The sequence below is a fragment of the Astatotilapia calliptera genome, chromosome 16 (genome assembly GCF_964374335.1).
Source record: "Astatotilapia calliptera chromosome 16, fAstCal68.1, whole genome shotgun sequence".
Taxonomy (NCBI): Eukaryota; Metazoa; Chordata; class Actinopteri; order Cichliformes; family Cichlidae; genus Astatotilapia; species Astatotilapia calliptera.
Window position 1 is genome coordinate 16,157,467 of NC_137437.1, and position 121,896 is coordinate 16,279,362.

Consider the following 121,896-nt stretch of genomic DNA (forward strand, 5'->3'; position numbering starts at 1 on the left):
AGGGATTTGGATCTATCTCCAAAAAGGCTGACCAATATCAACAAGGACATTTTCACCAATCTTTGCAAAGCACATAACTGCAGGGAGAAGTATTTGATTTTATATCTGAGCGAACGGCTTGACGATATTACTGTCCCAACATTTACAAAACACCTGTTGGCCTTACCAAAAAGAGTACTCACTATATATAAAAACCGAGAAGAGTACGTAAAAGTTGTTGAAAGCTTCACTAAAGATTTGGTTCTGCACGCTATAAGCAACGCAAATGAGGCAAGGAAATTGCCTCCAGGGGCAGATAAAGCCATCATGAACAGGTTTACCCACAGGATTTGGGCTAAAATTTTGTCCCAAAAGCTTAAAATGTCCTTAGAGAACACTGAAGAAGTCAGTGTGAAAGTGTACAATGAACTCCGGCAAAAGTGGAAAAATCCAAACACTGTCCTGGAGTTAATGTTTAATGGCCAAGACAATATTGAAAACGTAATTGTCAAAAGTTTCAAAAGAAATGCCCCATTGAAGAGACCTAATTTCTTCTCTAGGGTTTTCTCACGAGCACGTTAAAGTTTACCTGACACCTGCATCTAAAAAGCTGCGTTTTCAAAAATACCTGGGTACATGTGGACGTAGCCTAGATGCATTACATTTTTATTATAATTCTTCATTGTTAATGTTAAAACCAGACTACTTTAAAATAATTGTCTCATGAACCACCTGGTTGATAATAATTTCACCACATTACATTATAACATTTTTCTGTCCTTTATTCCGTCTTCCTTCTCTCACTCCAACCGGTCGCAGCAGATGGCCGCCCCTCCCTGAGCCTGGTTCTGCTGGAGGTTTCTTCCTATTAAAAGGGAGTTTTTCCTTCCCACTGTCGCCAAAGTGCTTGCTCACAGGGGGTCATATGATTGTTGGGTTCTGTACTATTGTAGGGTCTACCTTACAATAGAAAGCGCCTTGAGGCAACTGTTGTTGTGATTAGGCGCTATATAAATAAAATTGAATTGAATTCAAATAAAAATGAATAAAAGAAAAAAGTTTTAAAAGTGTACTTAGTTTTATTTGCTGTCAATTTGCCTAGAATGGAATATCAGATTAGATCTTATATCTGTTTTCACTCTTGTATGCTTTTCATACAAGTTTCACACAAGACAGATACAGACTTTATAAGATGTGTATATATATATCGTTTCCATATGGGTATGCATGCACCCCACCTTAAGCTATATTAAGATAACAATGAATTAATATCAGTAGATAGGAATACAAACTTCAGTCTAAGTAAAAACAAACCCCAACAACTTTTGATCGTACTCAGCTTGAATCTGAATAAAAAGAAGCAAAATAAAAAATATCTATTTCCTGATGCCTATGTAACCAATACGTCTACTCACCAAAGAATGAGAGAAGCAATATGGATAACAGCAGAGGACAATTTATTTAGGGCCTGATGGCAATTTACCATCGGTGTCCAGCACTTTAAAGGATTGATGGACTGGAGCACATCTGTCCTTAACATACCCTCTTAAACATCAGCTTGACACTGATATATCAAAGGAAACTTAACCGACTTTAAGTGCAAATGTTTCAACCTGAACAACTTAAAACTTCTCTGGGATACAATGTAAACAAAGACAAGAAGAAGAAAAATATTTCCATCAATAGTCACTTCTAACCAGGAGACAAGTGAATATATTATGTAGAGTCCTTTTTCTCAGTCCTGGGGTTGTAACACCACAACCTCCTCAGTCCGTAATCAGAGAGTGTCTATTTGACAATAACCAAAATGTCTTTGGATAGTCTTTGTGAATGCAAACAAAACAAAACAAAAAAAACAAACAATGGTATTAGCTGGCCAGCAAAATAAAGAGAGTGTATGGCACTGAGTGCGGGCGTGTGTGTGAGTACTTCGGTCCAAATAATCAAGGTCCGGATGGATGAAGGGATGGCAGCCGCTTGTCCTTTAATGGCAGCAGTAAGGCAGCACAGCAGTAAGGCAGCACAGCAGCGAGGCGTCTGGCAGGAGAATGAACAATAGTCTTTTTTTAAGGCTACTGCAGAAGGAGATATTCCCCGCTAGCTCACCCAAGCTTGCTCTCTGGCACAGCTACAAGCCACGTGAGCTCATAACCCCACAGTGACATACGAACTTGGCTACCAACGTCCGCTTAGCATGGCGGCTAATTGTCGAGCTAACTAGCTTATCCCCGATTAGCGATTAGCACCTTAATAACCATTACTACACATCACATCATAGCAAACACATGATAACACATGGAATAGTATAATATACATACGAAACAGATTTTTACCTGGCAGGAGAACGAACAATAGTCTTTTTTTAAGGCTACTGCAGAAGGAGATATTCCCCGCTAGCTCACCCAAGCTTGCTCTCTGGCACAGCTACAAGCCACGTGAGCTCATAACCCCACAGTGACATACGAACTTGGCTACCAACGTCCGCTTAGCATGGCGGCTAATTGTCGAGCTAACTAGCTTATCCCCGATTAGCGATTAGCACCTTAATAACCATTACTACACATCACATCATAGCTAACACATGGAATAGTATAATATACATACGAAACAGATTTTTACCTGGCAGGAGAACGAACAATAGTCTTTTTTAAAGGCTACTGCAGAAGGAGATATTCCCCGCTAGCTCACCCAAGCTTGCTCTCTGGCACAGCTACAAGCCACGTGAGCTCATAACCCCACAGTGACATACGAACTTGGCTACCAACGTCCGCTTAGCATGGCGGCTAATTGTCGAGCTAACTAGCTTATCCCCGATTAGCGATTAGCACCTTAATAACCATTACTACACATCACATCATAGCAAACACATGATAACACATGGAATAGTATAATATACATACGAAACAGAGTTTTACCTGGCAGGAGAACGAACAATAGTCTTTTTTTAAGGCTACTGCAGAAGGAGATATTCCCCGCTAGCTCACTCAAGCTTGCTCTCTCTCTTTTTTTCTTTTTTTTTAAAATAAACTTTATTTAACAAACAATGAGTATACAACATACGAACAGATGAAGTATACAAAACAACAGAACATGAACACACAAAGCCAGGGGTAAAAGAAAAAGGTAACAATTATAAGAATACACGCAAAAATTCACATACATAAATTGTTTTGAGAGCCTTTTTGTTGGTGGAGTCTGATATTGATTGTATGTACATTTCCACATCCTTAAAATAATGACAGAAATATGGTGTTTTGTTAGTAAACTTACATTTATGGATAAAAAATTTAGCTAAAAGTATTAACAAATTTATCATAAAAAAACATTTATCATGCTTCTTGGGGAACTTAAAGAAACAGAATAAAACATTTTCCCATCGTAAAGAAAACTCCCTTAAAATATGGACAATAACAAACCTGCTAAATTCCTTCCAGAATCTCTGTGTAAAAGAACAGTACCAAAAAAGATGTGTCACAGTTTCTGGATGATCCCCACAGAAAGTACAATTAGTATTTATGTCCCTTTTAAATTTTACCATGTAGTGACTGGCTGGATAACATTTATGTAGAATTTTAAATGAGACTTCTTTTACCTTATTTACAATCAAATATTTATGGGGGACCATCCAGACTGTCTTCCACTTGATATCTGGAACAAATCGGTTCCAATAAGATATTATATATGGGAGAGAGACGATATCTTCTTGGAATAAACTACGTATTCTCTTATTGCTGTTACCAAGTTCCTGTGAAAAGCAGATTTTTCCTATTGGTGACTCAGCTGGATCAGAGAGAGTGACTGAGGTAGAGATCGAGCTGTCAGTGTTTTTATATAACATTAAAGTCCCTGAGGGTATGGCACCAAGCACCATTGAGAATTCCTGAACACTGATTGGAAAATTATATAGTGCAATAAAGTCGTTGTAAGTAAGTAGTTGTCCCTCTTTATTAACCAGCTGAGCCACCAATAGGATCCCATTTTGGATCCAAGTTTCCAGGAAAAGTGATTTATTTTTATATAAAATATCTCTGTTGTTCCAGATAAGGTATTTGTGAGGTGAGTTGTGTTTATAAATGAGGGTCCACGCTAAGAGGACCTGCTTATGGAAGGATGAAAGCTTTACAGGGAGTTTCTCAACATTGTAATTACAATTTAAAACAAAATTAAAGCCACCAAAACAAGAGAAAATATAATATGGTATAAAGTTCCAGATAGAGGTAGGGTTTTTAAGAAAATGTTTAGCCCAATTAATTTTGAAAGTGTTATTTAAAGTAGAAAAGTCTAAGACGTTAAGCCCACCTGATTCGTACTTATTCATCACAACAGTTTTTCTAATATAATGCGTACGGTTTTTCCATATAAAATTAAAGAGCATACGGTCAATATCTTTACTAATTTTCTTATCCAGATGTAAGGAGAGAGCAGCATATGTTAATCGGGATATCCCTTCTGCTTTAGTAATTAACACTCTACCTTTCAAAGACAAGTCCCTTTGCAGCCACTGGTTGAACTTTTTTAGGGTTTTCTGTATAATTGGAGTGAAGTTTGAAGAGCATCTTGATTTTTGGTCTTTGGATATTAGCAGTCCCAAGTATGTGACTTCTTGTTTAACAGAGATATTACCCAAGCTTGCTCTCTGGCACAGCTACAAGCCACGTGAGCTCATAGCCCCTCCCGCTAGGATGTACTACCACAGTGGACTGTCGTAAAGCAGCCGCAAACCAAGAGCAATTAAAAAAAAAAACAACTCAAAATCATTGAAGAACATTTTATAACACTCAATATAGATATATACATATATACTGAATATCACACAATATCAGATAACCAAATTAACACTGGGTTACACCTACATTAAAATTTAGGGAACACCTAAAATGTCCAACTGTAATTTGATATACAATGAAAAATCACCGAACTTGTCTTTGAATTATGCATTTATTTAAGCAAATACAAAATAATTTGAAAATATCATGTGGTGAAATTATTATTAACCAGTCTGCTTTAAGAACAACATTTACAATGGGTAATTTAAATTAATAGTTTATGCCATTTAAATGTCATGCAGCTGTGTCAGAGATTAGCTTAAACCCCGCCCCCAAACCTTTGAAGGTTCAACTTCAAAGGAAAGTCGATGACGTCACAGTGGCTGCAGCCGAACGTGGGCGGGGCTTAAACCTATATAAAGGAGCCGTCCAGACTCTCAAGCATTTGGTTTACAAAGAGCACACATGCCTAGTCCAACTCCAACCAGCCAACAATTTATTTCCTCTTCTACATTTCAGAGTCAGAGAAATAGTAATACAAACTTAAACATGACAACTCCACACAGTAACACCTCAGTGGAAACATGGAAGTCCTTAAGTGACCACTTTTTTGGTACAATTGTACCACAGTGGCAATCTCTGCAGTTCAACCCAGAGTACTGCAACACTGAGCTGCCTTCCACTTTGCTGAAAGACATGTTGAAACTTTGTTCCATGTTAGAGGACGCAATGGACACAACCGTGGAGAAGGGAGATGCAGTGTCCACGCAGAATAATGAGCCTTCTCTTCACTCAGTGCACACAGAGTCCCCTGAGCAAACAGAAGAAACAGGAGCAAAGGACAGCATCCTGAAAGAAATTTCTGTAGATGACCAAAGTGATCATGAAGAAACAGAAACTCCAGGACTGGAGGACTCTTCAGACTCAGAAAACCTCAAGCTGCATTTGACTGCAGAGGAGAGCAGTCTTGATGAAACATCCACAGATGACAGTGAAAACAGAGAAATTCTAACACTGCATCGTGTACCTGCACCACCTTGCGTATATCCAGATATTTTAATAGGTTTCAGCTGTGAGTCATCTGAGGAAGAAGCGTCTGTGTCATCCCAGATGTTTCCTCCTCAAACCCTCACCGCAGCCACAGTAGAACCGAAGAAGAGCTGTTTGAAGGAAAACTACTCAAAAGACTTGGACAACATAGAAGCTTCCCCCCTGGAAAAGCCTGTGAAGAATGCTATACATGTGTCAGTCGGTAATGGTGATTCAGATATTGGTTCTTATGATGTCACTCTGGCATCTGATTATCTGTCTGAAGAAAAGATTTGTGTTTATAAAGTTATTCAGTTGGTAGTTTCAGAGGCCACAAGCAAAGCTTCGTCTAAATACAAGGACTTCACACGGTGCCACAACTCCGACTCTATCAGCGATCGTCTGCTTGAAAAAATCTGGCCTCAGATTGACGAGAGGGATTTGGATCTATCTCCAAAAAGGCTGACCAATATCAACAAGGACATTTTCACCAATCTTTGCAAAGCACATAACTGCAAGGAGAAGTATTTGATTTTATGTCTGAGGGAACAGCTTGACGATATTACTGTCCCAACATTTACAAAACACCTGTTGGCCTTACCAAAAAGAGTACTCACTATATATAAAAACCGAGAAGAGTACGTAAAAGTTGTTGAAAGCTTCACTAAAGATTTGGTTCTGCACGCTATAAGCAACGCAAATGAGGCAAGGAAATTGCCTCCAGGTGCAGATAAAGCCATCATGAACAGGTTTACCCACAGGATTTGGGCTAAAATTTTGTCCCAAAAGCTTAAAATGTCCTTAGAGAACACTGAAGAAGTCAGTGTGAAAGTGTACAATGAACTCCGGCAAAAGTGGAAAAATCCAAACACTGTCCTGGAGTTAATGTTTAATGGCCAAGACAATATTGACAACGTGATTGTCAAAAGTTTCAAAAGAAATGCCCCATTGAAGAGACCTAATTTCTTCTCTAGGGTTTTCTCACGAGCACGTTAAAGTTTACCTGACACCTGCATCTAAAAAGCTGCGTTTTCAAAAATACCTGGGTACATGTGGACGTAGCCTAGATGCATTACATTTTTATTATAATTCTTCATTGTTAATGTTAAAACCAGACTACTTTAAAATAATTGTCTCATGAACCACCTGGTTGATAATAATTTCACCACATTACATTATAGCATTTTTCTGTCCTTTATTCCGTCTTCCTTCTCTCACCCCAACCGGTCGCAGCAGATGGCCGCCCCTCCCTGAGCCTGGTTCTGCTGGAGGTTTCTTCCTGTTAAAAGGGAGTTTTTCCTTCCCACTGTCGCCAAAGTGCTTGCTCACAGGGGGTCATATGATTGTTGGGTTCTGTACTATTGTAGGGTCTACCTTACAATAGAAAGCGCCTTGAGGCAACTGTTGTTGTGATTAGGCGCTATATAAATAAAATTGAATTGAATTCAAATAAAAATGAATTTTAAAAAAAGTTTTAAAAGTGTACTTAGTTTTATTTGCTGTCAATTTGCCTAGAATGGAATATCAGATTAGAACGGCCTCTAAAATATAATATTTAATTTATTAAATAAATCAAATGATTTACAGAAAATAAAATTCAAAAACACTTTCATTTTCACTGTATCTGTATGGCTATAGAGGAGCTGTTATTATTTTGCCTGTTTGTCAGTGCTGGTACGAACCCCGTTGGTGCTGTGTTGATCCTTTTGCAGAGGTTTGAAGTTTCTTTCGATAAATCTGAGTCAGTTTGGGTCGATGCTCAGTGTATTTTTCCACAACAATCTTGGTGACGAGGATGAGATTTCTTGAGTGATTTTTGTTCTCTACTTTCATTTTGATTCCAGGAAACCTGCAGGTAGACTCAATGAGTCTGAAAGAGCGCTTATGTCTGAGCAAAGTATGGAGAAGGCGAGTGCGTGGCAACTGAGATCAGACAGAGTCACCGCTGAAATCTCAATTATTAAAGAATCCAGAGTGGAGAGCGGCTGAGACCAACTTGAATTTCAGATTTTATTGAGGGTTTTTAAGGGGCAAGTATGATTAAGAACTGTAAAGTTACCCGGCGTTTGGTAAGGGTGTCAGCCATTCAGAGAAGTTCTGTAAACCGACAAGCACCTGATCAAACTACAAGGGTGCGCCTTGAGAGGTTCAAAGGTTTATTTTTATTCTTTTCATTGTTGGTTGTGGACATCTTAACTGTATAAACAACACACTGATTATACAGTTAAGATGTCCTTTTGTAATAATTACAGTTGGACCAAAATCAGCTCACAAAATGCTATAAGAAAGAAATGTTTTGATAAAATATAAAGTGTGGTAAGTGATAGTAAAATAATGAAATATATAAGAAAGTCAAATGTGTAAAATTATAAAATAATATTGCAAAACCTAGTATGAACCATAACTAAGGTTAAATTACTATGATGTCCGCCCCAAATTTGTCAACAGATGCTGGGATCACCAAAAATAGTGCCAGGAGTTTCATACAGATGTGGTGAGAAGTTTAGAGGCTCTTATAATGATTATGAATATTATATTGTAGTTTGGGGCTTTTAATGATTTCTCTAACTTTACAGTATACATTTTAATGACTTTAAAAAGGAAGAATTGGGTGCAGAAGTTTGAATTTATTCACACAGGGTAAAAAGTATACATACAAGCTCAAGTTTACCCATATGGAAAAGAAATAGAAAAAACTTATAAAAGACTTGCATAAGATGTGGCCTACTTCATATAGTGAATCATATAAGGCTTATGCGATTCACTCATGAAGGTGGCCACTTTCTCATTACTTTCATATATTGTTTTAGTAAGTATCCAAAATATACAAGTTTCATGTATATAATTTTTCAAGGGATCTTATATCTGTTTTCACTCTTGTATGCTTTTCATACAAGTTTCACACAAGACAGATACAGACTTTATAAGATGTATATATATATCGTTTCCATATGGGTATGCATGCACCCCACCTTAAGCTATATTAAGATAACAATGAATTAATATCAGTAGATATGAATACAAACTTCAGTCTAAGTAAAAACAAACCCCAACAACTTTTAATCGTACTCAGCTTGAATCTGAATAAAAAGAAGCAAAATAAAAAATATCTATTTCCTGATGCCTACATTAAAATTTAGGGAACACCTAAAATGTCCAATTGTAATTTGATATACAATGAAAAATTACAGTCTTTGAATTATGCATTTATTTAAGCAAATACAAAATAATTTGAAAATATCATGTGGTGAAATTATTATTAACCAGTCTGCTTTAAGAACAACAGTTACAATGGGTAATTTAAACTAATAGTTTATGCCATTTAAATGTCATGCAGCTGTGTCAGAGATTAGCTTAAACCCCGCCCCCAAACCTTTGAAGGTTCAACGTCAAAGAAAAGTGGATGACGTCACAGTGGCTGCAGCCGAACGTGGGCGGGGCTTAAACCTATATAAAGGAGCCGTCCAGACTCCCAAGCATTTGGTTTACAAAGAGCACACATGCCTAGTCCAACTCCAACCAGCCAACAATTTATTTCCTCTTCTACATTTCAGAGTCAGAGAAATAGTAATACAAACTTAAACATGACAACTCCACACAGTAACACCTCAGTGGAAACATGGAAGTCCTTAAGTGACCACTTTTTTGGTACAATTGTACCACAGTGGCAATCTCTGCAGTTCAACCCAGAGTACTGCAACACTGAGCTGCCTTCCACTTTGCTGAAAGACATGTTGAAACTTTGTTCCATGTTAGAGGACGCAATGGACACAACCGTGGAGAAGGGAGATCCAGTGTCCACGCAGAATAATGAGCTCTCTCTTCACTCAGTGCAAACAGAGTCCCCTGAGCAAACAGAAGAAACAGGAGCAAAGGACAGCATCCTGAAAGAAATTTCTGTAGATGACCACTGTGATAAAGAAGAAACAGAAACTCCAGGACTGGAGGACTCTTCAGACTCAAAAAACCTCAAGCTGCATTTGACTGCAGAGGAGAGCAGTCTTGATGAAACATCCACAGATGACAGTGAAAACAGAGAAATTCTAACACTGCATCGTGTACCTGCACCACCTTGCGTATATCCAGATATTTTAATAGGTTTCAGCTGTGAGTCATCTGAGGAAGAAGCGTCTGTGTCATCCCAGATGTTTCCTCCTCAAACCCTCACCGCAGCCACAGTAGAACCGAAGAAGAGCTGTTTGAAGGAAAACTACTCAAAAGACTTGGACAACATAGAAGCTTTCCCCCTGGAAAAGCCTGTGAAGAATGCTATACATGTGTCAGTCGGTAATGGTGATTCAGATATTGGTTCTTATGATGTCACTCTGGCATCTGATTATCTGTCTGAAGAAAAGATTTGTGTTTATAAAGTTATTCAGTTGGTAGTTTCAGAGGCCACAAGCAAAGCCTCGTCTAAATACAAGGACTTCACACGGTGCTCGACTCTGGACTCCAACAGCGATCGTCTGCTTGAAAAAATCTGGCCTCAGATTGACGAGAAAGATTTGGATCTATCTCCAAAAACGCTGACCAATATCAACAAGGACATTTTCACCAATCTTTGCAAAGCACATAACTGCAAGGAGAAGTATTTGATTTTATGTCTGAGGGAACAGCTTGACGATATTACTGTCCCAACATTTACAAAACACCTGTTGGCCTTACCAAAAAGAGTACTCACTATATATAAAAACCGAGAAGAGTACGTAAAAGTTGTTGAAAGTTTCACTAAAGATTTGGTTCTGCACGCTATAAGCAACGCAAATGAGGCAAGGAAATTGCCTCCAGGGGCAGATAAAGCCATCATGAACAGGTTTACCCACAGGATTTGGGCTAAAATTTTGTCCCAAAAGCTTAAAATGTCCTTAGAGAACACTGAAGAAGTCAGTGTGAAAGTGTACAATGAACTCCGTCAAAAGTGGAAAAATCCAAACACTGTCCTGGAGTTAATGTTTAATGGCCAAGACAATATTGACAACGTGATTGTCAAAAGTTTCAAAAGAAATGCCCCATTGAAGAGACCTAATTTCTTCTCTAGGGTTTTCTCACGAACACGTTAAAGTTTACCTGACACCTGCATCTAAAAAGCTGCGTTTTCAAAAATACCTGGGTACATGTGGACATAGCCTAGATGCATTACATTTTTATTATAATTCTTCATTGTTAATGTTAAAACCAGACTACTTTAAAATAATTGTCTCATGAACCACCTGGTTGATAATAATTTCACCACATTACATTATAACATTTTTCTGTCCTTTATCCCGTCTTCCTTCTCTCACCCCAACCGGTCGCAGCAGATGGCCGCCCCTCCCTGAGCCTGGTTCTGCTGGAGGTTTCTTCCTGTTAAAAGGGAGTTTTTCCTTCCCACTGTCGCCAAAGTGCTTGCTCACAGGGGGTTTTCTCACGAACACGTTAAAGTTTACCTGACACCTGCATCTAAAAAGCTGCGTTTTCAAAAATACCTGGGTACATGTGGACGTAGCCTAGATGCATTACATTTTTATTATAATTCTTCATTGTTAATGTTAAAACCAGACTACTTTAAAATAATTGTCTCATGAACCACCTGGTTGATAATAATTTCACCACATTACATTATAACATTTTTCTGTCCTTTATCCCGTCTTCCTTCTCTCACCCCAACCGGTCGCAGCAGATGGCCGCCCCTCCCTGAGCCTGGTTCTGCTGGAGGTTTCTTCCTGTTAAAAGGGAGTTTTTCCTTCCCACTGTCGCCAAAGTGCTTGCTCACAGGGGGTTTTCTCACGAACACGTTAAAGTTTACCTGACACCTGCATCTAAAAAGCTGCGTTTTCAAAAATACCTGGGTACATGTGGACGTAGCCTAGATGCATTACATTTTTATTATAATTCTTCATTGTTAATGTTAAAACCAGACTACTTTAAAATAATTGTCTCATGAACCACCTGGTTGATAATAATTTCACCACATTACATTATAGCATTTTTCTGTCCTTTATTCCGTCTTCCTTCTCTCACCCCAACCGGTCGCAGCAGATGGCCGCCCCTCCCTGAGCCTGGTTCTGCTGGAGGTTTCTTCCTGTTAAAAGGGAGTTTTTCCTTCCCACTGTCGCCAAAGTGCTTGCTCACAGGGGGTCATATGATTGTTGGGTTCTGTACTATTGTAGGGTCTACCTTACAATAGAAAGCGCCTTGAGGCAACTGTTGTTGTGATTAGGCGCTATATAAATAAAATTGAATTGAATTCAAATAAAAATGAATTTTAAAAAAAGTTTTAAAAGTGTACTTAGTTTTATTTGCTGTCAATTTGCCTAGAATGGAATATCAGATTAGAACGGCCTCTAAAATATAATATTTAATTTATTAAATAAATCAAATGATTTACAGAAAATAAAATTCAAAAACACTTTCATTTTCACTGTATCTGTATGGCTATAGAGGAGCTGTTATTATTTTGCCTGTTTGTCAGTGCTGGTACGAACCCCGTTGGTGCTGTGTTGATCCTTTTGCAGAGGTTTGAAGTTTCTTTCGATAAATCTGAGTCAGTTTGGGTCGATGCTCAGTGTATTTTTCCACAACAATCTTGGTGACGAGGATGAGATTTCTTGAGTGATTTTTGTTCTCTACTTTCATTTTGATTCCAGGAAACCTGCAGGTAGACTCAATGAGTCTGAAAGAGCGCTTATGTCTGAGCAAAGTATGGAGAAGGCGAGTGCGTGGCAACTGAGATCAGACAGAGTCACCGCTGAAATCTCAATTATTAAAGAATCCAGAGTGGAGAGCGGCTGAGACCAACTTGAATTTCAGATTTTATTGAGGGTTTTTAAGGGGCAAGTATGATTAAGAACTGTAAAGTTACCTGGCGTTTGGTAAGGGTGTCAGCCATTCAGAGAAGTTCTGTAAACCGACAAGCACCTGATCAAACTACAAGGGTGCGCCTTGAGAGGTTCAAAGGTTTATTTTTATTCTTTTCATTGTTGGTTGTGGACATCTTAACTGTATAAACAACACACTGATTATACAGTTAAGATGTCCTTTTGTAATAATTACAGTTGGACCAAAATCAGCTCACAAAATGCTATAAGAAATAAATGTTTTGATAAAATATAAAGTGTGGTAAGTGATAGTAAAATAATGAAATATATAAGAAAGTCAAATGTGTAAAATTATAAAATAATATTGCAAAACCTAGTATGAACCATAACTAAGGTTAAATTACTATGATGTCCGCCCCAAATTTGTCAACAGATGCTGGGATCACCAAAAATAGTGCCAGGAGTTTCATACAGATGTGGTGAGAAGTTTAGAGGCTCTTATAATGATTATGAATATTATATTGTAGTTTGGGGCTTTTAATGATTTCTCTAACTTTACAGTATACATTTTAATGACTTTAAAAAGGAAGAATTGGGTGCAGAAGTTTGAATTTATTCACACAGGGTAAAAAGTATACATACAAGCTCAAGTATACCCATATGGAAAAGAAATAGAAAAAACTTATAAAAGACTTGCATAAGATGTGGCCTACTTCATATAGTGAATCATATAAGGCTTATGCGATTCACTCATGAAGGTGGCCACTTTCTCATTACTTTCATATATTGTTTTAGTAAGTATCCAAAATATACAAGTTTCATGTATATAATTTTTCAAGGGATCTTATATCTGTTTTCACTCTTGTATGCTTTTCATACAAGTTTCACACAAGACAGATACAGACTTTATAAGATGTATATATATATCGTTTCCATATGGGTATGCATGCACCCCACCTTAAGCTATATTAAGATAACAATGAATTAATATCAGTAGATAGGAATACAAACTTCAGTCTAAGTAAAAACAAACCCCAACAACTTTTAATCGTACTCAGCTTGAATCTGAATAAAAAGAAGCAAAATAAAAAATATCTATTTCCTGATGCCTACATTAAAATTTAGGGAACACCTAAAATGTCCAACTGTAATTTGATATACAATGAAAAATTACAGTCTTTGAATTATGCATTTATTTAAGCAAATACAAAATAATTTGAAAAAATATCATGTGGTGAAATTATTATTAACCAGTCTGCTTTAAGAACAACATTTACAATGGGTAATTTAAATTAATAGTTTATGCCATTTAAATGTCATGCAGCTGTGTCAGAGATTAGCTTAAACCCCGCCCCCAAACCTTTGAAGGTTCAACGTCAAAGAAAAGTGGATGACGTCACAGTGGCTGCAGCCGAACGTGGGCGGGGCTTAAACCTATATAAAGGAGCCGTCCAGACTCTCAAGCATTTGGTTTACAAAGAGCACACATGCCTAGTCCAACTCCAACCAGCCAACAATTTATTTCCTCTTCTACATTTCAGAGTCAGAGAAATAGTAATACAAACTTAAACATGACAACTCCACACAGTAACACCTCAGTGGAAACATGGAAGTCCTTAAGTGACCACTTTTTTGGTACAATTGTACCACAGTGGCAATCTCTGCAGTTCAACCCAGAGTACTGCAACACTGAGCTGCCTTCCACTTTGCTGAAAGACATGTTGAAACTTTGTTCCATGTTAGAGGACGCAATGGACACAACCGTGGAGAAGGGAGATCCAGTGTCCACGCAGAATAATGAGCTCTCTCTTCACTCAGTGCAAACAGAGTCCCCTGAGCAAACAGAAGAAACAGGAGCAAAGGACAGCATCCTGAAAGAAATTTCTGTAGATGACCACTGTGATAAAGAAGAAACAGAAACTCCAGGACTGGAGGACTCTTCAGACTCAAAAAACCTCAAGCTGCATTTGACTGCAGAGGAGAGCAGTCTTGATGAAACATCCACAGATGACAGTGAAAACAGAGAAATTCTAACACTGCATCGTGTACCTGCACCACCTTGCGTATATCCAGATATTTTAATAGGTTTCAGCTGTGAGTCATCTGAGGAAGAAGCGTCTGTGTCATCCCAGATGTTTCCTCCTCAAACCCTCACCGCAGCCACAGTAGAACCGAAGAAGAGCTGTTTGAAGGAAAACTACTCAAAAGACTTGGACAACATAGAAGCTTTCCCCCTGGAAAAGCCTGTGAAGAATGCTATACATGTGTCAGTCGGTAATGGTGATTCAGATATTGGTTCTTATGATGTCACTCTGGCATCTGATTATCTGTCTGAAGAAAAGATTTGTGTTTACAAAGTTATTCAGTTGGTAGTTTCAGAGGCCACAAGCAAAGCTTCGTCTAAATACAAGGACTTCACACGGTGCCACAACTCCGACTCTATCAGCGATCGTCTGCTTGAAAAAATCTGGCCTCAGATTGACGAGAGGGATTTGGATCTATCTCCAAAAACGCTGACCAATATCAACAAGGACATTTTCACCAATCTTTGCAAAGCACATAACTGCAAGGAGAAGTATTTGATTTTATGTCTGAGGGAACAGCTTGACGATATTACTGTCCCAACATTTACAAAACACCTGTTGGCCTTACCAAAAAGAGTACTCACTATATATAAAAACCGAGAAGAGTACGTAAAAGTTGTTGAAAGCTTCACTAAAGATTTGGTTCTGCACGCTATAAGCAACGCAAATGAGGCAAGGAAATTGCCTCCAGGGGCAGATAAAGCCATCATGAACAGGTTTACCCACAGGATTTGGGCTAAAATTTTGTCCCAAAAGCTTAAAATGTCCTTAGAGAACACTGAAGAAGTCAGTGTGAAAGTGTACAATGAACTCCGGCAAAAGTGGAAAAATCCAAACACTGTCCTGGAGTTAATGTTTAATGGCCAAGACAATATTGACAACGTGATTGTCAAAAGTTTCAAAAGAAATGCCCCATTGAAGAGACCTAATTTCTTCTCTAGGGTTTTCTCACGAACACGTTAAAGTTTACCTGACACCTGCATCTAAAAAGCTGCGTTTTCAAAAATACCTGGGTACATGTGGACGTAGCCTAGATGCATTACATTTTTATTATAATTCTTCATTGTTAATGTTAAAACCAGACTACTTTAAAATAATTGTCTCATGAACCACCTGGTTGATAATAATTTCACCACATTACATTATAGCATTTTTCTGTCCTTTATTCCGTCTTCCTTCTCTCACCCCAACCGGTCGCAGCAGATGGCCGCCCCTCCCTGAGCCTGGTTCTGCTGGAGGTTTCTTCCTGTTAAAAGGGAGTTTTTCCTTCCCACTGTCGCCAAAGTGCTTGCTCACAGGGGGTCATATGATTGTTGGGTTCTGTACTATTGTAGGGTCTACCTTACAATAGAAAGCGCCTTGAGGCAACTGTTGTTGTGATTAGGCGCTATATAAATAAAATTGAATTGAATTCAAATAAAAATGAATTTTAAAAAAAGTTTTAAAAGTGTACTTAGTTTTATTTGCTGTCAATTTGCCTAGAATGGAATATCAGATTAGAACGGCCTCTAAAATATAATATTTAATTTATTAAATAAATCAAATGATTTACAGAAAATAAAATTCAAAAACACTTTCATTTTCACTGTATCTGTATGGCTATAGAGGAGCTGTTATTATTTTGCCTGTTTGTCAGTGCTGGTACGAACCCCGTTGGTGCTGTGTTGATCCTTTTGCAGAGGTTTGAAGTTTCTTTCGATAAATCTGAGTCAGTTTGGGTCGATGCTCAGTGTATTTTTCCACAACAATCTTGGTGACGAGGATGAGATTTCTTGAGTGATTTTTGTTCTCTACTTTCATTTTGATTCCAGGAAACCTGCAGGTAGACTCAATGAGTCTGAAAGAGCGCTTATGTCTGAGCAAAGTATGGAGAAGGCGAGTGCGTGGCAACTGAGATCAGACAGAGTCACCGCTGAAATCTCAATTATTAAAGAATCCAGAGTGGAGAGCGGCTGAGACCAACTTGAATTTCAGATTTTATTGAGGGTTTTTAAGGGGCAAGTATGATTAAGAACTGTAAAGTTACCCGGCGTTTGGTAAGGGTGTCAGCCATTCAGAGAAGTTCTGTAAACCGACAAGCACCTGATCAAACTACAAGGGTGCGCCTTGAGAGGTTCAAAGGTTTATTTTTATTCTTTTCATTGTTGGTTGTGGACATCTTAACTGTATAAACAACACACTGATTATACAGTTAAGATGTCCTTTTGTAATAATTACAGTTGGACCAAAATCAGCTCACAAAATGCTATAAGAAAGAAATGTTTTGATAAAATATAAAGTGTGGTAAGTGATAGTAAAATAATGAAATATATAAGAAAGTCAAATGTGTAAAATTATAAAATAATATTGCAAAACCTAGTATGAACCATAACTAAGGTTAAATTACTATGATGTCCGCCCCAAATTTGTCAACAGATGCTGGGATCACCAAAAATAGTGCCAGGAGTTTCATACAGATGTGGTGAGAAGTTTAGAGGCTCTTATAATGATTATGAATATTATATTGTAGTTTGGGGCTTTTAATGATTTCTCTAACTTTACAGTATACATTTTAATGACTTTAAAAAGGAAGAATTGGGTGCAGAAGTTTGAATTTATTCACACAGGGTAAAAAGTATACATACAAGCTCAAGTATACCCATATGGAAAAGAAATAGAAAAAACTTATAAAAGACTTGCATAAGATGTGGCCTACTTCATATAGTGAATCATATAAGGCTTATGCGATTCACTCATGAAGGTGGCCACTTTCTCATTACTTTCATATATTGTTTTAGTAAGTATCCAAAATATACAAGTTTCATGTATATAATTTTTCAAGGGATCTTATATCTGTTTTCACTCTTGTATGCTTTTCATACAAGTTTCACACAAGACAGATACAGACTTTATAAGATGTATATATATATCGTTTCCATATGGGTATGCATGCACCCCACCTTAAGCTATATTAAGATAACAATGAATTAATATCAGTAGATATGAATACAAACTTCAGTCTAAGTAAAAACAAACCCCAACAACTTTTAATCGTACTCAGCTTGAATCTGAATAAAAAGAAGCAAAATAAAAAATATCTATTTCCTGATGCCTACATTAAAATTTAGGGAACACCTAAAATGTCCAATTGTAATTTGATATACAATGAAAAATTACAGTCTTTGAATTATGCATTTATTTAAGCAAATACAAAATAATTTGAAAATATCATGTGGTGAAATTATTATTAACCAGTCTGCTTTAAGAACAACAGTTACAATGGGTAATTTAAACTAATAGTTTATGCCATTTAAATGTCATGCAGCTGTGTCAGAGATTAGCTTAAACCCCGCCCCCAAACCTTTGAAGGTTCAACGTCAAAGAAAAGTGGATGACGTCACAGTGGCTGCAGCCGAACGTGGGCGGGGCTTAAACCTATATAAAGGAGCCGTCCAGACTCCCAAGCATTTGGTTTACAAAGAGCACACATGCCTAGTCCAACTCCAACCAGCCAACAATTTATTTCCTCTTCTACATTTCAGAGTCAGAGAAATAGTAATACAAACTTAAACATGACAACTCCACACAGTAACACCTCAGTGGAAACATGGAAGTCCTTAAGTGACCACTTTTTTGGTACAATTGTACCACAGTGGCAATCTCTGCAGTTCAACCCAGAGTACTGCAACACTGAGCTGCCTTCCACTTTGCTGAAAGACATGTTGAAACTTTGTTCCATGTTAGAGGACGCAATGGACACAACCGTGGAGAAGGGAGATCCAGTGTCCACGCAGAATAATGAGCTCTCTCTTCACTCAGTGCAAACAGAGTCCCCTGAGCAAACAGAAGAAACAGGAGCAAAGGACAGCATCCTGAAAGAAATTTCTGTAGATGACCACTGTGATAAAGAAGAAACAGAAACTCCAGGACTGGAGGACTCTTCAGACTCAAAAAACCTCAAGCTGCATTTGACTGCAGAGGAGAGCAGTCTTGATGAAACATCCACAGATGACAGTGAAAACAGAGAAATTCTAACACTGCATCGTGTACCTGCACCACCTTGCGTATATCCAGATATTTTAATAGGTTTCAGCTGTGAGTCATCTGAGGAAGAAGCGTCTGTGTCATCCCAGATGTTTCCTCCTCAAACCCTCACCGCAGCCACAGTAGAACCGAAGAAGAGCTGTTTGAAGGAAAACTACTCAAAAGACTTGGACAACATAGAAGCTTTCGCCCTGGAAAAGCCTGTGAAGAATGCTATACATGTGTCAGTCGGTAATGGTGATTCAGATATTGGTTCTTATGATGTCACTCTGGCATCTGATTATCTGTCTGAAGAAAAGATTTGTGTTTACAAAGTTATTCAGTTGGTAGTTTCAGAGGCCACAAGCAAAGCCTCGTCTAAATACAAGGACTTCACACGGTGCTCGACTCTGGACTCCAACAGCGATCGTCTGCTTGAAAAAATCTGGCCTCAGATTGATGAGAAAGATTTGGATCTATCTCCAAAAACGCTGACCAATATCAACAAGGACATTTTCACCAATCTTTGCAAAGCACATAACTGCAAGGAGAAGTATTTGATTTTATGTCTGAGGGAACAGCTTGACGATATTACTGTCCCAACATTTACAAAACACCTGTTGGCCTTACCAAAAAGAGTACTCACTATATATAAAAACCGAGAAGAGTACGTAAAAGTTGTTGAAAGTTTCACTAAAGATTTGGTTCTGCACGCTATAAGCAACGCAAATGAGGCAAGGAAATTGCCTCCAGGGGCAGATAAAGCCATCATGAACAGGTTTACCCACAGGATTTGGGCTAAAATTTTGTCCCAAAAGCTTAAAATGTCCTTAGAGAACACTGAAGAAGTCAGTGTGAAAGTGTACAATGAACTCCGGCAAAAGTGGAAAAATCCAAACACTGTCCTGGAGTTAATGTTTAATGGCCAAGACAATATTGACAACGTGATTGTCAAAAGTTTCAAAAGAAATGCCCCATTGAAGAGACCTAATTTCTTCTCTAGGGTTTTCTCACGAACACGTTAAAGTTTACCTGACACCTGCATCTAAAAAGCTGCGTTTTCAAAAATACCTGGGTACATGTGGACGTAGCCTAGATGCATTACATTTTTATTATAATTCTTCATTGTTAATGTTAAAACCAGACTACTTTAAAATAATTGTCTCATGAACCACCTGGTTGATAATAATTTCACCACATTACATTATAACATTTTTCTGTCCTTTATCCCGTCTTCCTTCTCTCACCCCAACCGGTCGCAGCAGATGGCCGCCCCTCCCTGAGCCTGGTTCTGCTGGAGGTTTCTTCCTGTTAAAAGGGAGTTTTTCCTTCCCACTGTCGCCAAAGTGCTTGCTCACAGGGGGTTTTCTCACGAACACGTTAAAGTTTACCTGACACCTGCATCTAAAAAGCTGCGTTTTCAAAAATACCTGGGTACATGTGGACGTAGCCTAGATGCATTACATTTTTATTATAATTCTTCATTGTTAATGTTAAAACCAGACTACTTTAAAATAATTGTCTCATGAACCACCTGGTTGATAATAATTTCACCACATTACATTATAGCATTTTTCTGTCCTTTATTCCGTCTTCCTTCTCTCACCCCAACCGGTCGCAGCAGATGGCCGCCCCTCCCTGAGCCTGGTTCTGCTGGAGGTTTCTTCCTGTTAAAAGGGAGTTTTTCCTTCCCACTGTCGCCAAAGTGCTTGCTCACAGGGGGTCATATGATTGTTGGGTTCTGTACTATTGTAGGGTCTACCTTACAATAGAAAGCGCCTTGAGGCAACTGTTGTTGTGATTAGGCGCTATATAAATAAAATTGAATTGAATTCAAATAAAAATGAATTTTAAAAAAAGTTTTAAAAGTGTACTTAGTTTTATTTGCTGTCAATTTGCCTAGAATGGAATATCAGATTAGAACGGCCTCTAAAATATAATATTTAATTTATTAAATAAATCAAATGATTTACAGAAAATAAAATTCAAAAACACTTTCATTTTCACTGTATCTGTATGGCTATAGAGGAGCTGTTATTATTTTGCCTGTTTGTCAGTGCTGGTACGAACCCCGTTGGTGCTGTGTTGATCCTTTTGCAGAGGTTTGAAGTTTCTTTCGATAAATCTGAGTCAGTTTGGGTCGATGCTCAGTGTATTTTTCCACAACAATCTTGGTGACGAGGATAAGATTTCTTGAGTGATTTTTGTTCTCTACTTTCATTTTGATTCCAGGAAACCTGCAGGTAGACTCAATGAGTCTGAAAGAGCGCTTATGTCTGAGCAAAGTATGGAGAAGGCGAGTGCGTGGCAACTGAGATCAGACAGAGTCACCGCTGAAATCTCAATTATTAAAGAATCCAGAGTGGAGAGCGGCTGAGACCAACTTGAATTTCAGATTTTATTGAGGGTTTTTAAGGGGCAAGTATGATTAAGAACTGTAAAGTTACCCGGCGTTTGGTAAGGGTGTCAGCCATTCAGAGAAGTTCTGTAAACCGACAAGCACCTGATCAAACTACAAGGGTGCGCCTTGAGAGGTTCAAAGGTTTATTTTTATTCTTTTCATTGTTGGTTGTGGACATCTTAACTGTATAAACAACACACTGATTATACAGTTAAGATGTCCTTTTGTAATAATTACAGTTGGACCAAAATCAGCTCACAAAATGCTATAAGAAAGAAATGTTTTGATAAAATATAAAGTGTGGTAAGTGATAGTAAAATAATGAAATATATAAGAAAGTCAAATGTGTAAAATTATAAAATAATATTGCAAAACCTAGTATGAACCATAACTAAGGTTAAATTACTATGATGTCCGCCCCAAATTTGTCAACAGATGCTGGGATCACCAAAAATAGTGCCAGGAGTTTCATACAGATGTGGTGAGAAGTTTAGAGGCTCTTATAATGATTATGAATATTATATTGTAGTTTGGGGCTTTTAATGATTTCTCTAACTTTACAGTATACATTTTAATGACTTTAAAAAGGAAGAATTGGGTGCAGAAGTTTGAATTTATTCACACAGGGTAAAAAGTATACATACAAGCTCAAGTATACCCATATGGAAAAGAAATAGAAAAAACTTATAAAAGACTTGCATAAGATGTGGCCTACTTCATATAGTGAATCATATAAGGCTTATGCGATTCACTCATGAAGGTGGCCACTTTCTCATTACTTTCATATATTGTTTTAGTAAGTATCCAAAATATACAAGTTTCATGTATATAATTTTTCAAGGGATCTTATATCTGTTTTCACTCTTGTATGCTTTTCATACAAGTTTCACACAAGACAGATACAGACTTTATAAGATGTATATATATATCGTTTCCATATGGGTATGCATGCACCCCACCTTAAGCTATATTAAGATAACAATGAATTAATATCAGTAGATATGAATACAAACTTCAGTCTAAGTAAAAACAAACCCCAACAACTTTTAATCGTACTCAGCTTGAATCTGAATAAAAAGAAGCAAAATAAAAAATATCTATTTCCTGATGCCTACATTAAAATTTAGGGAACACCTAAAATGTCCAATTGTAATTTGATATACAATGAAAAATTACAGTCTTTGAATTATGCATTTATTTAAGCAAATACAAAATAATTTGAAAATATCATGTGGTGAAATTATTATTAACCAGTCTGCTTTAAGAACAACAGTTACAATGGGTAATTTAAACTAATAGTTTATGCCATTTAAATGTCATGCAGCTGTGTCAGAGATTAGCTTAAACCCCGCCCCCAAACCTTTGAAGGTTCAACGTCAAAGAAAAGTGGATGACGTCACAGTGGCTGCAGCCGAACGTGGGCGGGGCTTAAACCTATATAAAGGAGCCGTCCAGACTCCCAAGCATTTGGTTTACAAAGAGCACACATGCCTAGTCCAACTCCAACCAGCCAACAATTTATTTCCTCTTCTACATTTCAGAGTCAGAGAAATAGTAATACAAACTTAAACATGACAACTCCACACAGTAACACCTCAGTGGAAACATGGAAGTCCTTAAGTGACCACTTTTTTGGTACAATTGTACCACAGTGGCAATCTCTGCAGTTCAACCCAGAGTACTGCAACACTGAGCTGCCTTCCACTTTGCTGAAAGACATGTTGAAACTTTGTTCCATGTTAGAGGACGCAATGGACACAACCGTGGAGAAGGGAGATCCAGTGTCCACGCAGAATAATGAGCTCTCTCTTCACTCAGTGCAAACAGAGTCCCCTGAGCAAACAGAAGAAACAGGAGCAAAGGACAGCATCCTGAAAGAAATTTCTGTAGATGACCACTGTGATAAAGAAGAAACAGAAACTCCAGGACTGGAGGACTCTTCAGACTCAAAAAACCTCAAGCTGCATTTGACTGCAGAGGAGAGCAGTCTTGATGAAACATCCACAGATGACAGTGAAAACAGAGAAATTCTAACACTGCATCGTGTACCTGCACCACCTTGCGTATATCCAGATATTTTAATAGGTTTCAGCTGTGAGTCATCTGAGGAAGAAGCGTCTGTGTCATCCCAGATGTTTCCTCCTCAAACCCTCACCGCAGCCACAGTAGAACCGAAGAAGAGCTGTTTGAAGGAAAACTACTCAAAAGACTTGGACAACATAGAAGCTTTCCCCCTGGAAAAGCCTGTGAAGAATGCTATACATGTGTCAGTCGGTAATGGTGATTCAGATATTGGTTCTTATGATGTCACTCTGGCATCTGATTATCTGTCTGAAGAAAAGATTTGTGTTTATAAAGTTATTCAGTTGGTAGTTTCAGAGGCCACAAGCAAAGCCTCGTCTAAATACAAGGACTTCACACGGTGCTCGACTCTGGACTCCAACAGCGATCGTCTGCTTGAAAAAATCTGGCCTCAGATTGACGAGAAAGATTTGGATCTATCTCCAAAAACGCTGACCAATATCAACAAGGACATTTTCACCAATCTTTGCAAAGCACATAACTGCAAGGAGAAGTATTTGATTTTATGTCTGAGGGAACAGCTTGACGATATTACTGTCCCAACATTTACAAAACACCTGTTGGCCTTACCAAAAAGAGTACTCACTATATATAAAAACCGAGAAGAGTACGTAAAAGTTGTTGAAAGTTTCACTAAAGATTTGGTTCTGCACGCTATAAGCAACGCAAATGAGGCAAGGAAATTGCCTCCAGGGGCAGATAAAGCCATCATGAACAGGTTTACCCACAGGATTTGGGCTAAAATTTTGTCCCAAAAGCTTAAAATGTCCTTAGAGAACACTGAAGAAGTCAGTGTGAAAGTGTACAATGAACTCCGGCAAAAGTGGAAAAATCCAAACACTGTCCTGGAGTTAATGTTTAATGGCCAAGACAATATTGACAACGTGATTGTCAAAAGTTTCAAAAGAAATGCCCCATTGAAGAGACCTAATTTCTTCTCTAGGGTTTTCTCACGAACACGTTAAAGTTTACCTGACACCTGCATCTAAAAAGCTGCGTTTTCAAAAATACCTGGGTACATGTGGACGTAGCCTAGATGCATTACATTTTTATTATAATTCTTCATTGTTAATGTTAAAACCAGACTACTTTAAAATAATTGTCTCATGAACCACCTGGTTGATAATAATTTCACCACATTACATTATAACATTTTTCTGTCCTTTATCCCGTCTTCCTTCTCTCACCCCAACCGGTCGCAGCAGATGGCCGCCCCTCCCTGAGCCTGGTTCTGCTGGAGGTTTCTTCCTGTTAAAAGGGAGTTTTTCCTTCCCACTGTCGCCAAAGTGCTTGCTCACAGGGGGTTTTCTCACGAACACGTTAAAGTTTACCTGACACCTGCATCTAAAAAGCTGCGTTTTCAAAAATACCTGGGTACATGTGGACGTAGCCTAGATGCATTACATTTTTATTATAATTCTTCATTGTTAATGTTAAAACCAGACTACTTTAAAATAATTGTCTCATGAACCACCTGGTTGATAATAATTTCACCACATTACATTATAGCATTTTTCTGTCCTTTATTCCGTCTTCCTTCTCTCACCCCAACCGGTCGCAGCAGATGGCCGCCCCTCCCTGAGCCTGGTTCTGCTGGAGGTTTCTTCCTGTTAAAAGGGAGTTTTTCCTTCCCACTGTCGCCAAAGTGCTTGCTCACAGGGGGTCATATGATTGTTGGGTTCTGTACTATTGTAGGGTCTACCTTACAATAGAAAGCGCCTTGAGGCAACTGTTGTTGTGATTAGGCGCTATATAAATAAAATTGAATTGAATTCAAATAAAAATGAATTTTAAAAAAAGTTTTAAAAGTGTACTTAGTTTTATTTGCTGTCAATTTGCCTAGAATGGAATATCAGATTAGAACGGCCTCTAAAATATAATATTTAATTTATTAAATAAATCAAATGATTTACAGAAAATAAAATTCAAAAACACTTTCATTTTCACTGTATCTGTATGGCTATAGAGGAGCTGTTATTATTTTGCCTGTTTGTCAGTGCTGGTACGAACCCCGTTGGTGCTGTGTTGATCCTTTTGCAGAGGTTTGAAGTTTCTTTCGATAAATCTGAGTCAGTTTGGGTCGATGCTCAGTGTATTTTTCCACAACAATCTTGGTGACGAGGATGAGATTTCTTGAGTGATTTTTGTTCTCTACTTTCATTTTGATTCCAGGAAACCTGCAGGTAGACTCAATGAGTCTGAAAGAGCGCTTATGTCCGAGCAAAGTATGGAGAAGGCGAGTGCGTGGCAACTGAGATCAGACAGAGTCACCGCTGAAATCTCAATTATTAAAGAATCCAGAGTGGAGAGCGGCTGAGACCAACTTGAATTTCAGATTTTATTGAGGGTTTTTAAGGGGCAAGTATGATTAAGAAATGTAAACTTACCCGGCGTTTGGTAAGGGTGTCAGCCATTCAGAGAAGTTCTGTAAACCGACAAGCACCTGATCAAACTACAAGGGTGCGCCTTGAGAGGTTCAAAGGTTTATTTTTATTCTTTTCATTGTTGGTTGTGGACATCTTAACTGTATAAACAACACACTGATTATACAGTTAAGATGTCCTTTTGTAATAATTACAGTTGGACCAAAATCAGCTCACAAAATGCTATAAGAAATAAATGTTTTGATAAAATATAAAGTGTGGTAAGTGATAGTAAAATAATGAAATATATAAGAAAGTCAAATGTGTAAAATTATAAAATAATATTGCAAAACCTAGTATGAACCATAACTAAGGTTAAATTACTATGATGTCCGCCCCAAATTTGTCAACAGATGCTGGGATCACCAAAAATAGTGCCAGGAGTTTCATACAGATGTGGTGAGAAGTTTAGAGGCTCTTATAATGATTATGAATATTATATTGTAGTTTGGGGCTTTTAATGATTTCTCTAACTTTACAGTATACATTTTAATGACTTTAAAAAGGAAGAATTGGGTGCAGAAGTTTGAATTTATTCACACAGGGTAAAAAGTATACATACAAGCTCAAGTATACCCATATGGAAAAGAAATAGAAAAAACTTATAAAAGACTTGCATAAGATGTGGCCTACTTCATATAGTGAATCATATAAGGCTTATGCGATTCACTCATGAAGGTGGCCACTTTCTCATTACTTTCATATATTGTTTTAGTAATTATCCAAAATATACAAGTTTCATGTATATAATTTTTCAAGGGATCTTATATCTGTTTTCACTCTTGTATGCTTTTCATACAAGTTTCACACAAGACAGATACAGACTTTATAAGATGTATATATATATCGTTTCCATATGGGTATGCATGCACCCCACCTTAAGCTATATTAAGATAACAATGAATTAATATCAGTAGATATGAATACAAACTTCAGTCTAAGTAAAAACAAACCCCAACAACTTTTAATCGTACTCAGCTTGAATCTGAATAAAAAGAAGCAAAATAAAAAATATCTATTTCCTGATGCCTACATTAAAATTTAGGGAACACCTAAAATGTCCAATTGTAATTTGATATACAATGAAAAATTACAGTCTTTGAATTATGCATTTATTTAAGCAAATACAAAATAATTTGAAAATATCATGTGGTGAAATTATTATTAACCAGTCTGCTTTAAGAACAACAGTTACAATGGGTAATTTAAACTAATAGTTTATGCCATTTAAATGTCATGCAGCTGTGTCAGAGATTAGCTTAAACCCCGCCCCCAAACCTTTGAAGGTTCAACGTCAAAGAAAAGTGGATGACGTCACAGTGGCTGCAGCCGAACGTGGGCGGGGCTTAAACCTATATAAAGGAGCCGTCCAGACTCCCAAGCATTTGGTTTACAAAGAGCACACATGCCTAGTCCAACTCCAACCAGCCAACAATTTATTTCCTCTTCTACATTTCAGAGTCAGAGAAATAGTAATACAAACTTAAACATGACAACTCCACACAGTAACACCTCAGTGGAAACATGGAAGTCCTTAAGTGACCACTTTTTTGGTACAATTGTACCACAGTGGCAATCTCTGCAGTTCAACCCAGAGTACTGCAACACTGAGCTGCCTTCCACTTTGCTGAAAGACATGTTGAAACTTTGTTCCATGTTAGAGGACGCAATGGACACAACCGTGGAGAAGGGAGATCCAGTGTCCACGCAGAATAATGAGCTCTCTCTTCACTCAGTGCAAACAGAGTCCCCTGAGCAAACAGAAGAAACAGGAGCAAAGGACAGCATCCTGAAAGAAATTTCTGTAGATGACCACTGTGATAAAGAAGAAACAGAAACTCCAGGACTGGAGGACTCTTCAGACTCAAAAAACCTCAAGCTGCATTTGACTGCAGAGGAGAGCAGTCTTGATGAAACATCCACAGATGACAGTGAAAACAGAGAAATTCTAACACTGCATCGTGTACCTGCACCACCTTGCGTATATCCAGATATTTTAATAGGTTTCAGCTGTGAGTCATCTGAGGAAGAAGCGTCTGTGTCATCCCAGATGTTTCCTCCTCAAACCCTCACCGCAGCCACAGTAGAACCGAAGAAGAGCTGTTTGAAGGAAAACTACTCAAAAGACTTGGACAACATAGAAGCTTTCCCCCTGGAAAAGCCTGTGAAGAATGCTATACATGTGTCAGTCGGTAATGGTGATTCAGATATTGGTTCTTATGATGTCACTCTGGCATCTGATTATCTGTCTGAAGAAAAGATTTGTGTTTATAAAGTTATTCAGTTGGTAGTTTCAGAGGCCACAAGCAAAGCCTCGTCTAAATACAAGGACTTCACACGGTGCTCGACTCTGGACTCCAACAGCGATCGTCTGCTTGAAAAAATCTGGCCTCAGATTGACGAGAAAGATTTGGATCTATCTCCAAAAACGCTGACCAATATCAACAAGGACATTTTCACCAATCTTTGCAAAGCACATAACTGCAAGGAGAAGTATTTGATTTTATGTCTGAGGGAACAGCTTGACGATATTACTGTCCCAACATTTACAAAACACCTGTTGGCCTTACCAAAAAGAGTACTCACTATATATAAAAACCGAGAAGAGTACGTAAAAGTTGTTGAAAGTTTCACTAAAGATTTGGTTCTGCACGCTATAAGCAACGCAAATGAGGCAAGGAAATTGCCTCCAGGGGCAGATAAAGCCATCATGAACAGGTTTACCCACAGGATTTGGGCTAAAATTTTGTCCCAAAAGCTTAAAATGTCCTTAGAGAACACTGAAGAAGTCAGTGTGAAAGTGTACAATGAACTCCGGCAAAAGTGGAAAAATCCAAACACTGTCCTGGAGTTAATGTTTAATGGCCAAGACAATATTGACAACGTGATTGTCAAAAGTTTCAAAAGAAATGCCCCATTGAAGAGACCTAATTTCTTCTCTAGGGTTTTCTCACGAACACGTTAAAGTTTACCTGACACCTGCATCTAAAAAGCTGCGTTTTCAAAAATACCTGGGTACATGTGGACGTAGCCTAGATGCATTACATTTTTATTATAATTCTTCATTGTTAATGTTAAAACCAGACTACTTTAAAATAATTGTCTCATGAACCACCTGGTTGATAATAATTTCACCACATTACATTATAACATTTTTCTGTCCTTTATCCCGTCTTCCTTCTCTCACCCCAACCGGTCGCAGCAGATGGCCGCCCCTCCCTGAGCCTGGTTCTGCTGGAGGTTTCTTCCTGTTAAAAGGGAGTTTTTCCTTCCCACTGTCGCCAAAGTGCTTGCTCACAGGGGGTTTTCTCACGAACACGTTAAAGTTTACCTGACACCTGCATCTAAAAAGCTGCGTTTTCAAAAATACCTGGGTACATGTGGACGTAGCCTAGATGCATTACATTTTTATTATAATTCTTCATTGTTAATGTTAAAACCAGACTACTTTAAAATAATTGTCTCATGAACCACCTGGTTGATAATAATTTCACCACATTACATTATAGCATTTTTCTGTCCTTTATTCCGTCTTCCTTCTCTCACCCCAACCGGTCGCAGCAGATGGCCGCCCCTCCCTGAGCCTGGTTCTGCTGGAGGTTTCTTCCTGTTAAAAGGGAGTTTTTCCTTCCCACTGTCGCCAAAGTGCTTGCTCACAGGGGGTCATATGATTGTTGGGTTCTGTACTATTGTAGGGTCTACCTTACAATAGAAAGCGCCTTGAGGCAACTGTTGTTGTGATTAGGCGCTATATAAATAAAATTGAATTGAATTCAAATAAAAATGAATTTTAAAAAAAGTTTTAAAAGTGTACTTAGTTTTATTTGCTGTCAATTTGCCTAGAATGGAATATCAGATTAGAACGGCCTCTAAAATATAATATTTAATTTATTAAATAAATCAAATGATTTACAGAAAATAAAATTCAAAAACACTTTCATTTTCACTGTATCTGTATGGCTATAGAGGAGCTGTTATTATTTTGCCTGTTTGTCAGTGCTGGTACGAACCCCGTTGGTGCTGTGTTGATCCTTTTGCAGAGGTTTGAAGTTTCTTTCGATAAATCTGAGTCAGTTTGGGTCGATGCTCAGTGTATTTTTCCACAACAATCTTGGTGACGAGGATGAGATTTCTTGAGTGATTTTTGTTCTCTACTTTCATTTTGATTCCAGGAAACCTGCAGGTAGACTCAATGAGTCTGAAAGAGCGCTTATGTCCGAGCAAAGTATGGAGAAGGCGAGTGCGTGGCAACTGAGATCAGACAGAGTCACCGCTGAAATCTCAATTATTAAAGAATCCAGAGTGGAGAGCGGCTGAGACCAACTTGAATTTCAGATTTTATTGAGGGTTTTTAAGGGGCAAGTATGATTAAGAAATGTAAACTTACCCGGCGTTTGGTAAGGGTGTCAGCCATTCAGAGAAGTTCTGTAAACCGACAAGCACCTGATCAAACTACAAGGGTGCGCCTTGAGAGGTTCAAAGGTTTATTTTTATTCTTTTCATTGTTGGTTGTGGACATCTTAACTGTATAAACAACACACTGATTATACAGTTAAGATGTCCTTTTGTAATAATTACAGTTGGACCAAAATCAGCTCACAAAATGCTATAAGAAATAAATGTTTTGATAAAATATAAAGTGTGGTAAGTGATAGTAAAATAATGAAATATATAAGAAAGTCAAATGTGTAAAATTATAAAATAATATTGCAAAACCTAGTATGAACCATAACTAAGGTTAAATTACTATGATGTCCGCCCCAAATTTGTCAACAGATGCTGGGATCACCAAAAATAGTGCCAGGAGTTTCATACAGATGTGGTGAGAAGTTTAGAGGCTCTTATAATGATTATGAATATTATATTGTAGTTTGGGGCTTTTAATGATTTCTCTAACTTTACAGTATACATTTTAATGACTTTAAAAAGGAAGAATTGGGTGCAGAAGTTTGAATTTATTCACACAGGGTAAAAAGTATACATACAAGCTCAAGTATACCCATATGGAAAAGAAATAGAAAAAACTTATAAAAGACTTGCATAAGATGTGGCCTACTTCATATAGTGAATCATATAAGGCTTATGCGATTCACTCATGAAGGTGGCCACTTTCTCATTACTTTCATATATTGTTTTAGTAATTATCCAAAATATACAAGTTTCATGTATATAATTTTTCAAGGGATCTTATATCTGTTTTCACTCTTGTATGCTTTTCATACAAGTTTCACACAAGACAGATACAGACTTTATAAGATGTATATATATATCGTTTCCATATGGGTATGCATGCACCCCACCTTAAGCTATATTAAGATAACAATGAATTAATATCAGTAGATATGAATACAAACTTCAGTCTAAGTAAAAACAAACCCCAACAACTTTTAATCGTACTCAGCTTGAATCTGAATAAAAAGAAGCAAAATAAAAAATATCTATTTCCTGATGCCTACATTAAAATTTAGGGAACACCTAAAATGTCCAATTGTAATTTGATATACAATGAAAAATTACAGTCTTTGAATTATGCATTTATTTAAGCAAATACAAAATAATTTGAAAATATCATGTGGTGAAATTATTATTAACCAGTCTGCTTTAAGAACAACAGTTACAATGGGTAATTTAAACTAATAGTTTATGCCATTTAAATGTCATGCAGCTGTGTCAGAGATTAGCTTAAACCCCGCCCCCAAACCTTTGAAGGTTCAACGTCAAAGAAAAGTGGATGACGTCACAGTGGCTGCAGCCGAACGTGGGCGGGGCTTAAACCTATATAAAGGAGCCGTCCAGACTCCCAAGCATTTGGTTTACAAAGAGCACACATGCCTAGTCCAACTCCAACCAGCCAACAATTTATTTCCTCTTCTACATTTCAGAGTCAGAGAAATAGTAATACAAACTTAAACATGACAACTCCACACAGTAACACCTCAGTGGAAACATGGAAGTCCTTAAGTGACCACTTTTTTGGTACAATTGTACCACAGTGGCAATCTCTGCAGTTCAACCCAGAGTACTGCAACACTGAGCTGCCTTCCACTTTGCTGAAAGACATGTTGAAACTTTGTTCCATGTTAGAGGACGCAATGGACACAACCGTGGAGAAGGGAGATCCAGTGTCCACGCAGAATAATGAGCTCTCTCTTCACTCAGTGCAAACAGAGTCCCCTGAGAAAACAGAAGAAACAGGAGCAAAGGACAGCATCCTGAAAGAAATTTCTGTAGATGACCACGGTGATAATGAAGAAACAGAAACTCCAGGACTGGAGGACTCTTCAGACTCAAAAAACCTCAAGCTGCATTTGACTGCAGAGGAGAGCAGTCTTGATAAAACATCCACAGCTGACAGTGAAAATTCCGAAATATCACTGCATCGTGCACCAACGCCACCTAACATATATCTAAATGTTTTTATTGGTTTTAGTGATTCATCTGAGGAAGAAGCGTCTGTGTCGTCCCAGATGTTTCTTCCTCAAACCCTCACCGCAGCCACAGTAGAACCGAAGAAGAGCTTTTTGAAGAAAAACTACTCAAAAGACTTGGACAACATAGAAGCTTCCCCCCTGGAAAAGCCTGTGAAGAAAACACTACATAGGTCAGTCCATAAGTCTGATTCAGATTTTGGTTCTTATGATGTCACTCTGGCATCTGATTATCTGTCTGAAGAAAAGATTTGTGTTTATAAAGTTATTCAGTTGGTAGTTTCAGAGGCCGCAGGCAAAGCCTCGTCTAAATACAAGGACTTCACACGGTGCCACAACTCCGACTCTATCAGCGATCGCCTGCTTGAAAAAATCTGGCCCCAGATTGACGAGAGGGATTTGGATCTATCTCCAAAAACGCTGACCAATATCAACAAGGACATTTTCACCAATCTTTGCAAAGCACATAACTGCAAGGAGAAGTATTTGATTTTATGTCTGAGGGAACAGCTTGACGATATTACTGTCCCAACATTTACAAAACACCTGTTGGCCTTACCAAAAAGAGTACTCACTATATATAAAAACCGAGAAGAGTACGTAAAAGTTGTTGAAAGCTTCACTAAAGATTTGGTTCTGCACGCTATAAGCAACGCAAATGAGGCAAGGAAATTGCCTCCAGGGGCAGATAAAGCCATCATGAACAGGTTTACCCACAGGATTTGGGCTAAAATTTTGTCCCAAAAGCTTAAAATGTCCTTAGAGAACACTGAAGAAGTCAGTGTGAAAGTGTACAATGAACTCCGGCAAAAGTGGAAAAATCCAAACACTGTCCTGGAGTTAATGTTTAATGGCCAAGACAATATTGAAAACGTGATTGTCAAAAGTTTCAAAAGAAATGCCCCATTGAAGAGACCTAATTTCTTCTCTAGGGTTTTCTCACGAACACGTTAAAGTTTACCTGACACCTGCATCTAAAAAGCTGCGTTTTCAAAAATACCTGGGTACATGTGGACGTAGCCTAGATGCATTACATTTTTATTATAATTCTTCATTGTTAATGTTAAAACCAGACTACTTTAAAATAATTGTCTCATGAACCACCTGGTTGATAATAATTTCACCACATTACATTATAACATTTTTCTGTCCTTTATCCCGTCTTCCTTCTCTCACCCCAACCGGTCGCAGCAGATGGCCGCCCCTCCCTGAGCCTGGTTCTGCTGGAGGTTTCTTCCTGTTAAAAGGGAGTTTTTCCTTCCCACTGTCGCCAAAGTGCTTGCTCACAGGGGGTCATATGATTGTTGGGTTCTGTACTATTGTAGGGTCTACCTTACAATAGAAAGCGCCTTGAGGCAACTGTTGTTGTGATTAGGCGCTATATAAATAAAATTGAATTGAATTCAAATAAAAATGAATAATAAAAAAAAAGTTTTAAAAGTGTACTTAGTTTTATTTGCTGTCAATTTGCCTAGAATGGAATATCAGATTAGAACGGCCTCTAAAATATAATATTTAATTTATTAAATAAATCAAATGATTTACAGAAAATAAAATTCAAAAACACTTTCATTTTCACTGTATCTGTATGGCTATAGAGGAGCTGTTATTATTTTGCCTGTTTGTCAGTGCTGGTACGAACCCCGTTGGTGCTGTGTTGATCCTTTTGCAGAGGTTTGAAGTTTCTTTCGATAAATCTGAGTCAGTTTGGGTCGATGCTCAGTGTATTTTTCCACAACAATCTTGGTGACGAGGATGAGATTTCTTGAGTGATTTTTGTTCTCTACTTTCATTTTGATTCCAGGAAACCTGCAGGTAGACTCAATGAGTCTGAAAGAGCGCTTATGTCTGAGCAAAGTATGGAGAAGGCGAGTGCGTGGCAACTGAGATCAGACAGAGTCACCGCTGAAATCTCAATTATTAAAGAATCCAGAGTGGAGAGCGGCTGAGACCAACTTGAATTTCAGATTTTATTGAGGGTTTTTAAGGGGCAAGTATGATTAAGAAATGTAAACTTACCCGGCGTTTGGTAAGGGTGTCAGCCATTCAGAGAAGTTCTGTAAACCGACAAGCACCTGATCAAACTACAAGGGTGCGCCTTGAGAGGTTCAAAGGTTTATTTTTATTCTTTTCATTGTTGGTTGTGGACATCTTAACTGTATAAACAACACACTGATTATACAGTTAAGATGTCCTTTTGTAATAATTACAGTTGGACCAAAATCAGCTCACAAAATGCTATAAGAAAGAAATGTTTTGATAAAATATAAAGTGTGGTAAGTGATAGTAAAATAATGAAATATATAAGAAAGTCAAATGTGTAAAATTATAAAATAATATTGCAAAACCTAGTATGAACCATAACTAAGGTTAAATTACTATGATGTCCGCCCCAAATTTGTCAACAGATGCTGGGATCACCAAAAATAGTGCCAGGAGTTTCATACAGATGTGGTGAGAAGTTTAGAGGCTCTTATAATGATTATGAATATTATATTGTAGTTTGGGGCTTTTAATGATTTCTCTAACTTTACAGTATACATTTTAATGACTTTAAAAAGGAAGAATTGGGTGCAGAAGTTTGAATTTATTCACACAGGGTAAAAAGTATACATACAAGCTCAAGTATACCCATATGGAAAAGAAATAGAAAAAACTTATAAAAGACTTGCATAAGATGTGGCCTACTTCATATAGTGAATCATATAAGGCTTATGCGATTCACTCATGAAGGTGGCCACTTTCTCATTACTTTCATATATTGTTTTAGTAAGTATCCAAAATATACAAGTTTCATGTATATAATTTTTCAAGGGATCTTATATCTGTTTTCACTCTTGTATGCTTTTCATACAAGTTTCACACAAGACAGATACAGACTTTATAAGATGTATATATATATCGTTTCCATATGGGTATGCATGCACCCCACCTTAAGCTATATTAAGATAACAATGAATTAATATCAGTAGATATGAATACAAACTTCAGTCTAAGTAAAAACAAACCCCAACAACTTTTAATCGTACTCAGCTTGAATCTGAATAAAAAGAAGCAAAATAAAAAATATCTATTTCCTGATGCCTACATTAAAATTTAGGGAACACCTAAAATGTCCAATTGTAATTTGATATACAATGAAAAATTACAGTCTTTGAATTATGCATTTATTTAAGCAAATACAAAATAATTTGAAAATATCATGTGGTGAAATTATTATTAACCAGTCTGCTTTAAGAACAACAGTTACAATGGGTAATTTAAACTAATAGTTTATGCCATTTAAATGTCATGCAGCTGTGTCAGAGATTAGCTTAAACCCCGCCCCCAAACCTTTGAAGGTTCAACGTCAAAGAAAAGTGGATGACGTCACAGTGGCTGCAGCCGAACGTGGGCGGGGCTTAAACCTATATAAAGGAGCCGTCCAGACTCCCAAGCATTTGGTTTACAAAGAGCACACATGCCTAGTCCAACTCCAACCAGCCAACAATTTATTTCCTCTTCTACATTTCAGAGTCAGAGAAATAGTAATACAAACTTAAACATGACAACTCCACACAGTAACACCTCAGTGGAAACATGGAAGTCCTTAAGTGACCACTTTTTTGGTACAATTGTACCACAGTGGCAATCTCTGCAGTTCAACCCAGAGTACTGCAACACTGAGCTGCCTTCCACTTTGCTGAAAGACATGTTGAAACTTTGTTCCATGTTAGAGGACGCAATGGACACAACCGTGGAGAAGGGAGATCCAGTGTCCACGCAGAATAATGAGCTCTCTCTTCACTCAGTGCAAACAGAGTCCCCTGAGAAAACAGAAGAAACAGGAGCAAAGGACAGCATCCTGAAAGAAATTTCTGTAGATGACCACTGTGATAAAGAAGAAACAGAAACTCCAGGACTGGAGGACTCTTCAGACTCAAAAAACCTCAAGCTGCATTTGACTGCAGAGGAGAGCAGTCTTGATAAAACATCCACAGCTGACAGTGAAAATTCCGAAATATCACTGCATCGTGCACCAACGCCACCTAACATATATCTAAATGTTTTTATTGGTTTTAGTGATTCATCTGAGGAAGAAGCGTCTGTGTCGTCCCAGATGTTTCTTCCTCAAACCCTCACCGCAGCCACAGTAGAACCGAAGAAGAGCTTTTTGAAGAAAAACTACTCAAAAGACTTGGACAACATAGAAGCTTCCCCCCTGGAAAAGCCTGTGAAGAAAACACTACATAGGTCAGTCCATAAGTCTGATTCAGATTTTGGTTCTTATGATGTCACTCTGGCATCTGATTATCTGTCTGAAGAAAAGATTTGTGTTTATAAAGTTATTCAGTTGGTAGTTTCAGAGGCCGCAGGCAAAGCCTCGTCTAAATACAAGGACTTCACACGGTGCCACAACTCCGACTCTATCAGCGATCGCCTGCTTGAAAAAATCTGGCCTCAGATTGACGAGAGGGATTTGGATCTATCTCCAAAAACGCTGACCAATATCAACAAGGACATTTTCACCAATCTTTGCAAAGCACATAACTGCAAGGAGAAGTATTTGATTTTATGTCTGAGGGAACAGCTTGACGATATTACTGTCCCAACATTTACAAAACACCTGTTGGCCTTACCAAAAAGAGTACTCACTATATATAAAAACCGAGAAGAGTACGTAAAAGTTGTTGAAAGCTTCACTAAAGATTTGGTTCTGCACGCTATAAGCAACGCAAATGAGGCAAGGAAATTGCCTCCAGGGGCAGATAAAGCCATCATGAACAGGTTTACCCACAGGATTTGGGCTAAAATTTTGTCCCAAAAGCTTAAAATGTCCTTAGAGAACACTGAAGAAGTCAGTGTGAAAGTGTACAATGAACTCCGGCAAAAGTGGAAAAATCCAAACACTGTCCTGGAGTTAATGTTTAATGGCCAAGACAATATTGAAAACGTGATTGTCAAAAGTTTCAAAAGAAATGCCCCATTGAAGAGACCTAATTTCTTCTCTAGGGTTTTCTCACGAACACGTTAAAGTTTACCTGACACCTGCATCTAAAAAGCTGCGTTTTCAAAAATACCTGGGTACATGTGGACGTAGCCTAGATGCATTACATTTTTATTATAATTCTTCATTGTTAATGTTAAAACCAGACTACTTTAAAATAATTGTCTCATGAACCACCTGGTTGATAATAATTTCACCACATTACATTATAACATTTTTCTGTCCTTTATCCCGTCTTCCTTCTCTCACCCCAACCGGTCGCAGCAGATGGCCGCCCCTCCCTGAGCCTGGTTCTGCTGGAGGTTTCTTCCTGTTAAAAGGGAGTTTTTCCTTCCCACTGTCGCCAAAGTGCTTGCTCACAGGGGGTCATATGATTGTTGGGTTCTGTACTATTGTAGGGTCTACCTTACAATAGAAAGCGCCTTGAGGCAACTGTTGTTGTGATTAGGCGCTATATAAATAAAATTGAATTGAATTCAAATAAAAATGAATAATAAAAAAAAAGTTTTAAAAGTGTACTTAGTTTTATTTGCTGTCAATTTGCCTAGAATGGAATATCAGATTAGAACGGCCTCTAAAATATAATATTTAATTTATTAAATAAATCAAATGATTTACAGAAAATAAAATTCAAAAACACTTTCATTTTCACTGTATCTGTATGGCTATAGAGGAGCTGTTATTATTTTGCCTGTTTGTCAGTGCTGGTACGAACCCCGTTGGTGCTGTGTTGATCCTTTTGCAGAGGTTTGAAGTTTCTTTCGATAAATCTGAGTCAGTTTGGGTCGATGCTCAGTGTATTTTTCCACAACAATCTTGGTGACGAGGATAAGATTTCTTGAGTGATTTTTGTTCTCTACTTTCATTTTGATTCCAGGAAACCTGCAGGTAGACTCAATGAGTCTGAAAGAGCGCTTATGTCTGAGCAAAGTATGGAGAAGGCGAGTGCGTGGCAACTGAGATCAGACAGAGTCACCGCTGAAATCTCAATTATTAAAGAATCCAGAGTGGAGAGCGGCTGAGACCAACTTGAATTTCAGATTTTATTGAGGGTTTTTAAGGGGCAAGTATGATTAAGAACTGTAAAGTTACCCGGCGTTTGGTAAGGGTGTCAGCCATTCAGAGAAGTTCTGTAAACCGACAAGCACCTGATCAAACTACAAGGGTGCGCCTTGAGAGGTTCAAAGGTTTATTTTTATTCTTTTCATTGTTGGTTGTGGACATCTTAACTGTATAAACAACACACTGATTATACAGTTAAGATGTCCTTTTGTAATAATTACAGTTGGACCAAAATCAGCTCACAAAATGCTATAAGAAAGAAATGTTTTGATAAAATATAAAGTGTGGTAAGTGATAGTAAAATAATGAAATATATAAGAAAGTCAAATGTGTAAAATTATAAAATAATATTGCAAAACCTAGTATGAACCATAACTAAGGTTAAATTACTATGATGTCCGCCCCAAATTTGTCAACAGATGCTGGGATCACCAAAAATAGTGCCAGGAGTTTCATACAGATGTGGTGAGAAGTTTAGAGGCTCTTATAATGATTATGAATATTATATTGTAGTTTGGGGCTTTTAATGATTTCTCTAACTTTACAGTATACATTTTAATGACTTTAAAAAGGAAGAATTGGGTGCAGAAGTTTGAATTTATTCACACAGGGTAAAAAGTATACATACAAGCTCAAGTATACCCATATGGAAAAGAAATAGAAAAAACTTATAAAAGACTTGCATAAGATGTGGCCTACTTCATATAGTGAATCATATAAGGCTTATGCGATTCACTCATGAAGGTGGCCACTTTCTCATTACTTTCATATATTGTTTTAGTAAGTATCCAAAATATACAAGTTTCATGTATATAATTTTTCAAGGGATCTTATATCTGTTTTCACTCTTGTATGCTTTTCATACAAGTTTCACACAAGACAGATACAGACTTTATAAGATGTATATATATATCGTTTCCATATGGGTATGCATGCACCCCACCTTAAGCTATATTAAGATAACAATGAATTAATATCAGTAGATATGAATACAAACTTCAGTCTAAGTAAAAACAAACCCCAACAACTTTTAATCGTACTCAGCTTGAATCTGAATAAAAAGAAGCAAAATAAAAAATATCTATTTCCTGATGCCTACATTAAAATTTAGGGAACACCTAAAATGTCCAATTGTAATTTGATATACAATGAAAAATTACAGTCTTTGAATTATGCATTTATTTAAGCAAATACAAAATAATTTGAAAATATCATGTGGTGAAATTATTATTAACCAGTCTGCTTTAAGAACAACAGTTACAATGGGTAATTTAAACTAATAGTTTATGCCATTTAAATGTCATGCAGCTGTGTCAGAGATTAGCTTAAACCCCGCCCCCAAACCTTTGAAGGTTCAACGTCAAAGAAAAGTGGATGACGTCACAGTGGCTGCAGCCGAACGTGGGCGGGGCTTAAACCTATATAAAGGAGCCGTCCAGACTCTCAAGCATTTGGTTTACAAAGAGCACACATGCCTAGTCCAACTCCAACCAGCCAACAATTTATTTCCTCTTCTACATTTCAGAGTCAGAGAAATAGTAATACAAACTTAAACATGACAACTCCACACAGTAACACCTCAGTGGAAACATGGAAGTCCTTAAGTGACCACTTTTTTGGTACAATTGTACCACAGTGGCAATCTCTGCAGTTCAACCCAGAGTACTGCAACACTGAGCTGCCTTCCACTTTGCTGAAAGACATGTTGAAACTTTGTTCCATGTTAGAGGACGCAATGGACACAACCGTGGAGAAGGGAGATCCAGTGTCCACGCAGAATAATGAGCTCTCTCTTCACTCAGTGCAAACAGAGTCCCCTGAGCAAACAGAAGAAACAGGAGCAAAGGACAGCATCCTGAAAGAAATTTCTGTAGATGACCACTGTGATAAAGAAGAAACAGAAACTCCAGGACTGGAGGACTCTTCAGACTCAAAAAACCTCAAGCTGCATTTGACTGCAGAGGAGAGCAGTCTTGATGAAACATCCACAGATGACAGTGAAAACAGAGAAATTCTAACACTGCATCGTGTACCTGCACCACCTTGCGTATATCCAGATATTTTAATAGGTTTCAGCTGTGAGTCATCTGAGGAAGAAGCGTCTGTGTCGTCCCAGATGTTTCCTCCTCAAACCCTCACCGCAGCCACAGTAGAACCGAAGAAGAGCTGTTTGAAGGAAAACTACTCAAAAGACTTGGACAACATAGAAGCTTTCCCCCTGGAAAAGCCTGTGAAGAATGCTATACATGTGTCAGTCGGTAATGGTGATTCAGATATTGGTTCTTATGATGTCACTCTGGCATCTGATTATCTGTCTGAAGAAAAGATTTGTGTTTATAAAGTTATTCAGTTGGTAGTTTCAGAGGCCACAAGCAAAGCCTCGTCTAAATACAAGGACTTCACACGGTGCTCGACTCTGGACTCCAACAGCGATCGTCTGCTTGAAAAAATCTGGCCTCAGATTGACGAGAAAGATTTGGATCTATCTCCAAAAACGCTGACCAATATCAACAAGGACATTTTCACCAATCTTTGCAAAGCACATAACTGCAAGGAGAAGTATTTGATTTTATGTCTGAGGGAACAGCTTGACGATATTACTGTCCCAACATTTACAAAACACCTGTTGGCCTTACCAAAAAGAGTACTCACTATATATAAAAACCGAGAAGAGTACGTAAAAGTTGTTGAAAGTTTCACTAAAGATTTGGTTCTGCACGCTATAAGCAACGCAAATGAGGCAAGGAAATTGCCTCCAGGGGCAGATAAAGCCATCATGAACAGGTTTACCCACAGGATTTGGGCTAAAATTTTGTCCCAAAAGCTTAAAATGTCCTTAGAGAACACTGAAGAAGTCAGTGTGAAAGTGTACAATGAACTCCGGCAAAAGTGGAAAAATCCAAACACTGTCCTGGAGTTAATGTTTAATGGCCAAGACAATATTGACAACGTGATTGTCAAAAGTTTCAAAAGAAATGCCCCATTGAAGAGACCTAATTTCTTCTCTAGGGTTTTCTCACGAACACGTTAAAGTTTACCTGACACCTGCATCTAAAAAGCTGCGTTTTCAAAAATACCTGGGTACATGTGGACGTAGCCTAGATGCATTACATTTTTATTATAATTCTTCATTGTTAATGTTAAAACCAGACTACTTTAAAATAATTGTCTCATGAACCACCTGGTTGATAATAATTTCACCACATTACATTATAACATTTTTCTGTCCTTTATCCCGTCTTCCTTCTCTCACCCCAACCGGTCGCAGCAGATGGCCGCCCCTCCCTGAGCCTGGTTCTGCTGGAGGTTTCTTCCTGTTAAAAGGGAGTTTTTCCTTCCCACTGTCGCCAAAGTGCTTGCTCACAGGGGGTTTTCTCACGAACACGTTAAAGTTTACCTGACACCTGCATCTAAAAAGCTGCGTTTTCAAAAATACCTGGGTACATGTGGACGTAGCCTAGATGCATTACATTTTTATTATAATTCTTCATTGTTAATGTTAAAACCAGACTACTTTAAAATAATTGTCTCATGAACCACCTGGTTGATAATAATTTCACCACATTACATTATAGCATTTTTCTGTCCTTTATTCCGTCTTCCTTCTCTCACCCCAACCGGTCGCAGCAGATGGCCGCCCCTCCCTGAGCCTGGTTCTGCTGGAGGTTTCTTCCTGTTAAAAGGGAGTTTTTCCTTCCCACTGTCGCCAAAGTGCTTGCTCACAGGGGGTCATATGATTGTTGGGTTCTGTACTATTGTAGGGTCTACCTTACAATAGAAAGCGCCTTGAGGCAACTGTTGTTGTGATTAGGCGCTATATAAATAAAATTGAATTGAATTCAAATAAAAATGAATTTTAAAAAAAGTTTTAAAAGTGTACTTAGTTTTATTTGCTGTCAATTTGCCTAGAATGGAATATCAGATTAGAACGGCCTCTAAAATATAATATTTAATTTATTAAATAAATCAAATGATTTACAGAAAATAAAATTCAAAAACACTTTCATTTTCACTGTATCTGTATGGCTATAGAGGAGCTGTTATTATTTTGCCTGTTTGTCAGTGCTGGTACGAACCCCGTTGGTGCTGTGTTGATCCTTTTGCAGAGGTTTGAAGTTTCTTTCGATAAATCTGAGTCAGTTTGGGTCGATGCTCAGTGTATTTTTCCACAACAATCTTGGTGACGAGGATGAGATTTCTTGAGTGATTTTTGTTCTCTACTTTCATTTTGATTCCAGGAAACCTGCAGGTAGACTCAATGAGTCTGAAAGAGCGCTTATGTCTGAGCAAAGTATGGAGAAGGCGAGTGCGTGGCAACTGAGATCAGACAGAGTCACCGCTGAAATCTCAATTATTAAAGAATCCAGAGTGGAGAGCGGCTGAGACCAACTTGAATTTCAGATTTTATTGAGGGTTTTTAAGGGGCAAGTATGATTAAGAAATGTAAACTTACCCGGCGTTTGGTAAGGGTGTCAGCCATTCAGAGAAGTTCTGTAAACCGACAAGCACCTGATCAAACTACAAGGGTGCGCCTTGAGAGGTTCAAAGGTTTATTTTTATTCTTTTCATTGTTGGTTGTGGACATCTTAACTGTATAAACAACACACTGATTATACAGTTAAGATGTCCTTTTGTAATAATTACAGTTGGACCAAAATCAGCTCACAAAATGCTATAAGAAATAAATGTTTTGATAAAATATAAAGTGTGGTAAGTGATAGTAAAATAATGAAATATATAAGAAAGTCAAATGTGTAAAATTATAAAATAATATTGCAAAACCTAGTATGAACCATAACTAAGGTTAAATTACTATGATGTCCGCCCCAAATTTGTCAACAGATGCTGGGATCACCAAAAATAGTGCCAGGAGTTTCATACAGATGTGGTGAGAAGTTTAGAGGCTCTTATAATGATTATGAATATTATATTGTAGTTTGGGGCTTTTAATGATTTCTCTAACTTTACAGTATACATTTTAATGACTTTAAAAAGGAAGAATTGGGTGCAGAAGTTTGAATTTATTCACACAGGGTAAAAAGTATACATACAAGCTCAAGTATACCCATATGGAAAAGAAATAGAAAAAACTTATAAAAGACTTGCATAAGATGTGGCCTACTTCATATAGTGAATCATATAAGGCTTATGCGATTCACTCATGAAGGTGGCCACTTTCTCATTACTTTCATATATTGTTTTAGTAAGTATCCAAAATATACAAGTTTCATGTATATAATTTTTCAAGGGATCTTATATCTGTTTTCACTCTTGTATGCTTTTCATACAAGTTTCACACAAGACAGATACAGACTTTATAAGATGTATATATATATCGTTTCCATATGGGTATGCATGCACCCCACCTTAAGCTATATTAAGATAACAATGAATTAATATCAGTAGATATGAATACAAACTTCAGTCTAAGTAAAAACAAACCCCAACAACTTTTAATCGTACTCAGCTTGAATCTGAATAAAAAGAAGCAAAATAAAAAATATCTATTTCCTGATGCCTACATTAAAATTTAGGGAACACCTAAAATGTCCAATTGTAATTTGATATACAATGAAAAATTACAGTCTTTGAATTATGCATTTATTTAAGCAAATACAAAATAATTTGAAAATATCATGTGGTGAAATTATTATTAACCAGTCTGCTTTAAGAACAACAGTTACAATGGGTAATTTAAACTAATAGTTTATGCCATTTAAATGTCATGCAGCTGTGTCAGAGATTAGCTTAAACCCCGCCCCCAAACCTTTGAAGGTTCAACGTCAAAGAAAAGTGGATGACGTCACAGTGGCTGCAGCCGAACGTGGGCGGGGCTTAAACCTATATAAAGGAGCCGTCCAGACTCTCAAGCATTTGGTTTACAAAGAGCACACATGCCTAGTCCAACTCCAACCAGCCAACAATTTATTTCCTCTTCTACATTTCAGAGTCAGAGAAATAGTAATACAAACTTAAACATGACAACTCCACACAGTAACACCTCAGTGGAAACATGGAAGTCCTTAAGTGACCACTTTTTTGGTACAATTGTACCACAGTGGCAATCTCTGCAGTTCAACCCAGAGTACTGCAACACTGAGCTGCCTTCCACTTTGCTGAAAGACATGTTGAAACTTTGTTCCATGTTAGAGGACGCAATGGACACAACCGTGGAGAAGGGAGATCCAGTGTCCACGCAGAATAATGAGCTCTCTCTTCACTCAGTGCAAACAGAGTCCCCTGAGAAAACAGAAGAAACAGGAGCAAAGGACAGCATCCTGAAAGAAATTTCTGTAGATGACCACGGTGATAATGAAGAAACAGAAACTCCAGGACTGGAGGACTCTTCAGACTCAAAAAACCTCAAGCTGCATTTGACTGCAGAGGAGAGCAGTCTTGATAAAACATCCACAGCTGACAGTGAAAATTCCGAAATATCACTGCATCGTGCACCAACGCCACCTAACATATATCTAAATGTTTTTATTGGTTTTAGTGATTCATCTGAGGAAGAAGCGTCTGTGTCGTCCCAGATGTTTCTTCCTCAAACCCTCACCGCAGCCACAGTAGAACCGAAGAAGAGCTTTTTGAAGGAAAACTACTCAAAAGACTTGGACAACATAGAAGCTTTCCCCCTGGAAAAGCCTGTGAAGAAAACACTACATAGGTCAGTCCATAAGTCTGATTCAGATTTTGGTTCTTATGATGTCACTCTGGCATCTGATTATCTGTCTGAAGAAAAGATTTGTGTTTATAAAGTTATTCAGTTGGTAGTTTCAGAGGCCACAAGCAAAGCCTCGTCTAAATACAAGGACTTCACACGGTGCCACAACTCCGACTCTATCAGCGATCGCCTGCTTGAAAAAATCTGGCCTCAGATTGACGAGAGGGATTTGGATCTATCTCCAAAAACGCTGACCAATATCAACAAGGACATTTTCACCAATCTTTGCAAAGCACATAACTGCAAGGAGAAGTATTTGATTTTATGTCTGAGGGAACAGCTTGACGATATTACTGTCCCAACATTTACAAAACACCTGTTGGCCTTACCAAAAAGAGTACTCACTATATATAAAAACCGAGAAGAGTACGTAAAAGTTGTTGAAAGCTTCACTAAAGATTTGGTTCTGCACGCTATAAGCAACGCAAATGAGGCAAGGAAATTGCCTCCAGGGGCAGATAAAGCCATCATGAACAGGTTTACCCACAGGATTTGGGCTAAAATTTTGTCCCAAAAGCTTAAAATGTCCTTAGAGAACACTGAAGAAGTCAGTGTGAAAGTGTACAATGAACTCCGGCAAAAGTGGAAAAATCCAAACACTGTCCTGGAGTTAATGTTTAATGGCCAAGACAATATTGAAAACGTGATTGTCAAAAGTTTCAAAAGAAATGCCCCATTGAAGAGACCTAATTTCTTCTCTAGGGTTTTCTCACGAACACGTTAAAGTTTACCTGACACCTGCATCTAAAAAGCTGCGTTTTCAAAAATACCTGGGTACATGTGGACGTAGCCTAGATGCATTACATTTTTATTATAATTCTTCATTGTTAATGTTAAAACCAGACTACTTTAAAATAATTGTCTCATGAACCACCTGGTTGATAATAATTTCACCACATTACATTATAACATTTTTCTGTCCTTTATCCCGTCTTCCTTCTCTCACCCCAACCGGTCGCAGCAGATGGCCGCCCCTCCCTGAGCCTGGTTCTGCTGGAGGTTTCTTCCTGTTAAAAGGGAGTTTTTCCTTCCCACTGTCGCCAAAGTGCTTGCTCACAGGGGGTCATATGATTGTTGGGTTCTGTACTATTGTAGGGTCTACCTTACAATAGAAAGCGCCTTGAGGCAACTGTTGTTGTGATTAGGCGCTATATAAATAAAATTGAATTGAATTCAAATAAAAATGAATTTTAAAAAAAGTTTTAAAAGTGTACTTAGTTTTATTTGCTGTCAATTTGCCTAGAATGGAATATCAGATTAGAACGGCCTCTAAAATATAATATTTAATTTATTAAATAAATCAAATGATTTACAGAAAATAAAATTCAAAAACACTTTCATTTTCACTGTATCTGTATGGCTATAGAGGAGCTGTTATTATTTTGCCTGTTTGTCAGTGCTGGTACGAACCCCGTTGGTGCTGTGTTGATCCTTTTGCAGAGGTTTGAAGTTTCTTTCGATAAATCTGAGTCAGTTTGGGTCGATGCTCAGTGTATTTTTCCACAACAATCTTGGTGACGAGGATGAGATTTCTTGAGTGATTTTTGTTCTCTACTTTCATTTTGATTCCAGGAAACCTGCAGGTAGACTCAATGAGTCTGAAAGAGCGCTTATGTCCGAGCAAAGTGTGGAGAAGGCGAGTGCGTGGCAACTGAGATCAGACAGAGTCACCGCTGAAATCTCAATTATTAAAGAATCCAGAGTGGAGAGCGGCTGAGACCAACTTGAATTTCAGATTTTATTGAGGGTTTTTAAGGGGCAAGTATGATTAAGAAATGTAAACTTACCCGGCGTTTGGTAAGGGTGTCAGCCATTCAGAGAAGTTCTGTAAACCGACAAGCACCTGATCAAACTACAAGGGTGCGCCTTGAGAGGTTCAAAAGTTTATTTTTTATTCTTTTCATTGTTGGTTGTGGACATCTTAACTGTATAAACAACACACTGATTATACAGTTAAGATGTCCTTTTGCAATAATTACAGTTGGACCAAAATCAGCTCACAAAATGCTATAAGAAAGAAATGTTTTGATAAAATTATAAAGTGTGGTAAGTGATAGTAAAGTAAGGTACGGTGGCCCTGAGAGGCCAAACGGACTGCAACTTCAGAAAACACTTGCAAAAAGAAAAATGCTGCAAAAAGAAAAACGCTGCAAAAGCACACACAACACAACAGAAATAGGAAAAAAGACAACGGAAATGTTTCTGGGGAGACAATAACCGGACGGACCAGTTGCACGAACCAAAACAAGCTAACAATTGCACTGGGACTGGGAGACACTTCAAAGAAGTGGAGCGGCCAAAGAGTAAACTTTCAAAAGTAAGTTCTGAATATTATGTCACTTATTTATGTGCAAATGTTTAATAATGAGGAACATTAAAACATTACTGTTGGCCACATACCGGTGTTGTGCCAAAAAGTGATCGTCTGCCAAAAACTGATTGCTGGTATTTAAACTGCTAGTAACTTGTTGGGCTATAATATGTGAAACATATGTCAAATGCATCCCTCATGGATGACATAAAGTCATATTGAGCCACAAACAACATTCGTGTAACAAGATAGAAGCCATAATCAGTTTTTGGCAGTGACTTTTATATAACATTTATTTATGCAGTTAAAAAAAAAAAAATCTCATTAACATTACAAATGTCTTTTGTAAGAGTAAGTTGGCCAAGAGGACAGGAGAAATGGCAGCAAATATTACAATAGTTCTGTAAAAATATTTTAAGTGGGGATAAAGGACCGGATTGGTTATAATGTAAGTACAATAACACAGAGTTGTAAAGATACTTGAAAAAACAGATGATTTTTTAATTCTATATATAACCCCTTTGTAAACGCTGTTCACCGAAGTCTATTTACCAACATACGTAAAGATATTACACATAAAAAATACACGGAAACATTGGAAATCAGTTTTTAGCAGGCAATCACTTTTTGGCACAACACCGGCAAAGTTATGTGACATTAGCCATGTTTGTACTTTCAGCATTTACTTTGTTTTAAATCCTTTATTTATACGCCGTTAGATAGTCGACCTTAATCTTACAGAGAATCTGATGATTTTGTGGATAATTAAAGTCAGTCATATATCCACAAACACAACAGGCTGAAAGTCAGTGATGCTGCTCGGTTTGCAGTCCTGAATATCACGGCACAAGCAGGATCCACTGCACTGTTAATGTTAGCTATGTTACATTGCTGCCTCTGTTCGGTGGTGTCGAGCCAAACGGACTTTAACGTGTGTTTGAACGAGCTGACGGTTCACTCGTTAAGCTGAAAGAAAGATGCTTTAATCACAGGAGTCACACATGTGTCCACTGTACCATCTGGGAACTCTTCCTGTTTAGCACTCGTAATAACACAAACACTAAATCCTCCTTCTCTTGTGCTGTTTTGTAGCAGTGTATACACCTGAGACTGTCACCTGTCTGTCTGTCCTGCACTCTCTCTCTGTTTCTTTCTCTCTGATTGTGGAATAAAAGTATGAACATGTGTTTATAAGTTACACTTGTGTTTGAATCCTGCAGCTTATCACACATTTGATTTCCATGTGTGACAACTGCAAGTGTCCAGAGTGAGGACAGACTGAGGGACCCACTGCTGCACATCATCTGTGAGGCTTTGCACCCCTGATGATCCACCAGGAGAAACTCAGCAGTGTGTGAGTAAGAGGAGGAGGAAGAGCCAGCAGCAGCTGACAGATGGAGAGAATAGACAGACTGTTCCCTGTTTGTGAAGGACTGCTAGGAAAGTTTAACATAACTAATTGTCTGTCCTGAATCAGTCTTATTAGGTAATGTTCAAATAATTTTATCATTCCAGTGTTTTCAGTGTGGGAGAAAGTACTCAGGGCCTTCAAGTTACACACTATGAAAGGCAGCAACAAGTTTAATGTTCAGAAACCTAAAGTATGTATCAGCAGCAGAATGGAGCTAAAAATAAATGTTTGTTCCAGTTCTATGAAGCTTTGAGTATTTTGGATTAGTAGCACTGCTGTGTTTGTTGCATCATATTGCTGTAATTGTTTATATGCTTTATATATTCTGAGGTAAGTTGATCTATAGTGTTACATCATATTCTATAAGGATGTTATGTGTTTGTATACTTTCTGCCCAGTTTGACCCATTTAACAGAAGTCAGCCTGTTTAAGGCTCTGATATCTATTCTGTATGACTTAAAGCAGTTATGACATGGTCTGATTTTCTCACCCAATAAAGGAATATTTCATATATCAGTCTACTCTTCATTTTATCAGACACAGTTATCACAGCTCGTACATTTTCTTTTTACACATATATGTAAGCATTGAGCCAAATGTAATAATGCCAACAAATTAAACGAACAATATTTGTCTCTTATATATAATACATCTATATATACACTGTCACAGATACTTGTCTTTAAGTGAAGATTTAAGGTGAAAGGAAATATAAATAACTGCAACTTGAATCTTTACTGAAGCTCAGTGTTTGGCACAGAGTTCATGTTCACTGCTGTAATAACTAATAATGATTAATATAATATTGGCCATATTATATTTACATTACCAAAGTGAGATGACTTTAGTCTCATGAACAACATTAGCTAATTGTTATTTACTAACTAATCTTAAATGACTGTTCAGTACAGAAATGAAGCCCAAAAATCATGTTTTACTGTCCTGTGGTCTCAGCCTCAGATACTTATCAAATCACACAAAGCTCATGTAGAAACAAATGTACAAAATATGTTCTCCTTCATTTCTGTCAAACAAAGCTGTATGAAACGTTTCCAGCTGTTAGTATCATGGTTGCTAGGCAACCTGGGCAGCGTGACAGAGGCTAGACCGTCCCATCTCACAAGCCTACAAGCCTCACACTTCTGGCCTCAGCGGTCTTTGAGTGCGGCCCTTGAGGACCGTTAAGACTGCGTACTTTAAGGCTGCAGACCCTGAATTGGGAAACAGTCCCTGAATTGGGATACAGCCATACATACATGTTTTGGTTCGTGCAACTGAACCGTTCGGTTATTGTCTCCCCAGAAACATTTCCGTTGTCTTTTTTCCTATTTCCGTTGTGTTGTGTGTGCTTTTGCAGCGTTTTTTTTATTTTTGCAGCGTTTTTCTTTTTGCAGCGTTTTTTTTTCGTTTTGCAGCATTTTTCTTTTTGCAAGTTTTCATTAATGAGCATCTGACACGAAAAAACGCAGACATCGCGAGGAAGGCAAGGCAACTGAAGAAGAACGGTAAAATACAACATACATGGGTAACAAACTGTAAGATTTTCATTAAGCTAAACGGGACACCAGAAGAGGCAAAAGTACTGATAGTGAGGAACATGGAGGATCTGGACAAGTATAACTGACACCAATGTATCAATTACACCAGGAAATGACATGGACACGTTGAAATTAGTTCTTCAACAGAAAGTAATTGATCTAGATTGTGAATATAAGGAGCATAATATAATAGATCCAGAAATAGATTCTGAAAGTAACTTTCTCTCTTCTTTTGTTAAAAATTGTAATTATTTCACTCAGGAACAATATGAAAAAGAAATTAACCTAGACGGGAAGCTCTCATTAATTCACTTTAACAGCAGAAGTATGTACTCTAATTTTGATTTCATTAAGGACTATTTGCAACAATTTTCTCGCCCCTTTAGTATTATAGCCATCACTGAAACTTGGTTCAATGTCGATAAAGGAATAGATTTTTGTTTGAATGGATATGATTTAAAATACATGAATAGATTAAATAAGGCGGGCGGCGGGGTTGCTATATATGTTCATAACTCTATAAAATATAATGTTGTAACAACTATGTCTATGGCTATTGATGGAATTTTGGAATGTTTGACTATTGAGATTATGAATGACAAAAAGAGAAATGTTATAATAAGTTGTATATATCGGACACCCAGTTCAAGTATTGACACTTTTAATGAATGGATAGAAAAAACGTTTGCTTCGGTGAACCAAAAATTACTATTTATCTGTGGTGATTTTAACATTGATTTGCTAAATCCAACAAGGTTAAAAGCCATTGATGACTTTACTGACACGATGTACAGCTTATCACTATATCCAACAATAACAAAGCCAAGCAGAATAACTTCACATAGCGCCACTATTATTGACAATATTTTTACTAATGTCATGGATTTCCAAATTAATAGTGGTCTGCTTGTCTGTGATATAACTGACCACTTACCAGTTTTTACTTTGTGTGACTGTGATTTAAAAAAAATAGATACCAAGATCATGATAGCAAAGCGAACAATAAATGAAGAAGCAATTCATGCCTTCAATTTAGATTTAGCACAACAAGATTGGAGTTCGGTGTATGAAGAGTCAGATGTGGACAAGGCTTATGATAATTTTCTAGATATTTTTACTATGTGGTACAATAAACATTGTCCTGTAAACGAACACATGACAAAGAAAAAAAAGATAAAAAGTCCTTGGCTCACAAAAGGAATTATTAATGCTTGCAAAAAGAAAAACAATCTGTATAAACAGTTTATCAAAGTAAAAACAAAAGAAGTGGAACAAAGATATAAAGCATATAGAAATAAATTGACTGATATTATAAGAACGAGCAAACAACTTTATTATAGAAGAAGATTATATGAAAATAAAAACAATATAAAAGGAACTTGGGATGTGTTAAACAACTTAATTAAACAAGGATCTTCTGGAACATCATATCCTGAATATTTTACTGATGCAAATGGTGAAAATCACAACATGAGTAATATTGTCGATGGGTTCAATAAATTCTTCATAAATGTTGGCCCTGAACTAGCAGCAGACATCCCGTGTCATAAAAATGAAAATATCAGTAATATAAAATCAAATCCCTTTTCACTGTTCCTCTCAGCTACAAATGAGCAAGAAGTAATAAATATCACATTAAAATGTAAAAGTAAGTCTTCAATGGATTATCATGACATAAATATGTCTGTAGTTAAACAGGTTATTCTGAATATTGCTAGTCCCTTAACATATATCTGTAATTTATCATTTCAGTCCGGTTGTTTTCCAAAAAAAATGAAAATTGCGAAAGTAATAACACTATATAAAAGTAATGACAAACACAGTTTTACCAATTATAGGCCTATTTCTCTACTGCCTCAATTCTCAAAAATTCTAGAAAAACTTTTTAATTCAAGATTAGAAAAATTCCTTGAAAAACATCAAATAATAAATGTTGGTCAGTATGGTTTCAGAACGCAAAGAACCACTTCAATGGCGATAATTGAGGCAGTAGAAGAAATTACTGATACACTGGATAAAAATAAATATGCAGTTGGTATTTTTGTTGACCTCAAAAAGGCCTTCGACACAATCAATCACTCAATTTTACTGGATAAATTGGAAAGATATGGTATTCGAGGGAAAGCTGGTAACTGGTTAAAAAGTTACCTAACAGGTCGGGAACAATATGTTAGCATAGGGCATTACCATTCAGAGAAACTTGGTATTACATGTGGTGTTCCCCAAGGGTCAGTGTTGGGACCAAAACTTTTCAATGTATACATAAATGATATTTTTGATGTTTCTCAAGTACTTAAACTCATACTGTTCGCAGATGACACCAACATATTTTTCAGTAGCGATGATTATACTGATCTTGTAATGACTGTAAACAGGGAGCTAAAATTAATAAAAAAATGGATGGACATAAATAAATTATCATTAAATATAAATAAAACTAAAGCAATGTTTTTTGGTAATTTAAAATATAATATAGAATTACCAATTATCATTGAAGGTGTACCAATTGATAATGTGAGTGAAAACAAATTTTTGGGAGTTATAATTGATAACAAAATTTCATGGAAACCCCACGTCAGACACATAAAAACCAAAATTTCCAGAAGCCTCGCAGTTTTGAACAAAGTGAAACAATTCCTTGATAAAGATGCACTTCGTACTCTGTACTGTACCCTGGTTCTTCCATATCTTACATATTGTGTGGAAGTGTGGGGAAATACATATAAAAATACAACTAATCCATTAGTCACAGTACAGAAACGAGCACTGCGTATTATTCACAAGGCTGGTTATCTAGATCATACTCACAAATTCTTTCTTCAGGCAAAGTTACTTAAATTCCAGGATCTGGTTAATTACAATACATCCATAATTTTGTATAAAGCTTTTACTAAACTTTTACCGGCAAATTTACAAACTAGATTTGAAATTCGAGAAAAGGTTTATAATGTGAGAGGCTTTGGAGAATTCAAATTACCCAGAACTCGAACAACCCGTAAAGGCTTTTGTGTGTCTGTATGTGGTGTGAAAATCTGGAACAGTCTGAGTTTACAATTGAAACAATGCAAAAATATTCATAGATTTAAATTTCTCTACAAACAGTTGGTCTGGTCACAGTATACTCAATGATGGGTTTTAGTGTGCTCTGTAATGTCTGTCCTCTTACCATTGCTGGTATGGATTCCAAAATAAAAAATAAAAAATAAAGTGTGCGTATGTATGTACATATATGTACTTGTGTGTGTAGATATATATGTATGTATATGTATGTGTGTCTGTTACTTGTAGTTATTACTGCCTGTTACCTGTGGTAATGCAATTCATAATTTATATATTCTGTATTCAGTTATGAAGGCTCTAATTGTTGGTTGCGAGCTGCCGCTTAGATGCTTGTATCTGCCCGGGGCTGTTGATGGGTCTGTATGCAATGATGGGCGTAGCTGCGGGAAGTTTATTGTTTTTTTTTGTTGATGAGTGAGTATAGGGGTGGGATTTAATAAGTTTTCTTCGTCCCACTCCTTTTTCAGGCAAGTTTTGTTTTTTGTTTTGTGTATTTTATGTTCAATATAGGTATTTGTTGTGCCTGAAAATGAATAAATAAATGAATGAAATGAAAAATGAAGTGTTTTCTGAAGTTGCAGTCCGTTTGGCCTCTCCGGGCCACCGTAATACACCCCTTTATACATACATATACAAAATGTCACTTATGTCAATACTGTTTTTAAAAATCGTTAAGACATTTATTCAATTCATAGCCACCGGTAATAACTGAATAAGAGACAAGCCTGTAGCTAACTTGGCCACTGACAGAAATACTAATAAAAACTGGATGCACCCGCACCGTCAGCTTTCAAGGCGCTAAAATCGAGCGCACCTCCCCTCTGTGGCCAACCACGCAGTTTCTCGCGTTATTTGGACACAGCTGACCGCTTGAAGAAATAAACCAGGCTAGGCTAACAGGACACATAGTTAGCAGCAGCACGGAGAACAGGAACACAGTCGGGCTTCAGCTCAGTGGGGAGGGGGGGGAACAGCGGAGACCGGACAGGAGCGACTCTTTCCCTTCCAGCAATGCGGACACTGAGTGTCTCCTCCAGCTAACGTCAACGGCGTCCCAACGGGCAGGGACTGCTCCGAGGCGACGGGAGATAAAAGGCGACATCAAAAAAGGGGAAGGGTTAGCTCTGTTTCAATGTTATTGTCAATTCAGAACCACATATGGTCACAATGTCCTGCACTGGCAACCTCGTTTGGGATGTAAACAAACGCCTAATTGGATACAGCGAGCCTAACGCCATCAGGACCAACTATTTAGGTAAGAACAAAGCAATGCCTCTTTACTGCTAACGCTGACATGTATGAAGAAACGTGTAGGAGCAGTGTGCATCTGCAGACTGTGTGTGTGCTGCAGAATCACAAGAAGTGACAGGAAGACTGTGTCCCAGTCCAAGACACTACCTGCTTAATAACAGACAGCTGCCGCTATCCGCGCTCCCCCGTCCCCCCAACCTACACAGTGTAAACACAGCCTGCACCTTTTATTTATAGTGAAGGAGCTAAAACAGTACAAAGACGAGGTTCAGACTTGTGCTTAATTTGTAGCAGTGCGGGCCTGTTCATCACATCATACAGACATAATGTTACTTTTTCAAAGGAAATGCAGTGTAGATCTCATTTCAGTGCAATCGCAGGATTGTGCAATCATCTGTAGAAGGCACCCCATATATAGTAGTCTGAAGTATATCCCTGTAATGGCACAAATAATGCAATAAAAGCAGGGTTCAATCATGTAATGCATTTATGAGAGGCTGGTGCATTAAAAATAAAAGCGCTCTGAGTTTGGCAGGAGTCTGTTTACAGTAGAAAGTGCTGACAGCATCAGGCTTTCTTTTCAAGACACTCACAGAAACCGATGTGTCATTACTGCTGCGTGAAAAGGCCACAAGGTGCTGAAAGTAGCACAACCAGCAGGGCCGGGAAGGATTAGAAGAGGAAATTAAAATGGTTTAGTTTGCAATTGTTTGACTATCAAAATAAATGAGCTAAGATGACATAATGATGATAATAATAATAATAATAATAATAATGATATTTTTATTCATCGTTACAGCCAAGAAATTCCCATGTTACAGCAGTCAAAACATTTAACACGCCACATAACCAGAGTTTACATTTGACAAAGGAAAATGGCTCAGAAAGGTTAAATTGTACAAAAGAAAGGAACACAAGGAAAATAAGTCCAGCTAGTAAAGATGCTATAATAATAATAATATTACATCTAGGTAACAATTCAAATTGCCTATATTTACAACTTTCGAGCACTGATGCTTTTTACATTACGTGAGCATTTATCAGTAATACTACGTCCTTTGTGCGTTGTAGCATCATATCCAAACTGGAAGCAAGCTTAAAGGACCAAAAATGGTACAAAATGTATTAAATGAAAAATTACTTTATTAATATTTAAATAAAAATGACAGGTTTTATACAATAAAAGTAGCCACAAAATAAATAAATAAATATGTGTATATATATATATGGTAAATATCTGGAAATGGTGAAGGCGAAAATATCTCACACTGAATGAAATGCAGCAACTTATTAAGGTTTTAATGCAATTGTAAGTAAAAGTAATAGGACTGCATAATTTCAGTCAATAAAATGTGTCGCAGCGCTGCACTGCGTTGATTATTTCTTACATCCTTGGTTCCTGCAGGCAGAAACAGCATTCCGGTTCTGCTCATCACTGATCTGCTAGGAAATGTAATCATTGAATTTTAAGGCTTTCCTCTTTGCTGCTGCATTAAATGCATTTAAACTTGGGGGGAAGATATTTTTCTATCATATATTTCAGTCTGTTTATTTTTTTTAAAGTCCTCTGGAAAAGACTTTAGAAAAATATAAATTTTAAAGTCCTGGTTGCTGAAAGTTGCTATATTGATAAATTATTCAGTCATAATTTGAATGTGTAAAGGTAGGTCTCTTTTTTTCTTTTTTCTTTTTTTTTTTTTTAAAGTGCAGATATAGTTATTTTCGAGTGTTGGTTGTGAGAGCACAGTGCAGGAGAACAGAGGATGTTGCCCGTGTTGCACTCGGAGAGATAAAACTGTCAGAAAGTCTGTACCTCACGGCTTTATAAGCCCATAGAGGTGGGGCAGGTGCCTCAGAGGTTTAGTCAGTCCTGTATTTAGCATGTCTGAGAGATAGTCAGAGCTGTTGTCGTGTAGAGGATACATGCTGTGATGTGTGGGTCACAGCTCCTGGAGGATAAATTTAGCTTAGAAGAAGCGTTAGAGGGGAACAAGTTGGGGGTTTATATTCAGCTGAAACTGAGAAACGTCCCGTGAGGTTTAAAGTCTTCTATATTGTAGGGTTTTCCTAGAACTGTGATAGGAAACGCCTAAGAGATGATTCATATAACTAGGAATTACTATTTTTACTCATCTTAAGTTACATCATGCTAAGTCATTTTATTTATAAGAAAATTTAAGATCAACAATTGTTGACAAAAGCTGTATAGGTAGAAGAACAAAATCGTTTAAAAAAAGAAATTACAAATAAATGATAAAGAAAACAAATAACAGGCAGACTTAGTGCATTTTAAAAGCCAACCACTCTTTTTCGAGTCTGAGTCTGCTTCATGACTTCTCTGAGTCTGGTTCATGAGGGCAGCAGCCATCCCTCTCCCTAGCCACCTGAGGGGGGGGGATACTGAGGCATTCAAAAAGTGAGGTTGTTCAGGCAGAGATATAATCTCTCCAGTGTGTACTTGGTCTTCCCTGGGTCCTCCTCCCAGTTGGAGGCAGAAACACCTCAACTAAGAGGTGCCAGGAGGCATCCCAGTCAGATGCCTACACTATCTCAACTGCCTCCTTTTAATGTGGAGGAGTAGCAGCTCCATTGTGAGTCTCTCCTTAATGACGAGTGCCTCATTCAGCTCTGAGGGAGGGTCCAGCCACCCTGCAAAGTAAGCTCATTTCCTCCAATTGCATCAGCAATCTCATTCTTTTGGTCGCTAGCCTCAGCTCATGGCTAAAGGTGAGGTTTGGGATGTTGATCGACCGATAAATCAGCAGCGTTGCTTTCACGCTCGGCTCTCTTTACACAGAGAGGCAGATTGGTACGATTCTGGTCCAGTCCATCTGCCAGTCTCCTGCTCCCTCCTTCCCTCACTCGTAAACAAACCCCAAATACTTGGACTCGTCCACTTGGTCCAACAAGTGGGCAATCCAGCTTTTTCTAACTGACAACCAAGGCCTCAGGTTTGGAGGTGCTCTTATAAAACCTTTATAAAACTTCAGTGGAAGCTGGCGGACCAGGCTCGATGAAGCCACTTAGACCAATTTTTCTGAAAAAAAGCAGAGACAAGTTTGATTGCACTGTTTTTTGTGTGTGAACATTTTTAAACAGAATGCAAAAAGTCTTGCATTTGATTCTGTGAACTGATAGCGAATCTGAGTATTGTTGCAGATTTAGGCATGACTGTACTTAGTACATTACTCATTATTAATCCATTTATAGGTGACGTGACTGTGCTTGCGATTGGTGATATCAGAGAAGCTTTTGAAGTGAATCACTCCCAGACTATTTCTGCAACATTCATAACACCTGTTGAAGCAAGTTAAGGCTCTTGTTAGTATATAAGCCACCAGACTTTTGCAACAGCTCACTGAGTCATTTCATTATTACTAAAGTAGTTAAAAATATAAAGGAAAACATAAGGAAAGCAGCTACTTTATTTTAAAATTAAATATTTCTGTTTTTCTTCCCTTAAAGGCTGTTTTCACACTGGAATAATGTTTTTATTTAATACAATAAATGCTTAATTGTGACAGCAAATTCTTCTGGATTAAAATAGTTCACCTTTATAAAAGAAAAATATTAGCACAAAGAAGTTTATTGACTACTGTTACATGGGGTTTTAGTTTTTGAGGTGACTAGTAGTTGGTCCAACCACACTGACTGACAAAGAAGAGTCCATAAAGTATGATCAGTTCTTATGGGAGCCTGTGCACTCACCCCATCAGGGATGTGAAGACATTGCTGCTCAGCGTCTTGTAGCAGATGCTGCCGTTTCTGCTCATCATTTGTGCAGTACTGCTATAATAATGATCAGTGGCCTGATTGCTGCTGCTGGATGAGGACATTAGCTTTGGCACAGTTTGCTTTTCCCTGTCAGGCTTCACCCTTTAAGTGACAGTTTGCAATGATGAAGGAATGTCTTGCTTTCTCTGGTAGTCCTTTGCTGACATTGACAGTGAAACACACCGCCCTGGCTCACATTGGATGTTAAGGAATTCACGATGTGTGTGTGATCTTAAAACAACCGCGTCAGCGTTGTTAATATCAAACATGTTATTCAGGTTTATCTGAAGCGTCTCTTCCTTTTTTATCTGAGGCACAGGTTGGTTATTTCTTCCTTTCAGGATTGTCCTGATTGTGCTGGTTTCCTTCCAGGCCTCCCAGTAACATTTTCTTTTAGTCTGGACTCTCACCTTCTCCTAGATGTGATTACTGAGTTTGATTCAAACATGCAGATGCTTTTAACGGACTCCTTGCAGGTAGACTTCCTGTAGGCCCTACTACATGGTGAGCCATGTTGGTGTTTGTCAAAAAAAAATGAGAGTGACGAAGTTGTGAAACTCATAGAGGGGAAGTTGGGAACAGCAGATAAACTAACGGAAATTGGGCTCATAATAAATGAACGGCTTTTTGCCTTGTCATGGGTATTTTCCCATTTTCACTCAAATCCTTGGATGTATTGTTGTTGATTGTCTTTGAGTTGATCTTACCACCGTTATTGTGGATTTCCTCTGTGATTGTCTTGAAGTTTATTAGTGGAAACCCGGTTCCACCATTAGAGGTTGAGCCAATTTTTAAACGTTTCAACGGCACCCTTGAACGTCTTTCCTTCTTCCGTGTGTGTGACTTTTAATAGAAGTAGTTTGACATGTGTGGCTCATTCAGGGTGTGCGCTTATCGGCCTGAACCTGTTGATGGAGATGCTTGTGATGCATACCAGCTTTCTGTGCACAGTGTGATAAATGTTATTGGATCCAGGAGACTGCCAAATATAACCACCTTATCTGGATTTCTTATCTTTTTGTTGACGACATGCCTTAGATAGTGAGAAATCCAGCTGTGCTTGCACGCAGATGATCAGAAAAACAGAATTTTATAACTTATCCATCAGGACGACCATATTGCTGTTCATCATGCGGTGATTGTAACTGAATGAAAAAACTGCAAAACTGATGACTTTAGAAAGTGAGACCCTGACCCTGAAGCTGTTTGTTAGAATAGCACGTGCTTTGAAGAACACACATCCTGTTGCTACTTATCCAGAGGCCTGAATCTTCCTGTGATTTGCTAATCAGGTAATTACTTCAGTTTCCTTCCCCTTTGTGTGTTTGACTCTTTGATCTCTTTTTGTTTTACTGTGTCCTCTTTACCTCCCCTCCTGTAAAACCTTTCAAATGCCTCCGGGTCACTTACGTCTCTGTTCTTTGTGTTGGACTACCAATAAATATCATGTCAAGGTTTAAATTGCTTACTCCAAAACTGTGTTTTAATATCTGCTATTTGAATTGATTTCTCGTCCAGTTAAATGTCATTTTGTTGCTAAATTAATCAAACACCTGGGAAATCTTAGGTAGGTGTGTGTGTGTGTGTGTGTGTGTGTGTGTGTGTGTGTGTGTGTGTGTGTGTGTGTTTGCCCTGAGGTCACAATAGAAAGATGTTCACAAAAATAAGATAAAATATTAAGGGTTGACATTGTGAACTATGGAACCACTGTTCCTGCATTTCGAGTCTTATTGCAGAGCGGTTTTGTTTGTACTCGCCTCGTTTCTTCCTGTTGGTGCAAACAAGGCTTCCACTGCATGAATAATGGAACACAAGCTACAGAGCCACTGTTTAACGTGACATTTTATTCCTGTTGCACTTAAGTGAAGACTGGTAGATAAATGCGATTCAAATGAAAGTTTAAAGCCTGACAGCCTTCTCAAATCTACATGTTTCTGTTTTCACAGGTAGAAGAGAATTTGTCCAGAGGCTTAAACTCGAAGCAACACTGAACGTACACGATGGCTGCGTAAGTGCCCCACATTTTTATCCGTCTCTTCGTGTTTATTGGTTGAAGTCCTCTCCCTGCCAAACACGCCACGTCACTTTTTCTCAGCTTGCTGGTGGAGCCTTGAACAGATCAGATCAGGTCAGGTGGTTAATTCCTCTGAGAAACCTGAAGCTGACATAACAGTCACACGTCCTGTCACACTACAGGGCAGGACATCAGCCTGTCCAAGACACCACAACAAGCATTGCATGCATGCAGGTCTCAGGAGAGCTGCATTAAAGTGCAGCTCTTAGCCACAATGATTGAGATATTATTATTGCATTTTCTGAATATGTTAGTTTGCGTTTAGTTAAGTAGCTAAGAGCTTCTGTATTAACACGGTGTATGTTTTGTTTTTGTCTTGGACTCTACAAGACTTGTATGATTCATTTCAAAATAATCTTTATTTAGCTATACTTGGCCTTCAGCCATGTTCTGAAATGAGCCGTTTTAGCTCCTTTACTGATTGACTGTTTCTTATAAACAGATGACTTGAACAAGCAGGGGCTGTTGTGCTCATTGTCAGTCTATGAGGGATATCAGACATCCTGACATTAAAGCATCCAAGAGTGGAAAAAACAGTCTGAAACGCAGCATTCAGAGCAGCCTGAAACCCCAGCTGTAAGCTCATAGGGATTACTTGTATATACGCTGACCTCACTATTTAAGGCTTTGGCCATGGCCAATATGAACATCCACCTTTTTAACAATGTATATGTGACAGAAAACAATAAGTGTAACAGGTCCACTTTAAGTTATTAATCAGATAAAGACTTTCTATTTGCACCACCTAAAATGTGTCAATTTAGCAGATTTTAGCATCAGAAGAATAATATTAGTGAATATGAATTATTGTGAATACTTTGATTACTTTTTATTATAGAAATTTTAAGCTTGGAGTTACAGAAGTTTTTCAGTGGACACCGTGAGATACCTGACCTGTTCTGACTCTGCACTGTACCACATTACACGAGATGCTAACCCTAGCCTGTGTTTAAAAATGCCATCACAATAAATAAATAACACCATTTCCTGCCTCATCTGTCACCATCTGTTAATCTTTCATTAGGTGAGGAGGGGCCTCACCTACACTCCACCTCAAATCTAACTATAGATGATGTGCAGCGTCTCAGAAACCGAGTCAAACATGTTAAAAACCTGATTCAGACGTGAGGTCTGCATGTAGGAATACACGCAGTGTAATGTCTCAGCAGAGGCAGTCTGACACGATGAGGCGCTGACGGAGGCTGCAGGTGTTAATGAAATATTGATCCACAGAGTGACAGCAAACACTGACCTGATGCATCACTCTTCTTTTGCTGTTCCTTAGATCCACAGCTAACTCATTCTCTAGCCTTATGTTGGTGGTTATTTCAGTTGATCGAACTGTTAATGAACCTAATTTGAATTGGACGATGGCATCCATATTTTCTTACTGATTTGAAGCAAAGGCATTCAGGGATTTTCTTTGTTGCTGATGCTTAACAAGCACAGAAAAGACAATAATATAAATGTAATTGTGTGCAGGGACATGCCATTTCTTGTTATTCGCTTCTCTGATAGTAATTCACATTCGTCATGCAGAATCCTCTCTCACGTGTCCACATTTTGGGGCTGGACTGAGTTACTTATTTATTTTTTAACTATTTGTTTTACATCAATCTCGTATTACATAAAATGAAGAAATTCAACAAGTCGTCACGTTTATGAAGCTGTAATGAATGGATGTCGGAATTTAACTTGCGTTTGTCAGTGTACACACCATGTAAGCGCTCTCTCTGATCTCTCCTCAGGTCAACACTATATCATGGAACGACACGGGCGAATACATCCTGTCAGGGTCGGACGATACCTTCCTGGTCATCACCAACCCTTACAACAAAAAGGTTGGATGAATGGATGAACACCAAACTGATCATTTTTAACTGTTATTCTTTGCATAAATGGTCAATTAGCCATAAAACAGGACAAAAAGCTTAAATTGGCAGAGCACAGTTGAGATACTAAACTAAAGGAATTATTTAATGGATGGATGTTCCACAACTGTTTTTGTGAGGGATGTCCACCCACTGAAGGTTTGTTTCGCTGGGACAAAAATATCCCACATTATTCTGAACCTTTTTTATCTGCCCACATTTTTCTGAAACAGAAATGTGGTGAATTGGAGGGTGGTGCTAGTCTTTAAAACTGGGATGCTGAGCAGGAATTTGTATGGTTTTTTTTTTTGTTTTTTAATGTGACTGTTATCTAATATAGAGGTAGGAGATCTCCTGGTCTGTGTAGTTGTCTAGTTAGGTTAATCTAAATCAGGGGTGGACAATTCCAGGCCCGGAGGGCCGGTGTCCCTGCAGGTTTTAGATGTGTCCTTGAACCAACACAGCTTATTTAAATGGCTAAATTAGCTCCTCAACATGTCTTGAAGTTCTCCAGAGGCCTGGTAATGAACTAATCATGTGATTCAGGTGTGTTGACCCCAAGGTGAGATCTAAAACCTGCAGGACACCGGCCCTCGGGGCCTGGAATTGCCCACCCCTGATCTAAATTAAGCCGAGTCTCCAGTTTGAGTCTGTATTCATCATAAAACTCTAACTCTTAAACATTAAAATTACATAAGTGTCTAACAATCTATGAGAGTCTTGAGTGTTTTCATCTTTGTTATTACAAAAGTGGTAAGAGAAGTTTCTGTGGTTCCCTTAGTTTCTCTTTCTTTGACATACTTTGACTTTCAAATGATGTCATATGAGGGAAAAGGAAAAAAAACAAAACAAAATGTCAAACGCCAAACCTAGCAGCAGAGTCGCATTTTGTGGCTAACCGCTAAATAATCCCAGTATGCCTTCTTGTCTTTGTGTAGTTCATGCTGGGCCTCTTTGCTGTGCAATAAAATAAAAAGCTACAAACAGCTGCCAATTGCATATAAAAAATGGCTGTAATTGCTAAATGCAATAATTTTGTTAAACACCTTGAATTCAGTCACATCTTTATTTATTTGAACTTCCGCTGTGGCAGTGTGCAGAAACAAAACAGCAAAAATGGTATCTGTCCAAATACTTAGGGATCTGACTTCAGCTTGGGTTTAGACAAAGATTGGAAACAGTCAGAAAAAGCATGGCATTGCTCCCAGAGACCACTTACCAGCAACTCTAAATACTACAAATGAACACATTAGTGTCTAAAATTATGTAAATGTGTGCAAAAATCCCCCAGGATGTCAACATTTTATACTCTTTCATCTGCTGATTTGCTGCCTCTGGTCGAGCATCCACTCTGATGCAGCTGTCATCATACATTTCTTCTTCTCTGCTTCAGGTCAAGAAGTCAATACGTTCAGGTCATCGGGCAAACATCTTCAGTGCGAAGTTCATGCCCCACACCAACGATCAGGAAATTATCTCCTGCTCTGGAGACGGCATCATCTACTACACCCACACTGAGAAGAGTCCCGAGTACAACAGACAGTGTCAGTTCACCTGCCATTATGGAACCGCTTATGAGGTGCTGATTCACAGAAGCTGATGAAAAGGGTTTCTCTCTTACTCGTTACCCTCCTGTCTTCTAAGCTTCGCTTTGTTTCTTCAGATTATGACGGTACCGAACGACCCCTACACGTTCCTGTCCTGCGGGGAGGACGGCACGGTGCGATGGTTCGACCTTCGCATGAAAACTAGCTGCACTAAAGAAGACTGCAAAGATGTACGGGTGACATCTGTGATGTTTGTCTTTTTTCTGTCTGTGATTCATCACCAGTCAGGGTCAGGATCAATGTGTTTGTAGCTTTGGGGAGGGATCGATTGAAGAACCATCTTTTTGTTGTGAAACCCTGGCAGGTGCCCTTAAAACCAGATTAAAACAGAGAGGTGATCGAGCTTTTGCAGCAACACTATCAGATCTATGGACTAATCTCCCTCTCTGTGTCTGCACAGCTTAGTTGATATAGTCTTTATTAAAAATGAATTTATTCTCTTTGGGTTTTGGCTCCAGTGTGACATTTTTTTTTTTTTAAATGTTTATTTTTTTCTGCTTTTTAGTGTAGCTTTTCCTGGGGCTATATAAGTTTATATTGTACTGTTGTTTTCATTGAGCTATATAAGTAATCTTTATATAGCCCATTTAAGGAACCTGACCTTGAGTTTTTCACAGTGTTTAGTGTATAAGAGTTTGTGGATATCTTTTTTTTTTTTTTTTTTTTTTTTTTTTTTTCTCTTTCAAAAATGGCTCACTGGACTTTGTATTCATGCAGGACTGATAATGGACCCCCCCCCCCCTCCCTTTCTTACTTCACTGCTTTCTTCACAAACAGCTTTTGGTCTCTCCTCTAGGAAGCGGTTTCTTTGGCTTTAAACCAGCGTGCTTCAGTTGATAGATGAGTGTGTGTGTGAGAGAGAAACCGTGTCCTCCTAGATTATGTTGCATCTTCTTGTATTTCGTGCTCCAGATGAGAACCTGTTACCCTAAAACTGTCAGAAGAGTTTTACCAGCTGCTGTCACCGGCCCCTCTGCCTCCCCATCATCAGCCTGCAGTAGTCAGACCTGGTAGTGCAGTTGCTCCACTTTATTAGGTGCAACTACTTCAGAGTGATACAGCAGTTTGGGATTTGACATCAAATATCTTTAGTCTGACCAGTGATGTTAATGTGGTTTCATAAAGTCTCATAAAGCAACAGAAACACCTCTTGAGCTTCTAAATCTGTACCTCTCAAAATGATTACAGTTGAATCAACACAGGATTTATTGCAGGCATCAGTTTTACATTAGTTTACATCATTTAAAAAAAAAATTTATTCTCAATCAGTGATATCTGCCATTACTGAGCAGAAGTGACTTCCAGACCTCATTGCGCTCTTTCATTTCAGGACATCCTGATAAACTGCAGAAGAGCAGCGACCTCCATATCAATTTCTCCGCTGGTGCCGTACTACCTGGCCGTGGGCTGCTCCGACAGCTCAGTACGAATCTACGACAGACGCATGCTGGGCACAAGAGCGACGGGTAAGCAGCCCTGCACAGTGGACTTAGCCACTCTACACGTCACAAATTCGTTATCCTCGTGTTAATGTGTAGGTAACGCAGCCTGTTGTGGTGGAGAAACTAAACTTGCAATGTCCGTTTTTGCTTTGAATGTTCAACCAGTTTCTCGTTTACATGAAGGCAGCGGGGGGAGGATCTCCCTTTGAGTTTTTGGTCCCAGCCTGCTGTGCCTCGTCTCTTGTTGGACATTTCTATTTTTAGATACTTTCACGAGTATTTTTACTTCTTCCTGTGTGTTTTAAATCCTTCTGACAACTGCTTATAAAAGGTATTTATGGAGCGTTGTTCCTACACAGAATGCAAGTCAGTTTTTTTATTCAGAGACTTTTAAACAGACTGTTTAAATAGTAGGGTGTGAGGCATGCCAACAAGTTGTTTTTTTTATTAAACTTTATTCATAGTTTTTCTAAACAAAGCTAAACAAAACACTTAAATTCTCCCTATCGCTTATCCCACTGAGATTACAAATATAATGGAGAAAGAAAAAGAATAACACTGATTTAATAAATCGATGTGGATATTAATGGGATAAACACAGTACATGTGTATGACGAAAAAAGTATGGACATTTCTCCTTAACTCAACAATAAGTTTGAGTATACCACAATTACATACACTAACAAGACCAGCAGTAGCTTCGTTATCATAGTGACCAGGTCGATAGATCCAGTTATTAAAAGATGGAGATTTGTCTGATTAATTATTGAATAAGTCTTCGGGCCATTTCTCGGCAGTGTTGCTACACTTCCACCAGGAGTTCAGTGTTTAGATAATGAGGGTGGATTATTACTCTGGATCCTACTGTACATTTTAGATGTGTTGCTCTTTGTGCCGGGGTCTAAATCTAGTATATCGCTAATAATATTATTGGCCAGCAAATATGGGAGAGTAAAATGTTTTAATAAGAAAAATTCATATTTATGAGCATCTGTAAAACTGTCATTTGGACTGTTATAACTTTTGTGTAATGCCTGAAATAACGAGTGTTCCTTAGAACACAAATACATCCTTAAGAAAGTGAATAAATAAATACAGACCATTTTTGTGGCAAGTTTGAAAACAACGTCAGTTTGAGACAACGAGAAAAGACAACTGTTCACCACAGGAGAAACGAAGCATAGCTGATTGATGCAAACAGGTTTTCCAAACTGGAACCAGGTTTTTAAGGTGCGTTCTACAACAAGGTTAAGGATATGAAGTTGTTTTCCTTTGGCCTTTGTTGATCTCATTTAAAAAAACAAACAGTTACTGGATTGATATCCAATCCCCTGCTAGCGCAGACAGGACTTTGATTTTTTTCACCTCAGGCAGAAGTCCAGTCTATTAATTTGGCTGTTCGTGTTGCCCAATAGACTTGGGTACTTCTAGACACGGGGATGGCATGGTAAACCTTTCATCTTGATTATATTCACTCCTCCAGTGACTAATGGGCAGTAAAGCTCAGCACGCCAGCTCTTGTTTTGTAACAGAGTTTTAAAATGATGTTTTTAGAATTCCTTTTAAAACACGTGAGTTTGATTCTCAAGTAGGTAAGTTGTGTGGCTTGAACGAAAGGGAAAGGATTAAAATCTGACCCAAATTCCAACTGACTGACAGGATGTGTATCTAATCACATCAGTAACCCTTTCCTCGGCTCTAAAGGCAGTGGCTATGGATTCTATAGAGGAATAGTGAAAGACAGCAACGCTGCCAAGTATCGCAAAAACAAACAGCCTGAAACCTCAGAGTTGGTGTGCAGTAAAGCCAGTGGTGAAGACTAGATTGTTCTGACCCAGGTCAAAAATGTTGAACTAAACCAAACTGTTTTTCAGCACAGTAAATAGACATTTCCATTCAACACATTCAATTGCTTTTGACATATCATTTATATCAAACCCACCGAATCGTCTGGACCAAATCCACAAATATAATTAAGAATCTTGTTCACCGACTCATTGGCTAAGTTGCACACACTCTCTCATTTTTTTTAGGTAATTACATGGGCCGGGGAACCACGGGCATGTGTGTTCGGTTTGTTCCCGCTCACCTGGCCAACAAGTCGTGCAGAGTGACCTCTCTCTGCTACAGCGAGGACGGTCAGGAGGTGCTGGTCAGCTACTCCTCCGATTACATTTACCTGTTCAATCCCAAAGATGACCAGGCTCGAGAGCTCAAGGGCCCGTCGGAGGAGAGGAGAGAGGAGGTGAGATCCCAATGGGAACTTTTCTTCTGTCATTCTTTTCTCCCAAACTGTGTCTTTTAAAGGTTTATATCGGTTCAGACACTGTGCTGTCATTTAGACAGTTTTCCATTATTCCAAGTGTGTAATAATTGATCTACAAAATAAAAATCTGCCTTATCTGTCAGTCTAAGGCAAAATCCAAAAATATTTACCACTTTTTAAAAAATGGGTAAAATACCCAAAACAATCAAGAGTCTCTGTCTTTTCTTGTTGATCAGCTGACTGACTACTGGAGTGTAGATCTCAAGTTACATGTACAGAGAAGGTTAATGGAGGCCTCACATGTTATGTCTCCTGTTAAGAGTGCTAACGGCCTTTTGACTCTATAGAAAATAAACATAATCACGTCTGGCTGAGCGGAGGTGTCCATGCGGCTGATTTTTGGGGGCGAATAGGACCGATTGTTGTAAACAGAACTGACCTTGTTGTTGCTCCTCTGGGCCCTGCAGACATCAGTGCTAAATCTGTGGTGGCTGATGCAGTGCAGGGAGGTGAGCAAATGACCCTGAGAAAAACAAACCCAATACAAAGAAGGAAGAAACGCACTGAGGATGGAAACAGCGTCATGAATTACTGCCTGATCTGTTTGGCTCTTAGTTATATTTCCTTTGTTAGTTTTGAGATTCAAACAACTGAACAATCAAGGAAACTGCGTGTTTACGCTCGGTGGTGGTCTTCACGTGTGTCCGAATGTGCTGGGTCACGGTGCCATGGCGAGTTCAGCTGTGTCTAGATGCAACCACCACACGCATTCCTTTCCAAATACAGCGAGCGACGCAGGCAGCGTTCCTCAAACCACCAAAATAGTTCAGGCTGATTTTGGGGCAGGCGAGGAGCAGTGTTCCTTACCCCCTCTGTTTTCCTCTACCTGCGACCTTGTTTGTTTAATCCTTTTATCTGATTTATTCAACTGTCTTTCAGCTTCTGCTCCTTTTCACCACCTGTCCACACATTTCCTGACTGAAGCGGTGGATAGTCCCTGCTCTAAGAACCTCTTTTTCCTATTTCTGGCTCTCAGCCTGTTGCAGCCAGGGGGACTGGAAAGTGGCAGGCAACCTCAGTCATGCTGCCAGGAGGAGGGGGTGGGGTGGGGGGAACACTTTAAAGAGGACACTGATAGAGACGAGTAGTGTTTTGCTTTGGCAGCGCAGCTATTTTTGACCATGCCTTGACTGACAAACTGCTAATCTCTGTGAATGTGTGTGTGTTTCCACAGCTGAGGCAGCCTCCAGTGAAGCGCCTCCGTCTACGAGGTGACTGGTCTGACACTGGACCCCGAGCTCGCCCTGAGAGCGAGAGGGAGAGAGATGGTAAGATCACAGTATGTGCTCCTGCTCGTCTACAGCGACGGTCTCGTATGACAGGCCCGACCTCTGACAAACTCTGAGAAGACTCCAACCTGCAAAATATATTTTTATATACTGCTCAAAACATTAAGGGAACACTTGCATCACACATTGGATCTCTTAGGAACGAAATCCTCAAGTTTGAAATCTTGACTGCCATTCAGTGGTAAAAATCATCAACTCTTTGAGGACTGGGTTCAAAATCACACCAAAAAGTTAAAGTTGTTCAAGCGTTTCCTTCATTTTTAGCAATATATTTTCCCCATATTGATTTTGTAATCTTAGACGAAGAAGAAATCAGGCCATAAAACTGTCTCATCACCAACTCTGCAACTTATGAACATAACCAATAAAAAGAGAACCAACAGTGCAGTGATCTGTGGTAAATGCATTTAAATCCCAGCTCCCATCTTATTGAACACTCAGAGCACTTTCAGCACAAGCTACATTCACCTGGTAACGGGCTCTTTCATGCAGCACTTTTTCTCTTTGATGCAGTGCTTTCTCTCTGGCGCAGACACTCTCACTGATAATACATCTGAGTTTTTAGGGTTCACTATCTCGTAGATCCAACCTGACCTCTGGACGTCCTGCTGTTCTTCCTGAGCTTCAGTTCTCTTGATGCATCCATCAAGTTTACCCTTTAAACTGAACTGGAGCTCAGAGTATGTAAACCTGATTTAAAGTGTTTCCTTTAAAGTTGATATAGTTGATGCAGAGTGGCCCAAACTAGACACAATAGCAATAAGAGTGAACAAACATCCAACTAAAATAATGGTTGGGTTGAAAAATGGTAAAAAAAAAGCTCTGGGGCAATAGTAACAGCTTATATTTCACATATTCAGGTGAAAATGTGTGTAAAAAGCTGAACTTCTTTATAGTGTATCAAAGTTTGCTTGGGTCAGAGAGAGTAGAAACCTCACTTTGAGGCAAATGACTTGGAGCGGTCTCCTGCTGCAGGGTTTTTTCCACCATAGATGAACGTAGTTTAAGTTGTTTAATCTGTTTTGTTACTGTGGTTTATTTTGTTCAGAAATAAAATTTAAAAAAAATCAGTCAAATGGAGGAAAAACTCATCTTCGGGTTTCAGGTGATGACTGTTTCAGAGTGCTTTACTTTGTTCACAAGTTGGGTTTTTTTCTTTTCTAGTTGGATTTCTTGTTTGTCATTTTTTGGGGATAAATTTTCCCTAAATTCTCATATATTAAATTAATAATTTGTGTAATGAGTCATCCTTGTGCAGGTCTTAATGAGCCTCTGCTTGCATATGATCAGTTATGATAAGCAGTTTCTTTTGAGTACAAATACTCCAATTTTTTTTTTGTCATTTCTATAAATATGGACTGTGTCAAAATGAAAAGCTTGACAGGATCTAAAGACGTTTTCCCTTTTTTTTTTTTTTTGTTCCAGGAGAGCAGAGTCCGAACGTGTCTCTGATGCAGAGGATGTCGGACATGCTGTCCCGGTGGTTTGAGGAGGCCAGTGAAGCCCAGAGTAGCAGAGGAACCCGACCTCAAACGCGGCCCCGAGGTGAGGCTTCAATACTCCGGCCTTCAAACGGGCCGGAGTAACTTCAGTAAGACTGACTGTTAAGAATCTTTCTGTGATAATAAACCGTAAACTAGCCAAAATCTAAAATCATTGCTTGATTTATTTATTTTTTGTCTTCAGGTACAGCTCTTCGTCCCGAGGGGACGTTGAATGCTCCAGCTGCCGCAACAGGCGACTCTAGTCAGGAGTCCAGCGCCCCCGAGAGGCCTGTGGGGACGGACTCCCCAGAGGTACCTGCCAGTCCCGCAGCGGCCACCACTGCGCCCATGCCTAAATCCACCTCCTCTTCCTCCTCAGGGTCATCATCAACAGTCACAGCACCTCCTCCTTCCAGCTCATCATCAGTGGAGACCTCGGCCACTTCTTCCTCCCCTCTCACGTCGTCCCCCGACTCAGAGCAGCGGAGTCAGGGTGACACAACTGGGACCCCGACGGCCACGCCCACCTCTGAGCCCGCACTCTCAGGTAAGAAACCAGGACCGCACTCGCACTCACTGTTCACATGTAAGCCTTCAGTCCAATGAGGAGGGTTAACTGCTCGGTGTATGAGTGTGTGTCCGCGTGTGTGTATGTGTGGGTGTGTGTTCATTGGAGCCACTCCACTCAAGCAGCAGCCTCACTTCACTTTATTTTCCTTCAGCATCCTGTTGTCCTCCTCCTCCTGCTTGTTTATTTCATTTTTGCCCGATTCTCTGTGCCGAATCTTCTCCTCACATCCTCCGTCAGTCTTCTAATCGTGCATCCACTCTTCCTCTCTTCCTCTGCCCCTTTGTCAGAGTATGGTCCTCATCGGCTGCCCATAAGTTTAGTGTGTAGGCGTTTGCAGAGGTTGCTCCGGCTGGCTGACCCACCTGGACGGGGTCGGCGAGCGGCCCCTTCTCCTTCTTCTTCTTCACCTTCTTCTTCCTCTGCAGCCCCTGAGAGACAGTCGCAAAGAGCTGCTACCTCTGCTGCTGCTGCTCCTGAGAACCAACCCTGTACAGGTTACCCACCCCTCCGAGCTCATCAACCCTGCAGCAATCCCTCCATAAGGGCTGCTCCCCTGCCATTAACCCGTCCCCGCCTTTTAAGCAAAGACAGCCATGTCTGTTGTAGAGAGGCTCCAGAAAGACCCAGTCTTGCTGTTACTGACCACTAACCACACACTGATCTTCCCCGCTCTCTTATTATTCACCCCTTACTTCCTCTAAACTCCAGAGTCCAGTGTGTCGCCTCTCCACTGTTTGCTCAGCCCTTAACTCACTAATGCTGTCACTCCATCTTTCCACTTGTTGCTTGAGTTTTCACCTGCAAACTCTCCTGCCGGAGTGGCACCAGACGGTATGAAGCTTTGCTTTGGCCTCATGGTTGTTCAACCATGTTTGATGATATAACTTGCCTTTTTTTTTTGTTTTGTTTGTTTTCTTCAATGTCATTGGATAGGTCACATTACTGGCTTCACCTACTGCTGATGTTAAAATTAAGGTTATTTCCATCAGTTAGTGTTGCCCGTTTTGTAAATGTGTCTCGATACTCAAAAGCCGGTGGACAAACAGAAAAAATAAACAGACATAAGTGATTTTACTTGCTTGAGTTGAACTAAAATGCTTGAAACAAAAAAAAAAAATAATAATAATAATTTTTTTTTTAAATGCTGGAGTGAAAATAAGCAAAAAAGCATCCACTTTGGAATCCACAGACTGACTCTGAAGGAGCTTCGGAAAGACCGCAAAACTATTGCTCGGTTTTCCTATTTGCAACAATTTGTAACATTTCAACAGATTTTTTTTTTTTTTTTGTCTGTGCACGAGCGCAAAGCAATAAAGTAAAACCCTCGAATCAAATAATGATTATGTAATATATGTTTATTAATAAGTTATTTTTTAAGTTTGTTCTGCTTCAGTTTTAATGTGACAGCATTTAGTTAACCCGAAGAGCTTCTCTCACTTTCAGCTTTTTTCTCTAAAAATGTAGGTACAACTTTAATATTAAAGATATAAACCGATTTTTAAACACACAACAAAACTGGCTTTACATAATGAGGCATCTGTTATGAAAGCTTTTATTGAACACGTCATTGTGCAGTTCAGTAGACACAATATTTAAATTGCTTCTTCTCACTTAATTGGCTTTAGTTGGTCACAGATATCTTGGAGAAGTGTGTTGTGTAGCCAGCAGCCAAACAGATGTTATTGGGTTTTTTTTCTTTTGTTGTTGTTGTTGTTTTGTTGTGGCAAGCCCAAGTAAGCACTTCTTGATGGTTGGGATTTCCAGGTTCTACATAACACAGCAGATATAAAACATTTCTTTGCACATCTGTAAAAAGCATGCATGAAAATCATGTTCTTGTTTCCGTTCAGACTTACTAATCGCTGATTCTCACTGAGCTTCCCCAACACTCTGTAAACCGATCACAGCTGTTATCAGATGAAGGAGCTTTTTTATTTTTGGCTGATGTGAAAGCTCTTTCTGCTTGGCCTTGGATTTATTTATTTATTCATTTATTTTAAACATGATTTAGAAGTTTTTAACCCGTGTGAGCCCTCACGTTTGACCTCTTTGTTCAATGTTTAGTTGGTCTCATTTGTGTTCCAGATTCCCCCTCGTCTGTGGTAAACAAACAGCTGGGATCCATGACTCTTGATGAACAGCAGGGTGCGTCTTTCCCTTCCCCAACCCCATTCCCTGACACTCACCCTGCCACTCGCTTTGTCTTCTCCACCTTCTGTCTTAACCACTTTCCCTCATCCTGTCTCACTCCACTGTTTGTCCTCCATCGATTTCATGTTTTTGTTTTCTCTGTATCCACTGCTTTACTGTTCAATATTCTACTGTCCAGATGTGGATGTGTCTGACTGTTACTGTTGCTCTGGCCAAAGGATTTAATACAATTGTTTAAGAAGTTAGAGCTTTGAGTAATGTAATAAACAATATCTCCAAAATTCAAATGGATGACAAAGAAAAGCACTACTCAGACATATACATTTCAGTGCTCTCTGCTGAACCATCTGTGCAATATTTAGCTTTTTCTAAAATGCCCTACTACGTCTGACATTTCTCCTTTGCAATGATTAGCATTGGTAGTCAGATTTAATGTGGTTTCATCTTTAACTGTTCAGTTTTATTTGTATAGTGCCAAAGCAAAACAATGGTCTTTCTAAGGCACATATGTTGTTACATAAACACTTCACAAGAACCCTGAAAAGCCCCAATGGTTCACTCTTGATTTCTCTTGATCAGAGTGGACCATCTACACAGCTTTGTTTAATTTGAAAATAATGTCATATTCAGTTTAATTTAAACGTTTTACTTTGTTGTAATTTAAAGAGGATAATTAAAAGTGGATGATGCTCATCTTAAGCATGATCAGAGATTTGGATATTGAGCTATCTTAGTAATTCTAGGCTTTAGAATATGCAGGTATACCTGTGATCAGTGCTCTAGGGTTCAACAACTTGCACAGTAGTAAAGTCCCCTTTTGGTATCGCTGATGGTTGATAAAATCCTCACTGCGCACCACATAATGCACAATGTGCCAAAAAAAAGGGGGTCAGAAAAATATTTTTGTCTCATTTCGTGATGGTGGATCAGTGTAACTATTACACTTACACACTTACTTGACTTCTAAGAAGCCAGGCATAAGCCTATGTGCATGCCCAGACACGCCTGTGCTGCAGATGTTTATGTGTGCAGATGCAACTGGGAAAATGGAGCGAGGCACATTCACTTTAATATGACTCTCATAATAATGATAAGTTAATGGATCACTGGGGAAATTACAGAAAATGATTGCTTTGATTGGAGCTATCACTGCTCACGATCGCCGACATCATCCTCCATTGGCACACTCCCAAGCTCCACCCACCTCCTTCTGGTTGCTAGGGGCAGCCAATCAGTTACTACTAATAAATAACTTTTCTAACTACTCTAGGACAAAGGTCTGAGTCCAGAGGTATTTATAATACTTTTTATATACAACACCAACAGTATAATATCAAGCTACTTTGTGTGTACTGTATAGCTTTATATATGAAGCACTACATCTGTGATTATTTACAGTGCATACTGACAGAGATATAGCATGTAGCATCTTAGCAACAAGTCCCTCTTTGTCCTCCAGCTCAAATTTTCATCTTCCCTGGAAACCTGTTCCTTTTCTTCAGTGTAGCTAGCAGCTAACGGGTGTAATGACCCTTTAGGGCCTTTGACATGTGTGTGTTTGTGTGCGTCTTGTGTCTTGCTGTTGTGGCTGTCTGTCAATACGTGTCTTTTACGACGTGTCCTTTGTGGTTTTGTCTAACGTTTGCTGCATGTTCCCATTTCTGTTTAATGTTGTTTATCAGAGGGAATGGATGCAACACAGAGTTGCATATTTGTGGTGTGTTTTTAAATGACCAACTGCACACTGCAAACGACAGGAAGAGTTACTTTTGATCAGAGTTTTAGTCTGTACAGCCAGTGCGTCTCAGTAAGCCCCCCTTGCTTGTTTTGCCTGTGTGTATTCTTCTTCCTCTCTCAGTAGCAGCCGAAGCTACAGCTTCACCTGCTGATGAATCTGCTGCTGCACCAGCCAGCAGCATCCCATCCATCTCCACCTCTACTTCCACCAGTCGACCCAGTGCAGCAGAGCCTGTCCTCAGCCTGCACTACAGCTCAGAGGGAACCACCACCAGCACTATCAAACTGGACTTCACTGATGAGTGGTGAGTGATGGCCAGTGGGTGTCAGCTTTTTAGGTTGAATGTGACATTATACTTGGATTAACTTTATAATCTCATATTTATAATGCTCATATCTCCTCCTCTGTATACCTGTATGTCAATACAATAAATGACAATAAAATTTAATTTGGCTCATGTTGACCTTCAGATAAATAAGGTTGACATGATCATTTAAATCTTCATACGGTGCTTTGTATACGTTTGTATGTGTTGACAACACACACCACGCTTGTGAGAGTCATAGTTTTTAAGTTATCAGGCTTTTTGTCAATTTTTTTGACAAATAAATCAATAAGTTGACAGTGAAGACGTTGGTGGATGTAAGCCAAACTTTAATGGAGAGTTAACATGAACCCACCTTACACCCTGACAGAGTTTTATCAGAATTCATTCAGAACTTTTCGAGCTGTCTTGTTTACAGACAGAATGAAAAGCAAAGGTCTCCAGTGCAACTTCACTCATTCCATTCAAATTCAGGTAACTCAATAGGAGTTACCTTCTTATAGTCGGGGCAACTGCATGATACTTGTGTCTTCCCATATTTATTTATTTATTTTTTTCCCCAGATAAATATGAGTAATTTTCAGGAAAAAACACCCCAAAAGGACTGATGGTAACTCTTGTTCTTCCACTACAGGAGCAGCAGCACGTCCAGTTCGATGGGCAGTGGAGGCCCCAAAACATCAGAAGCTGCAGCTGTACAGAGCAGAGAGAGTCTGTCGACAGAGAGCTCGGTATCAGAGCAGGGTGAGTCGTCTCCTACAGCATCATGAAAACGCCTCGATCTCAAACATTGTCTGATCTAGAACAATAAACATGACACAATGAATGGCTTTCTGTATTCCAATCCTGATTGCGATGATATGAGTTTGCTGGCTTCCTCCGTAGAACCAGCATGTGATGCCTCCTGCTCCAGTGCCCCCAGCAGCTCAGCAGCTCAGGTTCCAGCAGAGGGCTCCTCTGAGGGAGACAGCATGGCGTCTTCGCCGCAGGAGAGGAGTCAGCCGGAAGGTACAGAGGAGAGGTCAGGGGGCTGTCGGCGAGCAGAGCCCTCTACAGAGGAGGGGCAGGAGGGCGTGGAGGGCCAGAGTCAGCCCGCACGCGGCAACCAGGACTCTGATGACAGTGATGATGATCCTATTCTTATCCCCCCCTCAAGGTTCAGAGGACAGGGGCAGAGGTGTGTTTGAGAGCATAATGTTTCTTACTACAAGTAAGAAAAACTCTGTTTGAATGCAGGTGATCATTTCGCATTCCTTAGTTCAGTTAAAAAGGGGGTGGGTGTGCCGATTTTAGAATTTGTGATGCTTTGCTGTTGACTGTTTTACTACAAATATAGATTTAATTCCAGAGGATCTGCAGTAGGAGATAGGATGATCAGGTAATCTGTTTGCATTGGAAAGTGAACGCATCTAATGCATCAGGAGTGTGACATGCTGCGGAGCATTTAAAATTAAGAGCACAACGTGATGTGCAGTAATCGGATAACTTCTTTTCTTTTGTCTTGGTTTGACGGTTTCTCTCACAGTGCACTAATAACACACACAGCTGACTGTAGAGTGCCGTGCATGTGAGTACTGACTCCACAAATGGTGTGAACAGAAGCATCACAGCTGCATTTTGTGTAGAACAGATGGAGAAGAAATGAGTGTCATGCATGAAATCCTTGCAGAAAGGAGCCAAACGAATATAAAACGGACACATTTACACACAGCGAGGTCAAAGGTTTAAACAAAAGTGGCATTTTCATAAATTTCACGCTGTATGCCATCTCAGTAGATTTGAAATGAAAGTGGCAGCTCATGAGCACTTTTGGCTTTAATTTGAGGGGATTGAAAAAAATTATTTAACCGTTTTAGGACTCAAATGTAGTTGAACATGTAACTAAATAACCTGTCCGCAAATTATTTTTTTTAAAGATAAAACATATTTGATTTAATTCGACCTTTATGGTGCCTTTTGCAGAATATTCAACTCTTTACCTTTGGAAACTTGATCAAAGTAGATTTCCTCCCCCTGGTGGCTCATCCTGATTATGAGCACAAAGCTGTCGAGCTGACTGACAGCCTCTGACTGTCGATTCACTAAGAACTTCCTTTCTCTACTAGGAGATTTGGATGTATGCAGACTATTAATGCCCGACTACCTTGCTACCTCTGTGCAGACCTCCCCATGTGGGGTGGCTGTGGCTCAGGTGGTAGCGCAGATCAGCTACTGACTGGAAGGTTGATTCGATCTTTGGCTTCCCCAGTCTGCATGCCAAGTATCCTTGGGCATGCGGCCCAAGTTGCTCTCCGATGCGTCCATCTGTGTGTGAATGCTTAGATTGCACTTAAGTACAGAAGGGAAGTGCTTGTATGAGTGGGTGTGAATGGGTGAATGAGGCATGTTGTAAAAAGCGCTTTGAGTACTTCCAGGAGAGTAGAAAAACGCTACATAAGAATCAGTCCATTTATCATTTACCCATCACCTCCCTGTTACACCCCCTACCTGACGCAAGCCACTAGTTCCAGAAGAGCTTCTGTCTGTAGTGAAGAAATTAATAATGAAATGAGATTGTGTGGTTATGTAACGTGGTCTTCCTTGCAAAACAATTTTGCAAGGAGGCAGAAGAAGAGATGGGAGAGCGTCTGAGAGCTGGGATTGATGGAGGAAGCCAGTTGCTGTCTCTGCAGTCGTGTTCCATGACTACTGGATACGTGAAGGAGACCATGAAGACGTGATCTTTACTGCATGTGGCTGAGAGTTCTTCACTCGACCAGACGTTCTGGTGGTGGAGTTCTTCATCCTGTAATCATCCAGGCTGTTTATTAGGCCACTCGTAGTGTCACAGCCTAATGGTGGCCTGTTTTCCTTTCATTTAGAGCTTCTTTGAGCCCGTGTTATGGTTTTACTGCAACAGCTTCCAAATGCAAATGCCAAGAATGGAATCCCCTCTAGACTATTTATTTATTTGTTAAATTCAAGTAGTAATAACATATTTTTTCTATGCCAATTGAGTGAATTATTTAGTTGACAACCCCAAAATTAGGCAGTGTGCATAATTCCATAAATGCTAACCCATTACCTTCCTCAAATTAAAGTTGAAAGGCTACACTTGCTTTATGTCTTTCTTGCCCCCTCTCTCTCTTTTATTTTTCAGATCTATTCTGGTGGCTTGTCTGGTCAAAATTATGAAAATTGTATCATTAAAACATTTCTGGATTTAGCTTTGTGTACAATACTGTTACAGTGTATATCTGGTTGAAGTCACTCTAAGGTTGAGAAGAACAAACTTTTATTGGCTTGAGTCGGTTATGATGGATCAGGCAGGTGCTTTCGCTTGCAAGTGGCTGCTTTCTCGCTTGGAGCTTGTTTGTTACAATCTTGTTAATGGTTTAAAAAAAAATATCCGTGTAGCTTGGGTCTGAAGCATGAGACTTGAGGCAGCACTGACAGCATGGGTTTGTTTGCTTTCAGGCACGTGTATGAGTCTGGGGTTTCTTTTTTCTTAGACAATCAGCAGCAGCTCGTATTCAGGAGCTGTTCCGCAGGAGGAAAGAAAGGAGGGAGATGGAGGAGAGCGAGACTCAGAATATCAGGAGACCTTCAGTCAAAATGGTCTACAAAGGCCACCGCAACTCCAGGACAATGGTATACCTCGGGCCACGCGTGTTGTATTAGTCTGAACTCATATTAATCCATTGGCTCTGATATCAGTGTTTTAACTGTTGTCATCAGACTGTGAAATTTGAAGAGTACAGTTTCCAAAATACTCAATGTTCCCTTTTAACTGTGTGTAGATAAAGGAGTCGTGTTTCTGGGGCAACAACTTTGTGATGAGTGGTTCAGACTGCGGCCACATCTTCATTTGGGACAGACACACCGCAGAGCACCTCATGCTACTTGAAGCCGACAACCACGTGGTCAACTGCCTGCAGCCGCACCCTTACGACCCCAGTGAGTCCCGCGGATGTCCCGCCTGAACCCGGACGATGTTTCTTCACTTGTTGACATTGCTCTCATTTCCTGCTTTGTTTCAGTTCTGGCTTCTTCAGGGATAGATTATGATATCAAGATTTGGTCGCCACTGGAAGCATCGCCGTCTTTCAACAGAGTCCTCGCTGAGGAGGTAGAGTCAACCCACAGAAAAGAAAAGAAAAAAAACCAAACCCACCGTAAAACCTTTCTTCTTCTCTTCTCGTCAAGGTCATCACTCGGAATGAGCTGATGTTGGAGGAAACGAGAAACACGATCACAGTCCCGGCCTCTTTCATGCTTCGAATGTTGGCCTCCCTCAACCACATCAGATCAGGTACACACACACACACACACACACACACACACACACGCATGTAGCACGCTGTTTTTGTTAGACCAATCTCAGCCTCTCTTTAATATTTGCCTCTTCCTCTTTGCAGATAGAGTAGAAGGCGATCGCTCCGAAGGCTCAGGCCAGGAAAACGAGGACGAGCAGTAGCCAGCTGGAATTTTATTTTAAAATAAACACTATTTCTTCTTGCTGTATAGCACTTGAAAAATACCCGAGATTTGTACAAGTATAGTGTAGAAAAACTTCCTTTTGAAAATTAGTGTAATTTCTAGCCCCTTGTGTTTTTTAAGAAGACTTTCTTACTGATGTGTCTGTATGAGGATAAACTATATTTGTGTGAATGTAAAGGCAAGGACGTCAAAATATAAGTGTGAGGAAAAGTGGTGGCTGGTGTGAAAGTTTAAGTGCAATATTATTTTGTTAGGAGAAGGTGAGCTTTGATCAGTGTTAACGTTTGACGTTTTTGAAACTGTAGCACAGCTGAGAAATGTTGATGTGCTGCTCCGGCAGTTACGCATGTGAATACAGACATAAAGTAAAACACGGATGCTTTAATTTTCTTGTTGATAAAGAAGAAGAAGAAAGGGGGGCGGGGGAAGAAAGCTGTGGATCTTCTCCCCAAAAATATGTTTTACAAAACCTGGAAAAAATAAAGCCAAATGGTATCTCAAATATATCTGCACTTGGGTTTGGATGGAAAATTTAGACTAAGTGTTTGACTTCAGCAACAGACGGCACCTGCTGACAGATACTGACAGCTGTTGTGGGTGTACAGAGCAGCTGCTCTTGGGTCAAACCTGTGTCATACAGTTCTACTGAACAGCTGCTCTGTTGGTCCAAACCCAGTTTCCTGTGGAAATCACTTAAAAGTGAACCAGTGTTTGGACAAGCAATCCCTGTGACTCGTCAAAGTGATTCATTCTATAGCACCTTTTGAGATAAACATCACAAAGCGCTTAACAACAAAATCAACATAAAAAATTAACCCACCTCAAGTCTAAAAAGATGAGACCACAGAGTCCACAGATCTCAAGCTCAGAAGCAGAGTGTTCTGGGGGGCCTCCTTTTACCTCCATGCATCCCTGCTGGGCAGGTATGGGGTGTAAAGGTGGACAGGTGCTGGTCTGTGAAGAGCTCTAAAAGTGAAAAGCAGATTCTGATCAATGGGAAGCCAGTGTAGCTGGCAGAGCAATGGTGTGACATGAGAACTTGGAATATGTAGTGAGAAGCCTCGCAGCAGTGGTCTGAAAAACCTGCAGATGTTCCAAGGACATTTTTGCTTAGACAAGTAAAAATACAATTACAGTAATCCACATGTGATGAAATAAGTACATGAATAATAATTTCCAGTTCAGAGCGTAACTCAATGGGACTTAACTTGGCAATAATTTACAAGTGATTAAAAACAAGAGTGAAACAGAAGTTTGACATGTATTAAGTGAAATCAGAGCCAAAGATTACTCCTGGCTGCCTGATAGAGACGAGTGCAGATTTAGCTCATTTTGGAAAGAAGACCAAGAGGTTCTTTCACCTTAGGCCCAAATCTGGGGCTCAAACAAGAACTTTTTCTTTAAGGAAGAAACACATTGAACATTTTCGTTAAAGTCATTTCACATTTATAGAGGTGATAAACTAATGTTACTGATGTCTTGAGGTTTGGGGTATCAGCTTTTATTCTTCCCTGCAGCATAAAGTATTTTATGATCCAGGTAACAAGCTGTCAACACAGCTGTAGGTGATGCTGACTGTGCGGCTTGTTTGCAGAACAAGAAAAACAAACGGCTCAGTGATTCAATGTTTTGGTTGCTGTTTGGCTTCAGCTCTCATTCACAGCAGACAAAGAATTCAAACGATGTTTTATGTAAAAACTAAATTTAATGCAAACATTTGTATTAACACTTACTGTATATGAAAAGGTTACATCACTCAGGTGTACATTTTTTTTCTTACAAACATAATACCTGTTCAACATACGAGGTAAGACTGAAGCACCACAACTGGGCTCTATGTATAAAAAAAATTGTCTCCTAATACAGAGAGTGTATAAGATGAGGTACAACCCAGTGTACCAATGAATATTCCCTATGCTCAGGTTTCCTGATTCAACACTAAACACACAAACATTTCTGACATCAACAAGATCGATTATTGATTCTGGACTTCATTTTCCTATGATCTCCATTTCTTGTTAGCTCATTCGGTCTTCACTGATAAGAAACTGCAGTGAAAGAGTACCCATTGTGTGTTTAAGTGCAATAACTCTGTTTGCCCACAGTCGCACGTAATCATGAAATACCAGGCCTCCAGCCGTGCTTACAGCAGGCACCTTATTCATACTACAGATATTAACAGACATTTTAGATTTTTTGCTGGCAGAATATGTTCATATATGCAAAGTGTTATGCCGTACCTTTACTAACATCACTGAACAAAATGCAAACTGCATCCCATTGTCACTGGAATGTGCACATATTAATTGGGTCATTTAGAAGTGTGTAAATGTTGTTATACCAAGTGTCTTTGACTCTGTTGAAACTGCAGCTACTAGAACACAGAACAGCTGTTCAGTCTAACTTAATTTCACTTTGATCTGCAAACTAAAGCCATTTCAACGACTCCTTTGTCCAAATCTACCAGTGATGCCTCTGAAATCAGTAAAACTTCACTGTTGCAGGAGGCAAAGTGACGGTGATAATAATAATATTGAAAATGACTCTTTCCCATGCAAATTCAAATTACTGGAGTTCATCCTGTACCAGTAAGAGTGACAAAGGTGCAGGTTGTCCTGCGTTGAGTAAACACGTACCTCACAGTCTAATTCTCCACAGTGAGTGGAAAACCTGTAGTGAGGATTTACTGAGTGCAATGTTAGGAGAGAAATTCTACCTGAAAAGAGCTAATCTGTCAAAAGATGCTGTTATTTTTTTTTATTTTTTTTTTCATTTTGCCCACTGAGGCAATTTTTCTTATTAAGCTTAAAAACATACAATAACATAATATATATTATAGCAGAAGTTAATAAAATGATCAGACCAATGAAGTTACAGTAGTTAAGGCTTCCTATTAGATTTGATGCTATGCACTGGGTCCAACATCGTAGAATGAATAACGTGCCTCTTCCTGTTCGCTAATAATTTCAAGTAAGGAGTATCCACATGTAAAGAGGGCAGACTTCATCAGCGGTACCACAGAGCTCTGTAACAGTGTCAAGAGTAGGGATGGGTATCGTTTAGGTTTTATCCGATACCGGTGCCAAATCGGTACTTTTGAAACGGTGCCGGTGCTCGAACGGTGCTTAAAGAATGGAGAACACAAAATTGGTCCAAAAACCTCTCATGTTCAGCTGTTTTTTATAAAAAGATAACAGCCTTTTCTGCAGCTATGGGGCATATATGGTATCACTCTTGGCTGGAAGCAGTGCTTAAACAATGGAAAAAACACAAACTTTGTCCAAAAACCTCTCATGTTCAGCTGTTTCCCTCTTTTTCTTTGGTCATTTTAGCCTTTTTGGCCAGGGTGAAGGGAGTATCTGCCATCAAACAAGAAGACAGCCGCATGTAACTACGACGCTGTTTGCTAGTTCACCTTACCTGCATTCATGTAATAACGTGGTTAGCCTACTCAACGTAAATTACACATGAACAACATTAAGCTACTCACGCAGAGAAGAACGGCTGCTGCTGCATCATCATCCGTCATCATTTCTGCTACACTGGCAGGGCTAGGGGCCAGGACTCTCCTCTTCGTGTTTTTGGGGATGTTGCTAACTCCGGGTCTGATAACAGGCACCACACCCGCAGTAGATGCGCTCGGTGTGAGGTCTCGCAGCAAGCTATCAAATACGGCGCATTTCTCGGCTTTTAAAAAAAAAAACCTCTATGCGTCGCCAGCTGTTTCATCGGATTTGAGGTGTTACCTCCTTTGACAGTATCACAGTATCAGCTTGAAGCACTTGTTGCAGGCTGCTGAGTTTGCATATTTTGCTGTGAAGTACAGCCAGACTTTTGACTGCTTCGCCTTGGGCATTTTTAATCTGTAGCTCTGCTCTAAAAGAACGTACGTACCTGGCCCCGCCTACTATCCTCGGAAACGTAAAATGATTGGCTAGAATCTAAAGTGTATGACAGCTCAGGAAAAAAAGCACCGAAATAAAGCACTGAAATGTGCGCTGCTTTTCGGTCTGGTTACTACCGTTTACGTCAGAACACCGGTACCCATCCCTAGTCAAGAGTGGGAAAGCTGCTGTTCAGGTGGGTTTCTCCTCTCCATCCTGCTCTTCTTCACCTCTGTCATCCTTAACGATCCCTTCATCAATACTCTCCAGCCTCAGTCTCTGGCCTTCCAGGTATCTGGGCCTCGGTGCGGCCCTCGCTGTGAGGAGTCCTGCTGACAGAGCTGAACTCTCCCCAAACAGGGTGAGCTTAGCATCGCTCTCTATGGCTTTCGCCAAGCAGGAGGCGAACATGTCGAGAGATTTGTGCACCTCTGCGTGGATCTGGACTGAGGATGTGTTTTCAGCTGGGGAAATCAACAGACATCAGTCAAAGCTTTGGTAAACACAAGCTACAGTAAACAATTCTCTTGCCTGGTCCCTTTTCTTTTCTTTTTTTGGTCATTTGTGTATCATGTGAAGTCTAAGGTATTTTCCCTGCTCTCTAATCTTCTGTAGAAGCGGGAAATGAATGACGGATACCTTTGGAATGCTCCACCTGGTCTTCAAAGGTGACTGAGCTCCTCCTTTTCCCGGACGGAGGCCCGTGGTGCTGCGCGAGGGAGGAGCCATCTGTGGAGAAGTTATCCAGCAGCATCACATCTGTGCCTGTGTAGGAAAATAAAGAGGATCATTGCAAGTTAACTGCAAGCAGAACTTAACAGAGATTGCAGGAAAGTTGCAGTAAAAGTCATCTTCATACCATATGGCCACAAATGTACACACAAAGGTGGATCACAAGACATTTGTTTGTGTTGAACATGACACCACTTGCCCTCCCTACAGGATCAGTTAAAAACATGAGCTGGAAAACAAAAAGGCTGCCCAACAAAGAGGTGTATGATGCAGTAAGGTTTGTAAGGCTTTCAAACTTCATCTTTACAGCTTTGTTCTCTTTTAATTTTAAACTTAACTGTAGAAAAAAATTGAGAAAAAAAAAAGTGCTGCTTTTCTTTCTAGAAACGCATAAATTCTAAATCAAAGTTAGGCGATGCAGCATGTTTTTGGCATAATTGGACAAAAAGTTCTCAATAAGCCCTCAGTATGTTCTTAAATGAAAAGGTATTTATGTAGCATTTTTTTCTAGAGCGAAAGTATTCTGAAACAAACGACCAGGCGCTGAAGGGATTTCACCCATAGGAACATGCTTTCAATTCTATTTGAAGCCAAACAGCAGTGATTCACTGTGTTTCGGTCTGCTGCAGGAAAGAGCTCTTTTAACAAACTCCACGGTCTGGTAAGTTTCTGTAGGCTGATGACTGTGTGACAATGCTGTATGTTTATGAAGAATCTCAACTGCTCGATTAGCTGTCAAATGCTGCTGGAAAAATGTAAATATTCTTAACTTTCAGAATACCTTCAGTTTTTCTGTCATCTTAAAAACTTAAGCAGATTATGGTGGCCAATCAAACACTTTTGACATTTTGACCAACCTTATAAACAGTGCATTGGTCTTTGATCAGTAGTTGTTGATCAATGGTCATGAGAATTTACATATTAATGATCATGGAACAGACCTCCCAGCCCATTGTTCCTTCAGTGGTGCTAGTTTCAATCATTATGCAAATGTACTGTTTATAAGATTGGGGTAACCTGCAGTCAGCTGAGACTGAAGAAGTCACTTGGATGAGTGACGAAACCTTTCTCCCACTGAAAAATTCTACGTCCAGATGAACAGAATCAACCTTTTGAGGGATGTTTCATTTTATTCATGAGTCTGTAGGGATAAAATACAGATTAATCCTACAATCACCAAACTGCCTCAGTCTCGGGGTTGGGGATCTGTAAAGTCTACATAGAAGAGATAATAATAAGGTACACATGACAAATTGTCATTTTTTTCAGATCCTCATCTGCATCCAGGGTCTACCCAACCTTTTGACCCTTTGGCAGGTGAAATAGGCTCCAGCACCCCTGGACTAATAGACATGCATGATAATATGCAGGGTTTTTTTTTTTTTTTTTTACTAAATTAAAATTTTTCATACACTTATAATTTTTCTGCAATGATTATTGAAGTTAGTCAACTCCCTATAAAAACGAATTGAAACAACAGTGTTGTGGATACAAAAGCTCACAACGCAGGCAAAAAAGAAAACAGAGGAGCTGCTGAAAGATCAGGTTCGGAAATGTATGAATTTTAATTAGATGCACTAATATCATGTCCTGTTTGTAAAAATAAATAAATAAATAAAAAATGGACACAATGGTAAGACAGCTTGTGCTACATCTACACGTACATGGGTGTTTTGGTAAATATGGCTTTTCTGTGTATTTGCCTTTCGACCACTGAAAAACTCCTGCCAGGATGAAGTTTTTCCAAAATCTTAGTTTCTGCACTTAAATGTGGACATCAGACTGTGCACCGTTTTTATTAGTACATAGTACATTTCTTCACACTTAGGGTTATATCGCCACCTGTTGCTTTGGCATGCTCTTGGCAGCACTTGAGGATTGCTTGGAGTTTTTGATATGAAGCAATTATTTCCCCCTTTCCGTGTGCAACTTACATGAGTCCTGAGTGAAACTGAAGCCAGTGTCTCCTGTGCTGCTTCCTGGGGCCAACAGCTGTCCTCCACCCGCGAGCATGGCAGTCAGGTGTGGGGACATCCCCAAGTCTGAAAACACAAATTCTCATGAGATCATCACATCCCGCAGGAATATAAATCTAAACCAGCCTTATGCATTTACTAAAGATAAAACCAGCAACATACACACACATCTGCATGACACAGAGAGCCCCAGCTATAGTCCCACCTGTGATTCTGTTGGAGATGCTGAAGAGGCGGGACGTCCTTTGGCGCGTGGCAAACGACTCTCTGTAGTACCGATCTCCAAAGCACATCCCCAGCAGCTCCTTCCTCACCGTTTTATTCCACAGGCCATAGATGAGTGGGTGGCACACCGCGCTGCAGAAAGACAGCCACGCTACCAGAGTCTCCACCCACTGAGACACGCTGCCCTGACCCCACAAGGCCTCAGTGCCCACCACCCCAACGTATGGCCCCCAGGTCATGAGGAAGGTGCCAATCACCACTAAGATGGTGACTAAAGCCTTGCACTGACTCCCTGCGTACACGAGGCTCCGCCGACTTCCATTAGAGGAAGTCGAGGTGCTCGAGTTCTTACGCCCGTTCCTCTGGGCTCCAGTGGAGTCGTCCTGGGCCACAACAACAGTCCCACAGTGAACTTTGCGGGCTTTCATGCGGGCTACGCGGAAAATGACACCGTAACACGCCAGCATAATGAAGAAGGGTGGGAGGATGCACCAGGTGACCCAGAAGGCCGTGTAGCTCGGCTCTCTGTGCCACGACGCCACGCACGTCCACTTGAAGCAGTCGAACTCAAAGGAGGACCAGCCGAACAGAGGAGGCAGGCAGCCTACCAACGAGTGAAACCACACGTAGGCGATGACGACAACCGCCCGGTTGCCTGTGATCTTCATGGGGTAGATCATCGGGTAGAGCACGGCGTAGTACCTGTTGTGAGGAGACATGAGCACGATGAAGAAATCTGCACAACAGGAACTCAACACCGTCCTCCAGGGAGACTTTTGATCAGACTAGCACACAGGCTGCTGAGATTGGAGTCAGTGATACAAAAGCTAAAAGCTGCACTTTTCTCTCTCCCCGACAATCCTGTGAAATGTTTTCCTAAAAGCTGCAAACAGAAGAGAACAGACGGGCTTGGCAGAAGAACAAAAACAGGCTCTGTAATCTAAAATTCCCAAAGGATGCTGAGGATAATTAGGTGAGCAGTGAGAACAGCAGGAACTGTGCGCTACACAGAAAATTTACAGTAGCTCTCGGTAGCTCTGCGACACCCAACAGAATTAAAACAGTATTCAACTGCAGCGGTTTAAAAGTAGCTCCAGAAAATCTGAAAGGCAGTGCATGTGGATAAGAAGTTATTATAAGTGCTGAAACTTTAGTGTTAATCTCAAAAGTCATTCAATTGTTGATTATTGGTCTGAACATCAGATTAATCATTTCAGGCGTTTTCTAGCATTTAGGAAAACAACAGAACAGCTGGTAACAATTTCCTCGAGTCCCAAAGGTGTCTCCTAATTGCATGGTTTTCTGAACAAATAAGCCACAACCCAAAGAATTTAAATTTGCAATCAAACAAAACATGGATACATAGAGAAAACCTCACAGCCGGGGAATGTTTGATGGACAAATAATGGGGCTGGAAGGACATTTTCTGAGATGGTATCGTATGTTACTGTATATTTTTTGATTACCAAAATTAATTAACAATTCTCCCCTTCTTACAAGCAAAGCAAAATAAACTGAACTTTGTGTCTGAATAACCATTTGAGTTTGTTATTACACAAAGTACTTGCACAAAATATTGGCAAAATACGATCGAGTCTAAAAACTGGAACCAGAAAATGAAAACTAGGAAACCCCAAATATCAAAGATGTTTTTTTGTTGTTGGAATAAATAAAGTGCCTTAAAATATCTATAACTTTTTGTCTATAAATTTTGTGCAATATGTTTACTGGCTTTATTCCATGTATTTGTTTAAGCAGGCATTTAAAGTTCAAGCATTTAAGCCCATGCTCATCACCTGATCAGAGAAATCTACAGGAAAATACCACAAATTAAGTCTGTGGTTAACCTCTCTTATTTACAAGAGTGTGACGTTAGAGGGAAATGCACCAAGAGCATTTTTTAAAACTTTATTCAGCATAACATTCATCTGAGCTTGAAGTGGAAAATTGCTAACCTTCAGTTTCCTATGCTTACTGTAACTTTACTGTCTTGGTTATGTTCAGCTTCAGGACTTAAAGCAACACTAAATTTCATGCTCTAGTCCATTTGATGCCAGAATCTCCCAACATCTGGGATAAATTAATAATATAGCGATGCATTAATCAGCTAAATCTTTCTCAGAAATTAGCAGAGACCAAAAATGGGCTACAGGTTCTCCGCTGGAGGGAACCATATGTCCTAATGTCAGTGTAAGGGCTCACTTTTTAAAAGAATTCAAGTTAAATGCTTAGATTGATTATAGGGCTACAATATAATACAGTATAATCTGGCACTAACCTGTCGATAGCGATAGCTCCAAGGGTAAGCATGCTGGCAGAGCTGATGAGGAGATAGAGCAGGGCGGTGAAGTTGCACCACACCACCCCAAACATCCACTCTCTCTTTGCTGAGCTCACAGCTACAAACGGTAGCACCAGCACGGACAGCAGCAGGTTGGACAGAGTCAGGCTGAACACAAACTTGTTGCTGGGTGTGAGCAGATAAGGCCTGCGATAAAGGGTTGCCACAATCAGAAAGTTCCCGAGGCAGGCGAGCAGCGTGATGGTCACAATGGAGACTGACTCCAGGGCAGCCAGACCCTCGCCATTCCCCACTGTGGTACAGTTCCTGCTCGTGTTCATGGTGAGAAGCTGGGCCACCGGACTGGTGAAGGAATGGTGGGGGACTGCTGAGGAGAAGGCATTATTAGACAAAATAAATTGCCAAACTAAGACAAAGAAAAAAACAAAACAATATCATGAATTACAGCGAAAAACAACCCTTCAACCCTCAATCTACATTCATGCAGCTGGAACTCAACTCATGGATTTTACTATTTTCTGCAGCACAAAAACTAATAGCAAAGACCAGGGACCTGTACTATGAAGCAAGTTTGATAACACGCAGGATATTGTTATCTCGCTTTAGTTAGCCCAACAACAGGATTCGGGCTTAGGGTAACATGAAGTAGTCAATCCAGGATTTATCAAATCTAAAGCGTTGGAAGCATCTGAGCAATCAAAAACATGCACAGGTCATTTTCAGAGGTTAAACACATAATACAGCTGCTGCAGACAAACTATCAATAGTGTTTAACGCTCTGTGAGAAAAGAATAAACGCAAAAAAACGAATTCAAACTAATCTACAGCCAAGTTCAATCCCCAAACAGATGCCCTGGTTTGACATCAAATATTTATGCTTATAGAGCAAAAACAACAACAACAAGTTGCAGAATTGTTTACAGCCAACAGAGAAAACTAACATTACAGAATAAAGATGCATCTAAGACTAAATATTAATTACAGATGGTCTTTAGAGAAAGATAAAGACCTCAGATCTTCCTACTACCTACTAGCACCCTTTGTGCTAGTAGGTAGTAGATATCACTCTTCTTGGCGTGATATATTCCAGAGAACTAACTGGACAGGACGTGGTTGAGGTCTAATCTTGATCATAACCTCATCTAGAACAGGTTAGGACTGCAGCTCATCCACGGGGATATACCGCAGTAAGAAGTGAACTGCCTTCACAGTCGAGGCTAAACTCTGGAGTTACCTGGATTTGCCCAAATTTTGCTCCATGGTACAAATTTTACATATTTATAAAATATGTATGCTACATATGAATACTAAATAGTGACGGCTTTAAGTAAAGTGGTACACACACGTTTCACATTAAGGTTCAAAGTACAAAAGTAAATGTTTACAGGTGAAAAAGAATGTCAGAAATAAAACTAACAAACACTGGTTACTGTACCACCTCCCACCATACGTGTTTATGTACTAGCAATATAACTCTACTAATGTATAACAATAACTCCAGCAACAATTTACTGCAGTTTTAAAAAACTATAGAGGATTTGAACACTAGATTTCACCACGTTAAAAGACTGTTTACAGCCAGGGTAAACTTTTCACTATTAAACAGTCTTCGGTCACAGTTAAAGCCTTTCACTAGTGTAAAGCATTATCTTTGCACATTATTTCGCATCGGAAAAGCGTAATTGTTGTTAAAGCTCACTATTTTGTTTCCCTGTTAGTGTTAACCTTTTGATTTAGCGTGAATATGGAAGTAAAAAAAATACAAAATAAAACTGCATCTTGCACATGTGAAGAAGGTGCAGCACGGTGAGTTAGCGGTAACGCTAACATTAGCTAAAACTACCGTTAGTTAGCCAAAACTTTCCCCCATTGTCCCCCCTGAAACTCGGCTCTTTTTTTTTTGACCTGCTTAGGCTCAGCGCTGCGGCTCCACATTTTCACTCTCGACGGGGATAAAACGTCCATCTTACTCCTCTGTTTCCACACCACAGCCCCAGAAGAGAGAGCCGAGCCAGGGAAATCCCTGAAAGCCAGTCGACATTGTTCACTTTGGTAATGTCTCTCTCCTCCGCCGACTCACAAACGGCCAGCTGCGGCTGCAATGGCGTCCTCCTCCCCATCCACCTCCCACCTCAGCTTCGACTCCCTCCCCGAGCAGTCTCCTTCCGTACGTGGGTGGTCGCTTAAGAGCATTGTCTTGCTTTCATATTGCCATTGAACCAGCTTACGTTATTTAATTTAACCGTGTGGAGTTTGTTGTGATCAAATCCTTATGACAAGTGCAGAACAACGATGAAAGTATAGTGTATTCTTTCGCGGATGCCACACGCACCGTGTGCGTTTATAGTAGTGTTTACAAAGCCATGTGAATGTGTGCGTGAGTGTTTACTTGATGACAGGCCGGCTTGTTTATGAATGAATTACTGAGCTGCATCGTTTTATCCAGCTGGACCACCCACGTAGATCATAGCTTCCCGCACTAAAACGTCACCTCCGCTTATCCAATGAAAAAACTCTGAAGGCTTCACGGCTCCATCCCATAGGGGGCGCACTCAGCCAATAGCACATAACATGTTTAGTTCTGCAAGTGTAGTATATAAAGCGGTGTCATAGTGTGATTTTGTGAGTGCAGGCTTTCAGCTTAAACTTACAGGGTTTTATGATAAAATATTGTGCATTTTTATAGACTTCCCCATTTTCAGAGGCTTAAAAGTAATTGAACAATTGACTGAAGTGGCTTCAAGTGAGGCCCTTGGTCACAAAATACATTTTATTAAACAGTATCTCTGTATCATTGGTGTATTGCAAATTCCAGATATGCACTAAACATTTACAAAATCAGTGGGGGTATTTTATTTATGGATTAACCTCTAGTTCTTCATCGTCACTTAAGTTTTAAGGCAGCTGTGGTGACACATCACACAAGAGTGAAATAAGAACTGTGAGCAATAAGCGAGTCCTGGGAATTCCTGGGTTCTCTGCACTTTGACACACAGACCTACTACACATAAACAGAAGCACACCACAGCCCCACGCTCCCACATGGCAGCTCTATCCTGAAGTTACAATATGACAGCATTGCAAAAGTCTTCTTTGAAGTCATCCCATGCCACAGAAAAGCTTAGTCCCTCTTAATAACTGATGTTAAAACTTCAGCATGGGGATCTGTGGCGTGTAGTCGGTCAGAAGAGAAACAATGAGGCCCTGAAAGACAGAAGACAGTTGTGATGGTCAGTTGAAAGAAAATTAAACTGGAGTTAAGAGGGGATTAAAACAAACTCAAACAGCACATTGTGCGTTAACATTTCAGCCCACCATGATGGTCCATTTTCTATTCTCTGCCTCCGAAAAAACGAGAGAACGGGATGAGTAGAACACCTGATCATCCACCTCCTCCATTTTCCGAGGGAGACAGTGCAGGAAGGTCCAGTCTGACTTGGCCACACTTCCTGTCTGTAACAGAAGGGCATCAAACCACGGGTAAGTGTTATCGTCCATGGAGTGTAAGGATTTTCAGGGATGTGACTTAGACTTTCCTTCCCTTCCTTGAACTTGTTTTCTTAATATGAAAGTATCTAACTGTGTATACTACAGGGAGTGCAGAATTATTAGGCAAATGAGTATTTTGTCCACATCATCCTCTTCATGCATGTTGTCTTACTCCAAGCTGTATAGGCTCGAAAGCCTATTACCAATTAAGCATATTAGGTGATGTGCATCTCTGTAATGAGAAGGGGTGTGGTCTAATGACATCAACACCCTATATCAGGTGTGCATAATTATTAGGCAACGTCCTTTCCTTTGGCAAAATGGGTCAAAAGAAGGACTTGACAGGCTCAGAAAAGTCAAAAATAGTGAGATATCTTGCAGAGGGATGCAGCAGTCTCAAAATTGCAAAGCTTCTGAAGCGTGATCATCGAACAATCAAGCGTTTCATTCAAAATAGTCAACAGGGTCGCAAGAAGCGTGTGGAAAAACCAAGGCGCAAAATAACTGCCCATGAACTGAGAAAAGTCAAGCGTGCAGCTGCCAAGATGCCACTTGCCACCAGTTTGGCCATATTTCAGAGCTGCAACATCACTGGAGTGCCCAAAAGCACAAGGTGTGCAATACTCAGAGACATGGCCAAGGTAAGAAAGGCTGAAAGACGACCACCACTGAACAAGACACACAAGCTGAAACGTCAAGACTGGGCCAAGAAATATCTCAAGACTGGTTTTTCTAAGGTTTTATGGACTGATGAAATGAGAGTGAGTCTTGATGGGCCAGATGGATGGGCCCGTGGTTGGATTGGTAAAGGGCAGAGAGCTCCAGTCCGACTCAGACGCCAGCAAGGTGGAGGTGGAGTACTGGTTTGGGCTGGTATCATCAAAGATGAGCTTGTGGGGCCTTTTCGGGTTGAGGATGGAGTCAAGCTCAACTCCCAGTCCTACTGCCAGTTTCTGGAAGACACCTTCTTCAAGCAGTGGTACAGGAAGAAGTCTGCATCCTTCAAGAAAAACATGATTTTCATGCAGGACAATGCTCCATCACACGCGTCCAAGTACTCCACAGCGTGGCTGGCAAGAAAGGGTATAAAAGAAGAAAAACTAATGACATGGCCTCCTTGTTCACCTGATCTGAACCCCATTGAGAACCTGTGGTCCATCATCAAATGTGAGATTTACAAGGAGGGAAAACAGTACACCTCTCTGAACAGTGTCTGGGAGGCTGTGGTTGCTGCTGCACGCAATGTTGATGGTGAACAGATCAAAACACTGACAGAATCCATGGATGGCAGGCTTTTGCAAAGAAAGGTGGCTATATTGGTCGCTGATTTGTTTTTGTTTTGTTTTTGAATGTCAGAAATGTATATTTGTGAATGTGGAGATGTTATATTGGTTTCACTGGTAAAAATCAATAATTGAAATGGGTATATATTTGTTTTTTGTTAAGTTGCCTAATAATTATGCACATTAATAGTCACCTGCACACACAGATATCCCCCTAAAATAGCTAAAACTAAAAACAAACTAAAAACTACTTCCAAAAACATTCAGCTTTGATATTAATGAGTTTTTTGGGTTCATTGAGAACATGGTTGTTGTTCAATAATAAAATTATTCCTCAAAAATACAACTTGCCTAATAATTCTGCACTCCCTGTATACGCAGAAAAACTAAACTAAAACCATTTAAAACCAGTTTCAATAGGTGGTGACATGATGCATAAAAACAAAACTTTCTCAAAAACCATTTTTATACAGTTTTCTTGTCTTTATCTAAAAAAACAACAACAATACTTTTCCGTGATTTGTTATATATTCATGTATCATTAATACACATATACACACCCAAACATATAGCAAATAAATGATTTTTATCTGAAAAATATTAGTGTTTAAAAACAGGTAAAAAGGTGAGAGTAACTACTTGGCTGAAAGTAATGTCCTTCTTTACCTGCATAGAAATCTGGTATCCATGGAAGTCTTTTAGCCTCTTTTTCTTCTCCTCTTCCTGTCCCATACTGACCCAGGTGTCAGTGACCAAGACATTGCTGTCACGGGCAGCCTCCATGGGGTCAGAGGTCAGAATCAACTGAGTACCATGCTGAGACAGAATATAATATTATTTATTAACATTAACCTTGGCAGAATACTTGAAACTAGAAGACATTAATGGCAGGTTTTAGAGGACCTCACCTGTTTGGCGAGCCTGTGTGCCTCTTCAGTAACGCCCTTGTCTGGCTCGTACCCCTGAACACAAAGATATGACTTTATCTTACTGACACAAGAAGTGCGCAGATAAGAAGCTCAAGGCTGACTGCCTGCCTTTAACCTCAAACTACACAAAAACACATAAGATACAAAGACCAGAGTAACAAAGAGATCACATGCATCCAATAGCGCAATAAGAAACCAACCTTCGGTGTAGCAACCTTAAGATGAACTCCGAGTTTGGCTGCAGTCATCATGAAGGAGTGGAGAACATTGTTGCCATCTCCAATCCAGCTCACCGTTAGACCATTAAGGGATCCGTAATGCTCCTGGATTTAAAGAAAACAGGTACTGCATGGTTATCAACTAGTGCATTAAAATTGCAGAATACCACAGGGTAAGAGTACCTGTAAGGTGAGGAAGTCAGCCAGAATCTGGATTGGGTGATACAGATCTGACAGTCCGTTAATGATGGGGATTGAAGCCTCCCTATCTAGCTCCTCCAGCGTCGAGTGCTTGTAAACACGAGCCAAGACAACATCACAGAATCCAGAGAGGACCCTGTTGTGAAAGATCAGACATGCACAAGGACTTTGTGGTTTATATACTGAGCCAGGAGGGAAATCTTGTTGAGAAAAACTGCGTTTCTTCTTCAGCAATACATACAACAATGAAAATCATGAGGAGACTGCTATAGAAAAGGTTAAAGCCTGCAGCTGCTTTTATTTCCCTGAGATAAACCAACAGCTCACCTGGCTGTATCTGTGCAGCTCTCATTCACTCCCAGGTGGATGTCCTGTGAGGTAAGGAAACAGGGGTGTCCACCCAGCAGAGAAAATCCTGGAGTTACAAGATTAAGGTACTTTTAGTTTCCCTAAAAGTCAACTAGTGCTTTAAAAAGTGTACTTAAAGTAAATGTGCAGGCAGGAATATATAGAGGAGTGCACACTAAGGGGAGTGTGGGGGTGGTGGAGAGGGGAAATGAGGAGTGCTGATCAGTGTTTTGGTGGGGGTTTGTACTGAAAGTCGCCTTTCAGCAGTTCTTTTGTGACTACATTAACAATGACTGCACTGAATGGCATTAGCCGGGCTCCTGCACAAGGATAGTTTTTTAATTTATGTAATTATTGGCTTAATGACCTTCCATGCAGTAAGATACCACTGTTAAAACCATTGTACTTTTAATCCCTATAGGTAAAGCTACATTAGCATGTTTTCATCAGTGAAATAAAGCAAGCATTCATTCATACATGTCATCTATGTAAACAAAGACTGACTTTGGCCTGATGTGACAAGACCATATTACTCACTGTAGGGTGTAACTGTATGGATCTATGCCAATATTAAATCAAGAATGATTCAGTTAATACATATAATAATAAAAAAGCTGACTAAGAAATAAAAAGCTACAAAGCAAATATTGGGATGTATAATTGAAACAGTAATTATGGAAAAACTTCAACTTTCTGCCTCTGAAAAAATAAAACAAATAAAAATTTTGGGTTATTATCAAAAGATTGTGTAACTTATTAATTTCGCATCTTGACATAGTTAACTAAAAACGTCTAAATTGAACGAAATAACTTGAAATTTTTAAATTAAGGTTAAGAAAATTCCAAGTTTCGTTACGGTCGTCATGAAGGTGTGCAGTTATGGATAACAACAATGTTTTTGTGTGTGTTTTGTTGTTGTTTTTCCAATGGGAGAAAGCATCCATTATATGCATAAAGAAACACACAGCAAATTTCAGAATCACTTTCATTGCTCAATTTATACACAATAACAACCTAAATTTGTGACTTACAGAAAAAAATGTTGTTTTTTTCAGTGGTGGAAGCAAGTTTCCATTAATTTAACATAATATTAAATAAAAAAGAATGACTATTAGGAAAAAAAAACCCCTGAAATATATGAGTAACCAAACACATGAAAAATATAAAGATACACAAGCAAAATAAAATGAAGACTGAATCTGATTGAGATGCTGTGGCGTGACCGTATAAAGGCGGCTCATGCTCAAAAACCCTCTAATGTGGCAGAATTACAACAATTCTGCAAAGATCAGCGGCTGAAATTCCTCTACGGTGCAGTGAAAGACTCATTGCCAGTTATCGCAAACACCTAATTTAAGTTGTTGCTACTAAAAGTGGCCCAACCAGTTATTAGGCAATAATTTTTCATACAGGGTCATGTAGGTTTGGATTTTTTCCTCTTAACAAACACCTTTATTTAGAAATTGCATTTTGCGTTTACTTGCGTTATCTTTGTCTAATATTTAAATTTGTTTGATGAGCTGAAAATTTTAAATGTGACAAACAAAAAAATAGGAAATCAGAATAGGGGGACAAAAGCCTTTCCACACCACTCCATATAGCAATGAAATATCTTGCCTCTGTCAAATCCCATACCCTGAGCCACGTCATGCATATGCTTGCATAGAAAAACTGACACCTGTTTCTGTGGACATTCTTGTTCTGGTGCTCCTCTTCTCAAATATCATTGCAATCGACTTTCCTTGTAGAAGAGGCAAATACTGAAATAGAAATGACTCTTAATTACACATCCAGAGACCACAGAGTACACCAACTATAAGTACTGAAGTTTTGCAATTAAAGTTAAATACCTGTTTTTCGTGCTTGATCCGATGCTTGAGGTCTCCGGAGACCCACAGCAGCTTCTTGATTTCATCTGAGCTGAAATCCTTCAGAGTCAGACAGCTGCGACCTTTTAAATTCACCGAGCCGAGGCAGGCGGCTCCGGCGCTGGAAAAGCAACAAATATATTTTATCTTTTATCACCCGCACCCTACTTTCACAGCTCTTCTTCCACATTCGGATTTATCTTACCCAAACGCTCGTGCTGAACAGCTGTGCAGAGATTGGAAATATCTGGAAAGCGGGCTTTTTGCAGCAGACAGCCTCAGAGGCATGGTGGCTCACGGTAAGTGCAGCGGGAGCGCAATGCTATGTGGATATTTCATCAGAGAGGAACAACTTCTGTATGCCTCCTGTGTTTCAGGTGTCCTGCCAAAAGTAGTTACCCCCGGCAAAAACTGTTTCCCAATCTACGAGAGCGCGCAAAGGAGGAGGAGCCACTTGCCCAGCTTCGTTTCTGTACGCTACTTGTCACTGATCTGCAATCCGCGCAATAAAGCGTAAACCTGGAAAACAAACAACAGACTCGATTCGTGAATGGATTTTAATACTAACTTCGTGACATTGTAATGTGCCGTGCGGAAGACTATTGAAGTAAGTGCTTCCCAGTATCTGCTGGGAATAGTTTGTCCAAACAAAGACGTTGATACTATGGTTTACATTTCTGTAATGCACATTAGCGGTGCTATCACGAAGGAGTTTATTTGCAAAATAAATCAGAGTATAACCAATAACCCCAGTAACTCTGGAGAGGATTTCTTCCTCCCAGCAAAGGTTATAGAGGGGTACAGATTTTATCAGGCTGTGTGGCAGCGTCTGCCAAAATGTGTGTCCTCTCCATCAATAATAAACGTTAGCAGTTTTTCTTTGACAATAAATAATTTAAATAAAAAAAAAACACATATAAATATACACGTCTTTGTCAGTAACAGGGCTTTTCAAAAAATTTGCAAGTCAGTTTTGGGCAACCTTTCGTAGGCCTATTCGACTCCAACATTTACACATTTTTCCAAAATCTTAGGTCACGTGGGTTTCCTCGTTAATTATTCAAATTAGTTCACGTTGTGAAAACCCGAGTTCCTCTGAGCTAACGAGAAGATAACAATTTATTTTATAACCAACACCACAAGAGGATGGAACCAGACGAGTACAAGAGTTTGGTTGCAAATAAACTAAAAGGCGAGTATCCAGCGCTTTTCACGAAAAAAGAGAAATTTCTTCTCCGAAGAAAAGCTGCTATTTACGACATTGAAGGTAATAACAGCAACTTCGTAGCGTTTATAAACCTCATCAATACATATATTAACACACACACACAATGGCAAAATGTGTAGTCTTAATTAGTCTTAATTAGCTTGACCTTTCTTTGACCTAAAAAAAAACAAGAGAAGCCATTTCAAAGCGTTTCTACTGGCCAGGGATGTCATTGGACGTCAATAATTGGGTGGGTACTCAAAAGAAACTCTGTAATTCTACTACAGCTAACTTATTTTAAGATGAACACAGCAATGTTTCTGTATCTCTCAAATTAATTTACTGTTGTGTTTCTTACTGAATTGCTTTTGTTTTTGATTAGGTTTCCCAGTGTGCAGTTTGTCAGGCAAGTGCTGCAACAATTAATTAATGTAACTATGTTTTTCTTTTTAAGGTTTCTCAGCCATTTTAATTGGTTGGGATGGACATTATTGGGAAACCTACTGAAACCAACAGCGGACATCAGTATATTTGTGTTTTTATTGACTATTTCACAAAATGGCCACAAGCACACCCTTTGAGGTCGAAATCAGCCAAGGATGTGACAAACTGTCTCATAAAATTTGTCCACCAGTTCGAAGCACCAAAAAGGATTCTCAGTGACCAAGGCAAAAAATTTGTCAATTCTGTAAGTACTTTAGTCTTTGGCAAAAATATTTGGACACATATTTGATTAACTTTTTGAAAATGGTTCCATTTCTGGTCTTTATAAATCTCTTTTTGAGATATTAGTATGACTGTTGTATATTTAAATTCTTATTGTAATGTGCTTATAGTCAGTGTATATTACTTGCTTTTGCAGCTCAACAGAAGGGTATGCAGATTGTTAAACATTAAAAGAAGCCTCTGCTCGTTCTATCACCCACAAACAATGGCTTGGCGGAGAGAATGAATGGCACCATTCAGAGGTAAATTGGAGTGCATGCAGCTTAATGCATAACATGTTATACTTTTATGGGATTCACTTCAACTAAAACATTAATGCATGACATTTAACTATTAAAAAATTAAAATGATCTTTCATATGAATGTTTTCCATGTGCTTTCATTGTCAGAGGCCTCTGTAAGGTTGTTGGTGACCATCCAGAATTGTGGGTTGAGTATCTGGATGCTGTGATGTTTGGACCTTGGAACTAAAAAGCAAATGACCACCAAATACTCACCATATTACCTGATATTTGGCAGAGAGGCTCATTATCCAGCCAAAATCCCAGAAGAGTACATGGTATGTCTTTCTGTCTGTGACAAACTACATGAAAATCCCACAAAGAACCTATGTAAGTTTTTGAGGCACAGGCAGATCAGTTTCAATACATGCATGCATAAAAGCACTACACCACTGAATATTTTTATGGATTGTTCCATCCCCCAATAAGTTTTCTTCATGTACAATCAATCCCAAGATAGACTGAAGCTGTACCAGAAACGCATTGTGTCTTAAAACCTTACCAAAGACACTTAATGTTAATTTTCACTTTATTTCTCAGTTCTTTTATCTATGATCTGTGTGTCTTACACAGATTATAGTAATAATAGACATTGCTTTCGCAAGACATTCAAAAGCTGTTGAAACTGGTGAAGGACAGTGTGGTCAAAGCACAGGAAAAAACAAAGGGCAAAATAAAAATGATGACGAGAGATGTTGTCTTCAAAGTTGGTGACAAAGTTTTAAGAGAATTGAAAGTGTTAACTTTATTCTTTCATGAGTTATTTGCAAGTTTCTCTTTGTTCACAGCCATTGACATGTCGAAGAGGTTAACACGTGAGGAGTGGATTGAAATTGTGTTGATATCTGGTGAACGCAGTAACCGGATCGTTGCAGCAGATTTCAATGCAAGACACCCTACGAGACCACCCATCTCCCATGCTACAGTTAGCAAACTGCTTGCTAAGTTTCATGAAACTGGTTCAGTGTTGGATTTGCCAAAATGTGGACGCAAGAAAACTGTCACTAATGAAGAAACATCAGTGGCTGTCCTAGCTTCATTCAGCAAGAGCCCACAGCGTAGCACTCGCCGCATGTCACTGGAGAGTGGCATTAGTCGAACATCCCTTTGGTGGATATTGGCTACTCACAAATGGCACCCTTACAAACTCCAGCTACTGCAGCATCTCAACGAGGATGACCCAGATCAGCGCACAGAATTTGCAGAATGGGCAAAACAAAAATTGGAACAGAACCCTTAGTTCACGCAGAAGATTTTGTTCAGTGATGAGGCGAACTTTTATGTGAATGGTGAAGTTAATAAACAAAACCACCGCTATTGGTCTGCGGTCTCTCTGCGACTGTGTTTCTCCTGGGTGAGAGAGCGCCTTGTTGTTGTGCTAAGCTAATAGGCAGAATGCTACAGGCATAGCCCAATGACTGTATAGCCCTAAAGAATGTAGCCTCATGGGCAGTGTAGTCCGTGCTGCAGCGAGAATGGACTGCCATACCCGTTATGTGTCTGTGAGCGCGAGGAGGGAGAAAAAGGAAAAGTACGAGCTGTCACTGAGCAGAAACGGGAGCTGGAAGTAGAGCTGGGTGATATAACGATATGTATCGCGATATAACTTTTACTCGATAGAGAAATTAAGCTATCGCGATAGACCTCGCCGCTCTTGTCCTCTAAAAAAAAAAAAAAAAAAAAAAAAAAGGTCAGCCAATCCAAATTAAGTAGCGCAGAGCCGAACCAATCACAGCCGCAGCGTCACGTCGCGTGACTTGTTACGTACAGCACAAGTGCCAAGCCGCACGTGTGTTTGTTTGGGAAGCAGCCAGGGGTAATGGAGCCAGCGCATAATGGGGGAAATGAGTGTGCCGACTAGAAAAATCAACCGAGCGTGACCGAAGAGAAAACCGATGATGGTTCCAATGCCGGAGAGATTGTCGAACGGAAGAGCCATAGAAGTTCCGTAGTGTGAAGGTATTTCGGCTATTTCAAGTCTGACAAAAAACAGAGTAGCGTTCACTGTAAATTGTGCCGAAAGCAAGTCGGGAAATACAATAAACTGGTGCATGCGTCACACTGTGCGCCACGTTATTGTTTCGGTGAAATGAATTTCTACAATACTGTTAATTCTACTCTCTGCAGTGTTTAAATGCTTACATATACACACAGTTACTGTCCGTCCACACATACGACTCGGTTCTGCTTCTATGCCCCAGCTTTGTTTACTTTTTCCCACCGAGGCTTCTAGACTTCTGATTGGCCAACATTTCTGCACGGTTAGGAATCTAGCGCCACCTGCTGCTTTGGCATGTTCATAGCAGCGTTTTCCTTCATTTCTGCCTTTATGTGTGGATGGGATTATTTTTTTAAAACGAAAACGGAAAATCTCAGTTTTCAAAAACACCTGTGTACGTGTGGACGTAGCCTCAGTCTCTGACTGGAAGCACTAATTCGTCATTCGGCTTTTGTCAGACTAAAGTAACTGTTAAAACTGTTTGAAAAGCTCAGCTATACAACAAGGAGAGATTGAGAATTTCCTTTTAGTTCTCAGTTTATTTGATATTGACAAAAGTTAGTTTTGTCTGTTCTTCTGTAAAACAAACTAAGATTTATTTTTAGAATTAATACTTTGTTTCTAAGTGGAATTGACAATTTAGTCTGTTTCGTTTGTTCTATTTTGAAACTTAAACGCTTTAGCGGCTGCCTTTTGTGTAGTTTGCAATATTTGCCTTTATTTATCTGAAAAAGTCTCATGTTCCTTAAGTACATCTACCCTGTTGAACTTATTATGGGAAATAAATATTTAAATCAAAACAAGCTGCTGATTATTTCACATTTTACTTGTGAGCAACGGCACATTTAAATCTTACAAATATAGTTATTTGGCTTATATCGTGATAGATATCGTTATCGCCTGAAATGAAAAAAAAAAAAAAATCGTGATATGAAAAAATCTCATATCGCCCAGCTCTAGCTGGAAGCATGTAAATATAATAATAATAACCACTGCAGCCAAGAAGAGTGCCTGATGAGCCCAGTTGTAAGTAAGCTATTAAGACTCAATTGTACGCGGTGTTCCTGTTTTCCTCTGAAACAATAAGTTCCGTTGGAGCAGCCTTTCTCTGTCTCTCGCTAGCAAACCTGACCCAGGCAACAAAGTAAAGCTAGTTTTCGGCTATGAGCCGCGGACCTTCAGTAATAGTAATAAATCACATTCATGTAGTTGTAAACAGCAAGTAGAATGGGAGGGAGAGCCTTCAGTTTTCAGGCCCCTCTTCTGTGGAACCAGCTTCCAGTTTGGATTCGGGAGACAGACACTATCTCTACTTTTAAGATTAGGCTTAAAACTTTCCTTTTTGCTAAAGCATATATTTAGGGCTGGACCAGGTGACCCTGAATCCTCCCTTAGTTATGCTGCAATAGATGTAGGCTGCCGGGGGATTCCCATGATGCATTGAGTTTTTCCTTTCCAGTCACCTTTCTCACTCACTATGTATTAATAGACCTCTCTGCATTGAATCATATCTGTTATTAACCTCTGTCTCTCTTCCACAGCATGTCTTTATCCTGTCTTCCTTCTCTCACCCCAACCGGTCGCAGCAGATGGCCGCCCCTCCCTGAGCCTGGTTCTGCCGGAGGTTTCTTCCTGTTAAAAGGGAGTTTTTCCTTCCCACTGTCGCCAAAGTGCTTGCTCACAGGGGGTCATATGATTGTTGGGTTTTTCTCTGTATCTATGAAGCGCCTTGGGGCGACTTTTGTTGTGATTTGGCGCTATATAAATAAAATTGAATTGAATGATAATATATTAAGTAATCCAAAGTATTCAGAATACGTTACTCTCATTGAGTAACGTAACACGTACAAAATACATTTTGGGGCATGTATTCTGTAATGGAATACATTTTAAAAGTAACCTTCCCAACACTGGTGACCACTGAATAACCTTGAGTGCAGAGTGACAGTAACTATTCAACTCTTTTTAGGAGTTAAAACTAAACTCTCATGGAGTTACATTTTTACTACCACAGAGTAAAATTTAATTCATAACTAGAGTTCATTTTGATATTTTATAGTGTTACTCAAATGAAAAAAAGGTTTTCGGTATAAAATACTACAAAAACACCATACTGATTATTATGAATGTATGAATTTATTTATTAAAACAGCATTGTAATAGTGTAACATTCACCATTAAAACAGCTATTATAATGGCAGCTAAACAGTTGAGACGTGTGATCATATAGGCCTAACAGAATTAAAGAAAAAACTTGTAATTTAAAGAAAGCTTAAAGAAAGCACTTGTAATGCAGTGTTAACATGAGGAAGACTAAGTCTCCATTAACCCAACAAATTAAATAATACAACTCTCTGACACAACATGAAATTGTGAATCACACCCATATAACATTTGGGCATCAAAACATTTGAAAGGTCTTAATTTCTCCCTTTCTAGGGCCAGTATCTTCTTAAGAATGGTTTCGTTTACTTGAAAAGCATGAAAATGATCATGGAAACATGTTTCATGCTCAACCATAACAAAAACAGCTTTACCATCATGCAAAATGATCAAAGCTATCTTGCTGAAAGCTGACATGTTTTCATAAGTGCCTGTGTAACACACACAAAGATTCTAGGTCTGACCAACTGTCTCAGCCGTGGGTAAAACGATGACAGTTAATAAAATTCTAAAAGATAATTTATTAACACAATAATCAAAAGGTAACAGATTAAACAGTCCAGTGTCCCATTTGTGGACCAAGTAAAAACACACAGTCCAAGTCCGGAGCCAGCTATGCCACAAAGCCAGTTGAACTCCACACATTAACTTGAACAGGGTTAGCAGTTGTCCTATGAGACCTACCACCCTGTAAATAGATAGCCAGTGGTCACTCCGGCCTCTGCAACTCGGCTGCCTTTAGGCTGTGGCATATAATAGGCACTGGCCTATACAGAGAGACAAAATAGCACCTTCACTATATAATTCACAGCACACAACCCATCCATCCCAAACAGAACAGGTTTCAGCACATTACATACCTGCACAGAGAGACAAACTAACACAGCAGTGTTTGTAGTGTGGGCTATAAGTAGACCAATGTATCAGTGCAATCAATTACACCTGCCTCTAATTAGTCCAACTCCATTATAGCCATTGGCTCACTGTAAATGTGACACACACAACCACTCCCAACCCAGTGCAGCTTCACACAATAATATGGAGATGAATTAATCCAGGCACATTAGTCTACCATGTTACACCTGTGCAAACAAAAAGCCCAACAATATATTCAACACCAATACACATTACCCAGTGTGTGAGTTTGACAGTGGTCTAAATCAACATGAAGATATGGAGATATAATTTCTGAGTATTCTTCAAACACATTTTAGCTGGACCAGACTCAACTGCTTTTAAACTCATACATTCCCAATGATAAGCTAATGCAAATTGATGTTTCCTTGCAAGTGGTGCAGTCAAATTCTTAAGGTTCTTAATACAGTCTTTGAAAAATTTGTGTTTGGCTTCAAATCTCATGGTCCAGATATGAATGAGAGGACCAATCTTTCGAACGCACCTCGGATAGTGGACCATGAAATGATGTTTTGGAATTAAGTTGCTTGATGGGTATAGTTCTCTAAAGAGTCTATGGTGTACAATAATCAGGTGCTTTAAATACACAGTCATTCCTTCAGTGATAGAGATTGGGAAAACGATGTTTAGAATGTGCAACAAATGCCAGTGCAAATCATCTTCTGGGATGAGATGAGATGAATGAATTCCCGCTGTTGTGCCTACATCAATATTGTACACAGAGGTCTGCAAAAATGTGTGCAGGCTGGACACAGTGTCTTCATATTTCACACGTCAACGAAGTGACACTTGAACAGCTCATCAAATGCACGCAGTGATGTGCATGACTGACATGGAAGAAGCTTCCGATCGTAGACAATGTAGAAGCTGAAAACCTGTGCTTTCTAAGTCCCTGTGGCCAGGAGATATGGCTGGGGGTTTCCTTCATTATTCATGAGGTGATCCTCAAGGCTCTGGTAGGACTGAAACACAATAAAAAGCATAACTTTATAAGCCCCTTAGGTTAAGAAAAGGTGTTCCATGAACCACAGTATGTGGAACTGGATCCAACACTCATCTTCTTAGGACGTTTCCTTCCAGCTGGTTGTGGCGTGAGAAGATGCAGCGAAACAAGAAGAGAAGCCATGTCTGGTTGAGGGTATGAGCAGAAAAGAAGTGATCCATACACACATTATGCACACTACTGCTTTTTAAATAACTTTTAAAAATGAAAACTAAAATCACTACATTAATAAAATGTTACCTTGGGACACTACCTGGCTCATCAGCATAATCCCTTCCTTTGTTCAAGGCCGATTTCAGCAATCTTTTTAGAAGACAAGTCTCTTTAAGGTCTCTGGCTTCCCTGGCTACCTTGTCTTTAAAACTCGTGTTCCATTTTTCCAGGAACCTGGAAAAAATTCGACAATTTTTAGCCAAACAACTGTTTTAATCTGTGGATTATACATATGAACTACATAAGATACTGGACTCTTTCACACACCTCACATCTCCACACGCACTCTGGTTTTTCCTTTTGCACGCTTCTTATAATTTATAATTTCTTTTTATTAATAATTTCTTACATAAACTGTTATTTGCACGTCTTACTGTAAATTTCTAAATTAAAGCTGTAATTTTTTGTAGTAATCTGTAAATATTACTGTCAATTCTATAATTTAATGGTCGGGCATTGCACAGCAATAAGCATTTCACCTCATGTCATACTGTGTATGGTTGTGTGTGTGACAAATAAAATTTGATTTTGAAATTTGAATTGGAACTCCAGACAGCTGGGCAGCCCAGCACCCGAGGGCTCTGGGACACACACCATCAGGGCCAGCAGCTTTACTGGAATGGAGTCTGCCCAGTTCCCTTGTGATTTCATCTGCTGAGAGGGACAAAGAGAGACAGGCTGAGGGGGCAAGACAGGGGGGAGGAAAATGGAGAAGATCGGAAGAGCTGGGAGTGGAGACAGAAGACGCAGGCAGATTTAGTTTGTTTGCACATTCAACGTCTCCATCTATTCCCACACCTTTCTTTTGTCTCTGGCCAGTAATGGTCCACATTCCCTTCCACACCTCCCTGCTGTTGTTTTCTTGGAGTTTGCTTTCCAGCTTCCTTCTGTAAGACTCCTTTCCCTCAGCAATCTTGGCTTTAAGCTCCTTCTGCACCAGTTTCAACTGTTCTTTGTCCCTGTTTCTAAAAGCTGTCTTTTTCTTGTTCAGTACAGCTTTAATGTCTTTGGTTACCCAAAGTTTCTTGTTGGGGAAGCAGGGAATATTTTTTGGGGGGAACAATAATATATAATAAAATAAAATGACCGTAATGCAGCATCTTCCTGTGGCTAAGCCTCTTCCTGCCTCTCTCTCTCTTTCCCCCTCTCTCTCACCTGTCCTCCTGGGTTTGATCTACCTAATCAGCAGGGAGCCGCAGGGTGATGAGGTGTGAGGGAGACAGCCAGCAGTGAAGATGACCGGGCAGACCGATGTCGACATACCAGGTGAGCCTTGCTACATATTATAAAGCCCTCGGCTTCATGCACACCTAATCATACCTAACACAGGCTCCATTTTGCTCACGGATAGCATGTTTCTATTTCTGTCAGCCTGCTGATACTTAAATGGCTTGAGCTCTGACAGCAGGCTTGGCTGGGATTTAGTGGGTGTTAAGTTCGGGAAGTACTTAAACTTTCTGTCCCTGGGCTTTCTAGAGATGAATCACAGACAGCAATGTGCAAAATTCTTGAACCGCTTCTCACCTAAAACCATTTCTTTAAGCAATAGTTCTCTTTAGGACACTGGCTGCTGTTTCATTTATTTTCAGTCCAGTCTCTATGCCTGACCGTTTTCAGGGGGATATTTTAATTTTTATTTGTTTGTTTGTTATTGTTGTTAAGCCAGTTAACACTGACTTATGAAACACAAGCATTAAAAAGACACCTAATTTAACAGCTTGTCATAAAACACAATTTGTTCCCATTTCTTTGGCACCTTAAATCATATAAAAAATGTCAAAGAAAACATATTTGATAGGCATGAAACAGTATTGTTGCAACCACAAGATGATTCCTAAAGAGCTATTTGTCAAAAACCTAAAAAAGATCTTATCATGGTGTGCAGTGTGTTCTTAAAAATTTGAGGAAACTTTACAGTTGTAAGATAAAAGAAGGTAGCAGGCTTAATAACCATCTACAGAAGATAAGCAGTATCTGAAAATCATGTCCTTGAGAAATCCAGCAAAGACCTGACACAGGAACTGAGAGATGCATCTGCCCTTCAGCTGATCCATTTACTGTTCACTGAAGTCTCATCAAAAATATTCTCAGTGGAAGGGTGGCTGTCAAGAAGCCATTATTAAAGAAGTGAAACCAGGAGAAAAGGCTGAGGTCAAATTGCAAAATAACTGGTCTGGCAGCAGCTCTTATGCAGTGATGAATCCAAATATGAAATTTTTCGTTCAAATAATTGCCAAAATACAGAGGAGGTCAGGAAAGAGGTACAACCATCTGTAAAACCCTGTGTGAACCCTGTGTCATGGTTTGGGGCTGTGAGAGTTCAGACTGTGTTTAAGAATAAAGGTGGTCTAATATCAACTTCCAAGCTTGTAAGAATTACACAGACTTGTTTTTTGCCTTATAATGGTGTATTTCCATGTATGTTTGCATGTTTCAATAGATAACTGCACCTCTTTCCCATTTTCATAGCAAAATATATATTACAAAAAAGAGAGGTCGCTGAAGACCTTTGCACAGCTCTGTATTTGTCCATCTGTTACCAGAAACAGGAGCAATTTTCACATTTGGAAGGACCAGCTTTGCTAATAATGTTCCCAGCAAGTTCTGGCTGAAGAATGACCATCCAAAGAAAACGTCATGTGGCGGAGAGCACTCTGCTGTTATCACAGGTACACTGTATGTATATTTTAGTAATGAAAGCTGACATTGTTCACTAATAACATTCTTTTTGTGCCTGCAATGGCGTTACAGAAAATGGGAGGTTGCTGATGTTTGGTGGCAACACATGGGGCCAGCTGGGGTTGAGAATTAAGCCTAGTACCAGGAAACCAACCTCTGTGAAAGGTTAGTATTTTTCACCGTGGCTGGGTCATATTGCATCAAACTAGTTATTTTTTGTGTAAAGCATAAAAAAAATAAGCCCACATGACTTATTTTGTTAATCTAAGCCCCAAAATATAGAGTACAGTGCAATACAGTTATATATACTGGGATCTTTATAATTAGAGCTATTTGTATCTATTCAAGCTATTTTGTTATATTTTGTAACTTATATATTACTTGTATGTAACCAGTTGTGTTGTATTGTTACTGTTCTTACTGTCTTGGAGCAATTGTGACCACATAGTTTCCTCTGGTATTGTGATTCTAATCACATAAAAGACAAAAAAATGTGAGACAAAAAAGGCAGAAAGTTGAGAAAATGTGTGATAAATTTGAATTATTTTTAATTGTTAACTAATGACCAGAACCAGAATTTGTTAGTCCATTAACAAGAAGATAATTGTGGTATTTTGAAGCCATTTTACTCACTATAATTACTGCATTTCCTTTCCAGCCTTGAAGTCTGAGAAGGTGAAGCTTGCAGCTTGTGGGAGAGACCACACAATTGTTTGCACATGTGAGACAATAAACAAATATTTAATTACACGTGAGAGATGTTTCCATGAACACTGTTGTCCTCAAAATTAGTATACTTGTATATTTAGTTCATGGCAGTGTATACAGTGCAGGTAGCAACCAGGACGGGCAGCTGGGTTTAGGCCATTGTGACAAGTCTACATACTTTCACCTGCTCCGCCCCTTCTGCGACTGGGCACCAATCAAAATGCTTTCTGCAGGATGCAACACCTCAGCCGCCTTAACAGGTTTGAACAATGACGATATAATAAGTTTCTCTGCTAGAAAAGATGATCTGGGCATATGTAAAGTGTATGTACGTATGTGTGTTGGTAGAGGATGGGAGGCTGTTCATGTGGGGGGACAACTCTGTGGGTCAGATTTCTTTTGGGGACGAGGGATTTGCTGCAGAACCCAGAGAGGTCCACGTTGGAGAAGCAGTCATATGGGTGTCCTGTGGGTATAAGCACTCAGCTTTTGTGACAGGTACAACGCAGTCCAGCCACATGCATCACTGCAGTAGGTCCAATGTTAAATGAACCAGTCTTCAATACTTGTGTCATTTATTGTGTTGGATTTGTCCCAGTTTATGGTCGTCTCTACACGTTTGGTGAGAGTGCGAATGGAAGACTCGGTCTTCAGGAGGAGCAGCTGGCCAATCACAGAATTCCTCAGCAGGTGCAGGGAGTCCTGGGTCATGTCACCCGAGTGTGCTGTGGAGGAGAGCACACAGTGGTCCTCACAGGTATACTAACAATTTGTTATTTTTAAAGAAAAGCATAAAACATCTGTGAAAGGAGCTGGTTAAACAGCGATGGAAAAGGTATTCAGGTCTTTAACTTAAGCAAAAGTATCAGTGTGCCTGATAATGATTTTCACATTATTGTGGGAAAAAATAAGGAGAAAATACTATCGCTTTTACTGTATGCATTAATATGTATGCAACATTTAATGTCAGCTGATCAAAGTAGGGCTGATTTTAACTGTAAAACACATGTGGTGATCACATCGTGTTTCCTTCTTTAAAATCTGCCACAGAACTCAACTTGTTTGATTATGTTAGACACTTTAAGGGACAGAATAAGTGATCTCAGCTCAAATGTAGCACAGACACAATGAAGAAGAACATCAAAATAAATTCCCCTGAGAATAGTGCTCTTGTACAGTAGTTGAGTAAATGTACTATACATCGCTTTGAATCAAAAGGGTTCTTTCCCTCTGTCTGCTTTGCTGTGCCAGAGAAGAACGTGTACACATTCGGCAGAGGTCAGTACGGTCAGCTGGGCCACGGAACATTTCTGTTTGAGGTTCATTTGCCAAAAGCGCTGCAGCACTTTTGTAACAGCAAGGTCAGACACATCGCGTGTGGAGAGAACCACACAGCTGTGGTCACAGGTAAGCCATCTTTGAAGGTCATTGTGACTTTAAAAGTAGCATTTCCCATTCACCTTTTTAGATGTCCATGCATGTTTTATATATGAAAGCATATAAAGGCCAATAATAACTGTTTTAATGGAATATAATATATCTACAAGCTTTAAGGAAGGAATTATTTAAAAAAGTTTTTCTGTGATAAGTTCAAGAAACAAACTTCTTTAGGACATATGACTTGTGTACCACGCATAATTAAACACACAGCAACAAACCTGTAATCAGGTTAAAAGTACCATTAGTGAGGTAAATAAAACAAATTAACTGATGATGAAGACGAAGTGGAATCTCTTTTTTCCCCATCCAGCATAAACATGTCACTGAGGTGCTGTTTAATCACACAGCAGCCAGTCTGCCACTGTGAGGTGTTCAAATGCAAGTTCAGCAACTCACAAGCTTTCTCTAGAATTTGCTAAAGTGACTAATTTCATAAACTTTCTCAGATGTTGTCTGCCTCTAGAGGTATTCAGTTGATTATCACCACATGTGAGTCAGTTTTCGAGGGGGTAGATAAATCCAAGTTTTGTCAGTTAACTAAATGATAAATCTAATTTCAGCCAAACAATGTACTAAAAACCAATATTCAGTATTCAAACTTTTCATTCCTATGTGCATTTAAAAAGGGAATTAAATAAAAATCAAGGATTTTGTTGTTTATAAAATGTGTTAAAAGCAAAACGACTTCAGCCAGGATAGAAAACCTTCAGTCTGTGTTTGATGCATTTATCCTCCCCCTGCTCCACAGACAGCGGGCTGCTGTACACGTTTGGTGATGGTCGTCATGGAAAACTCGGGTTAGGGGAGGAAAACTTCATCAACCAGTTCAGCCCGACACTCTGCACACGTTTTCTTCAATACGCTGTTCAGTCAGTAAGTGAAGGTGATGTGAAGGGCTTTAAAAGTAATCTTCATAATCAGTCAACTCCCTCCAAAAAGGCCATAAAATATATGAGAGGCACCACAGCTTGTAACAGGAAGCCTACTACAGCAGGATGTATCCACAGCACCATCAGTGATCGATAACAGAATATTCTTCACCAATCACCCCAGGAAGAGCAGCTGAAGCTGTGCTCACAGCCAGCACCTGGATACTTTCAGAGATCAGCCTTTTAATGAGTAATGAGCTCTGAATGGATCGTGTAGTGTCACATCATATCGCCTTTCTTTGCATCTGCAGGCTTTCTCCTATTTGGCAGCTGATTGTTCATAGGGAGCAGTATTCTTAGATACATCAGAGGTAAACTTCTCTCAAAGTAAGGCAAACGTAATCTCGAAAACAATCTTGCTGTAGCCTTGAGGGAGTAATATCCTGTATGTCAGCAGGTAAATGAGTGAAGAGCAGACTGAGAGTTAATCAGCTAAATGTAACAAAGATGTTTTCTTGTGTCCTCTCTCCCCGTCAGGTGTCGTGCGGTGGTCACCACATGCTGGTCGTGGCTACACCCAGGCCAGCAGAGAGCCAAGAAGCGGTGCCAGAGAAGGATGTCTTAATCGCAGACTACTTTCTGGAGTCAAGTTTTACCAAAATCATCTTTAAAAACAAGTTCATCAGTCCAACTCCACCATCACCACTCTCAGCCCTCTCAGCCCGGGCACGCCACCGAGACAGAGTGAGACCCTTCAACTTACTGCTCATTTTTAAAACACTTAATTCAATTCAATTTTATTTATACAGCGCCAAATCACATCAACAGTTGCCTCAAGGAGCTTTATATTGTAAGGTAGACCCTACAATAATTGTTTTTTATGTTATAGTTTAATTCATGGAAATAAGTTACCCAAATCTATTTGGCCCTGAATGAAAAAATGATCGCCCCCTAAACCTAAGAACTGGTTGTGCCACACTTGGGCAGCAAGAACTGCATTCACGTATTTGTGATAACTGGCAATAAGTCTTACATCTCTGCAGAGGGATTTTAGCCCACTCTACAGGATTTTTTTTTTATTCAGCCACATTGGAGGGTTTTTTTCTAGCATTTTGGATCTCCATTGGATTTCTACGGAGCCCCGCAGGGGACATGGGAGAAAAAAAAATTAAGACGGACTTTTGCGAGATCTCACAAAAGTTTTAGCCGCATTCTTCGGACGCCGGCTCGAAGCCAACCGGGAGGTCGAGGCACGATGTGCTGGGAAAGCGGTGTTCCACCCGGCTGTAGTAGGTCTCGACCTCCCGTTAACGGGAGGTTAAGAATGCGGCTAAAACTTTTGCGAGTCCCGAGTTTGTTTTGCGAGATCCCGAGTTTGTTTTGCGAGATCTCGCAAAAGTCAGTCTTAATTTTTTTTTCTCCCATGTCCCCTGGTTCTCAAGATGTTTTTTGGCAAAAGTGAGACGAACCTTTGTGTTGTTTTAGATCAGCAGTGGTTTTCTCCTTGGTGCTCTCCAATGGATGGATCAGACTTCCAAAAAAATGTGGTTGACCACAGTTAATTCATGATTCAACAAGGGTGCAGATTACTTTTTCACACAGGGCCAGGCATGTTTAGATACCTTTTTTCCTTAATGAATTTAAAAAGTGCATTTTGTAATTAGTCAGGTTATCTTTGTCTAATATTAAATTTTATTTGAGGACCTGAGTGTGATAAACATGCAGGCATGTTGAAAAAAGAAATCAGTAAAGGGGTTGGGGTGGAATTGATTTTTTTTCTTTTATTTTTTATTTGACCTGTGCAGTCATGAAACAGGTATTTAAGTGTATTTTATGCGATAATAAAACGTTAAACATTTGAAACCCATGCTTGCAGAACCCCTTGGAAAACTTGTATGACCTGTATTATATCAATAGGGGGCAGTGTTGCACCACACTGCAAATCTGCCACTGGTTGCTGACGCTCCATAGATACATTTCCAAACTTAAACTCGAGAATCTCGTTTCCTATTTTTCAGGTTCGTTCTGTGGAGTTGTTTGGGGATAAGTTTCAGAGCCTCCCACGGCTTAACTCTGACTTTCTCAACACATCTCGGCAAAGATCCAGAAATTCCCTAACTCTGAAAACCCTTTCAAATGATGCTACTACCCCTTCATCATCCCCTAAACCAAAATCAGAGGTGACAGGAAGCCCACTTCTCTCCCCCAGATCTCGATCCATATCCCCTCAGAGTCCACTGTTATCCTCTAAGGCATCAACCCCACATTCACAATCATCATTCACGCTTCAAAGTAAAGCATCCACGTCTGCTTCTTCTAAGTCTAAATGCAAAAAGGTGCCCTCTCCTTTGCTTTTACCAAAGTCTATAACAAAATTAAACCCCAGCAGTCCTGTAGCTACTAAAATGACTGCAAAGCCTAGACTAAACCGAGCAGCAGCCACTAAGAAGCCTCTAAGTAACAAATTCTCATCTCCTGTGCCACCTAAAGAGCCCTACACCCCGACTAGACCCCCCAGTAATGTTTTCATTAAAAATCTAAAGGAGGAAGAACATTCTGCCCCAACACAAACAGGTACTTGAATTCTATGGTTTCAACAAGTGGCAATAAATGTTATAGCCAGCTTTTAGCTGATGCTTGAGCGGGTTTAAGCTGTTTAACCTAATTTTGTCTGTTATTTCAGGAAATGTTAAGAGACAAATAATCACTGAAGAAGTGGAGGAGAAAGAAGTCTTTTCACCATATATGGTGAGAGAAGACATTTTTGATGGCTCATTATGCGATGGTTTCTCTTAGATAGAGCAGATAAATACAGTATAGTCCACAGAGTCTTAAATGTAGAGTGAGACGACTGTTATTTTCCTCTTCTGGCTTCTTCTCTCTGGTTTGGATTAAATGCACTGCAGGGCAGGAAGCAGCAACGTAGAACACTCTGACTTTTTCCAGGAAATGTGCATACATCAGCATACGTGCTGTGTATACTGTATGTGTGTGTGTTCTTGCAAGTGTGTGTGTGTGTGTGTGTGTGTGTGTGTGTGTGTGTGTGTGTGTGTGTGTGTGTGTGTGTGTGTGTGTGTGTGTGTAAAGAAATTTTCCACTTGGTAAAACAATGAAGAAAAATCTAAAATTGAATATCTCTAATGAATCTTCATCAGCCAGTTTCAGATATTTGGACAGCTTCTGCTGATACACAAATTTGTTTGGGCTCCAGCCCCTAGATGCACAAACACACACACGGATACACACACACACACACATGCAGTGCTTTGGAAAAGTTCTCAGGAATCTTGCCACATCTCATCAGTGTTTCCACAACCAGTGATGAAGCAAGTTGAGAAAGAGTCTCCTACTTTGCTGTGTGCTATGGGTTACTGCAACATGTGGTGCCCCCCCCCAGCAATCCTGTCCTCACTGCAGGGGTAAATTTGTGTATTTGTGTTTGCACAGTACTGTATGTGTGTCCTCACATGTGTGGGTTTTAAGTGTGAGAGAAATTTCAATTTTATTTATATCATGCTAAATCACAACAACAGTTGCCTCAAGGTGTTTTATATTGTAAGGTAAAGACCCTACAATAACACAGAGAAAACAGAGAAAACATATCATATGACCCCCTATGAGCAAGCTTTTTGGTGACAGTGGGAAGGAGAAACTCCCTTTTAACAGGAAGAAACCTCCAGCAGAGCCAGGCTCAGGGAGGGACTGGCATCTGCTGCTACCGGTTGGAGGTGAGGGGAGAAAGATGGTACAAAGACGCGCAGTGGCAGAGTTCCAGAGATGACTAATAACTAATGATTGCAGAGAAGTGTATAAACGCATAGTGGGTGAGAAAGGTGGCTGAAAAAGAGAAACTCAATGCATCATGGGAATTCCCCAGCAGCCTAAACCTATTGCAGCATAACCAAGGGAGGATTCACGGTGACCTGATCCAGCCCTAAATATATGCTTTATCAAAGACGAAAGTTTTAAGCCTAATCTTAAAAGTAGAGATAGTGTCTGTCTCCCGAATTCAAACTGGAAGCTGGTTCCACAGAAGAGAGGCCTGAAAGCTGATGGCTCTGCTTCCCATTATACTTTTAAATACTTTAGGAACCATAAGTAAATCTGCAGTCTGGCAGTGCAGTACTGTGCTGGGGTGATGCAGTGCTATAAGGTCATTAAGATAAGATGGGGCCTTATTATTCAACACCTTGTATGCATGGAGAAAGATTTTAAATTCGATCCAGCATTTAACAGGCAGCCAGATGAAGAGAAGCCAGAATAGGAGAGATATGCTGTTGCTTTCTAGTCCCTGTCAGTACTCTTGCTGCACCATTTTAGATTAACCGAAGGCCTTTTAGGAAGTTTTTACAACATCCTGATTATAACGAATTACAGTAGTCCCGCCTAGAACTAGTTTTTCAGCGTCAGTCTGAGACAGTGTAAAAGTGTAAAGTGTGCGTGTTAGTCCCCATAGGGAAATAGTTCCTCTGCATTTAACCCATTCACCCAGTGAAGCAGTGGGCAGCCACCAGTGTAGCGCCCGGGGAGCAGTGTGTAGGGACGGTACCTTGCTCAGGGGTACCTCAGGGTAGCCGTTCAGTGGAGTCGAACCACCACTCTACCTACTGAGCTATCCCTGCCAGTATGTTTTCTAAAATAATCAGTAATCAAGAGAATAAAATATTGTATTATACATAGGTATTTAATGAAAACAATCAATTTTGGAGAGAAGGTTTATGAGGTGCTGAACTTGTTTTTAAACACCTCACAATGGCAGACTGGCTGCTGTGTGATTAAATAGCACCTCAGTGACACCCTGTGAAAGATTTTCTACTTCAATATGTAGAAAAGTTTCAGCTAAGACATCACAGACAGTGGATTTATGCTGGCATCAGGTAATCCACTGGGACTGTATCCGAGCTTGACTTTGTGGTGTTATGCTTGATTCTTGGTATTACAAATGAAATCTATATATGTGTAATTTAGCATGAATTGACATTGAAATCGTTGAGATTTAACAGAACTTTTACAGTCATTGGTGGTCAAAAGGCGGGTTCACTGTGACATCATAATTTTCAGCAGAAACACTTTTTTTCATTCACTTTTTGTCAGTGCCATAACTCGGGAAGAGAAGGGGAATATATTTCACCAAACTGCTGACACTAATTATTCGTGCACACCTACTAAAGTCTTCAGTGCAACTAATTATACGAGTCTGCCCTGACATTCTATTTACACTTTGAAAACCACTGAAATATACCTCTAGTAGTCTATAATAGTAGGGTGCAAGTACAGTAGGTAGGTAAGATGATATTTAAAGCATTAAAAACACATAAAACATTGAACAAATTACATATGCAGTTATACTGACGGCCGCTCCGCTTGTGCAGCTTTCCTTCTTTAATCTACTTTTCTTTTTCGTATTATATCTTTCTGAATCCTTATGTGATTTGTTACAGGGAAAGAAAAAGGGCAGAGCTTTTAGACATGCAGTAAAGGAAGAAGAACCATTTGCACAACAGATCCAGACTAACGAGAAGACCGACCGAAACTCCCCTAAGGTTTTGCCAACAGAGCTTATGAAGGGCCCCAGCACCTTGAAGACAGAAGTGTCTCCTCTGAAGAGCACAAAGAAAAATCACAAAGTGACTTCAAACAGCAAAGAGAACATCACCAAGGAGTCCAGCAACATCAAACCTTCAGAAAACAGGCAAGCTCAAAAGCAGCTCCCGCATTTTAAATCATCACAGCAAGATAAGAGGAAACCGTCAGAGCATAGCACAAAAACACAACAGACGCTGACAGATGCACAGGAGAGAGTGACTGAAGTGAAGCACAAGACGAGGAAAACTGAGGATTTGAGAGAAAGTAATGAACCGAATGAAGAGGATAACAGCTCTCTGAAGAAAGGCTTGACAAGGACCCCAAAAAAGGAGACAAAGAAATCATCATCTTTAGATCCGAAATCTCCTTCTATCAAGGTCAGTAAAGTGAATCAAGCAGCCAGTCTAGCATCCACAGAAAATGCCGTAAAGGAAAATGAAGCAACTCAGAGGGGAAGTGATGACGTCAAACCTGTTGAAGTGGCGAGTCGGGGGACACGGCGAGTCAAATCGACTCTAACAAAAGATCAGCACAAGGTTAAATCTGTACCAGGAGTGGATGCTAAATCGCCAGCAGCACAGGAAGAAAACACAACACCTTTTAAGGCTGAAACCAAGAAATCTGTCTCCAGAAAAACACCATTGCAAGTTAAGGGAAAATTGCAAGAGCTTAAACCAACACCAGTCAAGGATCAAAGTAAATGTGCAGAAAATCCCCTCATTGAAGGTGAAAGCAAAGAAAAGTGTGAGGAAAATGAGTTAAATTGTGCCAAAGACGCCACTCTGAAGATGAAAGGTGGAACTGTGGATGAGCAGAAATTGTCAAAAATAAAGGACAAAAAGACGGCAAAGGAATCCGGTGCTGAACAGAGGGCAAAAACAAAACGAAGAGGAGGAGGCAAGGAAGAGGAAATCAGAGTTAAAGGTGAGGGGGATGTTGACTCTGAGAATAAGATGAAGGCTAAACCAAAGAGTGAAGCTTCCAGCCTGCCGTCATCTCAGCAGGATACACCTACAGAAGTGAGAGGTAACCCAATTTCCCCTCAAAGCCCAGAGGTGGATTCTCCTAGAGCTGCAAAACCCCTGCGAGGCGCTAAGCCTGTTGTTATGGATTCCCGTGTTTCTGAAACAGATGAAGAGGACACTTGGGGCAAGAATGGGGGAAAAACAAATTGGGGAGAAATTCTCAGTAATTCAGCGTCACTTCTTCCAGTTGCTGGGATTGCAGGTGCAGCTATTGAGGTCCTTCGTGAGGCAGTGACAAGTGTGCAGTCTGACAGTGACAAAGCCACCTCGACACCCTCTAAAACGCTCAGTAAAGTCAGACAATTCACGAAGCAGAGTGCAGTTACGGAGCCGTCCTTGTGCTCCACATTGTCACATTTTTCTTCCTCGAATGAAACGGAGGATGGCCTGAAGACAGATGCTCAAGCTGGTGTTCCATCGGAATCTGTAAATGAATCCCAAGAAGTAGAAAATGATGACAGCAGTTGTGATCCATCAGAGGGGGAGGCAGTGAAAGGGGGCCTGTCTGAGCATATCAGGGGTGAACACATGGAAGATTCACAAAAAGAAGTGGAGGAGAAATCCGACAAGGCATCTGGAGAGGATGAGGATTCTGAGGATGGGGGAAAGAATGAAGATGAAGATGTCGAGAGTGGAAGTGACAGTGAAGATAAAAGGGAAGAATGTGAGAGTAGTAGTGACAAAGAAACAGGAGAGGAGAGCAATACGGGAGAGGGAGAGGAAGATAATGTATCTGAGGAAGAAGAGGGTGACGAGAAAACAAGCAGGAGTGATGAAGATGAAGGAAGTGATAAAACTAATGCTGCTGAAACTGAAGGAGAGGAAGAAAGCAGTAAGAAGACAAGTGATGGATTGAGTGACTCTGATGGGAGTGAAGGAGCTGAGGAGGAAGAGGAGGAAGGTGAAAATGAAGAGTCCAGTGATGAAGAGAGTAAAGAGGATAAAGAGAAGGAGAGTGAGGATGAAGAGAAGAAAAGCGGTGATGAATCAGAGAGCGATGAGAGCACGAACCGAGAGTCAGAGGGGGAGGAGGACGGAGAGGAAGGAGACACTGCAGAATCTGCCAAAACTGAAGAAGAAGAAAATGATGAAGATGAAGAGGGCGAAACTGAGGAACAAAATGATGCCTCCACAGAAAATGAGGATGAGGAGAAGGACTCGGTTGAAGATGAAGAGGCAGATAAGAGTGAAGGAGAGCAAGACAGTGATAAGGGAGAGGAAGAAGAAGATAGCGAGGCTGATGAAGAGGAACTCCAAGATGAAAAAAGTGATGAAGAAGAAGAGGAAGAAGGAGGTGAGGAAAGGGAAGAAAGTGAGTCCGTAGGTGATGGGGAAGCTGAGACAGAAGATGGAGAGGATGAGGACAAAGAAGAGAGTGAGGAGGAGGAAGAGTCTGCAGAAGAGGAAGAGGAAGAAGAGGAGGAGGATACAGGGGACGAAGACATAGAAGCTGAGGAAGAAGAGGAAGAGAAGGAGGAGGATACAGGGGACGAAGAAACAGAAGCTGAGGAAGAGAAGGAGGATACAGGGGATGAAGAAGAAGAAGCTGAGGAAGAGAATGAAAGTGAGGAAGAGGAGAAATCAAAAGGAAAAAATAAAAGCATGGAGCCTGCTAAAAAAAATCTGTTAGAGAGTGATGAAGGGGAGGAGGAGGAGGGGGAGGAGGGGGAAGGTGAGGAGGAAGGGGAAGAAGAGGTAGAACAGCAAAAACAGACAAGGCTAAGAGGAAAAAGGAAAGACATGAAAGGTAATGATGAGGAAACTGATGATGAAGATGAGGATAGTGAGGAAGAGGGTGATGAAGAAGAAAGGGATGAAGAGAATAAGGAAAAGGGAAATGAGAACCAGGAGGAGGAGGAGGCAGAAGAAGAGGGAATTGAGGAAGAGGAAGAAGGAGATGAAAATGAAGAAGAGGAGGAGGAGAATGAGGAAGAGGAGGACCAAGCAAAATTAGCAAAGAAAAAAAAAGAGAAGCGACAGAAACCGCCACCAGACAGAAGCAGCAAACAGAAAGAAGCACCCAAACCAGCACCGAGGACCAGGCAGAGAGCTGCAGGGGGGGCGAAAGCTGAGGACTCTCAGCAGTTCTGGAACGATGTCCTGCCTCAATACCTAGACCTTCAGTGACCACGCCCACGGTGAAGCCACACCCACAGAAATCTCAGCTAAACACGAGCTTCGTCTGAGTTATTCTTTATGCTCTGAAAACACATAACAAGTGTGTCTAAGCACTTTTCAAAAACCCTTACACTGTCCAAGGCAGTCAAGCCATTTATACTGCAATCTAAGTTTTGTCAAGAACTATTTTCATGTGCGTATTGATATCCATGTGGTGCTCTGTGTAGAACAACACTAAAGTGGTGTATTTGGCACTACCTTTGTCAGGATCCTGGGTCTCCTGAACCAGCGTTTTTAGTTCTTTGTGATTTTTGTATTTTGTACTCGTGTGATTTATTCTATGGTTTCTAGTTTTGATCCCCTGCCCTTCATGTTTCTCTGTGCCCCCTCTGTTCCGTGTAAGTCTCTGTGTTTCTTAGTTGCTGTCTCCACCGTGTCAAGTTCGCGTCTCCGTGTTATACTTCCTGTTTTACTTTGAAGGTCTGTGTCTTATGTGAATGTGTTCTGCTTTGCTTCCTTGTCTCATCAGTTCTGATTTCTCCCAGCTGTGCTCTCCTTCTGTGTCTCATTCCCCTCGTTACTTCCCAGTGTATTTAAACCCTGTGTTTCTCTGCGTCAGTGTCGTGTTGTCCCTCAAGCTGTGTGTTTCCTCATGTTCCTTTCTGTAAGTTGTAGTTCATATTTTCCCCAGTTTAGTTTTGTATGACTTCCCCTGCCAGCAAATAAAGCTGAGTTCTTTGTGTTTAAACCTTGTGCCTGAGCGCCTGCATTTTGGGTCTGGCTCCTGCCTTCCACACAGCGCTTCTTGACAACCTTAGCTTAAACCTTAGCTTGAGGGCACTGAAGCCAAAATGTGAACACATAGACTTGACATGACTTAACTGTTTTGCGAATTTGCTTATTTTGCACATGAGTGACATTGATATTTATAAAGAAAACACACTGAGAATGACATATATTAATAATAATAATAATGATGATATGGAGGTACGACACACTAGGTTCCAAAGAAGCTCAAAAGCTGCAGCTGTTGAAACAAATGAACGTTTAAGATAACATGATTATGTTCAATGGACACATATATTTCCAGGTTTCAGTGTATCTAATTACGCTGCTATACTCACGAGTCACTTGGATGGATGTATAGCTAACAAACTGTGAGATGCCATCATGTCAATGTGGATCAAAATCTCTGAGGAATGCCATGAAGACAGTCATTAGCAAATGTACCTAAAAGTAACTGGTGATGGTATGTTCCTATTGTCTTAACCCTAATCAGAGTGTTTATGTATTTATTATAGAGCCTTGAATTGAATACTGTATAATTTTCTAATGTATATCTAGGCTCCAGTCTTCCACCTGTTCTGATGAATGTATATAAAATACTGAAAACAGCTTTTTTATGAGTCAGTTATTTCAGAATATTTCATATTTGTCAAAACATATTACGTTTGCAGCAAAAAGTGTACAATGAAGTACTGAAACATGTCACACAGAAATAGGAGAAAACTTGTGTTGATCACAGTGTAGTTAATAGAAAAAGATAATAGATAATAGAGAAAGCATTTTGATGTGTGAGTGTTGTTTTTAAGACAAAAACATCATTCAGTTGGGCTTAAGTTAAATATGCACACATATTTCTGTTTTAAGGCTCTTCAGACATGCTCCATTACATCAACCAGCTGTGTCTGTTATCTGATGCTGAACAGAGTTTTTACAGTGGGGTTTTCAGAGCACCTTCATTAGAAACTGCTGCCTGCTGCAGAGTAAAATGAGTGATTTGTGGCCACTCAGCTTAGAATAATAAGACAAATGTTATTGTTAAGATAGGACAGCATTTGAGTGACAATAATTAATTTTTTAATGCACATGTTTTTCTTCTTTGGGAAAAACATTCTGCAAAAATTACCCACAAGTCTGCTTACAGTGCTTACAAGGAGTTTCAGATGTTAGAAAAGGTATGCTTGGAGGAGTAAAGGTGAGGCTTTCAAACCTAAGAACAGCTGTCAAGCATGGTGGCAGGTGATAGTAGCATACTCTGGG

At 39.5% G+C, this 121,896-nt stretch overlaps 6 protein-coding genes and 2 long non-coding RNA genes across 15 annotated transcripts; 6 read left to right on the forward strand and 2 right to left on the reverse strand.

Moving 5' to 3' along the window:
- Positions 1-31,103: 31,103 nt before the first annotated feature.
- On the forward strand, positions 31,104-34,203 carry LOC113008005 (uncharacterized). The gene is made up of 2 exons (XM_026145104.2): positions 31,104-32,164; positions 33,796-34,203. The coding sequence occupies exons 1-2, from the start codon at positions 31,392-31,394 to the stop codon at positions 33,938-33,940; spliced, it is 918 nt and encodes a 305-aa protein (XP_026000889.2). The 5' UTR covers positions 31,104-31,391; the 3' UTR covers positions 33,941-34,203.
- A 960-nt stretch (positions 34,204-35,163) lies between these two features.
- On the forward strand, positions 35,164-38,280 carry LOC145421176 (uncharacterized). Its single transcript, XM_080291070.1, has 2 exons — positions 35,164-36,224; positions 37,856-38,280. Exons 1-2 carry the CDS (start codon positions 35,452-35,454, stop codon positions 37,998-38,000), a joined length of 918 nt encoding a protein of 305 aa, XP_080147196.1. The 5' UTR covers positions 35,164-35,451; the 3' UTR covers positions 38,001-38,280.
- An 8,453-nt stretch (positions 38,281-46,733) lies between these two features.
- On the forward strand, positions 46,734-48,997 carry LOC145421177 (uncharacterized). The gene is made up of 2 exons (XR_013902481.1): positions 46,734-47,081; positions 48,296-48,997. It is a non-coding gene; the product is annotated as an uncharacterized LOC145421177 (long non-coding RNA).
- A 4,937-nt stretch (positions 48,998-53,934) lies between these two features.
- dcaf6 (ddb1 and cul4 associated factor 6) lies at positions 53,935-79,972 on the forward strand. 8 transcript variants are annotated; one of them, XM_026143726.2, is made up of 21 exons: positions 53,935-54,339; positions 60,056-60,117; positions 61,932-62,024; positions 63,448-63,633; positions 63,718-63,831; positions 64,992-65,127; positions 67,137-67,348; positions 68,604-68,697; positions 70,144-70,263; positions 70,405-70,749; positions 71,061-71,267; positions 72,859-72,918; positions 74,783-74,966; positions 75,622-75,731; positions 75,873-76,164; positions 76,324-76,365; positions 78,479-78,617; positions 78,767-78,923; positions 79,007-79,095; positions 79,173-79,278; positions 79,385-79,972. In XM_026143726.2, the coding sequence occupies exons 1-21, from the start codon at positions 54,243-54,245 to the stop codon at positions 79,441-79,443; spliced, it is 2,904 nt and encodes a 967-aa protein (XP_025999511.1). In that variant the 5' UTR covers positions 53,935-54,242; the 3' UTR covers positions 79,444-79,972. The 8 variants fall into 8 exon arrangements, with proteins under 8 accessions (XP_025999511.1, XP_025999513.1, XP_025999512.1 ...); XM_026143728.2 differs by having other exon boundaries at positions 53,937-54,339; positions 76,336-76,365; XM_026143727.2 differs by having other exon boundaries at positions 53,937-54,339; positions 74,786-74,966.
- A 1,179-nt stretch (positions 79,973-81,151) lies between these two features.
- Positions 81,152-90,873, reverse strand: gpr161b (G protein-coupled receptor 161b). Its single transcript, XM_026143737.2, has 6 exons — positions 90,491-90,873; positions 88,562-88,949; positions 86,264-86,985; positions 86,017-86,124; positions 83,990-84,115; positions 81,152-83,814 (listed from the first exon to the last, which is right to left on the reverse strand). The coding sequence occupies exons 2-6, from the start codon at positions 88,903-88,905 to the stop codon at positions 83,543-83,545; spliced, it is 1,572 nt and encodes a 523-aa protein (XP_025999522.1). The 5' UTR covers positions 88,906-88,949; positions 90,491-90,873; the 3' UTR covers positions 81,152-83,542.
- Positions 90,874-91,333: 460 nt separating this feature from the next.
- On the reverse strand, positions 91,334-97,268 carry otc (ornithine transcarbamylase). The gene is made up of 10 exons (XM_026143739.2): positions 97,127-97,268; positions 96,904-97,042; positions 96,732-96,813; positions 95,033-95,120; positions 94,688-94,841; positions 94,487-94,609; positions 94,266-94,319; positions 94,024-94,173; positions 91,901-92,038; positions 91,334-91,789 (listed from the first exon to the last, which is right to left on the reverse strand). Exons 1-10 carry the CDS (start codon positions 97,207-97,209, stop codon positions 91,730-91,732), a joined length of 1,071 nt encoding a protein of 356 aa, XP_025999524.1. The 5' UTR covers positions 97,210-97,268; the 3' UTR covers positions 91,334-91,729.
- Positions 97,269-97,391: 123 nt separating this feature from the next.
- Positions 97,392-102,921, forward strand: LOC113007309 (uncharacterized). The gene is made up of 5 exons (XR_003269900.2): positions 97,392-97,528; positions 98,583-98,816; positions 98,991-99,096; positions 99,244-99,413; positions 99,924-102,921. It is a non-coding gene; the product is annotated as an uncharacterized LOC113007309 (long non-coding RNA).
- Positions 102,922-106,562: 3,641 nt separating this feature from the next.
- rpgra (retinitis pigmentosa GTPase regulator a) lies at positions 106,563-121,248 on the forward strand. Its single transcript, XM_026145638.2, has 13 exons — positions 106,563-106,694; positions 107,972-108,097; positions 108,180-108,272; positions 108,766-108,828; positions 108,917-109,075; positions 109,164-109,313; positions 109,414-109,572; positions 110,067-110,222; positions 111,004-111,128; positions 111,662-111,868; positions 113,143-113,698; positions 113,808-113,872; positions 116,566-121,248. The coding sequence occupies exons 1-13, from the start codon at positions 106,664-106,666 to the stop codon at positions 119,860-119,862; spliced, it is 5,187 nt and encodes a 1,728-aa protein (XP_026001423.2). The 5' UTR covers positions 106,563-106,663; the 3' UTR covers positions 119,863-121,248.
- Positions 121,249-121,896: the final 648 nt, after the last annotated feature.

Bases quoted from the DNA above. Each gene is read 5' to 3' on its own strand.
- LOC113008005 (XM_026145104.2), top strand. From the start codon at position 31,392: ATGCCTAGTCCAACTCCAACCAGCCAACAATTTATTTCCTCTTCTACA. The intron at 32,165-33,795 runs GTCAGTCCATAA...TTTTGATTCCAG, and splicing joins GTGAAGAAAACACTACATAG to GAAACCTGCAGGTAGACTCA.
- rpgra (XM_026145638.2), top strand. From the start codon at position 106,664: ATGACCGGGCAGACCGATGTCGACATACCAG. The intron at 108,273-108,765 runs GTTAGTATTTTT...TTTCCTTTCCAG, and splicing joins GAAACCAACCTCTGTGAAAG to CCTTGAAGTCTGAGAAGGTG. The intron at 109,076-109,163 runs GTTTGAACAATG...GTGTGTTGGTAG, and splicing joins CACCTCAGCCGCCTTAACAG to AGGATGGGAGGCTGTTCATG.
- otc (XM_026143739.2), bottom strand. From the start codon at position 97,209: ATGCCTCTGAGGCTGTCTGCTGCAAAAAGCCCGCTTTCCAGATATTTC. The intron at 97,043-97,126 runs GTAAGATAAATC...TTGCTTTTCCAG, and splicing joins TGTTCAGCACGAGCGTTTGG to CGCCGGAGCCGCCTGCCTCG. The intron at 94,610-94,687 runs GTACTCTTACCC...CTTTAAATCCAG, and splicing joins CTGACTTCCTCACCTTACAG to GAGCATTACGGATCCCTTAA.
- gpr161b (XM_026143737.2), bottom strand. From the start codon at position 88,905: ATGAACACGAGCAGGAACTGTACCACAGTGGGGAATGGCGAGGGTCTG. The intron at 86,986-88,561 runs GTTAGTGCCAGA...TCCTCACAACAG, and splicing joins GGAGCTATCGCTATCGACAG to GTACTACGCCGTGCTCTACC. The intron at 84,116-86,016 runs GTAAGTTGCACA...TTTCCTACACAG, and splicing joins CAGTTTCACTCAGGACTCAT to GCACAGATGTGATGCTGCTG.
- dcaf6 (XM_026143726.2), top strand. From the start codon at position 54,243: ATGGTCACAATGTCCTGCACTGGCAACCTCGTTTGGGATGTAAACAAA. The intron at 68,698-70,143 runs GTAAGATCACAG...TTTTTGTTCCAG, and splicing joins GAGCGAGAGGGAGAGAGATG to GAGAGCAGAGTCCGAACGTG. The intron at 79,279-79,384 runs GTACACACACAC...TCCTCTTTGCAG, and splicing joins CCTCAACCACATCAGATCAG to ATAGAGTAGAAGGCGATCGC.
- LOC145421176 (XM_080291070.1), top strand. From the start codon at position 35,452: ATGCCTAGTCCAACTCCAACCAGCCAACAATTTATTTCCTCTTCTACA. The intron at 36,225-37,855 runs GTCAGTCCATAA...TTTTGATTCCAG, and splicing joins GTGAAGAAAACACTACATAG to GAAACCTGCAGGTAGACTCA.